This window comes from Nicotiana tabacum, chromosome 20 (genome assembly GCF_000715075.1).
Source record: "Nicotiana tabacum cultivar K326 chromosome 20, ASM71507v2, whole genome shotgun sequence".
NCBI lineage: Eukaryota > Viridiplantae > Streptophyta > Magnoliopsida > Solanales > Solanaceae > Nicotiana > Nicotiana tabacum.
In genome coordinates this window covers 11,002,759-11,146,937 of record NC_134099.1, presented here as the reverse complement: position 1 = coordinate 11,146,937, position 144,179 = coordinate 11,002,759, and the positions used below count along the sequence as shown (strand labels likewise).

At 38.3% G+C, this 144,179-nt stretch overlaps 6 protein-coding genes across 8 annotated transcripts; 2 read left to right on the top strand and 4 right to left on the bottom strand.

Moving 5' to 3' along the window:
* The first annotated feature begins 52,777 nt into the window (after positions 1–52,777).
* Positions 52,778–56,564, top strand: LOC107785595 (transcription factor bHLH49-like). 2 transcript variants are annotated; one of them, XM_016606937.2, is made up of 9 exons: positions 52,778–53,077; positions 53,514–54,350; positions 54,427–54,636; positions 54,722–54,787; positions 54,894–54,962; positions 55,310–55,381; positions 55,478–55,666; positions 55,838–55,925; positions 56,009–56,564. In XM_016606937.2, exons 2-9 carry the CDS (start codon positions 53,559–53,561, stop codon positions 56,044–56,046), a joined length of 1,524 nt encoding a protein of 507 aa, XP_016462423.1. In that variant the 5' UTR covers positions 52,778–53,077; positions 53,514–53,558; the 3' UTR covers positions 56,047–56,564. The 2 variants fall into 2 exon arrangements, with proteins under 2 accessions (XP_016462423.1, XP_016462422.1); XM_016606936.2 differs by having other exon boundaries at positions 52,780–54,350.
* Positions 56,565–58,650: 2,086 nt separating this feature from the next.
* On the top strand, positions 58,651–64,411 carry LOC107785596 (putative pentatricopeptide repeat-containing protein At1g68930). 2 transcript variants are annotated; one of them, XM_075241249.1, is made up of 3 exons: positions 58,651–61,449; positions 63,065–63,659; positions 63,880–64,411. In XM_075241249.1, exon 1 carries the CDS (start codon positions 58,785–58,787, stop codon positions 61,014–61,016), a length of 2,232 nt encoding a protein of 743 aa, XP_075097350.1. In that variant the 5' UTR covers positions 58,651–58,784; the 3' UTR covers positions 61,017–61,449; positions 63,065–63,659; positions 63,880–64,411. The 2 variants fall into 2 exon arrangements, with proteins under 2 accessions (XP_075097350.1, XP_075097351.1); XM_075241250.1 differs by lacking the exon at positions 63,880–64,411 and having other exon boundaries at positions 63,042–63,175.
* Positions 61,680–64,143, bottom strand: LOC107785598 (uncharacterized). The gene is made up of 5 exons (XM_016606941.2): positions 63,991–64,143; positions 63,061–63,683; positions 62,579–62,687; positions 62,184–62,504; positions 61,680–62,099 (listed from the first exon to the last, which is right to left on the bottom strand). Exons 1-5 carry the CDS (start codon positions 64,141–64,143, stop codon positions 62,046–62,048), a joined length of 1,260 nt encoding a protein of 419 aa, XP_016462427.1. The 3' UTR covers positions 61,680–62,045.
* A 1,203-nt stretch (positions 64,412–65,614) lies between the features above and the next one.
* Positions 65,615–69,874, bottom strand: LOC107785600 (putative U-box domain-containing protein 42). The gene is made up of 4 exons (XM_016606942.2): positions 69,690–69,874; positions 67,989–69,155; positions 67,486–67,795; positions 65,615–67,339 (listed from the first exon to the last, which is right to left on the bottom strand). The coding sequence occupies exons 1-4, from the start codon at positions 69,726–69,728 to the stop codon at positions 65,736–65,738; spliced, it is 3,120 nt and encodes a 1,039-aa protein (XP_016462428.1). The 5' UTR covers positions 69,729–69,874; the 3' UTR covers positions 65,615–65,735.
* Positions 69,875–83,200: 13,326 nt separating this feature from the next.
* LOC107785601 (DNA-directed RNA polymerase 1, mitochondrial) lies at positions 83,201–113,231 on the bottom strand. Its single transcript, XM_075241248.1, has 19 exons — positions 112,011–113,231; positions 92,264–92,473; positions 92,002–92,129; positions 91,771–91,837; positions 91,598–91,656; positions 91,000–91,117; positions 90,719–90,832; positions 90,487–90,618; positions 89,983–90,399; positions 88,203–88,253; positions 87,963–88,033; positions 87,258–87,342; positions 86,903–87,055; positions 85,985–86,059; positions 85,063–85,152; positions 84,901–84,948; positions 84,451–84,565; positions 84,238–84,341; positions 83,201–84,011 (listed from the first exon to the last, which is right to left on the bottom strand). Exons 1-19 carry the CDS (start codon positions 112,869–112,871, stop codon positions 83,901–83,903), a joined length of 3,009 nt encoding a protein of 1,002 aa, XP_075097349.1. The 5' UTR covers positions 112,872–113,231; the 3' UTR covers positions 83,201–83,900.
* Positions 113,232–115,617: 2,386 nt separating this feature from the next.
* LOC107785602 (heat shock protein 90-5, chloroplastic) lies at positions 115,618–123,417 on the bottom strand. The gene is made up of 19 exons (XM_016606945.2): positions 122,953–123,417; positions 122,337–122,410; positions 121,848–121,973; positions 121,685–121,778; positions 121,486–121,569; positions 121,251–121,394; positions 120,792–120,908; positions 120,170–120,214; positions 119,979–120,059; positions 119,745–119,849; positions 119,517–119,657; positions 118,359–118,451; positions 118,107–118,184; positions 117,748–118,002; positions 117,291–117,393; positions 116,902–117,076; positions 116,681–116,786; positions 116,119–116,208; positions 115,618–116,002 (listed from the first exon to the last, which is right to left on the bottom strand). Exons 1-19 carry the CDS (start codon positions 123,229–123,231, stop codon positions 115,796–115,798), a joined length of 2,397 nt encoding a protein of 798 aa, XP_016462431.1. The 5' UTR covers positions 123,232–123,417; the 3' UTR covers positions 115,618–115,795.
* Positions 123,418–144,179: the final 20,762 nt, after the last annotated feature.

Genomic DNA, 144,179 nt, shown 5'->3' with positions numbered 1-144,179 from the left:
TTATGAGCGTTGTTGATAAAAAATGGTTCAAGGTAGGCTGAAGACTATTTGTGTTAGGAGAATTTTATCAGACGTCGTCAAATTTACGTTGGTTGATGTTTCACCATTGTGTGCTATCTTCAATGTGGACGTGAAGGGAGACGAATATCCTGTTTTACTATTTGTGTTAAATTCAAACCTTTAGTTATGGTTGTTGTACTTTTTTTGTGTTGAAATGTTATGTTATAAAATTTCAATCTTCATATTAAACGATGTATATTTTTTTTTGAATTATTTATCATTCAAAAAATTAAATTACTAGAATAATTAAATTATTTAATTATTTATCAATAAATACACCATGGGAAAGTTAAATGGGGTGGTGTGTTATTAATGTATAGTCTCATACTCTCATATACTCAAACATTAAAGACCTAAAAACACACTATCCTACAAACACTAACTATGGACGCCTCTCACTCTACCAAACGATGCCTAACTTACTCTTCTACTAGTGAGGATGAAGAAGAGAATCCTCCAACTTTTGAAGTAGTTATGACTAATTCATACATCAACTAAAACAATCTGGTAAATTATTATGTCTTTTAAACTTTATTTCTTTGAATATTACAATAACTTCTTGAGTTAATCCTAATTTGTTTTCTTTTTTACATAAAATACTTTTGTTTCTTATACCTTAACTCCAGAAAATATATATGCGTCAGTATTGTATATGTTGATTCAGTTTCATATTTTCTGAAACTTAATAGTAATATTTTTTTAAAGTATATTCCAAGAAAAATCTACAAGCATCTCCCCCCAACAGTAGACATTGTGCTTCTTCACTATCGTGGAAAAGAGTGGTATGTAGATATGAGCGTTGGTGATAGAAGAAGGTCCAAGGCAGGCTGAAAAGTTTTTGTTTTGGACAATTATGTCAAGCGAGGTTTTACCGTCAAATTTACGTTGGTTGATGTTGCACCACTATATGTTGACTTCAATGTTGAATTGAAGGGAGAAGGAACTTCTGATAATAATCCAGTTGAAATTGATTAGGATTTTTATTGTATTTTTCTATACCTCTATGATGACCCGAGGCCTAAAAATCTCCATTTTACCCCACCTTGATTTACGTGCATTGTCCGGACCTATATTCGGAAAGCCTTCTATGTGAAAATATGAGAAATAGAAATTTTTAAAGTTAAAAACTTGATTATGATTGACTTTGGCCAATATTTTGAGCAAACAGACCCGGATCTGTGTTCCAACGATCCCGGGAGGTCCGCAGTAAAATATGGGACTTGGGCGTATGCCCGAAAATGAATTTCGAGGTCCCAAGCCTTAGAAATTAATTTTTGAAAGAAATTATTTTACTGAATTATCTAAGAAATAAATAAAAGAATTAATGTTTGAAACCATTGTTATCGGGCCCGTATTTTAGTTTCGGAGCCCGGTATAAACTTGTTATAGTATTTGAAAGATAACTGTAAAGTTTGGTGAAAACGGAGTTTATTTGACGCGAGTTGGACTTCCGGTTGGAGAGTTATGAACTTTGAGAGTTCTTGATGAAAATGTAGGGTTTTGAGGTTTAATTCATAATTTTACATGTTATTTTGATGATGTGATCGTACAAATAAGTTCGTGGAATATTTTTGAGGTTGTGTGTATATTTAGTTTGGAGTCCTGAGGGCTCGGGTGAGTTTCGGTTAGGTTCCGGGGTATCTTAGGCTTAAACATGGCTATTGGAGGTTCACAAAAAACTACAGCTCTCTAAACCTGGTAGTGCGGTCCGCACTGGTGGCTATGCAACCGCAGTGGATCTTGTGTGGTCCGCACAGGTTTACTGGTGGCTGTGCGGCCGTAGTGGATCTTGTGCGGTCCGCACAGGTTCACTGGTGACTGTGCGGCCGCAGTTGATTTTGTGCGGTCCGCACAGGGAGTCTGAGAGGAGTATATTTAGACGGTATTTTCAGTTATTTTTCATTTTTCAAAACCTCAAAAACATAAGAGACGATTTTTCAAATAACCTTTCTTCTCCAAAACATTGGTAAGTGATTTCCAACTCATTTTCTTCACTCCTTAACATCTTTTAACATGATTTCAACTCAAAATCAATGATTTTCATGGGGGAAATTGGGTGTTTTGGGTAGAACATAGTTTTTTTCAAAAATTGGGGATTTGGACCTCGATTTGAGGTCTGATTTCAAAATAAATTATACGTTTGAGCTCGTGGAGGAATGGGTAAACGGGTTTTGGTTCGAACCTCAGGTTTTGACCATGTGGGCCTGGGGGCGATTTTTGACTTTTTGGGTAAAACTTTAGAAAACTCATTTTCATGCATTCAAATTGATTCATTTAGCATTTATTGATGTAATTAAGTAACTTGTGACTAGATACGAGCGAATTGGTGGTGGAATCAAGGGGTAAAGCTATAATTGAATTGTGAATTGTGTTCGTGGCATCGAGGTAAGTGTTTGGTCTAACCTTAGCTTGAGGGATTAGGAGTTGAGTCTTACTTGCTATGTGGTAATTGTTGAGTATGACGTATAGGCATGGTGACAAGTATCTATACGTTGGTGTCTAGCATACCCGTGAGTCTTTATATTGTGATTTATCATGACTTTGTTGTATCTTTCATGCCTTGGTGATGGTTTCTAATTGTTGTATAAAGTTTGTAAAAAGAATTGTGACCTATGAATATTGAGGAGCGTTGGCTCAAGTTGTATAACGAATTGTGAAAGTATAAGTGACAATTGAACCTTTAGAGCAGTGGCTCGAGTTGTGAAATGAATTGTGAAGGTATAAGTGATAATTGAACCTCTAGAGCATTGGCTCGAGTTGTGAAGTGAATTGTGAAGTAAAAGTGAGAAAAGGAAGAGGTCATTATGTTGCCACCCTTGTCGGGCCATTGATGATTTATTTGTTATCTCCCTTGTCGGGATGTGGATGTTATTGATGTTGTTCCCTTACCAGGATTCTTATTGCAAACTTTCTTTATTTCCTTGCCCTATTATTTGTGATTGTTGTTTGGGTGAGGAAGAGAATTAAAGCATGAAGGGTGATGTCGTGCATTGTTTTTTTTATGAGGAAAGAGTGTAAAGCATGAAGGGTGATTCCGTGTATTATTGTGAGGAAAGAGTGTAAAGCACGAAGGGTGATGTCGTGTCGCACGATGTACTATTTCGTGCTGATTTTATTGATTATATGGTGAGGAAAGAGAGTAAAAACACGAAAGGTGATGTCGTGCACATTTTTATTATATGATTGCTTTAGTGAGGACGAGAGTAAAAGCACGAAGGGTGATGCCGTGCATTTGTTGATTTCTGATTCTTTGTTGATATCTGAGTTATATTGTTGCTTTCATTACTTGATGTTGTAAGCACGTGATTTTTGACCCTCCTCGAGAATTTTCACATTTTTAGCATGAATATGTGAAATTGGGTCTAGTATAGCTATTTTAACTATTTTTACTTTATTTCGTTGCAAAAAGAAAATTTCAAAATATATATATATATAAATTTTAGTTTATGTATTTCTCATAAACTTGAAAAATACAAAAATTGCACTTTATTTTTGTACCTTATATAATTTCGAAAAAATACAAAAATAATAATTCTATTAAAGTTTTATAGGCATTTTTAACTTTGAAAAAATACAAAAATATTACCTCATATTTTATCTTAATATTTTAAAACGAAAATTACAAAAAAAAATAGTTTTATTAATATTTTGTAGCTATTTTAAACCTTGAAAAATATTTAAAAAGATATAGTTTTGTTTAAATACTAGTCTTATTTTTGGTAGTTATTTTGCTTACATAGGACTAGTTAAGCAACGTGTTCCTATTTCTCGGGTCCGGGCAAAAGAATAATATTCGGGTTTAAACTACCCGGTTTTAGGCCTAATTTTCGGACCTAGCCCATAATAAACCGTGTCCAGGACACATGGGGAACCCCACCACGCGTGGGGGACATATGCCTCGAACCCCACCACGCGTGGGCTCATTTTTCTGGGCAAAACCCAGTGCAAAACACGGACAAAAGCATAAAAGGACAGGGGGGAATTAAAAAAGGGAGGACTTTTGGAAAAGTTGAAAAAACGGGACTTTTGAGATTTGGAAAACATATACTACTGTTCCTCTTTCTTCTTAAGAGAAAAAAGGGAACGAACAGAAGGACTGGGGAATATTTTTGAAAGAGGGTACTGTTTCATCTTCTTCTTCACATGAAGAAGAAACAGGAACCCTACTGAACTAAGCTCCCTCATCCCTTCCGGTCACTTCCACGCCCAAAACCTCCATCGTCGACCCTACGTCCACCAAGCCTCCGACCGCCCGTCACCTTCCCCGGCACCCCCACTGCCCATAACCACCAGTTCCCCTCCCTCGTCACCTACTGTTCCTCCGTCTTCCTCCTGGAGAAAAACCCGGAAAAACCCTACTGCCCCCCCCCCAGCGTCGAGAACCCACGAGGACACTCCTCCACCTCCGTCAACAACCAAACAGACCTCCATAGCTGCTCCTCTCATCACCTCCAACGACCCCTTTGTTGCAGCTTCTCGCAGCAGTTGCTGCGTCGAAAAATACAGCAGCTGTTGCTGCGTCGCTGCGTTGCTGAGTAGCTCAGCCGTTGCTTCAGTCCGGTGAGGTTGTTTTGTTCGTCGAGGTCCGGTACGTCGAGGCGCTGTTCGAGGTTCCGTCGTCGTTCTTCGTTCAGAAAGGTCCGGCTTAAATTCCGTCGGAATCGTGTTTGTCGCTCTGAGTTGGTCGAGGCGCTAAGGTTAGTAAACCTCGATGTATTAGATAAATAAACTTACGTTGAATGATTGAGATGCAATATAAAAATTGGTATGGAAACTTTCTGCCTATGTTTCATTGTCCGCATTTTGGTTCATTCTCATGTTATGTTATTCTTATTTATTTGATGTCGTTTAATTAAGTTTGACTAGTTGTTCTATGACACAAGTTTGACGTTAATTTGTTCGTCCTTTACTTCGCTTAGTTCATTCAAAAAATTTTATTATTAGTACATGTTATTACTAATCCCGAAATACTCATTCGCTAAAACTCTTTTATTAAACTTCTAACAAGTTATGAGATTTTAGTTGTAAAGAAGCTATAAGGTTTAGTATGGTTAAAAGCGTAAAAAATGGCATCCCTTTAAAAATATAAAAAAAAAAAAATATAAAAATAAAAATAAATAATAATAAAAAAAATAAAATAAAATGAGACGAGCCTCGCCAAATAAAAGGGACAAATTGCGGGGCCCTCACAAAGTATATGTATTAAATACTTAGATTCCGGGATGGGTCGTTTAGCAAATTTCACGGCCCTACCCCAAAAATAATAATGCGCTAGTTGCTTTAGGCGCGCCTTTAATAATGTTATCTCCCTAAACTCGGGTGCACATTTATGTGACCCAAATCCAAATCTCAACGGAGTCGAAATATGTCTCTAGTCACGGGCGCATTGATTGTGGCGTGGCCCGAGATGCATTTCCATGACGTTGCAAATTCTTTAAAAAATAAGAATGAGATGAGCCTCGCCGAATAAAAATACAAATTGCGGGGCCCTCAGTAAATACTTGTTTAAAATTACTTAGAATTCAGGAGGGTCGTTTAGCGAATTTCGCGGCCTCCGCAAAATAATAACGCGATAGTCTCTTTAGGCGCGTGTTTAATAATTTACTTTCTTAAGCTCGGGTGTGCATTTCATGCGACCCAAATCCAAATCTCAAAACATCAAATAAAATGCGTTCCGGATTGTGGGTGTATTTCATGTGACGCAGTCCAACGCCGTGTTTTAAGCGATGTTCACATTCTCCTAAAAACAATAATAGTAAAGCGGTTAAAAGATAAATTTGCACATAAGTTCATACTTGTATAAAATCAGATAATCAAGCCGAATATAACAATTGAGCGACCGTGCTAGAACCACGGAACTCGGGAATGCCTAACACCTTCTCCTGGGTTAACAGAATTCCTTATCCGGATTTCTGGTACGCAGACTATAATATAGAGTCATTATTTTCCTCGATTCGGGATTAAAATTGGTGACTTGGGACACCCTAAATCTCCCAAGTGGCGACTCTGAAATAAATAAACAAATCCCGTTTCGATTGTCCTTTAATTGGAAAAAACTCCCCCTGCGCCCCCTCGGGTGCGGAAAATGGAGGTGCGACAGATGTCTTTCTTCGGAATTGTTATCTCCCCATAGCATGCTCCCCCCTCCCATATTGACTGGTTATTTCTGTATTTCTTTCCGCTGTATATGTATTTGAACTGCACAGGTTATTTAGTAGTCTGGTCCTAGCCTCGTCACTACTTTGCCGAGGTTATGCTAGATACTTACCAGCACATGGGGCCGGTTGTGCTGATACTACACTCTGCACTATGTGCAGATCCCTTAGCAGCTTTTGGATAGTAGTGTGGAGGCTACCTTCAGTCCATGCGGAGATCCAAGGTGGACCTGCAAGCGTCCGCAGGCCCTGGCGTCTCCTCTATTCGTATTTCCTGTTTCATTTTCCTTTTATTCAGAAACAGTGTATTGTCATTTTCTTCAGACTTTGTATGTAGTAAATCTTAGACCGTCTGTGACACTGTGACACTAGGTTTTGGGTGTTTTAGGTTTTAAGAGTTGTAATATATGCAGATTTCAGATATTTAGTTGTTATCTTCTACTTAATTATTTAAAGTTCCGCTATTTTCATGTTATCGTCTTATATTTGTTTTAAAGAAATAATTGAGTAATAAAATAAGTAGTTAAATGATTGGCTTACTTAGCTCACATTAGTAGGCGCCATCACGACTCCCGAGGGTGGGAAATCTGGGTCGTAACAAGTTGGTATCATAGCTCTAGGTTACATGGGTGTCACAGTTCACAGATAAGCTTAGTAGAGTCTGAAGGATCGGTATGGAGACGTCTGTATTTATCTTCCAGAGGCTACAGAGTTAGGAACAACTTCACATTTATTCTCACCTATCGTGCGGTTTGGTTTCTCAATGCTAATTGAACTTCTACTCTGTTCTTTCGCAGGTGGCGAGAACACGTGCTTCCTCATCCACTAACCAGCAGCTCCCATGAGGGGCAGAGGGCGAGACTGAGGCCGTGCAAGAGGCTAATGTAAGGGCAGAGCTCATCCCGGAGTAGCAGCACCAGTGGCGGAGCCTCATGTTGACTTTGATGACGTGTTTTCGGCCCCAGCAGTTCCGGTGGGCCCAGCTCAGGTCCAAGAGGGGTTTATTGCTACCCCAGTTCTTCAGGATGCTCTGGTCTGTCTAGTGGGCCTCATGGAGAGTGTCACCTGAGCAGGCTTACTTCCTATAGCACTAGCCGTCTCTCGGGCTGGAGGAGGAGCCCAGACTCCTGCTACTCGCACTCCAGAGCAAGTAGCTCCCCAGATTCAGACTCCAGCGGTTCATCCAGTTGGAGCAGTTCAACCGGGTGTGGTAGCTCAGACCGGTGATGGAGCAGCTATGTCTACCGATGCTTTATGGAGGTTGGATAGGTTTACCAAGCTCTTCACTACTACTTTCAGCGGTGCATCTGCTGAGGATCCCAAGGATTATCTAGACAACTATCACGAGGTTCTTAGGAACATGGGGATAATTGAGACCAATGGGGTCGATTTTGCTACTTTTCGCTTATCTGGATCCGCCAAAACTTGGTGGAGAGATTATTGCTTAAAAAGACCAGCCGGATCGCCAGCCTTGACTTGGGAGCAGTTTACGCAACTATTTCTGGGGAAGTTTCTCCACATTACTCAAAGAGAGGCCTATCAGAGGCAGTTGAGCGTCTCCAACAGGGTTCTATGACTGTTACCCAGTATGAGACTAGGTTCATCGACTTGGCTCGTCATGTTCTTGTCATACTTCCTACCGAGAGAGGGTGAGGAGGTTTATTGACCGTCTTATTTAGCTGATTCATCTTCAGATGGCTAGGGAGGCTGGGAGTGAGATTACATTCCAAGAGGTGGCCAATATGGCCCAGAGAGTTGAGATGGTTCTATCACAGGGAGGTGGTCATGGGTCAGACAAGAGGCCCCGTCATTCAGGCCGATTTAGTGGTACCTCGTCTGGAGGTAGAGATTCGTATGGTAGAGGCTATCCTTCTAGGCCCTTTCAGTCAGCGCTCCAGGTTTCACACGGTACTTCAGGTGGTCGTGGTCCCCAAATGCAGTATTCTGATCAGCAGTCCTATAGTGCACCACCTACTCCTATCAGTGCACCGTTGCTTCAGAGTTTTCGGGGTGGTCATTCAGGTCGTCAGGGCCAGTAGTCTTAGCAGCCGAAGGGTTTATTACACTTGTGGTGACATGGGTCACATTGCTAGGTTTTGCCCTCGAGTAGCTCTCAGCATCAGGGTTCCCGTGCCATGGTTTAGGCATCAGGTGTCCCACAGCTCGCCCAGCCAGCTAGAGGTGGGGGTAGAGGTGCTAGAGGTAGAGGTAGAGGTATTAGAGGTGGAGCTAAGGCCGCTAGATATAGAGGCCAGCCAGCAGCAGGCCGTCCCAGAGATGTAGCTTAGGGTGATGGGGCCCATCCCCAATGTTATGCGCTTCCAGCCAGGCCCGAGGCCGAGGCTTCAGATGCAGTTATTATAGGTACGGTTCTAGTTTGTGATAAGAGATGCTTCAGTGTTATTTGATCTAGGGTCTACGTACTCGTATGTGTCCTCTTATTTTGCACCGTACCTGGTCATGCCTAGTGATTCTTTGAGTGATCCTGTTTATGTGTCTACACCGGTGGTTGATTCTATTATGGTAAATCAAGTCCATCGTTTAGTTATGATTGGAGGTCTTGAGACTCGTGTAGATTTGCTTCTTTTGGACATGGTCGATTTTGATGTCATATTAGGGATGGACTGGTTATCACCTTACCATGCTATCTTGGACTGTCATGCCAAGATCGTGACCTTAGATTTATCGGGTTTGCCTCGTTTAAAGTGGAGAGGGACTCCTGGTCATTCTACTTCTAGTGTTATCTCTTATGTGAAGGCTCGACGTATGGTCGAGAAGGGTTGTTTGGCCTATTTGGCATATGTTCGTGATTCTAGTGCTGAGGTTCCTTCTATTAATTTTGCTCCCATTGTTCATGAGTTTCCTGATGTATTCCCTTCAGACCTGTCGGCTATTCCACCCGACAGGGATATTGACTTTTGCATTGATTTGGCTCCAAGCACTCAGCCCATTTCTATCTCGTCGTATCGTATGGCCCCTCCTGAGTTGAAAGAGTTAAAGGAGAAGTTGCAAGACTTGCTTGAAAAAGGTTTCATTAGGCCTAGTGTTTCGTCTTGGGGTGCGCCGGTGTTGTTTGTTATGAAGAATGATGGATCGATGAGGATGTGTATTGATTACCGGCAGTTGAACAAGGTTGCAATCAAGAATAAGTATCCATTGCCGAGGATTGATGATTTATTTGATCAGCTTCAGGGTGCCAAGATATTTTTGAAGATTGACTTGAGATTTGGCTACCATCAATTGAGGATTAGGGCATCTGATGTCCCTAAGATAGCTTTCCACACTCGGTACGGGCATTATGAGTTCTTGGTGATGTTATTTGGGTTGACGAGTTCCCCAGCAGCTTTTATGGATTTGATGAACCGAGTGTTCAGTCCTTACTTGGATTCGTTCGTGATAGTCTTCATTGATGATATTTTGATATATTCCCGTAGTCGGGAGGAGCATGAGCAGCATCTTAGAGTGGTTCTCCAGACCTTGAGGGATAGTCAGTTATATGCTAAATTCTCGAAGTGTGAGTTCTGGTTGAGTTCAGTTGCATTTCTGGGTCATGTCGTATCAGCAGAGGGTATTCAGGTTGATCTAAAGAATATTGAGGCAATCAAGAACTGGCCTAGACCAGCATCAGCTACTGAGATTCGGAGTTTCTTGGGATTAACAGGCTACTATCATCAGTTCGTGGAGAGGTTCTCATCTATCGCAGCCCCGATGACCAGGTTGACCCAGAAGGGTGCCCAGTTCAGATGGTCGGACAAGTGTGAGGCGAGCTTTCAGAAGATCAAGATAGCTCTGACTACGGCACTAGTGTTAGCTTTGCCCATAGTTTCAGGGCCTTATACAGTTTATTGCAATGCATCTCGTATTGGGCTTAGTATAGTGTTGATGCAGGGTGGCAAGGTCATTGCCTATGCTTTGCGGCAGTTGAAGATTTATGAAAAGAACTATCCAGTTCATGATTTGGAGTTGGCAGCCATTGTTCACACATTGAAGATTTGGAGGTATTATTTGTATGGCATGGCATGTGAGGTGTTCACGGATCACAAGAGTCTTCAGTATTTGTTCAAGGAAAAGGAGTTGAATTTGAGGCAGATGAGCTGGTTGGAGTTATTGAAAGGTTATGATATCACTATCTTATATCATTCATGGAAAGCCAATGTGGTGGCCGATGCTTTGAGTAGGAAGTCAGCCAGTATGGGCAGTCTTGCTTATATTCCAGTCGGTGAGAGACCGCTTGCCTTGGATGTTCAGGCTTTGGCCAATCAGTTTGTGAGGTTGGATGTTTTTGAGCCTAGTCATGTGTTGGCTTGCACGGTCGCTCGTTCTTCTTTATTAGAGCGTATCCGTGATCGGCAGTATGATGATCCCCATTTGTGTGTCCTTAGAGACACGGTGTAGCATGGAGGTGCCAAGCAGGTTACCTTAGGTGATGATAGAGTTTTGAGATTGCAGGGTCGAGTTTGTGTGCCTAATGTGGATGGGCTCTAAGAGTGGATTTTAGAGGAGGCCTATAGTTTCAGGTACTCTATTCATCCGAGCACCGCGAAGATGTATCAGGATTTGCGGTAGCATTATTGGTGGGGGAGAATGAAGAAGGATATCATTGCATATGTGGCTCGGTGTTTGAATTGCCAGCAGGTTAAGTACGAGCATCAGAGGCCCAGTCGTTCGTTTCAGAAGATTGAGATTCCTGAGTGGAAGTGGGAACGTATCACTAAGGACTTTGTTGTTGGTCTTCCACGGACTCAGAGGAAGTTCGATGCAGTGTGGGTTATTGTTGATAGGCTGACCAAGTCAGCGCATTTTATTCCTGTGGCAGTCTCCTATTCTTCCGAGAGGTTAGCTGAGATCTATATTCGGGAGATTGTTCATTTTCATGGTATGCCCGGTCTATTATTTCGGACTGAGGTACGCAGTTTACCTCACTTTTCTGGAGAGCAGTTTAGCGAGAGTTGGGCACGCGGGTTGAGTTGAGCACAGCGTTTCATCCTCAGACGGACAGGCAGTCCGAGCGGACTATTTAGATTTTGGAGGATATGCTCCGAGCTTGTGTCATTGACTTTGGAGGCTTGTGGGATCAGTTTTTGCCCTTAACAGAGTTTGCCAACAATAACAGATACCAATCGAGTATTCAGATGGCTCCATATGAGGCTTTATATGGTAGGCGGTGTCGGTCTCCGGTTGGATGGTTTGAGCCGGGAGAGGCTCGGTTGTTAGGTACGGATCTGGTTCAGGATGCCTTGGACAAGGTCAGGATTATTCAGGATAGGCTTCGTACAGCTCAGTCCAGGCAAAAGAGTTATGCCAACCACAAGGTTCGAGATTTGGCATTCATGGTCGGTGAGCGGGTATTGCTTCGAGTGTCGCCTATGAAGGGTGTGATGAGATTTGGGAAGAAGGCCAAGTTTAGCCCTAGGTTCATTGGCCCGTTTGAGATTCTTGATCAAGTAGGAGAGGTGGCTTATAAACTTGCCCTGCCGCCGAGCTTATCAGCCGTGTATCTAGTGTTTCATGTGTCCATGCTTCGGAAGTATCACGACGATCCATCCCACTAGTTAGATTTCAGTACTGTCCAGTTGGACAAGGACTTGTCTTATGAGGAGGAGCCGGTAACTATTCTAGACTGGCAGGTCCGTCAATTGAGATCGAAGAGTTTTCCTTCTGTTAGTGTTCAGTGGAGAGTTCAGCCTCCTGAGGCATCGACCTGGGAGTCCGAGTACGATATGCGGAGCCGTTATCCCCATCTTTTTCCAAACTCAAGTACTTCCTTCTTATGTCCGTTCGAAGACGAACGGTTGTTTTAGAGGTGGAGAATGTGATGACCCAAAAGGTCATCACTTGTGTTGCAAGTGAATTCGGTGTTCTGAGTCCTAAAAACCTCCATGTTACCCTACCTTGATTTACGTGTGTGGTCCGGACCTATATCCGGAAATCCTTCTATGTGAAAATATGAGAAATAGAAATTTTTAAAGTTAAAAACTTGATTATGGTTGACTTTGGTCAATATTTTGAACAAACGGACCCGGATCTGTGTTCCAATGATCCCGGGAGGTCCGCAATAAAATATGGGACTTGGGCGTATGCCCAGAAATGAATTCCGAGGTCCCAAGCCATAGAAATTAATTTTTGAAAGAAATTGTTTTACTGAATTATCTAAGAAATAAAAAAAAGAATTAATGTTTTAAACCATTGTTATCGATCCCGTATTTTGGTTCCGGAGCCTGGTACAAGCTTGATATAGTATTTGAAAGATAAATGTAAAGTTTGGTGAAAACGGAGTTTATTTGAAGTGAGTTGGGCTTCCGGTTGGAGAGTTATGAACTTTGAGAGTTCTTGATGAAAATGTTGAGTTTTGAGGTTTAATTCATGATTTTGCATGTTATTTTGATGATGTGATCCTACGAATAAGTCCGTTGGATGTTTTTGAGGTTGTGTGTATATTTGATTTGGAGCCCCGAGGGCTCGGGTGAGTTTCGGGTAGGTTCCGGGGTGTCTTAGACTTAAACATGACTATTGGAGGTTCAGAAAAAACTGTAGCTCTCTGAACCTGCTAGTGTGGTTCGCACTGGTCTTGTGTTGTCCGCACTGGTGGTTGTACGGCTGCAGTGGATCTTGTGGGGTCCGCACAGGTTTACTAGTAGTTGTGCGGCCGCAGTGGATCTTGTGCGGTCCGCACAGGTTCACTGGTGACTGTACGGCCGCAGTTGATTTTGTGCGGTCCGCAGGAAGTCTGAGAGGAGTATATTTAGACGGGATTTTCAGTTATTTTTCATTTTTCAAAACCCCAAAAACATAAAAGGCAATTTTTCAAACAACCTTTCTTCTCCAAAACGTTGATAAGTGATTTCTAACTCATTTTCTTCACTCCTTGACACTTTTTAACATGATTTCAACTCAAAATCATTGATTTTCATGGGGAAAATTGGGTGTTTTGGGTAGAACCTAGGTTTTTTTCAAAAATTGGGGATTTGGACCTCGATTTGAGGTCCGATTTCAAAACAAATTATATATTTGAGTTCGTGGGGAATGGGTAAATGGGTTTTGGTTCGAACCTCGGGTTTTGGCCATGTGGGCCCAGGTCGATTTTTGACTTTTTGGGTAAAACTTTAGAAAACTCATTTTCATGCATTCAAATTGATTCATTTAGCGTTTATTGATGTAATTAAGTAACTTGTGCTAGATACGAGCGAATTGGTGGTGGAATCAAAGGTTAAAGCTATAATTGAATCGTGAATTGTGTTCGTGGCATCGAAGTAAGTGTTTGGTCTAACCTTAGCTTGAGGGATTAGGAGTTGAGTCTTACTTGCTATGTGGTAATTGTTGAGTATAACGTGTAGGCATGGTGACGAGTATCTATACGTTGGTGTCTAGCATGTCTGTGAGTCTTTATATTGTGATTATCATGACTTTGTTGTATCTTTCATGCCTTGGTGATGGTTTCTAATTGTTGTATAAAGTTTGTGGAAAGAATTGTGACCTATGAACATTGAGGAGCATTGGCTCAAGTTGTATAATGAATTGTGAAATTATAAGTGACAATTGAACCTTTAGAGCATTGGCTCGAGTTGTGAAATGAATTGTGAAGGTATAAGTGATAATTGAACCTCTAGAGCATTGGCTCGAGTTGTGAAGTGAATTGTAAAGTAAAAGTGAGAAAGATAAGAGGTCATTATGTTGTCACCCTTGCCGGGCTATTGTTGATTTATTTGTTATCTCCCTTGCGGGGATGTGGATGTTATTGATGTTGTTCCCTTGCCGGGATTCTTATTGCAAACTTTATTTATTTCCTTGCCCTATTGTTTGTGATTGTTGTTTGGGTGAGGAAGAGAATTAAAGCACGAAGGGTGATGTTGTGCATTGTTTGTTTTGTGAGGAAAGATTGTAAAGCAAGAAGGGTGATGTCGTGTATTATTGTGAAGAAAGAGTGTAAAGCAAGAAGGGTGATGCCGTGCCGCATGATGTACCATTCCGTGCTGATTTTATTGATTATATGGTGAGGAAAGAGAGTAAAAGCACGAAAGGTGATACCATGCACATTTTTATTATATGATTGCTTTGGTGAGGACGAGAGTAAAAGCACGAAGCGTGATGCCGTGCATTTATTGATTTCTGATTCTTTGTTGATATCCGAGTTATATTGTTTCTTTCATTGCTTGATGTCTTTCTATTCGGAATTGTTATCTCCCCACAACATGCTACCCCATCCCATATTGACGGGTTATTTCTATATTTCTTTCTGTTGTATATGTATTTGAACTGCACAGGTTATTTGGTAGTCTGGTCCAAGCCTCGTCACTATTTCCCCGAGGTTAGGCTAGACACTTACCAGCACATGGGGTCGGTTGTGCTGATACTACACTCTGCACTATGTACAGATCCCGAAGCAGCTTTTAGACCGTAGTGTGGAGGCTACCTTCAGTCCACACGGAGATTCAAGGTAGACCTGCAGGCGTCCGCAGGCCCTGACGTCTCCTATATTCCTATTTCATGTTTCATTTTCCTTTTATTCAGAAATAGTGTATTGTCATTTTCTTCAGACTTTATATGTAGTAAATCTTAGACCGTCTGTGACACTGTGACATTAGGTTTTGGGTACTTTAGGTTTTAAGAGTTATAATAGATGCAGATCTCAGATATTTAGTTGTTATCTTCCGCTTAATTATTTAAAGTTCCGCTGTTTTCATGTTATCGTCTTATATTTATTTTAAAGAAATAATTGAGTAATGAAATAAATAGTAAAATGATTGGCTTGCCTAGTTCACATTAGTAGGCGCCATCACCACTCCCAAGGGTGGAAAATCCGGATTGTAATACCCTCTATATTTTAACTTCATGTATGTTGATGTGCTAATGTTATGAAATTACAATCGTCATATTGGTCTTCTTTACCATAATAATTTTTTTTAATGGAATGTTTAGTAAATGCCTTTTTTTGTTAATTATTCCTTATGGTGGCAGTGTCCTTTATATCTACCCTTTCAATATACAAAAATATTGAAAGGGGAATAAAGAGCAAAAATACATAAGAAAATAATAATAATAAAAATACATAAAATAATAATAATATAAAATAATAGTAAATGCTTCATAGGGAAGTTAAATAGGTTAATGTATTGTAAGATCTAGTAAATGCTACATAGGGGAAGTTAAATAGGTAGATGGAACGGTTACACTGATTTTACAATGAACTCTTGGAGTATTTGGTTGAAGTTAATGTTAGAAATTTGTTGCAGTTGAATGTTGAAATTTTCTGGGGGAAAAATCGTGCAATGTAAGGGTTGAAGGTAGGGATACCAAGATAGGTATTGAAGGTAAGGTTTTAAGTTGAATGTTGAAAGTAGGGTTGAAGGGTAGGGTTTAGTAACTAAATGTGAGTATTTTAGTTCTTAGTTTGAAGTGATTATAATGTTCTGAAGTCTTTCACTTCTAATCACATTTTGGTAGTGCAGTTCTCTAAACTAAAATGAAGTAACAATAAAATGAAAAAATATTTAACAATGACAATTATAATATCACACGTTTAAATTATTACAAAACAAAGTCAAAAATTCAAAAAAATCTATATAAAATCAAATTAAATAAGATTCAAACTTAAATCATCTCAAACTAAATGGTCAAGTCTTTTATCTCCCAGTTTGCTTCATCGTTTAGATCAGGCAAGATACTCTGTGGTGGTACTGTTGCATCATCTTGCTGTATAGAGTAAATAACACTAATAAGCAATGTATTTTTCGGAAAAAATATAATAATAATTTGTTATACTTTACGTCAATTCCTTTCGTTAGCCAAGTATTTCCACCACCTCTACCACCACCTCTACCACAACCTCTACCACCACCTCTACTACCACTTCTACCACCACCTCTGCCAACACCTCTACCGCCACCTCTACCCCTCCTATTACCTCTAACTCCACTTCCACCATCCGTTTGTGAACTTCCAAAGTATGAATCAATTCGCCCTCTATATCTATTCAACCTTGGACGTCCACGAGAAGCTACGTATCTAGGATCTCTTATATTTCTTCCTTCACCATCATCATCACCCTCACCCTCACCCTCACCCTTACCCTCACCCTCACCCTCACCCCCACCCTTACCCTCACCCTCACCCTCACCCTCACCCTCACCCTCACCCACACCATCATGTGTATCTTCAAATTCCCAATATGGAATTATCATTTGATCATCATCCCAATTCAAAAGGTCATACTCCAATCTGTTCAAATGATACTTAATACATCGCCTCATCACTTCAGTATCCAATGCAATATCACAAACCCGTTCAAAATGCTTTAATAGTTCCCTGTACATCATGTATTCAGATGTCATACATGGGTAACCTCCAAGAAAGAAACGTTTCAAGAGCAGACAACAACATCTTTTCTCCACCTTCTCAATATATACCTCTAATTAATGTTACTAGTCCTCTTATGAGACAACACCTTAAGTATATGGTAGCATAGAATACCTCTTGTTTCAAACCACTTGCAGCTGCAACTTAGATATTCACCAATAGGTGTATATTCAACCGTGAATGCAAATGAATTTCTAGTGTTAAAACTCCTGAACGAATAATCTGAGATAATGTAATTCTCTACTCCAGCTATTGCTTGATGGTCTTCAGGGGTGCTGATTTCACAATGGTACAGTTTTCTTAATTGTACTTGAAAAAATTCAAACACTTCACGAGTATAACATGTTTGAAATTTTTCCTCCCATGCAAATTCAGATAAACATTTTGTTTCAAAGCACCTTGACCTATATTCAGCTTCCAATTCTTTCTCGAACTTAACTTTTATGGCTAACTCATATTGCTGAACAAATAGCTTCAAAATGCTTTGGCGGGTGATGAATCCGTCAAAGAAAGCATGCATTCCTTCACTTCTTTGTGTGGACAACATCCCAGTCCAAAAGTGGTCATTTAGGTTTACAGGAACCAATTTCTCCTTCTCCAAATAAAGCTTATAAAACCAATCCCTTTCCTCTAAGTTATATTTTTCAATATAATCAGTCCATAGTCTCTCAAACTCAGCAACGTTAATGTTATCAAGGACTAAAGCCTTAAATTCTGTCTTTGCAATCTTACCATCAAGAACTCCGCTTAACTTCGTAGGCAACTTTGCGAATATGTGCCATATACAATATCTATGTACCGTATTTGGCATCAATAGCATTGATGGAATCCTTAATACTATCACATTGGTCAGTCATGATAGCTAATAGATGAACATTGTTTAGATCCCCAAGCCATGTAGATAGCACCATTTTGTAACTTGTTATATCCTCACTAGACATAAGAGCACACCCCAAAAGTGTTGATTGACACCAACAAATGAAGCAAATGGCATATTGTATCGATTCACAAGGTATGTGGTATCAAGGCATATTATATCATGGAACTCTCATATGCAACCTTAGAGTGTGAATGAACCCATACGATATTACGAAGTCGACCAAAACTTTCCACATCTACGGAGTAGTAAAATTTTCTATCTTTTTGTTGCATGTCACTGAAGAACTTGAGTAATGATTGTGCATCCCCTTCTTGCAACTGAAGCTTTCTAATCTTCAAGATATAATTTCTATAGTCCTTTGGTGTACAACCCAGATTTTCGGGGCCACTAGCAAGTACTTCAGCGACTCTTATATTTTTTGAGGGTCTTAAGCCAACAATATTTTTGGCTGGAAGAGCTCTCGTAAGAGACTTACTAAGCGATTTGTGTCCAGCCATCAATCGCGATAGTGCTGGTTCCAATTGATGATTATGTTTTTTAACCACCTTTGAAATACGCCATGAACCATTCTCCTCCAAAATTCCATTTATTCTAGCACGGCAGTTCCTCCTCTTGGTAAAATATTTATTCCTTGGTTTCCTAGACCTATCACAACCATATTGCACATACCTAACAATATCACCACCTTTTTTGTTTGATGTTCTTTTGACAATGCAAAACCCCGATAATCTTGCATGTTCTTTGTAAAAATCAAACATAACATCCTTACTACTGAACCGCATCCCAGTAATTGGACCAATTATGAGATCTTCTTCATTGAACTCATTAGGTATTTTCCTGTCCTCTCCAACTTCTCCTTCTTCCTCTAAATAATGAATGTCGTCATCACCATCATCATCATCAGCAGCAGCTGCAGCAGCATCGTCAACATGATTTTCTCCATTATTGAAGTTGCCGTTTGAATCAATGTCGATCGATTCATCTTCATTCAACAAAATGTCGTCCGAATTCAACCCCAATGATATGTGTAATGCATTCCTTAGTTGATCCGACCTAGTTTCTAGGCTGTTATTCGGGTTTAATGGCTCCAAACTAGTTTCATTCATGTTTAGGTTAAGGGAAGTGTGGTGAATTATGTGTTTAATGAAAGCTCTCTTAACATAAGTATATGGTATGACAAGGAATAACGTATAATGTATACATAATAGATTTTTGATCTTCCCATCCATATAAATTGCATTTTAAAAAAAACGTAATTGTATTTAAAAAAATATGTAATTGTATTTAAAAAAACGTAATGAGCGTATATACGAAGGCTGCCATCCGTATATACGAAGGATTTTCATCTTCCCATGCTGAGAGAATGATGATTTATGGGATCAATGTTTTGGGATAATCAAAATTTATTAACTAATTTTGGAGGGAAAAAATGGCCATTAAGCCAAACTCCAAAATAAGGGCTTTAATGGTATTTCACAGGTGTGGTCATTGTTGGGCCACACTGAGTTTGGCCGAATAGCAGCACTCTAAGATATAATCTCTTTTTATTGAATATTTAGTCTATTTATGTGTTATCTCTATCTTCAAAAATAATTATTACTCCCTCTAGTCCGAAATAAGTGATTTTTTTAGCTGTTTTCACACAGATTAAGAAATCCATCTTTTAACATTAATTAGCAATGAAATTGACTATAGTAACCTTTACTATTCTTCACATAAATACTCCTTACACTTACTCCAACACTATTTATTTCAAGGACAATGTAGGAAAAAAATAATTAATTCATTCTTGAAATCTGAAAAAATCACTTATTTTTGTCACAAAAAAAGGCCAAAAAATCACTTATTTTGGACCAGAGGAAGTACTACAGATAAAAAAGAAAAAAAACAATCAATTTTGTCTTGAACTTCTAAAATGACAAATAATTTGAGACAATTATTTTTAGTAACCATAACTATTAATATTAGACAGAGGGAGTATCATGTTTACATCATCACATTAAATACATAACATATGTTTTTAGATAAATTCATGTAATCATTCAATTATAGTTAATTAATCTACCTACTCAACCTCAAGTTTTACATTAGTTATGGCAAACTTATATAGTTTGGTGTACAATGCGGGTCAAGGAATTTTGTAACGACCCGACTTGTCGTTTTAAGAATTTATGCCCCTTTCGGCGACATAAGGTCTCGAACAACTTCGTAATATGTATTATGACTCGCGTGTATGGTCGAGTTTAGTTTTCGAAAGATTCGGAATTTAATTTAAAGAAAAATTCTCATTTTGAAGTTTAAATGGAAAGAGTTGACCGTAGAGTTGACTTTTGAGCAAACGATCTCGGAATGGAGATTTGATGATGTCAACAGATTCGTATGATGATTTCGAACTTAGGCGTATGTTCGGATTTGGATTTGGAAGTCTGTAGGACAATTCGACACATTTTAACGAAAGTTGGAAAATATAAAATTTTGGAAAAGTCCGATCGAAGGGTGAATTTTTTATAACGAGGTCGTAATTCAATTCCGAAAATAGGAATAGCTCCCTTACGTTAAATATGACTTGTGTGAAAAATTTGAAGTCATTCCGGATTTATTTGGTACGTTTTGGCGCAAAATATAGAAGTTAGAAGAATTGAAAACTCATAATTCGATTCATGGCGCGATTCAAAAATTTAGTGTTGTTTAGCATGGTTTAAAGCCTCGACTAAGTTTGTATTATATTTTGGGACATGTTGGCATAAGTGGTTAGAGTCCCGAGGGGCTCGAGTGAGTTTCGAAGTGGTTTCGGAGCATTTTTATGCCAATTTAACTTGCTGGTTTTTGACAGCAAGGTTCGAAAATTCTGATGCGAGGAGCATATATTGGAAACTTATATCTCGAAATATATAAGGATTCTGAAAATTTACAAAACATGAAAGTTGTAGCACTTGAATTCTAGTTTCCAGAAAAGTAAACTATTCATCATTTGGATATTTGTACAGAAAGTTATGATTGACTGAATAAAGGCTGGTAAAGCTGTTTTGTAATTTCCCCAGAAATTTCTGATGCGAGAAGCCTACTTTGGAAGCTTATATCTCGCAATCTATTCTAAACATTTGCAAAACATGAAAATTGTAGCTCTTTACTTTAGTTTACAAAGAGTTAAACCATTCATCATTTGGACATTTGTATATAAAGTTATGATCGATTAACTATGGCTAGTAAAGCTGTTTCTGGTGGACTTTTAGTGACGACTTCTAGTGACGAAAATGGACTTTTAGTGACGGATGGGCAGAAACTTAAGGACCAAAAATGCTCATTTTTTTCATTTTCGTTTTGGGATTTTTGGAGCTCGGTTCTTGGGCGATTTTGAGGTGTTCTTTACGATTTCAACTCAAGTAAGTGTCCTATACTCGAAAGTGTTTATATTACATAAAATTTCATCATTTAATTCGGATTTAAATGGAAGAAATCAAGATTTTTGCAAAATCTTTCAAAAATGAAAATTTTAGATTTAGAGGTCGAGTTGTTATCGGAATTGGATAAAATTGATACGGTTGAACTCGAATCGGAATGGGTGTTCGGATTTCATAAGTTTTTCTGGGATTTGAAATGTGGGTCCCACTACTGAATATTAAAATGAATTTCGAATTTTTATCCGGAAATTTATTAAATTCTTATGGAATTCATTCCTACGATCCGTGTTGAGTATTTCGAATTGTTTGTGAATAGATTTGAAGCTTTTGGAGACAAATTCAAAAGGAAAAGTTGTGGTCGAGTAATTGATTGAAATTGCACCGCGAGGAAAGTGCTTGGTTTAACCTTGACTTGAGGGAATAGGAAACCCCAACTTAATTATTATGTGAAATTTCAGGTGTGTGGTGTATAGGTGAGGTGACGAGTATCTATGCACCACCAAATTTTCTACTTACATGATCCTTTCCTCATTTCCAATATAATTGCTTCATGTTTTAATTGTTTCATGTGCATTGTTGTTTCTATGATTACTTGGCTTGTTAATTTGTTGTTAAGCCTTGTTGTAATTATTATTTTTTAAAAAAGTATTAGTTGTTTTCCTTGGTTTCATTATTGTACATAAAGATTGAGTGTATATATATATATATATATATATATATATATATATATATATATATATATATATATATGTGTGTGTGTGTGTGTGTGTGTGTGTGTGTGTGTGTGTGTGTGTGTGTGTATTCCTGTTGGTTTCATTTTGAGATAATATTGATGAGTTTATGAGAAGTACGGTTTTCTGTTTACATTTGTTGAGATAAAAGTGTTGTTAAAGGCTTGGCCTGAATTGTGAAAGTTTTTATTAAATAAATAAATGATAGTGATAAGGGTGGACAGGTGAAATGAATGATAGTGATAAGGGTGGACAGGTGAAATGAATGATAGTGATAAGGGTGGACAGGTGAAATAAATAATAGTGATAAGGGTGGACAGGTGGGATCGGGTTGCACGCCGCAACAAGATAGTGATAAAGGAGGACGGTTATGTTTTACTGATTTTTAATACAAAGATTTGAAAAATTTACTGTTTTACTCCATTGTTTCTCATACTCTGCACATATGGTTATTTTAATGTGAAGTTTGGAAATTTAGAGATTTGTGTGAGATCTTGATTACAGTTGAGGCCTGGAATAGGCGACTGAGTTATTTTATTTAATGTTACAGTTTATCTTTCTTGTTGGTGTAGAATTGTTTTATTGCTTTATTATATCTAATGATGTAGGTTAAGTTACATTGCCTCGCCTTAGCCTCGTCACTACTTTGTCGAGGTTAGGCTCGTCACTTACTCAGTACATGGGGTCGGTTGTACTGATACTACACACTGCACTCTTTTGTGCAGATCCAGGTACCGGCCAACGATAGAAATTTTAGTGGCGGTCATTCATCATTCGGAGACACGAGGTATATCTGCCGGCGTTCGCAGAACCCTGGAGTCTTCTCTTAGTTCATAAAGACTGTTTTATATTTTCTCCAAACAGTTATATTATTTCTTTCAGCCCATTAATTGTAGTATTCTTTAGTAGTTCGAGAATTGTGACGCCAGACCCTGGGGTAATCTTAGTGTTGTATATATTTATTGTGTGGCTCGGTTTATTTAATTGTTTAAAATTTTATTTATGAGGTTATTCACTGGAAATCATTAGATTTAATTTACTTTTAACTTGTTCTATTATATTTAAGTAAGTAATCAAAGGAAAAATAGCTAATCGAATTATAATATTGGCTTGCCTAGCAAATGTGGCGTTAGGCGCCATTACGATTCCTAAGGTTGGAGAATTTGGATCGTGATAAATTTACACAAAGAGATTTAAAAGGTATTAGAATGTCGTACTGATAGCTGTACCTATGACCTAAGAAATATTTGAGCCACTTTAATCATTTTACTTAAAAAAATTCTTATGTCAAGAGTTTAACGATTTAATATATGACAACAAAAATTGGTTTTGCCTACTTTATGATGTAACTTTTCGACGAAGATGATTCAATTGAACCTCTTTTCTTCAACTTAACTTTGCTTGTTGGTATAAATACTGAGTGTGAGCGAGTATTTTTTATCTAAAGTTATGTACACTTAACAACTTCTTTGTCATATTCTCTTGCATTTGGAAGCTAGAGTTCATCAAACAAACAAAGAATTTTTACCTCCTATAGCAAAGGTTAATACCTTATTTATTTTAAATAAATACCATTTTAAACAATTATATTCTATAGATACCTTTTAATATTTATAGCAAAATATCTAATTTTGGTTATCTACTACCCCTAAGCCACTAAATACGCTATTCAGTTACACTATTTTCTTTCTCTCTCTACTTTGATACATGCCATTCTCTTCCCCCATTCCGTGAAAACACAATGCTCAATCTCAAAATTCCTCTCACTCACATCACCTACCATTAGTCACCCTTCCTAAATTTCAATTTGTCCAGAACCCACGCTCTCTTCTCTCTACTTCGCTAGGGTTTCGATACACAGTTCCCATTTTTCCACTCACTCTGAATCATCTCGATCCAGTAGTATTCCATCTAGGGTTTCGTCAATATCGATCTGAATATGGCATCTTCAGCGGCAGTTTCGGCGCCCCTAGCTACTCTTTCATCTAAACTGAGACAAATTCCTCTCACCCATCTCAAAATTTCTGTTAATATACTTCAATGTATTTTCAACGTATCACGATGTATTTTCATATATTTCATTGTATTCATTATCTTTTTTTTCATTGTAATTCAATGTATCTCGCTGTATTCCATGTATTTCATTGTATTCATTGTCTTTTTTTCCATTGTATTTCAATATATCCCGTTGTATTCTATGTATTTCATTGTATTCACTGTCTCGCTATATGCCATGAATGTATTCATATATTTTTTTAATTAATATAATTTATGTATTCAAATGTATTATATAATTTCTCTAAAGATTTCTATATTTTTGGGGTATTTTTCGGTTGAGTATCTTTTTTATAACTGAAAAATACAAACTTTGTGTGTTATAATTGAGTTTGTTGAGTTATATTAGGAGTCTATTATGTTAATTGATTCACTTTCCATTTAAAACAGTGTAATCCCCTGTTTCACGCCGTGAATACAGTCGAATACAATAATTTTTCCAATTGTAATCTCATGTTTCATCCATGAATATAGTCGAATACACTCGAATACAACAACTGATTAGCTGGACTTCCCTAATTTGCGCCTATTTTTGCTACTGTATTCATGAATACAGTAGTTTAAATTAATACATCTTATAACAACAGAAAACGTATCTATAATCCGTAATATAGCAAATGATATCTATAGATAGCTAATTACCACTAAAAGATAGTGCTTTATGAAAATTTCTCAACAAACAATGTCTTTTTCAATATAATGGGCCTTAACATGAAAGTGATTAGTGGTCCATAAATTGGGTAGGCCCAAGAAGCAGATGGGCTACTTGTTCTTAGTGTTTGATATACGTCACTCATGTTAGAAGTCCATTTTATATAGGGAAAATTAAGCGACACATTAAATATTTATATTGTATTTATCATTCATAGCTATAGTTTCAGCAAATTTACCATTCGTACCTATATTTAAATTTTATAGCAAATTTATAAAATAATAGATTAATTATTTTAAACTGAAACAAGAGAGCAATAAGCTTAGCTCAGTTGGTTAGAGTGATCGCTTAATTAGCGGATATCTTGAGTTCGACTCTCAACAAGAGCATTTTATTTTTCTGTATTTTTGTACTTCACCTTAGCTGTATTATTTACGCGAACAAATACCATGTTGTATCCTTTGTATATACCTTTGTATACAGTCGATACAAGTTATATCCTTTGTATACACCCTTGTATACAGTCGATACAAGTTATATCCTTTGTAACACTGCGAACGAATACAGCTGATAAACGTTATATTCGTTACGCAAACGATTATAGTTGACACATGTTGTATACGTTGCGCATTTTAATACAATTAATACAAGTTAGTAATAATTGAATAGTAGCTACAAATGGTAATTAGGCAAATTGTAGTTACTAGGCTCAAAACTATAATAGTTTACGAAAATTTATCTTTTATATTTGAGGGCCGAGACTATGGATTTGTAGATGGGCAATACAAAACTGGTGAATCAGTTGAAACTAATTTCATTCGCTAGCCGAAAAGTATAATTTTACTTAAGCATAGTATATTTATGCGATTAACGAAATATCGGATATAACAAAATCTTTTTCATGATAAAAGACATAGATATCGGGTATATTAACGTGATTAACGTAGAATACCTTTTGGTGTAGAAATTCATTCATAATTACACAAAAATATTTGTTATGCAGGAAAAAAAGTTATGTAGTCAGACTAAAGGAAAAGAATTGGAAAGACTCGTAAAATATCTCAAGCAATTCAAATATGATACTCCTTTATGTTTTAGGTAAAACATTAACATGTAAGCATCAAAACGGTTTAATTAAGAAAGAGTATTGATAAGAAAGACTAACACATCATATTCTCCATATTTGATCCACTTATTCAAAATCTCTGATCATTTTTCTCATTAAATAAATGTGATTAGACTTCTATCTTAACCTTATATTGGGTCCATTTTATGTTGAGTTTCAAGAAAGAAATTTAACTATACATATTTGGACTCAAATATCTAAAATCTCTAGTCCGAAACAGCAAAGTCTAAGCAGGACAGAGCTCAAATGTTAATGTACTTATTCGGATGAATCTAATAATTTTTGCTTCAATATATATTTATATTAAGAAATTTATTAATATGTATATAAATTTAATTGCGAACTCAATAATTATTCTCATTCAGTGGGTGCTAGCAATTTCTTCTGATTCGTTACCAGCGGGTGCTACCCAAATTCAATTATGGGACTTTAACTTCTTTAGATGCATTACGGATTGAGCAATTTGAAGATTTTGTTGCCTTTTTTTTAAGAGCATTTCAATATATCTCGTTGTATTTCTATGTATTTCATTGTATTCACTATCTTTTTTTCATTGTAATTCAATGTATCTCGTTGTATTCCATGTATTTCATTGTATTCAGTGTCTTTTTTTCTCATTATATTTTAATGTATCTCGCTGTATTCTATGTATTTCATTGTATTCATTATCTCGCTATATGCCATGAATATATTCATATTTTTTCTTTAATTAATATAATTTATGTATTCAGATGTATTATATAATTTTTCTGAAAATTGCTATGTTTTTGGGGTATTTTTCGGTTGAGTATCTTTTTTATAACTGAAAAATACAAACTTTGTGTGTTATAATTGAGTTTGTTGAGTTATATTAGGAGTCTATTATGTTAATTGATTCACTTTCCGTTTTAAAAACAGTGAACCCCCTATTTCACGCCGTGAATACAGTCGAATACAATAATTTGTCCAGCTGTAATCCCATGTTTCACTCTATGAATACAGTCGAATACACTCGAATACAACAACTGATTAGCTGGACTTCCGTGATTCACGTCTATTTTTGCTATTGTATTCATGAATACAATAGCTTAAATACATCAAATACATCTTATAACCACAGAAAAGGTATCTATAATTCGTAATATAGCAAATGGTATCTATAGATGGTTAATTACTACTAAAAGATAGTGCTTTATGAAAATTTCTCAACAAAGAATTTTTACCTCTTATAACAAAGGTTAACACCTTATTTATTTTAAATAAATACCATTTAAAAAATTATATTCTATAGATACCTTTTAATATTTATAGCAAAATATTTAATTTTAGTTATCTCCTACCCTAAGCCATTAAATACGCTATTCAGTTACACTATTTTCTTTCTCTCTCTACTTTGATACATGCCATTCTCTTTCCCCATTCCGTGAAAACATGATGCTCAATCTCAAAATTTCTCTCACTCACATCACCTACCATTAGTCACCTTTCCCAAATTTCAATTTGTCCAGAACCCACGCTCTCTTCTCTCTACTTCTCTAGGGTTTCGATACACAGTTCCCATTTTTCCACTCACTCTGAATCATCTCGATCCAGTAGTATTCCATCTAGGGTTTCGTCAATCTCGATCTAAAAATGGCATCTCCAGCGGCAGTTTCGGCGCCCTTTGCTGCTCTTTCATCTAAAACTGAGACAAATTCCTCTCACCCATCTCAAAATTTCTATTAATATATTTCAATGTATCACGCTGTATTTTCATGTATTTCATTGTATTCATTGTCTTTTTTTCATTGTAATTCAATGTATCTCGTTGTATTCCATGTATTTCATTGTATTCATTGTCTTTTTTTTATTGTATTTCAATGTATCCCGTTGTATTCTATGTATTTCATTGTATTCACTGTCTCGCTATATGCCATGAATGTATTCATATGTTTTTTTAATTAATATAATTTATGTATTCAGAAGTATTATATAATTTCTCTAAAGATTGCTATGTTTTTGGGGTATTTTTCGGTTGAGAATCTTTTTTATAACTGAAAATACAAAATTTGTATGTTATAATTGAGTTTGTTGAGTTATATTATGAGTCTATTATGTTAATTGATTCACTTTCCGTTTAAAAATAGTGTAATCCCCTATTTCACGCCGTGAATACAGTCGAATACAATAATCTTTCTAGCTGTAATCTCATGTTTCACGCCATGAATACAGTCGAATACACTCGAATACAACAACTAATTAGCTGGACTTCCGTGATTCACGCCTATTTTTGCTACTGTATTCATGAATATAGTAGCTTAAATACATCTTATAACAATAGAAAACGTATCTACAATCCATAATATAGCAAATGGTATATATAGATAACTAATTACCACTAAAAGATTGTACTTTATGAAAATTTCTCAACAAACAATGTCTTTTTCAATATAATGGGCCTTAACATGAAAGTGATTAGTGGTCCATAAATTGGGTAGGCCCAAGAAGCAGATGGGCTACTTGTTCTTAGTGTTTGATATCATAAAGCACTATCTTTTATTAGTAATTAGTCATTTATAGATATCATTTGTTATATTACGGATTATAGATACATTTTTCTGTGGTTAAGATATATTTGATGTATTTAAGCTATTGTATTCATGAATACAGTAGCAAAAATATGCGTGAATCAGGGAAGTGCAACTAATCATTTGTTGTATTCGAGTGTATTCGACTGTATTCATGGAGTGAAACGTGGGATTACAGCTGGACAACTAATTATATTCGACTGTATTGACGGCGTGAAATAGGAGATAACACTATTTTTAAAACGGAAAGTGAATCAATTAACATAATAGACTCCTAATATAACTCAACAAACTCAATTATAACACACAAATTTTGTATTTTCAGTTATAAAAAAGATTTTCAACCGAACAATACCCCAAAAATATAGCAATCTTCAGAGAAATTATATAATACATCTGAATACATAAATTATATTAATTAAAAAATATATATGAATACATTCATGGCATATAGCGAGACAGTGAATACAATGAAATACATAGAATACAGCGGGATACATTAAAATACAATAAAAAAAGACAGTGAATACAATGGAATACATGGAATACAACGAGATACATTGAATTACAATGGGAAAAAAAAGACAATGAATACAATAAAATACATTGAAATATATAAACAGAAAATCAATTAAATGCCGAGCAGCATACATTGATCTTCCTCAATTTGAATGAGTACTCGGGAAAAAGATGGGATCTTGGACTTGGTATACGGTCTTTACTTTCTGCTGAAAAAGGATAATCTTGAACTGAGGACAGGAAATCTCCTCTCTTTGGCATTCAATTGAAAGCTAAAATCTCTGAATTCTCTAAGAGGAGGAACCCCGAAAACATCACGAGTTTTCTGTTTCTTGGCTGTAATAAACCAATTTTCCCTATCAATTTCTTCGTCGATCTCTTTCTTGTTTGTTTTCCGTTTCACAGTCATCTTCTTTCTCTTCTTCATGCACATCGAATTGTATGCGGCAATTTATACTCCCAAAACCCTTAAATCATAATAATAGCAACTTCAGAAAAAGTATCATACGAACTAAACAATTCGAAATCAGCATCTCTGAAGTGGGCTTTGCACAAATCCGGTGGAAGGAGGAGGAGATCGGAAATTTTAATGGGATGGAGAAAGAGAATGAGATGTATCAAAGTAAAGAGAGAAAGAAAATAGTGTAACTGATTAGCGTATTTAGTGGCTTAGGGCTAGGAGGTAACCAAAATTAAATATTTTGCTATAAACCTTAAAAGGTATCTATAGAATATAATTTTTTTTAAATAATATTTATTTAAAATAAATAATGTGTTAACCTTTGCTATAGGAGGTAAAAATTCCTTTGATATACGTCACTCATGTTAGAAGTCCATTTTATATTGGGTAAATTAAGCGACATATTAAATATTTATATTGTATTTACCCTTCATAGCTATATTTTCAGCAAATTTACCATTCGTACCTATATTTAAATTTTATAGCAAATTTATAAAATAATAGAATAATTATTTTGAACTGAAACAAGAGAGCAATAAGCTCAACTCAGTTGGTTAAAGTGTTCGCTTAATTAGGGGATATCTTGAGTTCGACTCTCAACAAGAGCATTTTATTTTTCTGTATTTCTGTACTTCACCTTAGCTGTATTATTTGCGCGAACAAATACCATGTTGTATCCTTTGTATATACTCTTGTATACAGTTAATACAAGTTATATCCTTTGTATACACCCTTGTATACAGCCGATACGAGTTATATCCTTTGTAACACTGCGAACGAATACAGTTGATAAACATTATATTCGTTGCGCAAACGATTACAGTTGACACATGTTGAGTAGTAGCTACGAATGATAATTAGACAAACTATAGTTACTAGGCTCTAAACTATAGTAGTTTACGAAAAATTTTCTTTTCTATTTGTGGGCCAAGACTATGGATTTGTAGATGGGCAATACAAAAACTGGTGAATCAATTGAAACTAATTTCATTCGCTAGCCAAAAAGTATAATTTCACTTAAGCATAGTATATTTACATGATTAACGAAATATCGGATATAACAAAATCTTTTTCATGATAAAAGACATAGATATCGGGTATATTAACGTGATTAACGTAGAATACTTTTTGGTGTAGAAATTCATTCATAATATACATGCTTGAACTAAGTATAATTTTTGGTTATCTTAGCAAAAATAATTACACAAAAATATTTGTTATGCAAGAAAAAAAGTTATGTAGTCAGAATAAAGGAAAAGAACTGGAAAGACTCTTAAAATCTCAAGCAATTCAAATGTGATACTCCTTTATGTTTTAGGTGAAACATTAACATATAAGCATCAAAACGGTTTAATTAAGAAAGACTAACACATCATATTCTCCATATTTGATCCACTTATTCATAATCACTGATCATTTTTCTCATTAAATAAATGTGATTAGACTAACTATACATATATGTATAGTTAAATTTCTTTGAATTTGGACTCAAATATCTAAAATCTCTAGTCCGAAACAGCAAAGTCGTTTAGTAAGCAGGACAGAGCTCAAATGTTAATGTACGTATTCGGATGAATCTAATAATTTTTGCTTCAATATATATTTATATTAAGAAATTTATTAATATGTATATAAATTTAGTTGTGAACTCAATAATTATTCTCATTCAGAATTCGGACACTTCAAATCTTGATTTCGTCTTTGTAAGTGACGAACAACAGCTCAAAGAAGGGCGGAGGCACTGTCAGTCAAATCTTGTTTGGAATGAGGAAAGATATTTCTTGAAAAATATTTTTTCAATCTTCAATCAAACATCAGAAAATAATTAATCAGAACACTATCAAATTTACTAACAAGCATCAATGATGTTTGGTTGTTAGATATTGGAGGAAAAGCTTCATTTTTTCCTCTCTCCACTAGAAGGGGAGTCTTGGAGCAACAGAAAAGTTATTTTCGTGTGATCTATAAATTACGGGTTCGAGTCATGGAAGCAGCCATCAATGCTTGCATTAGGGTAGGTTGTCTACATCACACTCCTTGGTGTACGGCCCTTCCCGGACAAAGGTGGATATAGTGTTCTACCGGCGGGTACAACTGAACCCATAACTTTCGAAAGCGAAACAAAAATTTGTATTTGAAAATTCATTAAAATTGTAAAAATAGTAGATATGAACCCATAACTTTAAAAATATAATGAATTCAATGCTAAAAACCTTAAAAGTTAAACCCACAAAGTTTAAATTCTGGATCTGACTCTGTCCACGGATCCTATTTGAATGCGGCATACTCTGTGCACCGAGTTGCATGTTTTACTACATGTTACCTTATAAGTTAGTTGACCTGTAAATTGTACTCAGCCAGCTAAAACTCAGTCATTAAGTTACTTAACAATGAAAAATTTCCCGAAATTACCAGACTCCATATAGTACTTCACAACATGCATAATATTTTGCATGAGTGGTCTGTACAATCTTAGCTGTAACCTGTAATTTTCATTGACAATTTGGTTTATTAACATATTCATTTGTAGGGAACAAAGTTGGGAGCATTGGCACTGTCAGTCAACATCAACCTGCTAATTATTGGTCCCCATTTATATCCTAAATGACCAGGGGCGGATTTAGTTAAGGACCTGGCTATTCACTCGAGCCGAGTATCTTTGGTTTGAACCCGGTATATATGTTAAAAATCTACTAACAAATAATAATAATAAACTCAATTGAATATCACAAGTGAAGTATGTAGAGGATAGTGTGTATGCATACATTATACTTGCCAAGATGAAACGTTAAAAAATCCACTAAATAGTACAAAATAGATAGAATCCAATAAATGAAATGGACCGTAATAAAATCCCGATCTCGAACACATATATGTTCAAATCCTGGATCCGCTTCCGTAAATGGTAAGCACCATTAATTCTCTGGATACATATTTCAGAAGCTTCTTACTCAAGTTGTAGAACTTTTTTCAAGAATATGATTTTTGATCATGGTTTCTTGTATCAACAAACTTGTATACCTAAATCGTTGACGATTGTTGAAGTAATTGTGTTGAGATTCAGGGACTTTTAAAAGTACATAGATTCCACATTCGGTATTTTATACTTTCGTTTTTCTTATCTTACATAGTTTGTTCTTAATTTGAACTTAGGTTCAGAAAACGCAGGTGAATTCTAGTTAAAGTGTTCAATGTGTTATTTCTGTTAATAAGCAATAAGGATGATAATTATATTTTTGTATTTCTACTCAAAAAGATTAGAGTAACTAAACAAGTAACGAATTATTGCTATATTGCTAGTTACTATTTCGGGTTAGCGTCACACACTTAATCTTGATTTGTTCTAAGACATTGCATTAGTTTTTTAATTTATACATAATACAAGTACCAAACCATCTCCCACCCAAGTGTTAGGACCGAAAAAAATCAGGTGTCATGCGGAAGCTAGCAAAGCAAGCCTTGAACGACGATAAATTATACAACAAAAGAAATATACCAAAAGAGACACAAACATTTAACGTGGTTCGGTCAACTGACTTATATCCACAGCGGAGATGAGCAATCCACTATAATAAAAAGAGAGTACAAAATATCGAGAGAACAACCTCACGAAGAGGCAAACACAAGTGACACACTAACACTTGTTCCGTAAAGTTCTCCCCCTAAACACTACTCTCAAGCTCCTATGGCTACATTGTGGATGCTACTAAATGAGAAGGATGGATCCTCAATTTATAGAACTCCAAATTTTTTCCTACAAGAAAAAGGACTAGCCAAGTATAGGAGAATTATAATTTCTTTCTACAAAAAGGAAAACTCAATTAAGGTAATTATATTGTCATTTCCTTCAACAAATAGGAAAACCAAATATGGTAAGAAAATTATGGCAAACACCTAACACCAAGAACGGAATTATTGTCGTGATCAATGAAGAACGATCAATTGAACATCTTTCATCCGAGTATTTTTGGCTTTTGCGACGACGTACCTCTCGTCCCCCACCAAAGTATTGGAGGCCTCTCATTTTCAGAAAACAAAAAATTCATGACTCGTGAAGTTGAAAATTTTCTTAAAAAAAAGAAAATAATGCAGCTTTTTGATCGAGTAAAAGGAGGGCCTCTTGTGAATTTAGGGTTTGGCCAAAAGGAGCTGAAAGAGTTAGGCTACAGTCATATACACTATCAATCATGTTCGTCCCATGATTTTTGCATGAAATTCATCAACAACAACCAAAAAGAAAAGGTAGGATAGTACTATAGTCATTTCCTCTGTGTAACCTCAGAAACTCTTCTCCCTTTCCCTTCGCGGCGAACCCGGATTTAAATATTACGGGTGTACTGTTGCGTTCAACTAAAATCTATTTTGTATATACGGTGTCATTACGAATAAATTACTATTATATATATATACATGAAATTTTTGTCGAACTTTTCAGGTGTTATTGACCCTTTCTTTACAACATAGGTCCGCTTCTACCTTCAAGATTTATCATTGCATCTCTAGATTTTTCTTCCTCATTAATTTTGTGTATGCTATTCACATTGAGTCCCGACTATTTTGGATTTATGCTGCGTAGGAATCGTTACCTGATAGAATTTTTATTTTTTTTAGAAGTTAAACTCGACACTTGTGATTAAAGGCAGAGGGATTCTATTTATTTTACCACAAACCCTATTTGATTTTTGCATCTCTAGTCGGTATCATACTTTCGTGTTTTTTCTTTTTCTGAGGGACACCCAATTTTCTGTCAGTCCACCTAATCTTTAAGACCTTATTTAACTTTCCCATATATATTGACAAAATAGCACGGTATAGTCAGTTTTCGGACTTGTCATTTAAAAATAGTCAGTGTTTATCAAGTCAATGAAAAATAACCATTATTTTGCTGTAACAAAGCCCGATCCAGCATAATATACTGGAGTTCGGTACACCTGTGTATGAACTCCAGCATATTATACTAGACCGGTATACTTTGCTGGCTCCAGTATAATATACTGGAGACTGGAGCACCGATGCTCCAAACTCCAGTATATTATGCTGGACCGGTATACTTGTTGTGCTGGAGTTCTAGTGTACTTATGCTGGAACTCCATCATATTATGCTGGAGTTCCACCATACTTATCCTGGAACTCCAGTATAATATGCTGGAGTTCAAGTATACTTATGTTGGAACTCCAGCATAGTATACTGGCGTATTTTCCGGGTTTTGAACGGTGTTTTCGCTCAGATTTATCTTTACATGAAAAGTGATTAAATTTCGATTACTTTTGAAACTGAGCTATTTTTGAACGATCAGTTGTAAATTTAGCTATTTTTGAATTTCACCCTATATATTTGATCATATTAATTATGTCTCTAATTTAATACTCCTATATTATAAGTTAAAACATTATTTACATAGAACAAATTGTAAGGAAAAACATTGACCAATAGCTGTTATGTAGTCGGTTTGACTATTAAAAGTACAGTATATAATCCCATGTTCATACTCAATTAAATATTACTAGTACGAAAGATTCACTTTTTATAATGAGCTCAATGTTCTATACCTTTTTTTAAGTATGCCTATAGATTGAAATAATTCAAACACTCTAGACGTGCAACCTTTAATTGATTAAAGTTTTCACTTTACTAATATTGCTAAGGCATGCACAGACACACAGAATTTTGGGGTGTTTTTTAGAGTTGAATCTAAAATTTAGAGTCGCTTGGTGACTTCAGATCATGTCTGTAGGGATGGCAATGAGTTATCATCTGACTTCTTATTTGGACTATTCTTTTATGTGATTTTGTTCTTGGGTTGTTGCATATGTACGCGTATAGAAATATTAATTATAGGAAAAATGATACTGTATAACCGCTCTTAAAATAATAGCTTAAAAATATATATTATTGCATATATATACATTATGTATATTATATACAAAAATTATACGAATTTTATATACTTTTTCGACTATCATATATAAATAGTTTTTGGCACAGAGTAAAAGTGAAAAAAGCCAAATATTATATTAGATCTATTTTTTGAATAAAAATAAGAAGAAAATGAGTTATTTATATTTGTGTATAATACTTAATTGGCTCTCCATTTGATAACACCTAGTAAAACCAACCCAATCAATACAAATCATTTCACCTCTTACAGTGTCTCTTTTATTAATTTTAATAATGTTACTCTTGTTGCTTAAACATAGAGTACCAGGAATTTTTATAAAGCAAAGTGTGGAAGAGATTCCATTATTCTAATAATGTTTAGGTCTCTGTGATTTCAAGTCCCAAGGCCAACTAATAATGCCATAAGAGAAAGAAAGAGGGACAGTCCATCAATACTGTAGCATATATTAAAAAATTAGAAAATTAAAGTGACCAAAAAAATACTTAACAATTAGTATTAGGTGTACTGATTATGTAAAATATTTTATAATATAATTATTTAAAAATAATTAAAACTATATTTTTATAATAAATATTATTAATTCATAATTTTAAAAAAAATGTACAACTAATACCTTGTCACTAATTAAACCATATCAGACGGTGCAATTCGTCTTATATTATTAGTATATATAACTTAAATTTTAATATTACTAACAAATGTTGTGGTAGAGTGATAAATATTCCTTCATTATTCACCAAAATTTCTGATTTGAGCTCCAAATATGGAGTCGTCTTTGTCAAGGAGTACATACCCCTGAGTGTAGGGCTTCCAGACGCGAAGTCGAATTTAATCGAGTCTCATTGCAGGTAGCAGAAACCGAATGGAAAACTAAAAAAAAGTTCTTTAATATTAATGGGATGAAAGTGATTAAGAATTTTAAACATGAGCAAAGGCGGCTTAACCCTCAAGCCACTAAAGCGATCGCTTTAGGCCTCACAAAATTAGAGGCCCCAAAAACTACTATTTTTATATGTAATTTAAAAATTTATTGTATTTATTATTAAATAGTAATAAGAAATTTTTTCAACCATTTTTTGCCACTTTATCACCAATCGTTAATAACATAGTTTTATATTTTATGTGCTCTTTTTCCGGAGTTGGTTGAGAAAATTCAAATGAAAATGAAAGACAATTAAATCTGTAGTTACTTTCTAGTTCTTCTTACTCCAACTTGAATAAATTTTATTTACAATTCTAACTTTGTAAGATATTTTCTTTCAAGATCTCTATAGACATACTTTAAGCTAATTTGACAGTAAAATATTTATAATCGTTGTAAATACAAATTTCTACATGATTATGTGATGACCCAAAAAGTCATCACTTGTTTTAAAACAAATTTTCGTGTTCTGAGGCCTTGAAAACCTCATTTAGAGTCACCTCGATTTGCGTGCGCAGTCCGGGCGTGTAGCCGGAAAGCTTAAATATGATAATCTCTGAAAAATGATAAGTTTTGATTATAGAATGAGCTAATTTGACTTCGGTCAACGTTTTAGATAAACAAACCCGGACTCGTGATTTGACGGTCCCGGAGGGTTCGTAGGAAAATATGGGACTTGGGCGTATGCCCGGAATCGAATTCCGAGGTCCCAAGCCCGAGGAATGAATTTTCAAAGGAAATTATTTTCTGGAATTGTTTAAAGAAATTTGAAATGAAATTTGATTAGAACATGATGGTATCGGGCCCGTATTTTAGTTCTGGCGCCCGGTACAAGTCTTATATATGATTTAAGACATTTCTGTGGAATTTAGTGAAAAATGGATGTCATATGACGTGATTCGGACTTAAATTGCAAAAAAGTATGTTTAAAGAAGTTTTGAGAAAATTTCATTGATCTCGAGATTTAATTTGATGTTCATGATGTTATTTTGATGATTTGATTACACGAGTAGGTCCATATGATGTTTTTGAGTTAGTATGCACACTTGGTTTGGAGTTCCGAGGGCTTGGGTGAGTTTCGGGTAGGTTCGGGATGTTTTAGACTTAAAACCAGAAGTTGCAGGTCCCTGAACCTGCCAGTGCGATCCCCACAAAATCGTGTGCGACCGCGGAAGGGGGTTAGTGCGGTCCGCGGTCGGTTCGTGCGGTGCACGGTGGAGGCCTGTGCGGCCGCAGTCCATTTCATGCGGTCCGCACAGGGCACTGGACCGCAGTACCTCAGGAAGGCCTGTGTGGCCGCAGTCCCTTTTGTGCAGTCCGCATAAGGGGTCTGAGAGGGGTATAAATAGACGGAATTTTCAGTTATTTTGCATTTTTCAAAAACCCCAAATATATAAGAGGCGATTTTTCAAACAACCTTTCTTCTCCAAATCAATTGTAAGTCGTTTTTAACTAGTTTCTTCAATCATTAACATCTTTTAACAAGATTTCAACTTCAAATCAATTATTTTCATGGGGGAAATTGGATGTTTTGGGTAGAACCTAGATTTTTCAAAAATTGGGGATTTTGGACCTCGATTTGAGGTTCGGTTTCAAAATAAATTACATATTGGAGCTCGTGGGGGAATGAGTAATCGGGTTTTGGTTCGAACCTCGGGTTTTGACCACGTGGGTCCGGGGGCGATTTTGACTTTTTCTGGTAAAACTTTGGAAAAGTCATTTTCATGCATTAAAATTGATTTATTTAGCCTTTATTGATGTAATTAAGTAACTTGTGGCTAGATACGAGCGAATTGGCGGAGGAATCGAGGGGTAAAGCTATAATTGAAACTTGAGTTGTGTTCGAGGCATCGAGGTAAGTGTTTGGTCTAACCTTAGCTTGAGGGATTAGGAGTTGAGTCTTATTTGCTACGTGATAATTGTTGAGTACGACGTATAGGCATGGTGACGAGTATCTATACGTTGGTGTCTAGCATGACCGCGAGTCTTTAAATTTTGAAGATCTTAATTTCGTTGTATCTTTCATGCCTTGGTGATGATTTCTAATTGTTGTGGAAAGTTTGTGGAAGGAATTGTAACCTTTAAATATCGAGGAGCTTTGGCTCAAGTTATATTATGAATTGTGAAATTATATGAGATGATTGAACCCTTTGAAGCATTGGCTCAAGTTATATTATGAATTGTGAAAGTATATGAGATGATTGAACCCTTTGGAGCATTGGCTCAAGTGGTAAAGTGAGTTATGAAATAAAAGTGAAAGAAAGAGAAAGAGTTATTAAATTGTCCCCTTGTCGGGATTGCTTTGTTGATTATCTCCCTTGCCGGAATTTAATTGTTTAACTGTTGTTCCCTTGCCGGGATCTCTATTACTATTTTATTTATTCCCTTGCCCCTTTGCTTGTGATTGTTGTTTGGGTGAGGAAGAATGTTAAAACACGAAGTGTGATGCCGTGCATTTTTTGTTATTGTGAGGAAAGAGTGTAAAGCACGAAGGGTGATGCCGTGTCGTACGATGTACCATTTTGTACCAATTTTTCATTGATTATATGGTGAGGAAAGAGAGTAAAAGCACGAAGGGTGGTACCGTGCACATATTTATTATATGATTGATTTGGTGAGGACGAAAGTAAAAGCACGAAGGGTGATGTTGTGCACACTTTTATTATAAAATTGCTTTGGAGAGGACGAGAGTAAAAGCACGAAGGGTGATGCCGTGCAAATTGTTGATTTCTGATTCTTTGTTGATATTCGAGTTATGTGGTTTCTTTCCTTACTTGATGCTTTCTATTCAGAACTGTTATCTCCTTACATCATGTCTTCCCCTCCCACATTGACTGGTTATTTTCTATATTTCTTTTTCGTTGTATATACAATTGAACTGCACAGGTTTATTACGTAGTCTGGTCCTTGCCTCGTCACTGCTTCGCCGAGGTTAGGCTAGACACTTACCAGCACATGGGGTCGGTTGTGCTGATACTATACTCTACACTGTGTGCAGATCCAGGAGCAGCTTTCGGACAGTAGTTGGAGGGCTTCCTTCAGTCTACTCGGAGACCCAAGGTAGACCTGCAGGCGTCCGCAGGACCTGGCATCTCCCTCTATCTCTATTTCCTATTTCATTTCCTTTTGTTCAGAAATAGTGTATTGTATTTCTTCAGACCTTGTATGTAGTAACTCTTAGACAGTCTGTGACACTGTGACACCAGGTTTTGGGGTATTTGGGGTTTTGAAAGTTGTAATAGACGTAGCCTTAAGATATATAATTGTTGACTTCCGCTTATTTATTTAAAGTTCCCCTTTTATCATATTATCAACTTGTGTTTGTTAAAAAGAAGCAAAAAAATGAAATTGTAGCAAATATTTAGGGTTTGGCTTGCCTAGCTCCCATTATTAGGCGCTATCACGACCCCCGAGGGTGGAAAATCTGGGACGTGACAAGTTGGTATCAAATCTCTAGGTTACATAGGTCTCACAGTTCACAGACAAACTCAGTAGAGTCTGAGGAATCGGTACAGAGACGTCTGTGTTTATCCCCTAGACGCTACAGAGTTAGGAAAAACTTCACATTTGTTCTTTCTCATCGTGCGGTTTTGTTTCTCAGTGCTAATTGAACTTCTACTCCGTTCTTTCGCAGTTGGCGAGAACACGCGCTTTCTCATCCTCCGGTCAGCAGCCCAAGCCCCCAGCAGCCGCTCCCACGAGGGGTAGAGGTAGAGGTCGAGGCCGTGCTAGAGGGATCGGTACGGAGACGTTTGTATTTATCCCCTAGAGGCTACAGAGTTAGGAAAAACTTCACATTTGTTCTTTCTCGTCGTGCGGTTTTGTTTCTCAATGCTAATTGAACTTCTACTATGTTCTTTCGCAGATGGCGAGAACACGCGCTTCCTCATCCTCCGATCAGCAGCCCGAGCCCCTAGCAGTCGCTCCCACGAGGGGGAAAGGGCGAGGCCGAGGCCGTGCTAGAGGTCGAGGTAAGGGTAGATCTCAGCCCCGAGCAGCAGCCATAGTGACAGAGCCTTAGGTTGATTTTGATGAGGAGATTTCGGCTCCAGCAGTTCCGGTGGGCCCAGAGGGATTTATTGCTACCCCAGTTCTTCAGGATTCTCTAGTCCAATTAGTAGGCCTCATGGAGAGTGTCACCCGGGCAGGCTTGCTTCCTGTAGCACCAACCGTCTCTCAGGCTAGAGGAGGGGCCCAAACTCCTTCTACTCGCACTCTGGAGTAGGTAGCTCCTCAGATTCAGACTCCAGCAGTACAGCCGGGTGTGGTAGCTCAGACCGGTGATGGAGCGGCTATGTCTGCCGATGCTTTGTGGAGACTAGATAGGTTCACCAAGCTCTTCACTTCTACTTTCAGCGGTGCATCTACTGAGGATCCCCAGGATTATCTAGACAGCTGCCATGAGGTTCTCAGGAACATGGACATTGTTGAGACCAATGGGGTCGATTTTGCTTGTCTGGATATACCAAGACTTGGTGAAGGGATTATTACTTAGCGAGACCAGCCAGATCGCCAGCCTTGACTTGGGAGCAGTTTACAGTGTTATTTTTGGAGAAGTTTCTCCCCGTTACTCAGAGAGAGGCCTATCGGAGGCAGATTGAGAGCCTCCAGCAGGGTTTTATGACTGTTACCTAGTATGAGACCAGGTTCATCGACTTAGCTCGCCATGCTCTCATCATACTCCCCACCGAGAGAGAGAGGGTGAAGAGGTTTATTGACGGTCTTATTCAGTTTATTCGTCTTCAGATGTCTAGAGAGTCCGGGAGTGAGATTACTTTTTAGGAGGCGGCCAATGTGGCCCGTAGAGTTGAGATGGTTTTGTCACAGGGAGGCGGTCATGGGTCAGACAAGAGGCCCCGCCATTCAAGCCGATTCAGTGGTACCTCATCCGGAGGTCGAGATTCGTATGGTAGAGGCCATCCTCCTAGGCCCTTTCAGTCAACGCTCCAGGTTTCTTACGGTACTCCAGGTGGTCGTGGTCCCCAGATGCAGTATCCCGATCAACAGTCCTACAGTGCACCACATGCTCTTATCAGTGCACCGCCGCTTCAGAGTTTTTGGGGTGGTCATTCAGGTCGTCAGGGCCAGCAGTCTCAGTAGCCGAGGGCTTGTTACACGTGTGGTGATCCGGGTCACATTGCTAGGTTTTGCCCTCAAGAACCGAGTAGCTCTCAGCATTAGGGTTCTCGTGCTATGGTACAGGCACCAGGTGTTCCACAGCCCGCCCAGCCAGCTAGAGGTGGGGGTAGATGTGCTAAAGGTGGAGGTAGAGGTACTAGAGGTGGAGCTCAGGCCGCCAGAGGTGGAGGTCAGCCAGCTGCAGGCTGTCCTAGAGATATAGTTCAGGGTGGTGGGGCCCAGCCCCGATGTTACGCTCTTCCAGCCAGGCCCGAGGCTGAGGCTTCAGATGCAGTCATTACAGGTACTATTCTAGTTTGTGATAGAGATACTTCAGTGTTATTTGATCCAAGGTCTACCTACTCGTATGTGTTATATTATTTTGCACCGTATCTGGTCATGCCTAGTGATTCATTGAGTATTCCTGTTTATGTGTCTACACTGGTAGGTGATTCTATTGTGGTAGATCGAGTCCATCATTCTTGTATTGTGGTGATTGGGAGTCTTGAGACTCGTGTGGATTTATTGCTTCTAGACATGGTCGATTTCGGTGTTATATTGGGGATGGACTGGTTATCACCTTACCATGCTATCTTCTGTAACCTTAGCCTTACCGGATTTGCCCCGTTTAGAGTGGAGAGGAACTCCTGGTTATTCTACCCGCAGTGTTATCTTGTATGTGAAGGCTCGGCGTATGGTCGAGAAGGGGTGTTTGGCCTATTTGGCATATGTTCGTGATTCTATTGCTGATGTCCCTTCTATTGATTCTGTGCCCATTGTTCGAGAGTTTCTTGATGTTTTCCCTTCAAACCTGTCGGGTATGCCACCCGACAGGGATATTGACTTTTGCATTGATTTGGCTCCAGGCACTCAGCCCATTTCTATCTCGTTGTATCGTATGTCCCCGCCGGAATTGAAAGAGTTGAAGGAACAATTGCAAGACTTGCTTGAGAAGGGTTTCATTAGATCCAGTGTTTCGCCTTGGGGTGCACCGGTGTTGTTTGTTAAGAAGAAGGACGGATCGATGAGAATGTGTATTGATTACCGGCAGTTGAACAAGGTTACAATCGAGAATAAGTATCCTAGGATCGATGATTTGTTTGATCAGCTTCAGGGTGCCAAGGTGTTTTCAAAGATTGATTTGAGATCTGGCTACCATCAGTTGAGGATTAGGGCATCTGATGTCCTTAAGACAGCTTTCCGCACTCGGTATGGGCATTATGAGTTCCTGGTCATGTCATTTGGGTTGACCAATGCCCCAGCAGCTTTTATGGATTTGACGAATCGGGTGTTCAGGCCTTATTTGGACTCATTCGTGATAGTCTTCACTAATGATATTTTAATATATTCCCGTAGCCTGGAAGAGCACGAGCAGCATCTTAGAGCGGTTCTTCAAACCTTGAGGGATAGTCAGTTTTATGCTAAGTTCTTGAAGTGTGAGTTCTGATTGAGTTCAGTTGCATTTTTGGGTCATGTTGTATCAGTAGAGGGTATTTAGGTTGATCCGAAGAAGATTGAGGCTGTCAAGAACTGGCCTAGACCAGCATCAGCTACAGAGATTCGGAGTTTCTTGGGATTGGCAGGCTACTACCATCAGTTCGTAGAGGGGTTCTCATCTATCGCAGCCCCGATAACTAGGTTGACCCAGAAAGGTGCCCAGCTTAGATGGTCAAACGAGTGTGAGGCGAGCTTTTAGAAGCTCAAGACAACTCTGACTACGGCACCGATGTTGGTTTTGTCCACAGGTTCAGGGCCTTATACAGTCTATTGTGATGTATCTCGTATCGGACTCGGTACAATGTTGATGCAGGATGGCAAGGACATTGCATATGCTTCACGGCAGTTGAAGATTCATGAGAAGATCTATCTGATTCATGACTTGGAGTTGGCAACCATTGTTCACACATTGAAGATTTAGAGGCATTATCTGTATGGCATGGCATGTGAGGTGTTCACGGATCACAAGAGTTTTCAATATTTGTTCAAGCAAAAGGAGTTGAATTTGAGACAGAGGAGGTGGTTGGAGTTGTTGAAAGATTATGATATCACTATCTTGTATCATCCGGGAAAGGCCAATGTGGTGGTTGATACGTTGATTAAGAAGTCAGCCAGTATGAGCAGTCTTGCTTATATTCCGGTTAGTGAGAGACCGCTTGCTTTGGACATTCAGGATTTGGCCAATCAGTTCATGAGGTTGGATATTTCTGAGCCTAGTCGTGTATTGGCCTATACGATTGCTTGTTCTTCTTTATTGGAGCGTATTCATGGTCGACAATATGATGATCCCCATTTGTGTGTCATTGAGACACGATACATCACGGAGGTGCCAAGCAGGTTACCTTAGATGATGATGGAGTTTTGAGATTGCAGGGTCGAGTTTGTGTGCCTAATGTGGATGGGCTCCGATAGTTGATTTTAGAGGAGGCCCATAGCTCCCGGTACTCTACTCATCCGGGCGCCGCAAAGATGTATCAGGATTTGCGGCAGCATTATTGGTGGCGTAGAATGAAGAAGGATATTGTTGCATATGTGGCTCGGTGTTTGAATTGTCAACAAGTTAAGTGCGAGCATCAGAGGCCTGGTGGTTTATTTCAGAGGATTGATCTTCCCGAGTGGAAGTGGGAGCAGATCACTATGGACTTTGTTGTTGGACTCCCACAGACTCGGAGGAAGTTCGACGCAGTATGGGTCATTGTTGATAGGTTGACCAAGTCAGTACATTTCATTCCTGTGGCAGTCTCCTATTCATCCGAGAGGTTAGCTGAGATCTATATCCGGGAGATTGTTCGTCTTCATGGTATGCCTGTATCTATCATTTCGGACCGAGGTACGCAGTTTACCTCGCATTTCTGGAGAGCAGTTCAGCGAGAGTTGGGCACCCAGGTTGAGTTGAGTACAACATTTCATCCTCAGACGGACGGGCAGTCCGAGCGGACTATTCAGATTTTGGAGGATATGCTCCGAGCTTGCGTCATTGACTTTGGAGGCTCGTGGGATTAATTTTTGCCTTTAGCAGAGTTTCCTACAACAATAGTTACCAGTCGAGTATCCAGATGGCTCCTTTTGAGGCTTTATATGGTAGGCGGTGTCGATCTCCGGTTGGATGGTTTGAGCCGGGAAAGGCTCGATTGTTGGGTACGGATCTGGTTCAGGAGGCTTTGGACAAGGTTAGGATTATTCAGGATATGCTTCATACAGCTCAGTCCAGGCAAAAGAGTTATGCAGACTGCAAGGTTCGAGATGTGGTTTTTATGGTTGGAGAGCGGGTATTGCTCCGAGTGTCGCCTATGAAGGGCGTGATGAGATTTGGGAAGAAGGGCAAGCTTAGCCCTAGGTTCATCGGTCCGTTTGAGATTCTTGATCGAGTGGGAGAGGTGGCTTATAGACTTGCATTGCCGCCGAGCTTATCAACCGTGCATCCAGTGTTTCATGTGTCCATGCTCCGAAAATATCATGGCGATCCATCCCACGTGTTAGATTTCAGCACTGTCCAGTTAGACAAGGACTTGTCTTATGAGGAGAAGCCGGTAGCTATTCTAGACTGGTAGGTTCGTCAGCTGAGGTCGAAGAGTTTTCCTTCTGTTCGTGTTCAATAGAGGGGTCAGCCTCCTAAGACATCGACCTGGGAGTCCGAGTCCGATATGCGGAGCCGTTATCCCCATCTTTTCCCCGACTCAGGTGCTTCCCTCTTCTGTCCATTCGAGGACGAACGGTTGTTTTAGAGGTGGAGAATGTGATGACCACTTGTTTTAAAATAAAATTCCTTGTTCTGAGGCCTTGAAAACCTCATTTAAAGCCACCTTAATTTGCGTGCGCAGTCCGGGCGCATAGCCGGAAAACTTAAATATGATAATTTGTGAAAAATGATAAGTTTTGATTATAGAATGAACTAATTTGACTTCGGTCAACGTTTTGGGTAAATGGACCCGGACCCGTGATTTGACAGTCCCGGAGAGTCCGTAGGAAATTATGGGACTTGGTCGTATGCCCGGAATCAAATTCCGAGGTCCCAAGCCCGAGGAATGAATTTTCAAAGGAAATTATTTTATGGAATTGTTTAAAGAAATTTGAAATAAAATTTGATTAGAACATGATGGTATCGGGCCTGTATTTTAATTCCGGTGCCCCGTACAGGTCTTATATATGATTTAAGATATTTCTGTGGAATTTAGTGAAAAACGGATGTCATATGACGTGATTCGGACTTAAATTGCAAAATGTATGTTTAAAGAAGTTTTGAGAAAATTTCATTGATCTCGAGATTTGATTTGATGTTCATGATATTATTTTGATGATTTGATTACACGAGTAGGTCCATATGATGTTTTTGAGTTAGTATGCACACTTGGTTTGGAGTTCCGAGGGCTTGGGTGAGTTTCGGGTAGGTTCGGGATGTTTTAGACTTAAAACCAGAAGTTGCAGGTCTCTGAACCTGCCAGTGCGATCCTCACAAAATCGTGTGCGACTGCGGAAGGGGGTCAGTGCGGTCCGCGGTCGATTCGTGTAGTGCACGGTGGAGGCTTGTGCGGCCGCAGTCCATTTCGTGCGGTCCGCACAGGGCACTGGACCGCAGTACCTCAGGAAGGCCTGTGTGGCCGCAGTCCATTTTGTGCGGTCCGTACAAGGGGTCTGAGAGGGGTATAAATAGACGAAATTTTCAGTTATTTTGCATTTTTTTAAAACCCCAAAAATATAAGAGGCGATTTTTCAAACAACCTTTCTTCTCCAAACCAATTGTATGTCGTTTTTAACTAGTTTCTTCAATCATTAACATCTTTTAACAAGATTTCAACTTCAAATCAATTATTTTCATGGGGGAAATTGGATGTTTTCGGTAGAACCTAGATTTTTCAAAAATTGGGGATTTTGGACATCAATTTGAGGTTCGATTTCAAAACAAATTACATATTGGAGCTCGTGGGGGAATGAGTAATCGGGTTTTGGTTCGAACCTCGGGTTTTGACCATGTGGGCCCAGGGGCGATTTTTACTTTTTTTTAGTAAACTTTGGAAAACTCATTTTCATGCATTCAAATTAATTCATTTAGCCTTTATTGATGTAATTAAGTAACTTGTAGCTAGCTACGAGCGAATTGGCGGAGGAATCGAGGGGTAAAGCTATATTGAAACTTGAGTTGTGTTCGAGGCATCGAGTTAAGTGTTTGGTCTAACCTTAGCTTGAGAGATTAGGAGTTGAGTCTTATTTGCTACGTGATAATTGTTGAGTACGACGTATAGACATGGTTACGAGTATCTATACGTTGGTGTCTAGCATGACTGTGAGTCTTTAAATTTTGAAGATCTTGATTTCGTTGTATCTTTCATGCCTTGGTGATGATTTCTAATTGTTGTGGAAAGTTTGTGGAAGAAATTGTAACCTTCGAACATCGAGGAGCTTTGGCTCAAGTTATATTATCAATTGTGAAAGTATATGAGATGATTGAACCCTTTGGAGCATTGGTTCAAGTTATATTATGAATTGTGAAAGTATATGAAATGATTGAACCCTTTGGAGCATTGGCTCAAGTGGTAAAGTGAGTTATGAAATAAAAGTGAAAGAAAGAGAAAGAGTTATTAAATCGTCCCCTTGACGGGATATTGTTGCTTAGTTGATTATCTCCCTTGCCGGGATTTAATTGTTTAACTGTTGTTCCCTTGCCGGGATCTCTATACTATTTTGTTTATTCTCTTGCCCCTTTGCTTGTGATTGTTTTTTGGGTGAGGAAGAGTGTTAAAACACGAAGGGTGATGTCATGCATTGTTTGCTATTGTGAGGAAAGAGTGTAACGCACGAAGGGTGATGCCGTGCCGTACGATGTACCATTCCATACCGATTTTTCATTGATTATATGGTGAGGAAAGAGAGTAAAAGCACGAAGGATGGTGTCGTGCACATCTTTATTATATGATTGATTTGGTAAGGACGAAAGTAAAAGCACAAAGGGTGATGTCGTGCACACTTTTTATTATAAAATTGCTTTGGAGAGGACGAGAGTAAAAGCACGAAGGGTGATGCCGTGCAAATTGTTGATTTATGATTCTTTGTTGATATTCGAGTTATGTGGTTTCTTTCCTTACTTGATGCTTTCTGTTCGTAACTGTTATCTCCCCACAGCATCTCTTCCCCTCCCACATTGACTGGTTATTTTCTGTATTTCTTTTCCGTTGTATATACAATTGAACTGCACAGATTTATTAGGTAGTCTGGTCCTAGCCTCGTCACTACTTCGTCGAGGTTAGGCTAGACACTTACCAGCACATGGGGTCGGTTGTACTGATACTACACTCTGCACTATATGCAGATCCAGGAGCAGCTTTCGGACAGTAGTTGGAGGGCTTCCTTCAGTCCACTCGGAGACCCAAGGTAGACCTGCAGGCGTCCGCAAGCCCTGGCGTCTCCCTCTATCTCTATTTCCTATTTCATTTCCTTTTGTTCAGAAACAATGTATTGTATTTCTTCAGACCTTGTATGTAGTAACTCTTAGACAGTCTGTGACACTGTGACATCAGGTTTTGGGGTATTTGGGGTTTTAAAAGTTGTAATAGACATAGCCTTAAGATATATAATTGTTGACTTCCGCTTATTTATTTAAAGTTTCGCTTTTATCATATTATCGACTTGTGTTTGTTAAAAAGAAGCAAAAAAAAAATGAAAGTGTAGGAAGTAGTTAGGATTTGGCCTGTCTAGCTCCCATTAGTAGGCTCCATCACGACCTTCGAGGATGGGAAATCTGGGACGTAACAGATTATTACTTTGGGAGGCAATGCTATATAGTGAGTTAATTACGTTGACGGTCATGTAAAAAGAAAAAAATTAAAAATTAAACTTAATAAAATCTTAACAATGTTAGTAATCTTTCAACAAAGATTAAAGGGGTTGATTACATCGTCAAAATGAAATTGTTGGGTACATCGTCAAAATGAAATTACATCTAGAAAAGTCAAAAGAATAAACTTCAAAAAAAATATTTGAAATTATTAAACAAGTTTAAGACCTCTTATTACGTGTTTGGCTTTAGGCCTCTAAGACTATTGAGCCGCCTCTCAACATGAGTCAACTTTGATAATAAGATTTTGAAGATCTAAGCGAGGAGATTATATAAATTACACCTTTTATTGAAGATGTTACCAACCCCACTGCAAAAAGCTTAAGAGATTTCAGTCAAAAACAAGATAGAGAATCAAAGTGATAAAGAGAAAGTCATCTGGCAAGTTTGACCATTTGCTGCTAGAGAAGCTGCCTATCTGCTACTCCGATCCCCTTTGGCTCTTGCCAGCTATGGAATCAATCAATTGTCTGTCTTTTTTTTTTTTTTTTTTTTTTTTTTTTAATTTATAAATTTCCTCCAATTTTCAAGTCTCAATTTGACCACCTTGCTTAAGCTAATGTAACTATGGAGAGTGAGATGCAAATGGGGAAGTTAAAGAAGAGAAAAAACAATTAACCTAAATCATTGCACTTCTAACCGCTTAAACTAAATATACTCGATTAATATATAACATATGAAAGATTCATGTATAGTTTATGTATACCAGCTATAAACAATTAATCCGGCAAAGATCTTTAAGGAAAATGCATTAAGACCATATGGTCAAAAACTTGTTTTTAAATACAACATAGTATCCGAGCAAATTTGCAAATACGACTACTCTATTACGTACTTGCTATCTTTTACTGGTTCAAATAACAGATCACCACGTATATCAAAATTTAAACAGATGAAAACAAATCACCAATAATTTATTTTGTCTTGATTGAACTAGGAAGAAAAATGTGTTTTTTACGTGTTTTTCGTTTTTCTTTAACATGGGAGTTTTTCTTTTTCTTTTGACTTTTCTTTTTCACATAACTTTAAACAACTCATACTAAAATCAAGAACTGGCTTAGTTTACGTTAACCGAAACTTGTATTTTAAAAATGAAACTTTAAGATAAAAGCTAACGTAACGAATGTATTGTACTTTCTCTCAAGGAATAAAAGCAAAGTGCACTTCAACTCATTATTTTAAAGCAGCCCAATAGTACTTCTTTTCCTCTTCTTCAATATGCTAAAACTAATTGCATTTATTAGTATATAATAATATACTACTAATTTTTTTCTTCGGCGAAAACTATATATATATATATATATATATATATATATATAATTTTATTTTAGGGGTGGGAAATACGATTATTCAAGTATTGTATAATGTATAGTAGTAGTAGTCATGCTGCCACTACATTATTAGTCAAGAAATTGGCACAATCAGCAATAATAACAGATAGAAAAACTAACCTAGAAGAATTTTCGTTTTATGTTTTTTATCATAATTAATAATGGCTAGTGTAGAGGTCATTATTAATTAGGCCGGATGTGCTGCTGCTTCAAGTTGCCGAGGACATAATCCTCGATAGGAGGGTATGAAGGTCAAGAATTAAGGTAAAATAAAAGTAGGTAGTCGAGCGCTTTTCTTTTTCATACCAGCAGTTAGGGGTGTTCAAACCGAACCGAAAACTGCACCAAACCGAAAAACCAAACCAAACCAATTAAAAAACCCGACTAGGTTTGGTTTGACTTGGTTTGGTATTGAGTAAAAAAATCCGAACCAAACCGACATATAAATATATAAATTTTATTTATATTTTTAAGACTTTATAGTAAAATATTTTTAGAAAATGTAGAAATATTTGGGATCCTCTCATGTATTAACCTTGAAAGCGTAAATTAACGAAAAATTATTGTTAGACGACTAAGAAAATAACTATCATGTGTTACTAAAAAAATTCATCCATTAGAATATTTTAATAGATCATATGTTTGTCAATTTTTTCCATATTTACTAAGCATATATTTACTTATCAAAGCTTTATCTATAATTTTAACAAAGTAAGATTGAAATAATATTCATATAACAAAAAAACCCGAAAACCCGAAAAATCCGACAAAACGGAACCAATCCAAACCGATGTAGTTGGTTTGGTTTTGATAAAAACCGAACCAACCCGGTGCATGTACACCCCTACCAGCAGTATTAGTGTTAGTACTCTTGTATTTTCTTATTCTTATTAAAGTTTTATTACTTTCTGTTTCTTCTTTCGCTTCAATTTTCTTACTATCTTACTGTTGTTAGTGCTTGTTGCTATTGTTTCTTTTTTCATTTTTCTTTGAGCCGAAGGTCTATCGAAAACAATCTTTTCTGTTTTTTTAGGTAAAGGTAATGTTTGCAAACCTTTTCAAACATCACCTATTAAATTACACTGAATTTATTATTGTAATAATGACCGGTGTATCTTTCATTTTGTTGCCCTTTACATTTACGTTAGCCTGAAGCATGGATAAGCTGGGGAGGTTATCAATGTGAAATGATCGTAAAAAATTACTAGTGTAGGTACAACTCTAGAAGAAGCACAAGTGGCCATAAAGTGTGTGTGAAAACAAGCTATACCGTAGGTGTCTTGACCAAATTAAATAAACCTAATTAAGATTATACGTACTATAATTAAGCTCTTCCTCCTAGGTGTAGAGAAAGGGCAGGACAATTATCATAGAGATAAAACTAAATACTGGCAAGAGTTGGCAATGTAACTTGCTGGCTTATTAAGTCTTCAGTTGTTTTCATACAGATTAAGAAATTCATATTTTAACATTAATTAGCAGTTAAATTGATCATATTAACTTTTAATATCTCTTCACATAAATACTCTTAACACATACTCCAATACTATTTACTCCAAGGGCAATGTAGGAAAAAAATAATTAATTCATTCTTGAAATATGAAAAAATCATTTATTTTGGACCACAAAAAAAAGGTCAAAAAATTACTTATTTTGGACCGGAGGGAGTATTCGGTACTTGAAATTCACATATTTGATTACTTTAAATTCGTGTTAAATAGGGTTTTTATGTGGATAAACACTTCTTATTTTTAGAGTTTGAACTCGAGATATTTGATTAAATATAAAGAAATTATAACCATCGCACTCACTATGCGTGGTTCGGTTTAATCTTTAAATTTTCTTCTAATATGGCTTCTAGTGATCTCATTTTCAAATATTTATAAATGGATTTTTGAACTTTAAAATTATCAGAATTATATTTGAAGTGTAAATAGTACTATTTTAGAGTTAAATGTAGGTAACATGTAACATGTACCCTCCTTTAATTTCACATTGTCTGAATTCTGAACTCATCATTCTCTGCTGATCACACTTTGCTCAATTTTTTTAAAAAATAATTTACGATTCCATAACGTACAATTAGGATTCTTTTTCATGTTCTGTTTAGTTGATAACTTATAAGCCAACATTTGACATGTTATTTATTGTATGAATCTTTAAATCTATCATCAGAGATCATCACTAGGAATATTATTACTGGAAAAAAAAATGGTGGTTAGTTTTGGAGCAAGAGAGTGTGTACACATTTAATATTGAATGCAAGTTAATTTTTAAAATGAAAATTAGTAGTAAAAGTATTACTCCCTCATGAAAAAGAATAGTAATTTTTCTTCATTAGTCTGTTTAATAAAAGAATGACAAACATTTACTTGCAAACAATTTAACTAGAACTTTTACTTCAAATTTAATAATAAATTTTTATAGTCACATAAAAAGTATAATATATTTAATTATAATAAATTTTAAAAATCTTATCAACACATGAATGCTGAGACATATTCAAGATCTTAAATTTAAAACTTTTACTTGTTGAAACCTTTATGTCCAACTAACTTAGGCCATGGAAATTGAAATTCGAGTTAGTCTAAATTATAGTAGTACTAAATATCTATAGTTAATATAACTAGTACTAGTATAAAGTAGTGACACTAGTAAATGTCATAGACCTAAAGTGAGGTGCACATCACTAGGCAAGTAAATAAAGCTAGGGTAGGCTATAACGTACTAGTACAAGATAGCTAAAAGAAACAAACAAATAAACAAGTACTTCAAAAAAGATACTAGAAAAAACAAACAAAAGGGAAAGTTATTCCACTGTTTTATTTTATTTTTATTTTTAATATATTTTTATTCGAAATTCAGTTATCATATGATTAATCTGGATTAAATTTCACTTTGAAAGTATAATGCTTCCTTCCAAAAAATAATCTTATTCCCATAACTTAGAATTTGAACCTCTAGTTAAGTATTGATAGATACTTGTTACTCCATTAAATTTTTTGATAATTACTGTTTTCTTTTCTTTACTCCATCTTCGAAGAGAGCTTTGGACGAGTTCGAGTTGTGAAAATAATTATAAATTATTTGTATTAGAATAAATTGTATACATTATACTTTATGGGTGCAGTCCTTCTCCTGGCCGTGCGTGAAGGAAGCCTTGGAACAAGGATAAAATTATCTTTGTATAACCTATAGATCACGAATTCGAATCATGGAATCATGAGGCATAGTAGCCTTCAACTCTTTGGCCTTTAGCCTTGCTTCGGCGGCTTCGCGTATAAGATCGAAAATTCTATTCTCTTTTTTACAATTTAAAATTGAAGAAAAAAAAGGGCGAGATAAACAAATAAAGAGCTAACTTTCACACAATTCACCATAGTATAGCAGGTAGAGGTCCAGAATTCGAGTCTTGCCGCCACTTATTAATAGTGGAGGTAGGAGATCCGGTTAAGGAAAAGACTAGGTTGCAACTATTCAAGCATCTCAAAGTCTATCAATTACATTTGCATTAAAATAGATTATCTATATTATATTTCTTGGACGCAATCCTTCGTGAACCTTGCATGAATACAAAATACTCTAATACACTGGACTGTCCGTTTTACTCCGTCTTTATAAATTACTACTACTAATTATGTTTTCTTTGAATAGTACTTAATTTGGTTAACAGTAGCAGAGGCGGTGGTTAATCATTCAAAGAGCTCTTTTTTTTAATGCAGGCGTGGGTATAAATGCAGGAGGGGACCTAAGTTAATAATCTTTCTTTTTCGGTTTCCTCAAATACCCAAATTTCTACTTCTTTTCCTCTCCTCTTTGGACCCTTTTGACTCTACTTTTTCAATTTATCTCTTTATATATCTTTATTGCCCGTTTATTTTGTTACTAACTGTAAATAACTCTTTCAAGCAAAACAGTAGCCAAAAAGTTAAAAAGATTTGATTTTTATCCCTTCCCTTCAGGTAAAAAAATTAAAAAAGAGCTGTTCAAGTTCAAGAATGGTGTACTAGAGTATCAAAAGTAGTACACAATCTGAACTAAGGTATCTTTTTCCTCTTCACCTACTTTTACTCTGGCTAGGTTTTTTTACTTTAAATGAATTTTATGATGTTCCAAGTTAATGACTTTGTTCAATGTATTGCTTCTGAAACAATTTCTTGAGCACTTTGTTGAACTGGGGTTGTGTTTTCTTGGACATTTGGGGGGGTAGGGGGCTGGTTGCTTGGGATTTTGTGAAATGCTTTGGAACTAGCTGTTTCCTTTTTTTTTTGTATGAACTTTTGATACTTGGGGTTTTTATTTTGCTTCATTTTTAACTTAGTCTTGGTTCAAAAATTAGGATATAAAGAAAAGTCTTGATCTTTGTTGAAGTTAGTCCAATAAGGGACAATAAGAACATTTTTATGTATCCAGCTTGTTGAATTTCAATGGTTTAGGTTGTTTTCTTGATACTGAAAAGTACTGTTGTGTGGTAAAAGAGGAGTTTTTCTTAGGTTTGGGTAAATTTGCTACACTTTCATAATATGGATATAGCTAGCAAGAATGACAGTGAACCCGAAAAGAGGAATAATGAAGAAGTCGTGAATTATCAATCACCAAATATTTCCTCAGAATGGCAATTAAGTGGGAGCAATTTGACTAATGTGTCTATGGGGATGATTCAAAGTAACAATCAAATGGTTGATACATTTTGCCCTACTTCTTGGGATCAGCCTACCAATTCGCCGAGCTTAGGCTTTTGTGATGCTAATGTTCAAATAAATCCTAGCACTTCAAATCCATTGGTAACACTCGGTCCTAATTGGACTCCAAATGCAATGTTGAAAGGGGGAATGTTTTTACCTCCTGCTCCTATGATGCTCCCTCAAAGTTTAGCTCAGTTTCCGGCTGATTCGGATTTTATTGAAAGAGCTGCAAGGTTTTCTTGCTTTAGTGGGGGGAACTTTGGTGACATGATGAACTCTTTTAGCTTGCCCGAGTCAATGAATCCTTACTATAGGGGACCCCCACCAATGCAGGGTCCTCGAGAGCTTTTAGCAAGTAATGGGTTGAAATCACCTTTTGCTCAGAAGCAGCATTTGAGTAATGTGGCCGAAAGTTCCAAGGATGTTTCTTTAACTGTTGACCATAGGGACACTGAAAGAAGCCCCCTCAAAAATGAGAAGAAGAGTGAAAATTTTGATGAAGTAGGTGCAGTCTCTGGTAATGAGTCTGGTGAGGCCGAATGTAGCGGCCGTCAAGAAGAGATGGATGGTGCAGGCGAGGAGTCTTATGGAAAGAACATTGGCTCAAAGAAAAGAAAAAGAGGTGGTAAGGTAGGACATTGTTAGTATATTTTGTTTGATTGTCCACAAGATAGTTCTTGTTGCAAGTTCTTTGTCTTTTTGGCAGGATACTGAACCACAGCAGCCACCGGCTGAATCTGGTAAGGATCAAATTGAAATTCAGAAAGCGGAACAAAACTTGAATTCAGTTGCCGGCAAGTCCGGTGGAAAGAATGGTAAGCAGGGGTCTCAAGCTTCAGATCCAACTAAAGAAGATTACATACATGTTCGGGCTCGAAGAGGCCAGGCAACAAATAGCCATAGTCTTGCAGAAAGAGTAAGACATCATATTAGAAGCTTATAAGTTATGGAATCTCATAGTTTATCTGTTTTGGGATTGACTTAAGTGATTTTGATTACAGATAAGGCGGGAGAAAATTAGCGAACGGATGAAGTTTCTTCAGGATCTTGTACCTGGTTGCAACAAGGTTGGTATTATTGGAATCAACTAGCAATTATGTGTATCATATATTAGAACTTTTAGTAGGCATTTTCTGTTTTAAGTTACTATAGAAATGGGTGGTGACTTTGCAGGTCACGGGCAAAGCTGTTATGCTGGATGAAATTATTAACTATGTACAGTCACTGCAAAGGCAGGTTGAGGTATGCAATTAATAGCTTATTTTTTCTAATCTTACTTTTCACATTAATAACAATGCCTGCTTTCCTTCAGAACCCTCAATTTCAAAATATATGTTGATGATTTGGTTGCTTCGCATAGTGCTGTCTTGATTATCCTGGTGGCTGCATAATATGTAGTCTTAATGAATTCTTAATACATGCGTTCAAGTTACGAATATGTGAACTCTAGCTTTTGGTTGGTCTAAATGTTTTTGTTAATCTGTGTTAAACTCTATGTTTCTCGGATCCTCCAAAAATGCTGCCGTCACCGTGTCGGATCTTATCTTTTAGTCTGTGCTTAAGAATGACTAGACTCCTTTTTATTTCAGTTCCTCTCAATGAAGCTTGCAACAGTCAACCCACAGCTGGATTTTAATATTGATGGGCTCCTAGCCAAAAATGTAAGTGGTTCACTCTTCTGAGAAATGACATGTAGCTGAGCATTGTGGATAAATTCCTCCTATGGCTTGAAATAAACATATACCTTTTTGTTGCAGATCCTCCAGTCTAGAGCAGGTCCTTCATCCTCGCTTGCTTTTCCACCTGATATGACCATGCCGTATCCTCCCTTACATCCACCACAGCCTGGTTATGGAATTCCTAGTGATGCATTTCGTAGAGCTATCACTCCCCATTTAGCCGCTACTAGTGGTGGGCCTAGTGAATACAAGCATCCTTCATCTGAGGTAACATTTGTGATTCCTGTATGTGTGCTTTAGGTTGTAGTGATCATATTCTTGAGGAATATAACATGCAAGTTGTAATGCTGGCTTATGCATGATTCTTTGGACTATTATAGCATAAGCAATCTTGATCGGTGGTCTGACTAACCATTTGCATTAATTTGTATAATCCAGGGACCGAGTGTATGGGATAATGAGCTACATAATATTGTTCAAATGGGATTGAATTCAAGTATAGCTCTATCTAGTGAAGATTTAAGTGGTAATTTAATGCTCCTGCATGATTTTTCTTCTCTGAATTAGCATCAGCTTCTCTAATAATCTCAAACATCTTTGTTTGTGTAGGTTCTTTGCCAGCAGGCCGGATGAAAGCAGAACCTTGAACTCGTTATAGATACCAAATGCTTAAAATTACCGATTGTTGGGGGATTGATGTGCGGTGACTATGTTTTTGTGTTGGGGAAGAAAAATATCCGAGAAGCTATTGCATCGAGAGCTCTTCCTATTTCACATTGCGCGACACCCCCATCAAGTAGTTATCAGTGAAATCCTGTACAGTAAGTCCAAGATGAGTTTTTATTAATGGTGCATTCACCTCCTCTTTATATAAGTGACACAATCGGCTGCCACGAGAGTGAATTTATTCCACGAGATTGACGTTCTTCCATCAACAACAACAAATGAAGAATCAAGAATTGATGTTTTGCTTCTTGAATCTTTTGTTTTGGGGCTAGAGGGGGAGGGATGGTTGGTTAAATTCTTGTTCATTCCATGTGAAACAACCTGAAATTGTATGGCCTGGGAAAAGCAAATGAAGTTAGACACTTCTTTTCTTCCAAAGCATTCTTTACATAAAAAACTGTTTAGTTACTTCATATTAATGAACAGTCTATCGGAAACAGTCTCTCTGCTATTCTAGGGTAGAGTTAAGTTTTGCATACACACTACCCTCCCCAGACCCTATTTGTGGGAATTCACTGGATTTTTTTTTTTTTTTTTGTTGTTGTTGCATATAATGAACACTGGACCAGTGGTCCTTTTTTATCTGCTATAAATACTGAAAACATGGTAGGAAAGGTTTCTGAAACTTTCTTACATGCATTATCATTTCAATAAGGGAAATTTGGGACCATGGAATTCATAAACAATTGAAATAAAATGCTGTGTTGATAAGATTCTGGGTGTCAGATGTTTGATCATCTTACAAATTCCAGAATTTAAATGAAAAAAAAAAAATCTTGGTAGGACAAGAGGAAGAGACAAGTTTCGATATGTTTGATCGTATCTCCAAATATATCAAATGGAAATAGTTCACTTTCTGGAGAGAACCAAAGGGATGTTAATATATTCGTATGCAGAGCTAGGATTTTCATTAACGAGGGTCAAAATATAACAAAATAAACTCACCAAGAAATTAAGGGGCGTCAATATTATATATAGTATGTATACATATTTTTTTAAAAATTAACCTAGTTACACAGTGTAAGTTTTCGACGAAAGGATGTCGCTTGACACCCCTTGAGTGCATGTGGCTCCACTACTGAATATATCAATGCATCTAAGAGTGTAGCCTAGTGGTTAATAAAGTAATGAAAATCATGAGAGAATAAGGCTTAATTTTCAGCATAGATAAAATATATATATATATATATATATATATATATATATATAAGGTGATTTTTTACTTACACCTTGGAAGACAGAATTACATTTAGAGGTAGCAGGTATTCGTGAAATAATCCGAAACCATTGTTATTAATATGTGGCACAAACATATATCGCAGATAACCATATGGATAACAGAATCAGCAATGAGATACACAACATAATGTTAAAGTTGGTATCATTGCTGTGTCCCCAGATTCATCAATTTTTTATGACTCTCAATGTGAAAAAAATACTTTTCAAGTCTCTATCTACTTGCCAAATGGCGGTACCATCAAGTTATTTTATTGTTCAGCTTGGTGTAGCATCTTCTTGTTAGTTTCATGATGTTGAGAGGGCACAAGTACACAACCAAAGAAATCGGTTCGAGCTTTTGTTTGGTTTGCTATGTGCATTGAGTCCGATTAAATTTAACTTCGCGTCAAAAGTCTTACATTAAGGGGTCGTTTGGTAGGGTGCATAAAATAATGTTGAATAGGGTGTATTAGTAATGCTGGTATTAGTTATGCTTGCATTAGTTATGCTTGCATTAGTTATGCTGGTATTAGTTATACTGACATATTTCTTATCCGTTGTTTGGTTTGATGTATTAAAGCATTGCACAATTTCTAAAAGAATTGATTGTTTACAAAAATGCCCTCAAAACTAGTCCATACTCTAACTTTTTAAAAGAAACATATGTTGAGAAATATTTTTATATGAAAAAGTTTTAAAAAAATTATTTTATTTGTCTACCTATATTGTAAAATAAAATTAAATATTTATTTATAAAAAAGGAAATATGTTAAGTATTTATTTATTTACTAGGAATATAATTTTGTTTCTCACTATTTGGATTATTTTGAACTTGCATTAATATACTAACTAGCATATTTTAATCAAGCATAATTTTGAAGGACAATTTTGTCTTTAACTAAGCTAATGCATGCATTAAAACCCATTGTATTGCTAATACCATTGTTTTCTATGCATTAATTATGCATAGGATAATACCAAATAGGATGTATAACTAATGCATAGGTTCAAAATGTCTACCAGACAATATATTATTAATACACAAAGTTAATGCATGCATTAGCTTATCCAATGCATCCTACCAAACGACCCCTAAGGGTGTGTTTGGTATGAAGGAAAATGTTTTCCTAGATGATTAGTTCCGGCTGACCGGTCAATTTTTGAATCTTATCACACTTTAAGTTATTTTAACCGTAAACATTATATAATTTTACTGGTATAGTGAGTAAAGCTCAGCTACTTTATTGAAATAAAAAATATTTTTTATAACTTCTATGCTAATATAGTTTGTAAAGAAAAAAGGAAAAAGATTTTGTGATTTCTTATCCATCGGCCATTGCTCTCCTTTTGTTGTTAGGATAGCACGTGATCGATCCACGTGAGTTCGAATCCGTCGAGTATAAAAGTGGCCAACTACCCGCCAATTTCCCTTTTGAACACTATGTCTCACATTTCCAACCACTACTGCTCTCTGCTCAAACTTTGGTGTGAAACGCAAAACCAAAACCAAATCAAGAAGCTCCATTGCTTCATTCTCAAAACCATAGCAAACCCTGAAACCTTTTTGCTAAACAATCTCATAAACACGTATAGTAAACTCAACAACAAAGAGTATGCACACAAAGTGTTTGAACAAATTCCCCAACCAAACCAGTTCTCATGGAACACCGTTCTTTCTGTTTATTCCAAGTCCGGAAACCTGGTACGAATGGGGGAGGTGTTTAGTCTGATGCCAAAACGAGATGGGGTGTCTTGGAATTTGATTATTTCGGGGTATGCGTCTCAGGGTTTGTGTATCGATGCGTTAAAGGCGTATAAGTTGATGTTAGAGGATGGAAGAATGAGTTTGAATAGAATAACATTTTCGACAGTGATTATATTGTCATCGGACAATGGTTGGATTCGGATGGGTAGGCAAATTCATGGGCAGATAGTGAAATGTGGATTCGAGGAGTATGTTTTCGTGGGTAGTCCTTTGGTCGATATGTATGCTAAAGCAGGGTTTATTTATGAGGCTGAAAAGGTTTTCCATGAGTTGCCGGAGAGGAATGTGGTAATGTATAATACGATGATTATGGGTTTTTTGAGGTGTGGGATGGTGAGAGAGTCGAGAAGTTTGTTTCAGGATATGCCTGAAAGGGATTCGATTTCTTGGACAACGATGATTTCGGGTTTAACACAGAATGGTCTTGATAGGGAAGCACTTGTCTTGTTTAGGAAAATGAGGTTAGAGAGGTTGGGTATCGACCAGTTCACGTTTGGGAGCATTTTGACTGCTTGTGGAGGCGTTCAGGCTGTTGAAGAAGGAAAACAGATCCATGCTTATATAGTCAGAACCTCTCACAGTGATAATGTGTTTGTAGGTAGTGCCCTTGTTGACATGTATTCAAAGTGCAGAAACATCAAGTATGCCGAGACCACTTTTAGTAGAATGTTGAACAAAAATATTGTCTCTTGGACTGCAATGGTCGTCGGATATGGACAGAATGGTTATAGCGAAGAAGCTGTTAAGGCTTTCTGTGATATGCAAAGAAATGGGGTTGAGCCAGATGATTTTACTTTAGGAAGTGTGATAAGCTCATGTGCAAATCTGGCGAGCTTGGAAGAAGGAGCCCAGTTTCATGGTCGAGCATTAGTATCAGGCTTGATATCTTTCATTACTGTTTCTAATGCACTTGTGACCCTGTATGGTAAGTGTGGCAGCATAGAAGAATCTCACCAGCTTTTTGATGAGATGTATGTTAAGGACGAGGTCTCTTGGACAGCATTAGTGTCAGGATATGCTCAGTTTGGAAAAGCGGCTGAAACAATTGATTTATTTGAGAAAATGCTGGTACATGGTCTTCAACCAGATGGAGTAACTTTTGTTGGGGTTCTTTCAGCTTGCAGTAGGGCAGGACTTGTGAACGAAGGGAAAGTCTATTTTGAATCGATGGTGAAAGAACATGGAATTACGCCAATTCTTGATCATTATACTTGCATGATTGATCTATTCAGCCGAGCTGGGCGTTTAGTTGAAGCAAAAGATTTTATAGAGAAGATGCCTTGCACGCCAGATGCAATTGGTTGGGCTACACTTTTGAGCTCGTGTAGAACCCGTGGTAACATGGAAATTGGCAAATGGGCAGCAGAGTCCCTTTTAGAACTTGAGCCAGAAAATCCTGCCAGCTATGTCTTACTCACAAGCATGTATGCTGTGCAAGGAAATTGGGCTGAAGTGGCTCGTTTAAGGAGGGCCATGAGAGATAGAGGTGTGAGGAAGGAGCCAGGATGTAGTTGGATCAAATATAAAAACAGAGTGCACATTTTCTCTGCTGATGACAAGTCAAGTCCATTTTCAAATCAAATATATGCAGAACTGGAGAAATTGAATTCTAAAATGATAGACGAGGGTTATGTACCGGATGTAACTCATGTCATGCATAATGTTGAAGAGTCCGATAAAATTAAATTGCTTAACCACCACAGCGAGAGGCTTGCTATTGCCTTTGGTTTGATCTTTATCCCCCCTGGGCTCCCCATAAGAGTGGTAAAAAACCTAAGGGTATGTGGTGATTGCCATAGTGCAACTAAAATCATTTCTAAGATCACCCAGAGAGAAATTCTTGTAAGAGATGCAGTTAGATTTCATCTATTTAAGGATGGAAAATGTTCTTGTGGAGATTTCTGGTGATAATTTGCCCACAATTTCAGATCAGTAACGAGGTCCAGTTATCCTCTTTTCAGTCTCTTACTCTCTCGCGCGATTAATTTTCAAGCCATAGCGAACAAGTAAAGAAGGAATGACAGAATGAAGTCGCTAAAGGCAGGAATCCATCCTTCCATTTGATCAAAGGGAACTGTTACATGCATCGTGCCGGTCCCCGTGTTAGCACGTTATATGAGATGAGATGCGAATAATCTCACTGTTTTGGAGTATACATCTGCTTCCCATGAGAGGACTTGGCTATGTCTGCTGGTGGTATATATTGGCTCAAATTACAGAAGACTGGGGAGCCATTCTGAGAAGCACTACAATTCAGCGCTCATCAATTTCCATATTGAGTAGCTTGCAAGTGTGAAACATGGAGTATCTGATTTACGAGGCTGCCGATCTTCTTAACAACGTAAGTTAACCATAACATAGCTGATTATTGACTAATTACAGCCCTTCCCTTTAGACATTGGCATTGCTATCTAATTCTGTTAGTTTTGGGAGAAAAATATAGCTCTGTTGGTAACTTTTGATTCATAAACACATCAATGTGCCTAAGTTTTAAATTGCAGTTATTGACTTTTGGATAGGAGAAGCAGATGATTTTTATGTATCTCGTAAAAAGAAATCAGTCTTCTGCTCTTCGGATGGAAAACCACTGAGTTTTGAGAATTTTCTTTCTTTGCCTTTCATATTGTTATATGAGACAATTTACAATCTTTGTCCTAAGTGTTCATAAGTTACCAATACCTAATGTACTAGTTGAGTACAATCTACATATCGACACTTCTGCCTTATGTGATTCAAAAGAAATAGATATATTGCTAGTCTGACTAGACTCTAACACCAATTAATTCCAGTACCATCAAGGAATTTAATGAAGATAATTATTCATACAACAAAGCAGCTGTGGTAATGAAACATAAATTTAAAGTTTGGAAGAGATATAGCTTCTTTCAGTTTGAGACCCAAAAGCAAGGGTTTAGTCCATAGAAGCAATAACCATATCTAATCCCATTGTTGTATTGATGGGAGCAACTCTGACTGACTTTCCTGTGGATTCTAGAATATTGAAGAAAAATCTCATTAGACTAAAATTTAGGGGTATGCTACAATGAGCGTATTAGAGAAGCCAGAAAACATTACCTGCAAGCGATAACAGATTTCAAAAACTTCAGCAAGGGGTGCCCAGTCTCCAAAATTCCTCTCAATAAATTGGTAAGCAACTCCACTCTTTCCTCTGCCAACGATGAAAAGCCCTCCCTTTATCTCACCTTCACCCCTGAAGTTTTGCTCCACCCCCATGGCTTTTGCTCGCTTATAATTTGCAATAGCTCGAGGATTAAATAGAAAGCCTGATATGAACCTGTCTTTTAGCAGATTTCCTCCTCCCAGAGCTTTATAAAATTCCATGCTTTTGTCAAAAAGGACTACACCACCCCAGTATCGAGGCCAGAAATCCTTTAACTGGATAACAAAACCCAGCATAATGAACCAGGTCCTTTCAAGGAAATGTCAGCTAAAAGTAGGGGAAAAGTTACCTCTGATTCTATTTGCTCATGAAGAACAGCAAATAATTGAACCCCCAACGCGTCAAATATTGGTTTCTTTGCATAGAGTTGGTGGGCTTCAGCTCTGCACATAATGCACCTGTTTCCATCGTGTTTTTGGGATTAGATTCAGTAATTCATGCTCATAGAAAAAGATTTAATTTCATCTTCTTATAAAATATAAATACCACTTGTTCTTTAAGGGGAAAAAACATTCCTAGGTTATATCCTTCATCAATGTGTCCAACGTCTAGTGGGATCACATGCATTATTGGATCTTCTACCGTGATTGAAGTTTTATGCCGATGTTGGCTTGAGTTTCCTTGTGAAATTCTTGCAAGAGGTTTCTTTATGTCTGTTTAACCTATTATGTGTAATCTCCTATAAGAGGCAGCATCCGAGTCATAGCATATCCATTGAACTACAATTTACAAATTATAGGTGTTAATTGCAGAAACTATTTGATGTTTTACCCAGGACGACGAATGCATAGAATCACCACTGGTTTATCACGCCAGAGCTCTGAAGCCTTCATTGGCGGAGTCTTTGTTTTTACCAAACGCTCCATTCCAATCTTGTACTCTGGCGTTAGTTTCTGAACTGAGATATTCTCAATGGTAGAATAAGGAGCAACATTCTCAACTAGTGGGGTGGCCTGCACACAGCCGCATGCTCTAGGCTCATCTGGCATTGAAGCTACAATTCCCTTAAAAACATGTCCATCTTTAATTTTGAAATCAGCCAATGATTGTTCAAGGGATACATCATTAGCTGTATTGGTTCTCCTAAGGGATCTCGTCATACTCTGCTTCCTGGAATTGACAGCAGAAATCTCTCTCCTGTAAAGACTCTCATTCCTCGAGGCACTTCTTCTCCTCACTTGGAGATCATTGGCTTCTGGCAAAGAATCTCCCCCACGTGCTGTAGTTCTGTCTGTAAAACGGGCAACATGGCCCCTTCTCACTCCATACTTTGCAGTAAGATCTACTGCGCTCAAGTTAAGAAGCTCAGAAAGGGAATTCCCGAACTCCTCAAGCTTATCTGCATATTGCATCAGTGCATGATCATGCAGGTATGACCTTATTTCCAGTGCATCCTTGAGCAGGAAAGAAATAAATCATCAGAACAATATCTTATTTTGTTTCTTACCTTTTTTGAGATGTGCAGAAAACCAGCTTGACAAATTCCTTTCCATAGTTTATTTAGGATTTTTGATTAAGCACAAAGAAGTTTTATTGATCTCTTATTTCTTTTGTTGGAACTTTATTTTTGTGATACTTTATTTTGTCTAGGGAAACAGAAGAATCACTTAGTTGTTTGCAAAGATTTGCAAAAGAATATGAAGAACCCCAGATGTTTATATACAAGATAACAAGAAGGGTGAGTTTATCAGTAAAGAGAACCTTTTGCCGTTGAGTCATGTTCAACTCGTTCATATCGTCTGCATTCATAATCTTCAATGTTGGTACATCATCCCACCCTTCCTCCAACAGCTTTGGAAGAAGTCCTTGCAGCGATCCATTTCCAATAAAGTCCTCAATCGCGAAAGAAGCCATCTCCTTTCTCAAGCAGAGAAACAGAGAGACTTGGAAGAAAGACCTGTTTATATATATGCAATCAATGAATGGACACACTTAGTTTATATGTCCAAGTTTGAAATACATTCACTTCGACAATGTCTATGGCTGTGATTAACTCCTGTCCCAATGTAACGTGCAGTCTTATAGTGATTGATGAATAAGAACTTTCAATTGCTAATGATAAACAAAGTTATCTTTTTGTTGAAGGATTCTACAAAGATAGCTACTTTCGTAGCAGAAGTCATAGCCATTTATATATTAACACGAAACATTATTTAACATACTGTATACTGTTGGTGGAATATTTTCCAAAAATTAAGATTTTGGGTTTTCGTCATGACCTTAGAAGGATGAAATATAGGCTGAAAAATGGGAATATTGACAAATGGAAAAAGATAACTTTGCTCTGAAATCTTCTTTAGTTTAATCAGAAAGGGGCAATTGAATATTTAAAGCTTTTAAATAAAAAGATTTAAATCTTTGTTGGCGATTATGTCACAACTGCCGGCCAAACATTTTTGCCAAAGCTGAACCAGTTGTTCTCTTTAATTTTTTTTCTGTTTGGTCAGACAAGTTCACAACCGACTGTTCATCATTTAGGGTGTTCAAGAAAAATCGAAAAGAAATTCAAGTCAAAAAACCACATCGTTGCAAAAAAAAATCGACATGTTTTTTTTAGAAACTTATATCCGTGTAAGATTTTTTGGTTTGTATATTGGACGTTCATTAAATTTTACCAGATCATCAATTAATAATTATCAAGATATTTATCTAATAGCTGACATGATTGTGTAATTATTTTTTACACCGTCGGTGAATAGATATGAAAGCATTCCATTAGTACCAACCCAAAGAAATACGACCTCTCTGAGATATACGGAAAGGTGCGAAGTTGGACTAATTTGGAAACATTGGGCAATTTACTATTTCGTATGTCTATTTCGTATGTCTTTTAAGTTGACATTGTAGGTTTGGTTTCTTTTTCCATAAAGTATGGAACCAAAAACACTCTTAATTGTCATACGATATTGACCAAAGTTCGTTCTTTGTCAAATAACAGCTGCTTTTACCGAAATTATTTACGTAAAAATAGTATACCGACAGACTATTGTGAAATCAGAAATGTGAATACCAGTTACACAGAAATAATGGGGCAATACTTTTAAGTAATTGCTACACAGAAATATAAAGAAAACCACTTGACACAAACATGGTATAAGTATAACAGTTCACCATTTCTATAATTATACTTCCCGTGTCTCAATTTGTGTGGCACCGTTCGGATTTCGAGAGTCAAATAAGTTTTTCTTTTGACCAATTCTTTCACATGCTTTTTAAATATTCTTTAATTGTTGTGACTTATAGTGCTTTTTACGTAGTTTCCAGATATCTAAATTTTATTTCAAAACATAAAGATTTCACTTCTGAAACAGACAAAATTAAAATGTTTGACTCTCGAAATCCGAATTGTGCCAAATTAATCGGGACAAAGGGAGTAACAACAAATTCTGAACTAAAAGTAAAATGAACAAAAAGTGATGTGAAACGATTTTTTTTACAAAATGGTACTACAGATTTTGTGTGGTAAAACTGGTAGTGTTGGCAAAATATGGCATTTTGTTCAAATGCATCAAGATTTTCTCAGCCATTTGTCTAGTACAAACATCTCCATGTTGAAATGCACTGACAACAGTAGCAGGAAACAACCTGTCCTGTGATATATCTGAAGCAGATTTGTCCCCGCCTTTTGAAAGAAACTTCTCAATCAACCAAAATGATTTGTGCCACAAAGCGTCTTCTCTATGCTCCTTCACCACATTCAGCACATGCTGAATGGTTTGCATCTCAATCAGTAAGTTAACACTCTTGTCCATATCAACTTTATCATCTAGTAACGTCGATATAGCTGATAATGCTGCTTCAACTACTTCAACATTCTCATGGTGCAAGCAAGATAGTAGCCTTTCAATTGCTTTAGCATCAACTAAGCAGAAACTGTCTTCAACAGAACAAACTCCGCGGTGAACTAAGCATAAAGGTACTTTCTCGGACTTTGAATTGAGCGACAAACATCTTCTTAGCAGAAAAGATTTTATGTACTTGTTGTGCTTGATTGGTGGCGGTTTTGATAAATTGACTGATTGCTTTGACAAGTTCCCGAGACCAATTGCTGATAACTTCTGGACCTCATCGCTTGATGTTTTCATGAGTAACTCTGTGAATATGTACGTGAAGTTGAACGTCCTTACTACGTGCAAAATTTGATGATCGTACAGTGTTGTTGTCAATCTGACAAGAATTCCTACTAGACCATCAAAATATGCACTTGTGTACCTGCTTGTTCTTGTCCCGCTTACATGGATTTTGTTGATTTGTTCTATGATTGTGGGAATTGTGTTTTTATTGACCAATGCTAGGTTGAGAGTCATGTTTTGGTGGGGAAGCTTTGCTAATAGAGCGGCAGAGACTGCTTGCTTTTCTGTGACTTGAGGACTTCCAACTGGAGCATGAATTAGGCTCTCGGGTTGTCCTTTAGTTTTGCATAATCTGTCTGAAATTGTGTGCCCCATGAAAGGAGAGAGAGCGATAAGAAGCTTCAGCGCTACAATGCTAAGTTCTTCATTGGGGTTATTTATGAGCTCGATTAAATTGTAGCTCGCATCTGTCTCTTTGATCACAGAGATAATGGTAGTTGATGCTTTGGGATACTTCATAAGGCAGATTAGGATTCTTACAAGGTGAAAATTCATTTCTTCAGGACTCGAGCTTTTGATCTTCTGAATGAAGTTGAATATCATGTAATCCGAAGCCAATGTGTGGCCACGTCCATTAACTTGAAGGTTCTCTAGCTCTAATCCAGACTCAAGCACATTTGCAAGTATACCAGCTGCTTCTTTCTTCGAGTTGATTTGCTCATCGTGAATTGCTTGAGTGAAAATCTCTTCAACCATGATTTGGACAAGGCCAGCTTCTACAAGTGTGTTAGCATTTGAATGGTGAGAAGAAATTTGTTGTAGAGCTCTAAATGCTGCATTCCTGCTCAAGGAATTTCCACTCTCTACCATTTTGATCAAAGAAGGAGAAGCTTTCTCAGCAACATATGTTATGCTGTCAAGTCCAAGCACTATTTCCCCGAGGTATCGTGCCATCTCCATTTTCATCTCTTCACTGCCTACATCAAGTTTTTTTGTAGTAAAAGTTACAGTTAGTTCCTTGAGTTTCGAATTGACACAAGAAAACTTAATTTGGTCTCAACCTTTTGATACCTGTATGTAGTTCATGTTGTCTCTATCAAAACAGAAAAGGGTACATGTTTACCTTCAATAAGATGATTTAAAAGTGGCTCTAAATATCCATTTTCAGCCATGTGTTTGATGTTGCAAGGATATTTCTCCAAGCTTTTTAAGACTTCGCCAGCTTTATCTGTGACAAATGCATCATCAGAATGTCTGTATTTGGCTGTGATCAGCATGAGGATGGCTCCAGGAACTGCCCCAATATTATCACACAGAAACTGGGATTTCGAAAGCTCAAGCAACAGGCGTAGTGATGCATGCCTAATAGGTCTGTGATTACTCGACAGCATCCTTGTGACTGTAGAAATATCGATAATTTGGGCAATTAATTCCTGCATTTGTGAAGCATCTCAACTCAGTACATGTCTACAGGATACTCTAATTTTGTACTTCTTGTTGTATATATACATGGACAGCAGTGTTAAAAACAAATGTTGAGTAAAAAAATAAAATGTGAAATGTTAGTAGTAGTTGTGTGCCTGCTTTATCTTAAACTTTTCAAGGATAGAAGAAAATGACCTTTACCTCATCATCATCTTCAGCCAAATATCGCAATAATTCAAGCGTTGCACATCTTATACTTCTGCTTCTGTTGTCCAGTAAATTTCCAAGCAGTGGTATTATACCAATGCTACGAACTTGTACCTTATTGTATGGCTTTCTGAGGCAGATGATTTGCAAATCTTCGATTGATTTGAGTATTACATCCTGTGTACTACTGGCTGAAGACAAAGCTGCTCTTGCACCTTTGATTCTTGCTGTTTCATTTCTTTCTTTCCATTCGTCTATCGTTGCTTTCAACGCCACATTAGTGCTCAGATTTCTACTCTTTAGCTTCTGTCCTGACTTTGGACAGAACATTTCTTTTTGGTTATCAAACTTGTCGATCCATTCTGAAATGGCTTCCCTCTCATATGTTACTCCACTTTCTATTGTGACTGGATCCTCCATAATCTTGTTTGTCAATGGACAAAAGAATGTTTCATATAAAGGTTCCACGTACTCAGGTTCAGAACGAGCGCCCCAGTGCCCATGATTCTGAAGATGTAAGCTTCTGCTGATACTGCTTCTGGAATTGTCACTTATATAAATATTGGTTGAATCAGCTAACCGAATGTTTTCCATGGAAACATCAATATCGATCGAGTAAAGATCTGTTTCTGTGTCTGTTTCTGCTGTTTCATTTGTAAAAAATTCCCTTGAAGCCAACATGTGAACTTCAAGCTCTTTTTGGTCTGAAACCAGAATTTTTCTGGCTACAAATGCTGAACCTTTCATATCTTTCGAGAGAGACTTAGCTGCGATTTCTGCACATTCTTGTTCCCCATAAAAAGAGGATGGTATGAGACTTAATCCTTCCGCGATATGTCTGTTCACAACTTGAAGTTGTTCTATGACAATACTTGGTTCAATTAACTGATTCTTCTGCCTATAGTTTTGGCATTTTTTTATAAGCTCATTAGCTAGATGCACACTTTCTAACATAGACTGTAATTTTTCAATCACATTTGATGGTGCATTTGCTCCTATTTGCAGCTCCATTATGACTGCAGAAGCGCGGTATAAGTAGCTTCCTATCTCAATGAAATTCTCCTTTTCTACATCTATTGAAACCACTGATTTTGTAAACTCTGAAATATTTACCAATAAAGATTCGGCAAGTATGCCAACTCTGTCCCTTTCTCCGTTGATCTGAGGAAGAAAATGTGGCATTGTTTCAGCTTCATCAAGCTAAAATCCGAGCTTAGAGAATTTAACCACAGCCTTTTATAAGTTATAACTAAAGAATTTATTGAAAGGGAGCTTTGACGTGTCTGTACTGGCAAAGTTGCTACCATGTGATCAGGAGGTCACAGGTTCTAGCCGCGGAAACAGCCTCTTGCAGAAATGTAGGGTAAGACTGCATATAATAGACCTTTGTGGTCTGGCCCTTCCCTGTACCCCGCACAGCGGGAGCTTAGTGCTTAGTGCACCAGGCTGCTCTTTTTCTTTAAAGATTTTCTTGGAGTCATTTGAAGAAAAATTCTCACAAGAATACTTCTAAGCTTGATAAAAGTTGGATGAGAACTAAAACAATTTGTTATCAGTGTAATGGATTCCACCATTATCATATATACTTATTTAGAACCTCTTACTACTATGTATTCAATCAAACATAAGCAAAAACAACTAAAGGAATTTTGTTTGAATGTGGAAAATTTGAAGGAAAAAAAAAAGATAAATTACCTGAATGAAATCAGAATCTGTACTGCCAGAAATGGCCATCAAGAAGAAAATTTCAGTGTTTTGCAATTTCTGAAAAACTATAATAGTATGCTGCTACTCCAAATCAAGAAGAAGACATTTTAAGGGATGACTTTGAATCAGTCACTTCTAAATCTCCTTGGTACATTTATTCATTTCACTGAGTGTAAATTTGTCTTTCCTGTGGACAATTACTGTATACTAAAATCTTCTGATGTCAATTCGAGGTTTCTTCGCTTATGTAGTTAGTCTGATGAAGCAATCAATAGTCAAAGACTTGGACTTAGTCAGCTGTGCTAAGACAAGATATTATTAACTTTTCCATTGGTTTTAGTTTATTTTACTTTTGATATTTGACTTTAGTATTTGAGCAAGTAGGATCATCAACTTGATCTCAGCACCTGAATATTAACAATTTGTAGCTGTGATGCCCATGACGGAGGACGGGCTATTGGAGGCGGGTCAAGCAGGACTGACAGGATTTTAGGCTGGCAAGCTTTTGAAGAAAGGTACACATATCACCTTAGGAGAATCGCACATCAGAATGTGAGAGGAAAGTGAAGAGCTTTTATAAGGCATGAATAAGTTCACATGGTACATGCGCTTTTGGGCTCGATATAGCGTAGTTCGAAAGACAAATCCATGCAGGCTTAGGCCCAAAGCGGAGAATATGTGTCATGGGCTTGGGTCATGACAAATACGGTATCAGAGCCAAATCTTCTCAGTACGTGAGCAAACCTCAGCAAGGACGCTGAGTCCCAGGGGGTGAATGTGATTCCCATAACAGAGGGTGGGCTAATGAGGGCGGGTGAGCAGGACTGAAGGCTGGCAAGAACGGGTGCACATGTCACCTTAGACAAATCCCACATCGGAATGAGAGGGGAAAGTGAAGAGTTTTATAAGACATGACACAAGTTCACAAGGTACGTGCGCTTTTGGGCTCGATGTGGCGTAGGTCGAAAGACAAATATGTACGGGTTTAGACTCAAAGCGGACAATACGTGTCAGGGGCTTGGATCGTGACAATAATAAAAAATAAAAATAAAAATAAAAAGAAGGAAAAACAAGAGAAGACAAGGAGAAGAAGAAATTATTAATTGGACTTCATTTTCTATGGAGTTGTCATGTAGATATTGAGTGGGTAGAGAGTTGCATCAACTTTGATCAATTCAACTCACAAGAAATAAATGATGTGCTATCAATCTTATGCCTGTTGCCGTGTGTTATTATCTTATAATGGCTGCCAGTTTTATTTAGTAGTTTAAAAATTGTTGAGAATGAAATTTTATATCATAATATCATCAATTTCTTTTCCTTTTAACTTTATCTTCACTGACTTTATGTGTAGAAGGGGGATATTAAATGTCAAGTTATAGGTGACTTAGAAGTTTGCTCTTCAACTCTAGTTACTTCTTCTAACCTAAATCAATAAACGGCATAACTTATATACGCTAACAATGTAAATAAGTTTTACATTATCATATTTGTATTGGTTATAGCATGTTATTATTTATTTCTAATGTTACCAAATTATAATTATAGAAGACAATTACCTACGGTTGTAGGTCATTTGCACCCAATTAATGGTATATAAAAATTATGCATTGTCCGTGCACATTAGGATGGATAAAATTAAGAATGAGGATATTTGGGAGAGGATGGTCGTGGGTCCCTTGGATGACAAAGATGCGGGAAGCGAGACTTAGATGGTTCGGGCACGTGCGGAGGAGGAGCCTAAATGCCCCGGTTAGGAGGTATGAGCGGTTGGCTTTGGCAGGTACGAAAAGATATAGAGGGCAGTCTAAGAAGTATTGGGGCGAGGTGATCAGGCAGGACATGGCGCAGCTTCAGATTTCCGAGGATATGACCCTTGATAGATATGGAGGTCGAACATTAGGGTTGTAGGCTAGGGGGTAGTTGAGCGTTTTTCCTCGTTGTACCGGCTAGTCTAATAGTGTTTTGTCTAGGACAGCTAGCGGTTTTCATTATGTTTCACACTTTTTTTTTCCTTTCCATTTATCTGCTGTCTTTTACAATGCCGATACTATTTTTCTGGTTTCTGTTATTGTTACGGATCTATTATCTCTGAGCAGCGGGTCTTCTGGAAACAGCCTCTCTATCCCTCCGGATAGGGGCAAGGTCTGCGTACACTCTACCCTCCCCAAACTCCACTAGTGAAATTCTAGTGAATTGTTGTTGTTGTTTGCATTGTCTGTGCACAGAAGTTAATCTCATCAGTAAATGGTACTAGGTCAGTGACTTGCCTCATTTAATCATTACTATTTTGAGGTTCATATGAAAATTATCATGCACGAGAATAAATTTCTTTTTCTTTGAACAAAAAGGTGGCCAAAATGCAAAATCCAGGAAATTGCTACAGTTAATGAGTCTTTTTTTTTTTTTGGAAAAGAAGTATATTACATCTGTTTTCACATATAAGAGCAAAGCCTATCACATATCACAAATTATGGTCTCAACTTTCATTAATCAAGGATAGTTGGCATGTCCTTGACTATCACAACTTGAACCATAGTGTTACAAACAAGAATTTCAATTTGCTATTCAGTTGGATTTACAAACTAGAATTTCAATGATTTGTTATTCAGTTGATACAAAACAAGTACTCCCTCCGTTACAATTTAGATGAGGTGGTTTGACTCGTCACGTAGTTTAAGAGAAAAGAGGAAGACTTTTGAAGCTTGTGCTCTTAAAACCTTAAGGGGTAAAAGTTTGTGAGGCTATGTGTCACGACCCAAACTAAAGGGCCATGACTAGCACCCGACCACACTTGCCGAGCACCAACGTACATTTAATCTAACCTTCATTATTATCTTTTAGGGCTGAAGAGATCAATATAAATGGTAGACCTAGATCATGGACAACCAGCAATAAAATATGACGGCATGAACATACATAACAGGGGATGACCAGACAATCAAGAAACTACATATAAGGTATGAGCTACCACGCTACTATGAAAGACTATACAACAAAAACTAGCCGACAAGGCATACCAAACTATACAGGAGCCGACACCTATCTATGAGCCTCTAAAAGAACATAAGTGTTGCAACATAGCCGGAACAGGGCCCCGACATACCCATAATGTCTATAACAAAAATTGCATACCAAGACCAAGGCAAGTCCGGAGAAGGGATCTCGCCAATCACCACTGAACTGGACAGTCTACTGTGGTGGGGGAGCTGCACCTACCTGTCTATCAGGACCTGCAGCACGACATGCAGCGTCCACAAATAAAAGGACGTCAGTACGAATAAAGTACTGAGTATGTAAGGCAAAGAACCATAAATACGATCAGTAATGTAAGCAAGGATAGAGAATATACAACCTGTAACATCTTAGTACCTCTGAGGGCTACTTACATGAAATGCATGATACATATGTATAAATACATAAACCTTTAAAGCATTCGCCTCTATGGGCATCATCATCATCATATCGTACCCGGCCACATGGAGCTCGGTAAAACCCAACTGATCAGTGGTTGCACAATAGGTGTCGTACCCGGCCAACTATAGCGTGGCTCGGTAGAGTAAAATAGATACATATATATAATGCATGCTCGACTCATGGAATCACATTCTAAACCTTTTGGAGTGACGTAAGGTCGGTATCCTCTGTACACGTTATTAGGACTAACTCTTCACTATGAACCTTATAAGATTTAGGAAGTACGAACAACATTGATAACATAAGAATAAGAGAAGCAACATTAACATCAATCGTTCCATAAGAGGGAAAACAATGTAAGTACTGCTAGCTTCTAAGAGTAGAGTATCTTGGAAGATCGTTCATTACATTATGTACAATCGGAGTCGTGCAAAAGAAGGAAAGGGATAACCTAACATACCTTGTATATACTGCCACAATATCAAGCTATGCAATTGTCAGAACTCCTTAGTCTACAATAAGAGAAACGATACTATTGTTATCATTTAAGCGTCATAACTATTATGTATCGACCACAACCTATTTTACGATGAAACGGACAGCACCTCCCCTATATATATGACCTCACGCCATTCAAAACAGTCACCAAACAGCCCAAACAACATCAATAATAAACATATTGAGCCTCCCAAAATAGTCCACACACAGCCTAATCACTCCATACATACGACGCCCACCGTAGTCGTGTCAAACAACCTGGAAATGTTACGAATAACTATCAGCCCATAACCCTACATATATATGGTGTTTATCCACACCCTTCCTCCTCCAAAACTCCACAATATAGTAGTAAAATATGCAGCCCAACAACAACGCAAAACAGTCCACAAAACAATAACATTACTACCAAGCCTTTCGATATATATCTCACAAGTTCTAGCTTCAATGGCTTAGCCGCAACTTGGATAATCTTAAATACATATAGAATAAGAGGTTCCTTACCTTTATACAGAAAGAACAACTCCAATTTGACCTTAAATTTCCAAGAAATATCCCTTCAATGCTGCCACAACAACAAAAAAATGAAACTAGCGATCAATTAGTGTTTTTCGGCACTAGAATCACTTTAGAAGGCTTGAAATCACCTAGGATTGATATTAAGAACATTAGGGAGTATTTACAGAACATAAACCCTTTAAAACAACCTCCCACACGAGCTGGAACGACACAAAAATGAGCAACAACAAGAAGAACAAGAGACTTACTAGCGCCACGGAATTCCCGACACTTGATTTGTGTTGTTTGCCCTTTTATTGGGTCTTGAATCTTGAGAGAACCTTGAGAGGATGTTCCTAGGGTTCTAAGGTCTGAAAATAGTAAAAAGAAATGACTTAAAACGGGTTGGAGTCATCCTATATAGGTCCAAATATCTTAAACCGACTTAGTGGGCCCCATAGAGAGGTGTTTGGCGCAGTCTCGCGAAAACGCGAATATCTCTCTACTCCGAGATCGTATCGATGAACGGTTTAATGCGTTGGAAACTAGACTCCTAGATCTTTAATTTGGTTGGTAGATCACCCCATAATTCCTTGTAAATTATGATAAAAGATTAGAAACATTTGACCTAATGTTTAAGTAAAATTATGAACCTAAGTTGCGACAACTTTTGTCGACTTTTGTTTCATAACTCGTTTGACTTCAAGACTTATGATACGGATATTATATGATTAAAATAGCTTAATAAATGACCTCTTGAGTGTATTAAGCACCGCTAGATTACCTGAAAATACGAGTTACAACATCCTTGATTCGTTTAACTTCTAATACTTGTTAATCACCCTTATACACTCTTGTATCACTTAAGACCAATAGGATTGACATCTTATCATCTCAAAGATAATTCCTTCTTGGATTTATGTTAACTAATATATGGCATGAAATAACACATGTGGATATGGGTTGTAACACCCTCCCCCTAGGAACATTCATCCTCGAATGTAAGGGTTTATGGGGAGTTTAAATCATCGTGGATTCCAATGGAAATTTCCGATCAATTTTCCCCTATAAAATGGTCACTAGCAAAACTTGCAAGTAATTAAGCCCAACATATGGCTTCACAAGGCTACACAAGGCATTATGCGTATTTACATTATCTACATATCACCATTTTGTATTAAGGAGGAGTATTCTCAAATTATTGCTTACCTCATAGAGCCGTTTCACCTTCCAATGTATCCTGTCTTCCACCAGCATCCTTGTTATCTTCATTCTGGAATAAGTAAGGGTATTTAGACTTCATCTCCTCTTCTGCTTCCCATGTCATTTCTTCCATATTTTTGTTCCTCCACAATACTTTGACGGAAGCTACATCTTTTGTTCTCAGCTTGCGGACTTGCCGATCTAATATCGCCACTGGCACTTCTTCATATGATAGGTCCTCTGTAACTTGTACATCTTTGATAGGGACAACTCGAGAAGGGTCTCCAATACATTTTCTCAACATAGATATATGGAATACCGGGTGGACAAATTCCAATTCGGATGGCAATTCTAACTCATAAGCAACCTGTCCAATCCGTCGAAGAATTTTATACGGCCCGATATACCTTGGACTCAGCTTACCTTTCTTCCCAAAACGCATAATACCCTTCATTGATGAGATCCTCAGGAAAACCCAATCACCAACCTCAAACTCTAGATCACGACGTCGGACATCAGAATAAGATTTTTGCCTGCTTTGTGCCGTCCTCAATCGCTCCTGTATCACTTTCACCTTCTCAATAGCTTGGTGAATCAAATCTGGCCCATATAATTCTGTTTCACCGACTTCGAACCATCCAACTGGTGATCTACATCTCCTCCCGTATAGTGCCTCGTATGGGGCCATTTTAATACTGGAATGGTAGCTATTGTTATAGGCGAATTCTATGAGTGGAAGATGATCATCCCAATTCCCCTTAAAATCTAAAATACATGCTCGTAGCATATCTTCCAGTGTCTGAATGGTACGTTCAGCCTGTCCGTCAGTCTGCGGATGAAATGCAGTGCTGAGATTTACCTGTGTGCCTAAACCCTTCTGGAAAGACCTCCAAAAGTTAGCCGTAAATTGAGCTCCTCGGTCTGATATAATAGATATGGGCACACCATGAAGCCTAACAATCTCCTTGATATACAACTTTGCATAATTTTCAGCCGTGTAAGTTGTCTTCACTGGCAGAAAATGGGCACATTTTGTAAGTCGATCAATTATCACCCAGATGGAGTCAAACTTATGATAAGAGCGAGGTAATCCAATAATGAAGTCCATATTAATCACCTCCCACTTCCAGGTCGGAATCTCTATATTTTGAAGCAATCCACCGGGTTTCTGATGTTCTATCTTTACTTGTTGACAATTGGGACACTGGGCTACAAATTCTGCAATAGACTTCTTCATATTATCCCACCAATACTGCTCCTTGACATCATGATACATCTTTGTCGAGCCGGGATGGATGGAATATCGGGATTGATGAATCTCATTCATAATCTTCTCTCGCAACCCTGGCACATTAGGCACACACAATCGGCTCTGGTATCTCAGTGCCCCATCTTTTCCGATCCCAAAAGCCATACTTTTACACTGTTGAATGCTTTCTCTTAATCGTACTAAGATAGGATCTTCATATTGTCGTGTTTTTACCTCGACTACCAAAGATGATTCTGATGTATTCTGTACAGTAACACCTCCATCATTAGAGTCTAACAATCTGATTCTCATATTGGCTAGCTGATGAAGCTCTTTAATCAACCCCCATCTACCTGCCTCAATATGTACTAAGCTTCCCATTGATTTACGGCTGAGAGCGTCTGCCACAACATTGGCTTTACCGGGATGATACAATATCTCGACGTCGTAGTCTTTCAATAATTCAAGCCACCTACGCTGCCTCAAATTCAACTCTTTCTGCTTGAAGATGTATTGTAAACTCTTGTGATCTGTGTAGATGTCAACATGGATGTCGTATAAGTAGTGCCGCCATATCTTCAAAGCATATATTACTGCAGCCAATTCCAAATCATGGGTTGGATAATTCTTTTCATGCTTCTTCAATTGTCTTGATGCATAAGCAATCACATTCCCACGCTGCATCAATACGCACCCCAAACCTATACCTAAGGCATCAAAATATACCACATAATCTTCTGTTCCTTCAGGAAGAGTGAGCACTGGTGCAGATGTCAATCGATTCTTCAGCTCCTGAAAACTACGTTCACAAGTGTCAGACCACTGGAATTTGGTAGCTTTTTGTGTTAACTTAGTCAATGGTGATGATATAGAGGAAAATCCTTCTACAAACCGCCTATAATATCCTGCTAGTCCTAGGAAGTTGCGGACTTCTGATGGTGTTGTAGGTCTCGGCCAATTCTTTACTGCATCGATCTTCTGAGTGTCGACACTAATACCCTCATCAGATATCACATGGCCAAGGAATGCTACTGAGTTCAGCCAGAATTCACATTTGGAGAGCTTAGCATATAACTTACGATCCTGAAGCGCCTGTAATACTATCCGCAAGTGGCCCGCATGTTCCACCTCCGAACGAGAATACACTAGAATGTCATCAATGAATACAATCACGAACACATCAAGATAGGGCCTGAATATAGTATTCATGAGATCCATAAAAGCTGCTGGGGCATTTGTTAGCCCGAACGACATCACCAAGAACTCAAAGTGCCCATATCTTGTCCGGAAGGCCGTCTTTGGAATATCCTTCTCCCTAACCCTCACCTGATGATACCCTGAATGTAAATCAATCTTAGAGAAATACTTGGCACCCTGGAGTTGGTCAAACAGGTCATCAATTCTTGGAAGTGGATACTTGTTCTTTATAGTAGACTTATTCAACTGTCGATAGTCGATACACATCCGTAACGACCCGTCTTTCTTCCGCACGAATAGGACTGGTGCACCCCAAGGTGAAGTGCTAGGCCTAATAAAGCCCTTATCCAGCAAGTCCTTCAACTGCACCTTCAACTCTCGCAACTCTGCCGGGTCCATTCTGTATGGAGGAATAGAGATCGGTTGAGTGTCAGGCAACACATCAATGCTAAACTCAATCTCCCTTTCAGGAGGAAGGCCTGGGAGTTCATCTGGGAAAACATCTGGGAATTCGTTGACCACAGGGATTAATTGTAAAGTAGGCTGTTTCGCCTCCGCATTCCTAACGCGAACGAGATGATAAATGTAACCTTTTGAGATCATTTTCCTTGCCTTAAGATAGGAAATAAACCTACCTTTCGGTGTAGCAATGTTCCTTTTCCATTCAATGATGGGTTCACCCGGAAATTGGAACCTAACCATCTTCGTACGACAGTCAACATTTGCATAGCATGAGGCCAACCAGTCCATTCCCATTATCACATCAAAATCAACCATTTCTAACTCAAATAAATTTGCCGAGGTTTGACGACTACAAATCATCATAGTGCAACCTCGATATACCCTTCTAGCAATCACAGAATCTCCTATCGGAGTAGATACCGCGAGGGGTTTACTTATCAATTCAGGTTCAATGCCAAACTTATTAGCCACAAAGGGTGTAACATATGATAATGTAGATCCCAGATCAATCAGCGCATATACATCATAAGAAAACACAGATATAATACCTGTAACAACATCTGGAGACGACTCGAGATCCTGTCGACCTACTAGAGCATAGGTTCGATTTTGAGCACCACTCGAACTCGGCACTGCACCTCTACCCCTACCACGACCTGTCGACTGCTGAAAACCCCGTGCTGGAGGTCGAACTGATGAGGAAGAACCAGACACAGATCCAGTCGACTGAGCCATACCATCACCTCCCAACTATCATACCAGAGAACCGCTAAATCCCGTAGCCGATAAGAAGCCAACTCTACTTCCTCTGTATCACTAACATGCATAACCCGAAGTGTACGATGAACCTGGTCAATAAAAGTCTGTGGGTCCTCCTTCGGGTCTGATCCGGTAAACATTGGAGGGTCTAAATTAATAAAATCACGAACTCTTGTACTAACTGGTTTCTCAGCAGCACCTGTATTCTGCCTCTGAGCCTGAGCAACTACCAAACTAGTCAATAACTGCAAAGCACTCCGCATATCCTGGTCTGGAGTGCCAGACGGAGGAACTGGAGGCGCTGGGTGCCTTCTAATATCCTCTGGAGGAGATGGAGTAGATGAGGTATGAGAGGGCATCTCACTTTGAGCCTCACTTTGTCCTGCTCTGACTTGGGGAACCTGACTGGTACCCTCTCCCGCTGCTGTATCAAGCCGTCTACTAATCGTTTGCTTCCTAGTCGAAGGCATCACTGAAAAAAACAAGGTGAATATTAGAGACGAACACTTACGACTCAACTCTACGCACGATCTAGATTCAGGAAGAAGGTAACAACCCTAGATGTCATGTAGCCTCCTGATTATAAATGTGGCGCGCTACACATCCATAATCAAGACTCTACTAGACACGGCTCATAGACAACCCCTAGGACAGACTTGCTCTGATACCAAGTTTGTCACGACCCAAACTAAAGGGCCATGACTAGCACCCGACCACACTTGCCAAGCACCAACGTACATTTCATCTAACCTTCATTATTATCTTTTAGGGCTGACGAGATCAATATAAATGGTAGACCTAGATCATGGACAACCAGCAATAAAATATGACGGCATGAACATACATAGCAGAGGATGACCAGACAATCAAGAAACTACATATAAGGTATGAGCTACCACGCTACTATGAAAGACTATACAACAAAAACTAGCCGACAAGGCATACCAAACTATACAGGAGCCGACACCTATCTATGAGCCTCTAAAAGAACATAAGTGTTGCAACATAGCCGGAACAGGGCCCCGACATACCCATAATGTCTATAACAAAAATTGCATACCAAGACCAAGGCAAGTCCGGAGAAGGGATCTCGCCAATCACCACTGAACTGGACAGTCTACTGTGGTGGGGGAGCTGCACCTACCTGTCTATCAGGACCTGCAGCATGACATGCAGCGTCCACAAATAAAAGGACGTCAGTACGAATAAAGTACTGAGTATGTAAGGCAAGGAACCATAAATACGATCAGTAATGTAAGCAAGGATAGAGAATATACAACCTGTAACATCTTAGCACCTCTGAGGGCTACTTACATGAAATGCATGATACATATGTATAAATACATAAACCTTTAAAGCATTCGCCTCTATGGGCATCATCATCATCATATCGTACCCGGCCACTATAGCGTGGCTCGGTAGAGTAAAATAGATATATATATATATATAATGCATGCTCGACTCATGGAATCACATTCTAAACCTTTTGGAGTGACGTAAGGTCGGAATCCTCTGTACACGTTATTAGGACTAACTCTTCACTATGAACCTTATAAGATTTAGGAAGTACGAACAACATTGATAACATAAGAATAAGAGAAGAAACATTAACATCAATCGTTCCATAAGAGGGAAAACAATGTAAGTACTGCTAGCTTCTAAGAGTAGAGTATCTTGGAAGATCGTTCATTACATTATGTACAATCGGAGTCGTGCAAAAGAAGGAAAGGGATAACCTAACATACCTTGTATATACTGCCACAATATCAAGCTATGCAATTGTCAGAACTCCTTAGTCTACAATAAGAGAAACGATACTATCGTTATCATTTAAGCGTTATAACTATTATGTATCGACCACAACCTATTTTACGATGAAACGGACAGCACCTCCCCTATATATATGACCTCACACCATTCAAAACAGTCACCAAACAGCCCAAACAACATCAATAATAAACATATTCAGCCTCCCAAAATAGTCCACACACAGCCTAATCACTCCATACATATGACGCCCACCGTAGTCGTGTCAAACAACCTGGAAATGTTACGAATAACTATCAGCCCATAACCCTACATATATATGGTGTTTCTCCACACCCTTCCTCCTCCAAAACTCCACAATATAGTAGTAAAATATGCAGCCCAACAACAACGCAAAACAGTCCACAAAACAATAACATTACTACCAAGTCTTTCGATATATATCTCACAAGTTCTAGCTTCAATGGCTTAGCCGCAACTTGGATAATCTTAAATACATATAGAATAAGAGGTTCCTTACCTTTATACAGAAAGAACAACTCCAATTTGACCTTAAATTTCCAAGAAATATCCCTCCAATGCTGCCACAACAACAAAAAAATGAAACTAGCGATCAATTAGTGTTTTTCGGCACTAGAATCACTTTAGAAGGCTTGAAATCACCTAGGATTGATATTAAGAACATTAGGGAGTATTTACAGAACATAAACCCTTTAAAACAACCTCCCACACGAGCTGGAACAACACAAAAATGAGCAACAACAAGAAGAACAAGAGACTTACTAGCGCCACGGAATTCCCGACACTTGATATGTGTTGTTTGCCCTTTTATTGGGTCTTGAATCTTGAGAGAACCTTGAGAGGATGTTCCTAGGGTTCTAAGGTCTGAAAATAGTGAAAAGAAATGACTTAAAACGGGTTGGAGTCATCCTATATAGGTCCAAATATCTTAAACCGACTTAGTGGGCCCCATAGAGAGGTGTTTGGCGCAGTCTCGCGAAAACGCGAATATCTCTCTACTCCGAGATCGTATCGATGAACGGTTTAATGCGTTGGAAACTAGACTCCTAGATCTTTAATTTGGTTGGTAGATCACCCCATAATTCCTTGTAAATTATGATAAAAGATTAGAAACATTTGACCTAATGTTTAAGTAAAATTATGAACCTAAGTTGCGACAACTTTTGTCGACTTTTGTTTCATAACTCGTTTGACTTCAAGACTTATGATACGGATATTATATGATTAAAATAGCTTAATAAATGACCTCTTGAGTGTATTAAGCACCGCTAGATTACCTGAAAATACGAGTTACAACATCCTTGATTCGTTTAACTTCTAATACTTGTTAATCACCCTTATACACTCTTGTATCACTTAAGACCAATAGGATTGACATCTTATCATCTCAAAGATAATTCCTTCTTGGATTTATGTTAACTAATATATGGCATGAAATAACACATGTGGATATGGGTTGTAACACCCTCCCCCTTTAGGAACATTCGTCCTCGAATGTAAGGGTTTATGGGGAGTTTAAATCATCGTGGTCAATTATAAAAATGTGTCATTCTTTTTTGAACGGACTAATAAGGAAAGTGTGTCTTCTAAATTGAAACGGATGGAGTAACTGTTAATTTTCTCTTTTGCGTCTGCTATGCTCGTCAATAATGCTAGTTTTTACCCTCTTCGTCTCAACTTCGATGGCCTCCCCTTTCCATCTGCAGAAACCCTACTTTCAAATAATCGTCGTTTCATATTGTCATGGCATAGCTAAAAATCTTGTCTATGTGGTTGGTTTGGCTGTGTTTGCAAGTTTGGTGGCCATTTACAGTGATGTATCTAGAAGAGAGGCTCAGATGCCCCAATAAGGAGGTGCGAGCGGTTGGCTTTGGTAGGTATGAGAAAAAGTAGAGGGAAGCCTAAGAAGTAGTATGGAGGGATAATCAGACGGGACATGGCGAGGCTGCAGTTTACCAAGAACATGACCCTTGAAAGGAGGTTTGGAAGTTGAAAATCAGAGTAGAAGGTCAGAAGGTGTTCGAGCGCAATTATATTCTGTACCGAAGGTATTAGGATTAATATGGTAGTTTTTGTCTTAGATTGCTAGTATTTCATTATATTTTCTATTATCTTAGTATCTTGTTGTTCCTACTTGCTGCTGCTACCGCTTCTTTCCATCTATATTTCTAGCTTTGAGATTGTTGCTACTATCTTTCTGGCCCTATTTGTTGATATTACTTATTTCTACTGTTTGTTTTTTTATCTTTCTTGAGCCGAGGGTCTATTGGAAACAACATCTCTACCTTCCCATGACAGGGGCAAGGCATGCACACTACCCTCCCTGGACCCCATTTATGGAATTCTACTGGGTTATTGTAGAATATGGACTATCACTGAATTGAGGGAGAGGGGTAGAGATCTTTTCTTGGCATAAAATGTAATTGTATGAACAAGAACATATCTCCCTTCTATTAAAACATGAGAACTGTGTTCTTATTACAACAAAGCTCAGGACAAAGATCAGAGGTATAAAAAAAATGAGGTGACATTCCACCATAAAAGATATATACAACCTGCTATGTAAATGGTACAAAAGCAAGTAATAATCAAATTTTATTGAGGAAAAAGGGAAGAAACTATCTTACTGTTCTACTCAGCCCTCTGTAGAGTCATCTAGGTCAGTCTTCATTAGTTTGTTTTTCCAGTATTATTGAAGGGAGTTGATGCATTTCCATCAGAGTCATGTTGGTTCCTTGCTCTATGTACAAATGCGGGAGGCTTTTTCGCTTTAGCTTACACCTCTAGATGCTTGTACACAAATAATATTTCATCGAAACCAGTTGCCAACCGCTTTCACCCAGTGCAACTTTTTGTAGAGCAGCTTGTATGTCCCAATAGCGCATAGGCTTAGCAACCAAACTCATACCCAGATATCCTTAGCTTGCCTAACATGATTGGTCAATACCGCCTTCTGCAGTAGCATATGGCACGGTCATCTAGGCTGAGCAGCCAATTTGTCAGTACAGGCTCGTGTTCCCTGACTTCCGACGCAATGGATCCAAGCATTTGAAGTTCCCATGAGTTTCGTCATTATAAGGGACAAAGCAATACTCAACCACACAAAATCAAAATATAAGACTGCACGACTAGTTGAAAAAGTAGGGAGATTCCAAAACTTCTCTTAAATCGAAATCACCCCGCTCTGGTAAGGGAGGAAATTGCAAGTCGGGGAATGACTGCTGAAAACTCTCCAGTAACTGTTAAGAATAAGCAGTGGAGTTATAATTTGTAACACAATAAACTTTAGCAGTCTTGACTTGAAGAAAACATAAGCAAAACCCAATGCAAATTTGACGAGGATAAGAGAAGCTACAAGCAGCTACAGTATGTTAAAATTTCTTTATTTGAAAATCATGAATGTCTTGAAGGGAAACTTCTGCAAAAGCAGCAGTAAATGAGTATCTTTGTCGCCATAAAACTTACATTTTCCAATATGGGTGCGTCGTAGAGTTCAACAAATTTCTCTCTCAAGATTTTGTTCATTTGATCAACATCACTGGCATGTGTCCAGTATGAATCATGCACCCCTGCCACCAATATCGGGTAAAAAGCATTAGCATGTTTGGTCAGATGCTTATTCACAAGGACGCTTGACATTTCATGTGACAGGAACGAAAATAGACAGCACTACAAAACCTGCAAAACTTAAGCCAGATTCTTTGCAGGCAATGGCAGTCATCATCATGTGGGAGCCATCGAGAGAGTGAACGAAATTTGGAGGGAATGCTGTTCTCTGTCGCTTAACCATTACCTGTAATTTATGACAGAGCATGAATAACCAATAACACCACTTGATATTGTCCAAGATATGCAATTCACAGTACAATGATCCAACATCTCCAATTAGTTTCAAACTTTCGAACAGTGGTATTGTATGTTGACTCCGTCCATTTCTTATATGTATACGTCTTTAAACTTTCACCTTCTCCAAGGGATAGTAGAAGGAGAAAGTTGCATAGAAGGATAATCAATGTGCTATGAACCCAGAATAGCTTCACTAGAATCCAAATTATTGCATCCGGAAAAGCATTATCAATGAAGAAAAAGCAAAAAGGTAAAAGACATGTTAATGGATGCAGAGGCAACCTTATCTGTTTCACGCTGTAATGTCAAAATCTGAAGGGAAGTTTTAATCTGCATAGAGTTCAGTGACAAATAGTTAGTGACATTCAAATATGAAATTTTTGTCAGAGACTAGACTGTTCTGAAATTTCATGCAAATTAAGGTTGAATACATCAGAACATTACAAGATGCCTTCCTAATTTGCGGTAAGGTTGCACCACAGGAAGTCCAAGTGGAGTAGTCCATCGTACAGGATGGTTTTCCATGGCGATAATCTGGAGAATGAAGTTCTAACCATTAGTAAAAAAAGCAAATTATCCAACATAAGAACTTCAAATCCATCCTAAATGAAAAATTTAGAAGTAACATATTCAGGTGATACTGGTGTCAAAGAGTAAAACAGACATGTTATCAGAGCCAGTCGAAGTTAACTGAATTCTACTGAAGAAAGGGGATTTGACTGAACTCATGATGCAGCTTTTAAAAATGTTTGTACTAGTCTGACATTTCTTTTTATTCTTTACCTTCAAAATCTTCCCCATCTGAAGAGGGTTTTCCTCCCTAAAGTTAAAACTTAAAACAGGAACAAAAAGTACTTTCAAATTCATTGACAACACCTATGTTGCGCGGACTCTCAAATATGTTGTCACACCTGTCGGATCCTCAAAAAATGCACTATATTGGAGGATCCAACACACACCCGGCGAGATTTTTGGAAAGTCCGAGCAACATAGACTAACACCACATTGAGTATAAGAGGGTAACATAAAACAATTTTTTTTTTCGTTATATACAATTTTAGCCTATGCTACTGCTTTTCACATCCAGTAGATAAGAGAACTAGCAGAAGCATCAGATAATTTTTTAATTCCCTTTTATTTATTCCTAAAGATCAGCTTCTGTACTAATATCATAAGAAGGAAGTCACTGAACTAGGATCAGAGGATAGGCTAGAGAGCCAATAAACAAACAAACAAACCACTGACACAAATTATGTATCATACATCAAACTTAAAATTCTGAACAACAGGTTAACTTCTCCAATTTTAGTTTAAAATATAATCAATGTACTAACTACTCAATGTGACAATTGGAATAAAAGCAAACCTTTGCACAATCTCCAAGCCAACTCATGATACTTCTAGCAGCTTCAAACATCTCTCCTAAGGCAGTCAAGGTGGTCTGACCATGTGACGAAAGATAATTAGACCAAAGTACAAAAGCAGATACAGAACAGCATTGGAACGTCATATTGAAGAAACATTGACACTAAATAGACATCAGAAAGTACAGACACGTAATTCAACAGAAATCGCATGGACCTCTAAATGTAATTTACACATTTTGCAAACTACTCACTCCATCGCGAAACATTTCCTAATTTGACTCCAAAGATAAAGGTTGGTGCCAGCCAAAGCCAAATTCAAGACTAAATGTCAAAAAAATGTTTCTCTGAAATGGAAAAATGATACATTACGCGGAAGTACTATCATGTAGAGGATTTAGAATTTTGTAGGACTGCATAAATTTATCTGAAAATGTGTTTGACTAAAGTTAAATTTGACTGTTGGAAAAAGGACGCAAGTTTCAGGATTGGAGTAATACTACTTTTTAGATGGGTAACTTGTCCTCACTCCCATCCATTTTCAGTTTTTCGAAACAACAATATGATTTAAAAGAAAATAAAAATATTGGAGTACTTCTTATAAGGCTTTAACATTAGCTGGGAGAATATGTTGGACCCCTACATTGACTTTTGTGTTTTGTGGGAATAGAATAGAATAGAGGAAAATTTTCATCGAGAATCATGAAAAGATGACCCATATTACTAGTAGATAATATTAAAAGCATAATATTTTTTCCTTCCAAAGAACGTAGACACCCTTTCAGGACTAACCACAAGGAAAGAATTATCCTTTTGAGATATATAGAGAATTTTTTACTATGCCATGCACAACATTTACCACAAATCCACTATGTGCATATAGAAAAGCCCAAGCAGATAAAAATAATATAAGTTCATACTTTTGCTGCATAGCAAGCTGCTGCAAACAACTCATTATCATCTTCAATAACACCACGCTCCTTCAATCTTCTCTTGATTTGGTCGCGAGCACCAATATACGTGACACCATACACTGATGTCATAACTGTTTGCTTGACCAACTTCCTGTCCACCTGAGTTAGCACATCAAAAGCAATGCAATACAGAAGAAATATTATTCAGCCTCTATGAGAAATTATTAGAATATACTACAATATAGAAACCAATTATTGAAGTATGCTCATTGTGTATTACTCCATGACATTTCAAAAAGTTACAATTTTCCATCATGGACAGTATATAAACCAGAAGAATTTAGACATGTCAGAGGCAAACCTGGTTAATTAACAGCCTGGCACGCATCACATTTGGATCATTTGCTGGATCTTTAGCTGCATCTCTCTTCATAATATCAAGAACTCTGGTTGAAGAAAGGAACTTACAGTCATGATACAGAAAAGCATAGTCTCTTGTCGAAGGTTGACTCAGAACTAAGATTAATCACAAAGACATTCCTATCAACCGCCAACCAAGGAAAGGGTAATTGTTGTTCCAACCAAGCTGTTTTAGCAATAAATCCAGAAGCTTTTACATAGGTTACTGAAATAGGAAAGGAGAATCCTTTTCATGCAGTACGAGTAATACAATACTGTTAACTTTATTAAATAAAAAGATCCTCTCTATATATGCAAGTTACATCTAATCCTGAGCCCATGAATCACAATTACAACAGCTTACATCTAAGTATTTAGCTATCACTAGTTAGCCTTTGTAGGAAATGTTAACAATTGATAATCTTCTTACGCCAAAGATGAGACACAAAGTGAATATTAACATACTGCAGCATTTTCTACCGCTCGTCTCAGATTGGAATCTCCTAGAACTGAGAGTCATGTTAAAGATACTAGGAGTCATATTACCGACCACAACTTGTTTGGGACAGACGAGTACTTGTTGCATAGAAAGCCACGTCGAAGGAGTGAATGCAAAAGAAAGGAAGAAAGAAAGGAGGTACAGTTTAGTGGTTAAATAGTAACTCACCGGGCAGCAATTCCAGAGTAAACATCAGCAGGCTTGTCTCCAGCAACAAGATTGACTGCAGCTGCTCCTAACTGTAAAGTAATCCACAGACTGAGTCAAAATATGCCAACTCAAAACATGTTAATCTCACAACTCAAGCCCAGAGCAGGCATACTTGGAATCAAACAGAGACAGCTTTTTCAGTGAGTCAATCTCACAGTCTCAAAGTCAAAGAAAACAACTAAAGAAGACATGACATACCGTATCCCTACCAAGAGCAGCATAATGTTGTAGCCCATTGCACGAACCATCCTTCATTAAAAAGTCATAAGCAGACAATCAGGTTCAAATTTTAGGTAAAACTTCAAAACATGTCATATGCATGCAACTCAACATTTAGGTAAGGCTCATCACAAAATACATTTAGGTAAGGCTACCATAGATTACAACGTATAGTTCATCTTCATCCTTGTGATTAATAGTTGGCTCTTCAACAATTGATAATCTTAACCAATGGGGATTTATTTATTCACGAGTTCAATATTTTCTATAGATTTCACGAGAAATATTAACTATCATGTAATTTTTATTAACTGAAAACGATTAACTAGATGTATTATTCATAAAGCATGGACACTAAAATCAAATAAAATAGCACGGTTTTTTTGTAAGGTTCTCCTCTTCAACAAAACCACTTAGTTTTTGCAAGATATCTGGATTATAGCATGCAATAATGACATAGTGTAGGTGATAAATTAATGAAAAAACTAAGGGATATCTCAGAAAATCAAAACGAAAGGAGAGTTTACAGCATCATATAACCATCGACAGTAAGCTAAAACAAATATCACATAGCAGTATGTTGGCAATTCTACAGCAAGAATCACTTTACTCAAATGTCTTACTGCTTAAGTAAACATGCCGAAAATGCAAAAGAAGATCCAACATATGTAGGTATCGGTAACTCCAATAATACAGAACTAAAATAACATTTTCATTGAGCAAAGGCACTATCTGACCTGAATAAATAAGAAAAACATATCACCTCAGTGTTTCAAGGAATTTAACCAGTTCACTGGGAAACTCAATGTGCATAATTCAGCTTCTGAAGCTTTCATTCAGAAAATTGGAACCAGCACAAAAAATCTACAAGTCACAAGTTGGAACTTGTTGCATGTAAATAAAGAGTATTTTGCGAAATCTTAGCCAACGTTTAATATGTTTGCCTAATGGGCACATTAACTCCCTATGTGATAGCATATGAATACCATGCAAGTTAAGATATCAGTTTGATTTATGTACAAGGAAGCTATAATTCAAAAGTTAATTATCAAACAAAAATCACATCAAAGGTTGAATTTGGTTAAGGGTTTTTTCTAAGTAATTTGGTTAAATAAATTTGAGTTACCAAAACTTGTGAAAGATGTATAAAATAATCATATTGATAGAACGGCGTCGTGCCTTTTGGAACTCTCCAAAACAGATTCCCGTCATAGTTTTCAGGCCAAAGCAAATGAAATGTACTCAAAACAATCAGATTGTAGCAGAATGCCACATGGCTATGGCACCAGGGTTGTCAAAGGCTCTCTTTAGGCATGCGCTTAAGCCCTGAAGCCAGGTGCAAAATGGGTTATGAGCTACTCCTTCTTTAAGCAGCACTTTAATGCAGGCACTAAGGTGCTTGATCAAATAAATGCAGGCATTAAGGCATGCACCTCATCGCCCATGACCTCTGCCTTGAAGAGACCGACACTAAATAAAAACATTTCACTTAATTCTATGTTTTCAATTATTTTGACTGCATAATTGTGGAAGTGATTGAGGAAGCCCTAAAACCATGATTCACAGTCACAAGCTATACACCCTGCATGACCATCTACACTAGTTGTGCGCATCATCTAGAATTACTAAAACTAGAAAAATCACGCAACACCAAAGTTAGCTTTTCTTTCTTGCAAGTCTTTCATCTAAGGAGCCTTCAATAAGTTCAAACTAAGCAAACATATATTATACACCACAACATTCTTGCATTATCTATTACCTGGTGAATGGGCATATAAGATATAGCAGTCTCTGGAGACGGGCTTCTCAATGCTTCAGCTATATTAATACATGTTGCTAAGCATTGAAAAGGATCTTCCGCCCCCAACCACCACCGCTTTCCTTCCAGTGGCCTTTCTGCAGAGTCAAAAATATCCTCCACATGGTTTTCACTGAATGCTACACGACCTTCATATGATAACTTATCAACACCACCACCGTATACATTCGCTAGATGTATCTTCAGCCAGCGTAAACCGGACTTTCCAAGTGGGCGCCCCTCCGCGAATTCGAGGATTCCACGGCACAAATCAGAGCCAAGATGGTTCAAATACGGGTGCATAGGGTATGCACGACCACGAAAATCAAGATTATGTGGATAATAAAAACCATCTTCATCCTTCATTTTCCGTGCAACCTGCTCTTCAAAATAAAAGGTCGTGGAGTTCTGTTCATCAACATAAGGAAAAAAAGTAAAAGAATTTAAGATGAGGATACAACTTACAGCTAGTTTGAGTTCTATATCACACCGCTGAGAATGCCTCTCGCAGTTCTCTTTTTTCACACCTTTAACTTTCCACTTCCATTTCCTGATTTGTGCTTCATCTTCTGCGTCCGGCTCTTCTGGTAAAGGTACCTGAAATCAACTCACATCTAAGAAAACATGCATGCAGTTAAACAAACCTCAAGAAGCAAGGGAAAACATAATCTCAACATCATGTAGTGTTGTCACCCACATCTTCCCTGTCGACTAAGTCAGCAAGGCGACCTCCACTAGCCCATATTCTGTCTACTATGCCAAGTACCTTTCTATTCAACCTCCATTTGGTATTACCAAGAGTGTCAAGTGCCTGAACCGCCAAAATATATAAGTGAAAAACAACGGCCTGAATTCTTTTTCTCCATTTTTTTTTTTGGGGGGGGGGGGGAGGGGGGTTATGAGCAAGAGTTGAGCTCGAAATCTATTGAATACTATGTAGAAGAAACAAAACAGAAAGGGAACATCTGCCTGACAAACCTGGAATACAGGTTCCAATTGCTTCTTTGGAACTCTTTTAACTGCTTCACGCTGCTGTTTTGCTCCATGTGTCCGCATAATGTATGATGGTAAAAATAAGTAAGCACCTTTGTCATACCTGCCAGAAAATATGGAACTTTAACCCAATTCATACATGGTGTTGAGGCCCAATGAGCTGGAATTACCAAACCAGGCAACTGATGCTCATATGTGCTCATACTGCCAACCACAGAAAGTCAATAAGCCTTATTCACATATCACTATATCAGTTTAGCTTTATCTGAACAGACATCTAACTACTGTTGGAGCAAAATTATTATATGTCTTTAAAGCTCAACCATATGCTTCAGGAAGAAGCAAATACCAATAACAGATTACACAAAACAATAATTCTAGCATTGAGTATAAGTGAGAAATCTCATTCCATAAACTATCTTGAGAATGGATTTGACACACCTCAAAGTTACTAAAATTCCAGCCAACAGGGAGCAAAAGCCTTTATTCTTTTTTTGAAAAGAAAACAAAAGCCTTTATTCACTAGGGCAGAAAGGAGAAAATAGAATACAGACTGGAAATAAGAAAAGATATACAAACTAACCCTAACCAACTCTGTGGAGGAACCAGCATCGGCATATATGGAATCACCATGTGTCTAGCCTGTTCACGAGCACAAATTTACTGTAATTACAATTCCTCTAAGAAAAATTGATTAAGCAGGAGAATCACATTACACCCAGCAGGCAATGAATACCCACGAAATACTGTACTCACAGTTTTATCAAGGCCTTTACGAACAAGTGGATCACATTGAATCACACCGTATCTCCTGCTACCTTTCCTGTAACCACAGAAGCCATAAAAGATATCAACAATGATCTGAGATGTTGTTATCTACAGCAAACCCCTTGTTGAAAAGAGCGTGGATTTCTTTTCTTCGTTTCCTCTACTTCTCACTTGGGGCTACTGAGGGGAAGGGCTTCATTGTATTAAGTTTGTACTCACATTGTTTCCACAGTTTTGAGGGTGTGCACAAATGCTGGCCGAATATCTGGTGGACAATCATCTAACTGATCATTTGGAGGCTGTATATAGGCGGTTTCCATTAATATCTGAATCAATCGGCACCCAACCTATAAAAAGGCATTATTTCAGCAAAAGCATCATACACTATGATAAGTACAACCACAAGGGCAGGCCAAGAGAAAGGAAGATCCAATACTGATTGTACAAAGGTGATAACGGGAAGACTGTGTTAAACACAAACCTTAACAAGGTTATCCTGGCCCCAAGGCTTTTCATCATCCTGCTGCTTCACTATCTTTCTAACCTGCTGCAGCTTTTGTTTCTTCATCAAAATTTTTACTTTTTTCCTTAGCCTCTCTCTTTCTTTCATTATATCACCAGGTGTATCTTCCAAGTCACCACTCAATGCATTGCTTTTCTTGGTCTTCTCCAAAAATCTATGTATTCTGGCCTGAAAGGAATTGAAAGAGGAGTAAATGAACTAGACAAGCCTGGTCGAACAGCTCTTTTCTTGTTATATACTAATATTTAATTAGACATGAGAAACGCTTCTAAACTTAGGCTAACAAGTTGAGACAACAAACAAAAAACCAAAATGTTCCCATTAGCCTGAAAGAATCACTTAAAGAAAAATCCATGATATGATGGCACTACATACAAATAGCCCATTGGTATAGCTGAAGAACATACAAAACAAAAACTCAGAAGAATAGCACAATGTTCATTCACTTTAGCTGATACTACAGGTCAAGAACCATAATTCTGGGCTCAATGTGATAGATGAAGCAAATTTCTTGTGAATTGTAGAGGCAGTAAATTAGTAAATAATAAAAATCACCCACAGAGGTTATATGATGAAATAATGCCGCTCTCGTTCATTGCCGTAATTCTGAAAGAGGAGGGCGCAAAGAATACTAAAGATGACAGACCTGTTAGTCTGGGGAAGCATCTACAAGATCAGCTTGCAAATAAACTGAACAAGGTACTGGAAAACAATGTCAACTTCGCCAAAATGTGTTTGTGTAAAGGAAGAGAAACATGCAGCTTGGTGGCAAACGAACTAGTGGACTCCAAGAGAAAGGATGGCATCCAAGGGATTCTTTGTAAGCTGGAATTGGAGAAGCTTATGACAGAGTTGTCAAAGCGAAAAGAAAAAAGACGCCAAAGTTTGTTGGAGCTTTTAAGCACAAAGCGCAATTAAAGCATGGGCTTTAGCGAAGAAAAAATAAAAAATAGAAATCTAATGTAAGAACAATAATTATTTGGACCAAAAAATGGAAAAACCCGTAATTGAGCTATGCATATGTTGTGCTCTTAAAGATATAACCATTGGTGAAGGTGCACAAACCTTAACACCTTGATGCTGACATTAAAGTGCCAACTAAGCGAGGCAAAATGCACAACCTTGGCTTCACTAAGCTTCCAGAATTAAGCGCGCTTTAAGTGAGCCTTTAACAATACTAGACCAAATCAATTGGAACTGCTTGGCCATTATGATGACGAAGATGGGCTTCGAGGAAAATTGGAGGAAGTGGACATTCTTTTGCTTATCAATAGCCAGTTCTCCGTGCTAATAAATGGGATTCCAAGTAGTTCCTGAGCTATTACCACAGACTTGAGACAAGGAGAACTGCTACCTCCGGTGCTTTTTATCTTGGTGATAGAGGCATTCGACAAGATGATGGGCCGACCAGGGCATAATGGGGAGCTACATAAAGAGCTTTAAAGCTAATGTGGGAAGACATAATAAAATCACAGTCTTGCATCTATTTTTTGTTGATGAAACTAGTTTCTTGCAATCCCTGCGTGAATGCATGATGCCTTGCATCGGGCTGCCCTTTTTTTTTTAAACTAGTTTCTTGCAATGCAGATCAGACATAGCTACAGCCCCTCAGATTGGTAGTGATATGGTTTGAGGAAATATCAAGGTTGAAGATCAAAGAAATGTGAAATCATACGAGTAAACGAGGTGGACAAGATTGCGCGAATAGCAAGTCATCAATTGCAACATTGGTTCATCGCACTCAACCTAGGTTTGTCGTTAGGAGGCTTCAAGTAGGGAAGTCACAGTGATAGAAAGATTGGAGAAAAGGAGAAGGATAGCAGAAGCGATACTAAAAATGAAGTTTTGATCAAGAGCATATCTTTTTTTTTTATAAGGTTATCAAGAGCATATCTTGCACATCCAAACTTACTATATGTCCTGAGTCTTCCGAATTTCCGATTGTGATCACTAGGAAGTCTGAGTTATATGCTAAAGAGGGAATGAAGAAGTTCCACTTGGAAGATTGAAAGACAGTGACAACCCCAAAGAAGTTTGCAGGACTTGGGCTGAGGGACTTAGGGATTTTTGACAAAGCACTCCTAGGATATGAAGGTTAGGAAATGAAGAAGAATCCCTGTAGAGAATGGTCATAGCTAACAAGCACGACATGCAGGAAGAGAGTGGAGGACGAATGAGAGCAGTAAACGTTGTATGGATGCGGTTTATGGAGGAGCTTCATAAAAGGGTGGGAGAATTTTGGCGGGAACATAACATTTAGAGTTGGTAAACATAGAGTCCGCTTTTGGAAGCACAGACGGTTCAAAGAAACAACTTGCAAAATACTTTTCCCACAATATACAATATATCGAGCCAAAAGACCATCAATGGCACAAGTGTGCAGGTTGCAGCAAGGAGAACTATATTTATTTATTTTTTGAAAAAGGTAACAATTATATTCTTCAGCACCCAAAAAACGAGGCTGATATCTAATATTTACAAGTACAACCCCTGAAAATCTTGCAGAGAATCAAAAAGGTCTAGTAGTGATTCCACATCACCTATCAACTGTTCTTTACACCAAAAATGAAAAAGAGAAATACAAGAACTCTTGATTTTCTGTGTTGAACTGCTCTTGCCTTCAAAACATCTTGCATTCCTCTCCTTCCAAACTGTCCACCATATGCACGCTGGAACAATCTTCCACCATTCCTTGTGACAAGTTCTTCCCCTAATACTGTTCCAGATGCATATCAGGCCAATGGTGTCTTTGGGCATTACCCAAACAATACCAGCTAATGCTATAAAGAGCTGCCAAAGTTGTCTAGTAATAACACAATGTAAGAAAAGATGCTCATTTGTTTCATCTTCCTGTTGACATAGAAAGCATGTAGAGCTGGTCTGAATACCTCTTCTTTCTTCTTTGGAGAATTTCTAGAGTGAGGCAGGCTTTTCTTACCACTAACCATGAAAAGCAAAAAATAGAGGTTAGCTTTGAGCTTGGAAATTATTTCTCTCTCTACTTTCTTAAGCTCTCAGGCACACTCCCCGAGGAGTCTGAGAACAAGGAATCTTGAGACTCCATAAACACCATTAGCATGCCTACTCAATTCCGACCACCCCTCTGAAAACAGCTCCGACAAAGAACCTTTCACGCGCCCCCACGCACAGCTCGTTCCGGCGAGACAAATGCCACGCGCCGGCGCGTGAGCAACCTCTCGGCCACTTTTCAAAATTTTCTTTTTGGACAGCCCGCTCACTGGGTAATTCCGAGCACATCCATACAATTTTTTCTGAATTCCGACAACTTTTATTTTTTCCGGTGGCGGGGAACCCTTCTCTGTCCAGATTTCTGGTTCTGTTCTTTTTTTCAAGCTTTCTAGCTTACTGTGATAACTTCCAAACAACCTCTATAATTTCATAACCTGAGCAGCTGGTTAGTACAATATGGGAGACAACAGGATATATTTCAACGCAGGATTCAAATCTTTTGACATCACCAGATGGAATTCCAACAAAGACACATGGTTTGAATGGGTGGAGAGAAGCCGCAACATGATGAGAAGATCATCCATGGGTAGAAAGGCAATGGAATGGATATGCTTTGCACTTAAAGAAGCGTCGATAGATCAAAACAATCTAGTGAAGAGATGGAAGTACAAGGAGCAAATGACAGAACATTTCTGTACTAGGAAATTTAACGCTCATGGAAGATATATGAGTATTCTGTCACTGAAGGGAGAAGGGAGGTCAGTGATTATAATCCCAGAGTTAACTTTGAATTCTGGCTGGAAAGACATAGCAGCTAAGATAGAAAGATTCATTTATCAGACCACCAAGCTGAATTCCATAGTACCACCCAGAAACACTGTGGACAATTTCCCTTATGTCCAAGCAGTTAAGGAGAGTAAATGGCAATCCAATACCCTTCGAGAGGCAAGGGTCAGCACGAACAATGGCGATATCTCTGTTTTGGAACCTACTGGAGGAGAGGACACAGGTCTACTAAAAAGATGCATTATCGGGTTTTTTTGGGAAAGAAATCAATGAGAGACCCACTTTAGCAGACATAAGGCGATGGGCTAGTGCTTCATGGAACAAAGCATATGGAGTAAACATGTATGAAATGACAGGCAACATGTTTCTTTTTGAATTTCCAAACAGATTCATGGCGGAGCAGATTTTGCAAGGAGAATGGAGATGGAAAAAGTTCAAGCTTCATCTGGAATGGTGGAATCATACTGCTGGATGCATTCCAAACTCACAAATTGAGGAAACATGCTGGATTAGAGCCATGGGGATTCCTTTACATCTATGGTCACAAAAGATCTTCAAAGAAATAGGAGATATCTGTGGGGGATGGTTAGCCACTGAAGAAGAAACTGATCTCAAAAATCATCTTAAGTGGGCAAGAATCAAAATTGCTGGTGATGGCAGAAAGACTCCCAATGAGGTTGGGATTGAAAGAGACGGTATCAAATTTTTCATCCCAATCTGGGCTGAAAGTCAGACAAGATATGAGCTGAAGACGCAAGAAAACGAACAATGTTTTGAAATAGAGAGATATTTGAACAATCAAGTGGGGTGCACCTTATGGCAAAACACTGATAAAGGAAAGGCAAGTGGGCAACTTGCACAAGGTTCGAGTTCGATGAATCAGAGCAGTAAAGTGACAAACAACGAGCTGAAATCCTATGACTCCGATTTGGCTGCACAAGTCATTTTTAATGATCTTTAGCGTGAGTTTTCTGATGATATTAGGCTGAAGACTTATATTAAGGAAATGGGAGGACCTTCTTACTTGGGGGCAAAAGAGTCCTCTTCAGGGGATCCAATCCCCAATGAAAATCTTGAAAGTATGCCAAAGGCAACACTTATCAGTTGCAGTCAGTCAGAAAGTGGAGTAGAGATAGCAAGACTGGAACAGAAGGCAAGGGAGCAAAGCATAAACACAAATATGGGGAATGATCATGTTGGAAGTGCTTTGGAACATCTAAAGCAATTTAGCTCTATCCAAGATTGGGAAATCGAGGAGGTGAATCCTATAGCAGTTCAGCAACACAATCCATTAATGGATAAAGACATGGATGCAACACTATGGGTCCATCAAAATATGATCAAATTGGGGAAAATGTTTGGAGTAGATTTTCAAGGCCATGAAGAAGAAGCATTGGAGTTGTTAATGCAAATTGACAGTTGCAGACAAGTAAGAAGGGTGGAGACAGAGTTGGAGGTAAAGAAACAAAGATTCAAAGGATCACTGGAATTAAAAGGGTTAACTTCTTTTGATGTCAAATTCAAGAGTGACGGGAAAAGGAGTAGGGGAAGAGATCTATCAATCATTTCAATATGAAGATCAAAGTAATTTCCTGGAATGTAAGGGGATTAAACGATAAGAAGAAAAGGGAGATCATAAAAAGTCAAGTGCAGAACTGGAGGGCAGACATTATATGCTTGCAAGAGACAAAAGTCGAGGGGGATATCGAGGATATAGTCAGGCAAATATGGGGTGGTAGATGGATGAGGTATGCAAGTTTAGAAGCTAACGGCACGAGAGGGGGATTTTGTTATTATGGGATTGCAGAGTATGGAAAGGGGGGGTGTTACAGACTGGTGCATACACTTTGACTTGCAAGTTCACGCTCTTTTACAGAATTTTCAATGTCACATAACAGGAGTGTACGCCCCAAATTGTAGAATAGAAAGGAAAAAAGTATGGAGAGAAATTGGTGCAGTGAGGGGATTGATGGAAGGCCCTTGGGCGGTTTGTGGCGATTTTAACGTTACAAGGTACCCTTCTGAAAAACGGGAATGCTCAAGGAGGTCCAGAGCGATGGTGGAGTTCTCAGATTTTATAGAAGATATGGAGTTGATAGATCTTCGACTTGAAGGAGGCAACTATATTTGGTTCAAAGGGGACAATCATACAGTGGCTTCAAGAATTGATAGATTTCTCATTTCAGAAGAATGGGATGTAAGCTTCAGAAACATCAAGCAAACTATCCAACAAAGGTTGATTTCGGACCATTCACCTGTGGCTCTATACTGTGGTGCGTGGGAACAAGCTAAATCATACTTTAAGTTTGAAAATTGGTGGCTGAATGTGGAAAGTTTTGATGACAGAATTAGAGAGTGGTGGATATCTTTCGAATTCTCAGGAAGACCTTATTACATTTTAGCTTGCAAGTTAAAAGCTCTCAAGGGCAAGCTAAAAGAATGGAGCAGAAGTTACGAAGGTAATTTGGGACTGCAAAAATCAAAATTGCTAAGTCAACTAGCAGATTTTGAGACAACACAACAACTAAGAGCGTTGCCAGAGAAGGAATCAGTGAGGAAAGCAGCTACTCTAATGGAGATTGAGGAACAACTCAAGAATGAAGAAATTGCGTGGAGACAAAAATCAAGAGCTCTGTGGCTCAAAGAAGGGGACAGGAATACAAAAATTTTCCATCGCACTGCAAATTTACACAAGAGAAACAACAACATTGATCAAATAATGATTCGACATGAAGTAGTCGAGGATCCAGAAAGAATAGAGATTGAGATCACTGAATTCTACAAGGAGTTATACACAGAACCTGAACAGTGGAGACCAACGGTCAATTTCGAAAATAGTTCAAGCATTTCTGAATCAGAAAGGGAGTCTTTACAGAGTAACTTTGAGGAACAAAAAGTGCTGAGAAGTCTGAAGATGTGTGCAAGTGACAAGGCTCCAGGTCCAGATGGATACACAAAGGGTTTTTTCAGAAAGTGTTGGGACATTCTGAAGGAAGATATCATGGCGGTCTTTAACAACTTCCATTCACAGGAGATATTTGAGAAAAGCTTCAATGCAACATATATAGCTTTGATTCCTAAGAAGACAGGTGCGAAAGAATTGAGAGATTTCAGACCGATCAGTCTGATAGGGAGCTTCTACAAATTGCTCTCAAAAGTCTTAACTGAAAGACTTAAGAGGGTGGTTGGGAAAATTGTCGATGCTCAACAAATGACGTTCATCAAAGGAAGACAAATAATTGATGCAGTGTTGATTGCAAACGAAGCTGTGGACTCAAGAATAAAAAAAAAGAACCTGGAATCTTATGCAAATTAGATATCGAGAAGGCCTACGATCATGTGAACTGGAGCTTCCAACTAAGAATGTTAGAACTAATGGGTTTTGGGCAAAAATGGATTAGATGGATGAAATTTTACATATTTACTGTAAAATTCTCCATTCTCATAAATGGATGTCCTAAAGGTTATTTTCATTCACACAGAGGTCTAAGACAAGGTGATCCTTTATCTCCATTTCTATTCATTATAACCATGGAAGGATTGAACAACATGATCAAAACGGCTAAAGTCAGTGGATGGGTTAAAGGTTTTGAGGTAAACAGGAGTGGGGCTAACAATCTAGAGATCACACATCTCCAATATGCTGATGATACTCTAGTCTTCTGTGATGCTGAAAAAGATCAACTTAGATTCTTAAGGATCATTTTGGTTTTATTTGAGGGAGTCTCAGGATTACACATTAACTGGAGAAAGAGCAATATTTTTCCCATTAATGAAGTTAACAACATGAAGCAACTGACACAGATATTGAGAGGAGAAGTTGGGTCATTACCAACTGTTTACCTTGGGATGCCTCTTGGTGCAAGATCCAAATCAAAAGAAATCTGGAATTCAGTCATAGAAAAGTGTGAGAAGAAGTTGTCAAGATGGAAATCGCAATACCTATCATTGGGGGGTAGGCTAGTTCTAATCAACTCAGTATTAGACTCACTACCTACTTACATGATGTCATTGTTCCCAATTCCTTTGGCAAGGTAATAAGGAGAAAAAGGTCTTCCATCACAATGGATAAAAAACAAGGTGGATTCTTTTTTTTTGAATTGGTAACTATTGTATATATTATAAATATCAGTACATAGGTTGCACTGAAAACCAAATTTACATTGAGAGAATTTGTAGATGTTCTAATTTGAGACCTAGCAAGATCCTAGTATGTCTATGATTGTCAATGTATCTTCTGTGTACATCTGTTTGCACCAAAAACAAAAAAGAAGAATACAATTGAGTTTGATCTTCTGCACAGGATTGCTTCTGTCTTCAAAACATCTAGTGTTCCTTTCCCTCCAGACTGTCCACCAAATACAAGCCGGAACAGTCCTCCATCTATCTCTGCTAGTTGCTTCAGCTCCAGCTTCTTCCCAGCTATAAAGGACATCTTTAATCCTGTATGGCATTGACCATGAAATACCCCTTAGACTAATAAAGATTTTCCATAGTTGGTCTGTAATCTTGCAATGTAGAAACAAATTGTTGACAGTTTCTGCATTTTCCCCACACATAAAACATCTTGAACACAGAGAAATTCCCCTTTTTATGAGATTATTCTGGGTTAAAACCGCCTCCTTCGCTAGTAGCCATGTGAAGCAAGCTACCTTGTATGGAATCTTTGTTTTCCATATATGTTTCCAAGGCCATGTGTCTACCCGTTGATTATTATGATTCAAAATCTTATATGCATCCTTCACTCGGAAAACCCCTCTGTTGTGCCTCTTCCACCATATTGAATCCAACCCTTGTAATCCTGTAAATGCTTCCCGCTCTTTGTAAAGGTCAGCTAATCTTGTTATCTCCCAGTCATTCAGCTGTCTTCTTAGAGCTATTTCCCATCCTTGACGACTCCTCATATTAGCTATTGTCTTATGCTGGTTTTGTGCTAAACCGAACATATCTGGTTATCTTTCCTTTAAGCTTCCAATTCCTAACCAATTATCATTCCAAAATGATGTGTTTCTTCCGTTGTTCACTCTTATAGAGGAGTGATTCTTCATTATAGGCCAAAGTTCTCTGATGGATTTCCACACACTTACTCCATATATGTACTAACTTTTTTTGACACCCAGTTGTTTTCTTCACCATACTTTGCTTTGATCACTTTGCCCCATAAAGATTGGGGTTCTTCAGAGTACTTCCATAACCATTTAATTCTAAGAGCCTTGCTTTGGTTCTTCAAATTCCTTATCCCCAATCCACCTTGTTTTTTATCCATTGTTAGTGTCTTCTATTTGACTAAATGGAAGACCTTTTTCTCCTTATTGCCTTGCCAAAGGAATGATCTTCGGAGTTTGTCCAATCTCTGTAAAATGCCTGCTGGAATTGGGAACAAAGACATCATGTAAGTAGGTAGAGAGTCTAATACTGAGTTGATTAGAACTAGCCTACCCCTCAATGATAGGTATTGCGATTTCCATCTTGACAACTTCTTCTCACACTTTTCTATGACTAAATTCCAGATTTCTTTTGATTTGGATCTTGCACCAAGAGGCATCCCAAGGTAAACAGTTGGTAGGGACCCAACTTCTCCTCCCAATATCTGTGTCAGTTGCCCCATGTTGTTAACTTCATTAATGGGAAAAATATTGCTCTTTCTCCAGTTAATGTGTAATCCTGATACTCCCTCAAATAAAACCAAAATGATCCTTAAGAATCTAAGTTGGTCTTTTTCAGCATCACAGAAGACTAGAGTATCATCAGCATATTGGAGATGTGTGATCTCTAGATTGTTAGCCCCACTCCTGTTTACCTCAAAGCCTTTAACCCATCCACTGACTTTAGCCGTTTTGATCATGTTGTTCAAACCTTCCATGACTATGATGAATAGAAAAGGAGATAAAGGATCACCTTGTCTGAGACCTCTGTGTGAGTGAAAATAACCTTTAGGACATCCATTTATGAGAATGGAGAATTTCACAGTAGATATGCAAAATTTCATCCATCTAATCCATTTTTGCCCAAAACCCATTTGTTCTAACATTCTTAGTAGGAAGCTCCAGTTCACATGATCATAGGCCTTCTCGATATCCAATTTGCATAAGATTCCAGGTTCTTTCTTTTTTATTCTTGAGTCCACAGCTTCATTAGCAATCAACACTGCATCAATTATTTGTCTTCCTTTGATGAACGCCATTTGTTGAGCATCGACAATTTTCCAAACCACCCCTTAAGTCTTTCAGTTAAGACTTTTGAGAGCAATTTGTAGAAGCTCCCTATCAAACTGATCGGTCTGAAGTCTCTCAATTCTTTCGCACCTGTCTTCTTTGGAATCAAAGCTATATATGTTGCATTGAAGCTTTTCTCAAACATCTCCTGTGAATGGAAGTTGTTAAAAGCCGTCATGATATCTTCCTTCAAAATGTCCCAACACTTTCTGAAAAAACTCATTGTGTATCCATCTGGACCTGGAGCCTTGACACTTGCACACATCTTCAGACTGCTCAGCACTTCTTGTTCCTCAAAGTTCCTCTGTAAAGACTCCCTTTCTGATTCAGAAATGCTTGAACTATTTTCGAAATTGACTGTTGGTCTCCACTGTTCAGGTTCTGTGTATAGCTCCTTGTAGAATTCAATGATCTCATTCTCTATTCTTTCTGGATCCTCGACAACTTCATGTCGAATCATTATTTAGTCAATGTTGTTGTTTCTCTTGCGTGCATTTGCAGTCCGATGGAAAAATTTTGTATTCCTATCCCCTTCTTTGAGCCACAGAGCTCTTGATTTTTGTCTCCATGCAATTTATTCATTCTTGAGTTGCTCCTCAATCTCCATTAGAGTAGCTGCTTTCCTCACTGATTCCTCCTCTGTCAACGCTCTTAGTTGTTGTGTTGTCTCAAAATCTGCTAGTTTACTTAGCAATTTTGATTTTTGCAGTCCCAAATTGCCTTCGTAACTTCTGCTCCATCCTTTTAGCTTGCCCTTGAGAGCTTTTAACTTGCAAGCTAAAATGTAATCAGGTCTTCCTGAGAATTCAAAAGATCCCCACCACTCTCTAATTCTGTCATCAAAACCTTCCACGTTCAGCCACCAATTTTCAAACTTAAAGTATGATTTAGCTTGTTCCCACGCACCACAGTATAGAGCCACAGGTGAATGGTCCGAAATCAACCTTTGTTGGATAGTTTGCTTGATGTTTCTGAAGCTTACATCTCATTCTTCTGAAATAAGAAATATATCAATTCTTGAAGTCGCTGTATGATTGTCCCCTTTGAACCAAGTATAGTTTCCTCCTTTAAGTCGAAGATCTATCAACTCCATATCTTCTATAAAATCCGAGAACTCCACCATCACTCTGGACCTCCTTGAACATTCCCGTTTTTCAGAAGGGTACCTTGTAACGTTAAAATTGCCACAAACCGCCCAAGGACCTTCCATCAATCCCCTCACTGCACCAATTTCTCTCCACACTTTTTTCCTTTCTATTCTACAATTTGGAGCGTACACTCCTGTTATGTGACATTGAAAATTCTGTAAAAGAGCGTCAAACTTGCACGTCAAAGTGTATGCACCAGTCTGTAACACCTCCCCTTTCCATACTCTGCAATCCCATAACAACAAAATCCTCCCTCTCGTGCAGCTAGCTTCTAAACTTGTATACCTCACACATCTACCACCCCATATTTGCCTGACTATTTCCTCGATATCCCCCTCGACTTTTGTCTCTTGCATGCATATAATGTCTGCCCTCCAATTCTGCACTTGACTTTTTATGATCTCCCTTTTCTTCTTATCGTTCAATCCCCTTACATTCCAGGAAATTACTTTGATCTTCATATTGAAATGATTGATAGATCTCTTCCCCTACTCCTTTTCCCGTCACTCTTGAATTTGACATCAAAAGAAGTTAACCCTTTTAATTCCAGTGATCCTTTGAATCTTTGTTTCTTTACCTCCAACTCTGTCTCCACCCTTCTTACTTGTCTGCAGCTGTCAATTTGCATTAACAACTCCAGTGCTTCTTCTTCATGGCCTTGAAAATCTACTCCAAACATTTTCCCCAATTTGATCATATTTTGATGGACCCATATTGTTGCATCCATGTCTTTATCCAATAATGGATTGTGTTGCTGAACTGCTATAGGGTTCACCTCCTCGATTTCCCACTCTTGGATAGAGCTAAATTGCTTCAGATGTTCCAAAGCACTTCCTACATGATCATTCCCCATCTTTGTGTTTATGCTTTGCTCCCCTGCCTTATGTTCCAATCTTGCTAACTCTACTCCACCTTCTAGCTGACTGCAACTGATAAGTGTTGCCTTTTGCATACTTTCATGATTTACATTGGGAGTTGGATCCCCTGGAGAGGACTCTTTTGCCCCCAGTAAGAAGGTCCTCCCATTTCCTCGATATAAGGCTTCAGCCCAGTATCAACAGAAAACTCACACGAGAGGTCATTAAAAATGACTTGTGCAGCCAAATCGGGGTCATAGGATTTCAGCTCGATTTTTGACACTTTACTGCTCTGATTCATCGAAGTTGAACCTTGTGTAAGTTGCCCACTTGCCTTTCCTTTATCAGTGTTTAGCTCATACCGTGTCTTTCTTTCAGCCCAGATTGGGATGAAAAATTTGGTACCGTCTCTTTCAATCCCAACCTCATTGGGAGTCTTTCTGCCATCACCAGCAATTTGATTCTTGCCCACTTAAGATAATTTTTGAGATCAGTTTCTTCTTCTGTAGCTAACCATCCCCCACAGAGATCTCCTATTTCTTTGAAGATCTTTTGTGACCATAGATGTAAAGGAATTCCCATGGCTCTAATCCAGTATGTTTCCTCAATTTGTGAGTTTGGAATGCAACCAGCAGTATGATTCCACCATTCCAGATGAAGCTTGAACTTTTTCCATCTCCATTCCCCTTGCACAATCTGCTCCGCCATGAATCTGTTTGGAAATTCAAAAAGAAACATGTTGCCTGTCATTTCGTATATGTTTACTCCATATGCTTTGTTCCATGAAGCACTAGCCCATCGCCTTATGTCTGCTAAAGTGGGTCTCTCATTGATTTCTTTCCCAAAAAACCGATAATGCATTTTTTTAGGAGACCTGTGTCCTCTCCTCCAGTAGGTTCCAAAACAGAGATTTCCCCATTGTTCGTGTTGACCCTTGCCTCTCGAAGGGTATTGGACTGCCATTTACTCTCCTTAACTGCTTGGGCATAAGGGAGATTTTCCACAGTGTTTCTGGGTGGTACTATGGAATTCAGCCTGGTGGTCTGATAAATGAATCTTTCTATCTTAGCTGCTATGTCTTTCCAGCCAGAATTCAAAGTTAACTCTGGGATTATTATCACTGACCTCCCTTCTCCCTTCAGTGACAGAATACTCATATATCTTTCCTGAGCGTTAAATTTCCTAGTACAGAAATGTTCTATCATTTGCTCCTTGTACTTCCATCTCTTCACTAGATTGTTTTGACCTGTCGATGCTTCTTTAAGTGCAAAGCAGATCCATTCCATTGCCTTTCTGCCCATGGATGATCTTCTCATCATGTTGCGACTTCTCTCAACCCATTCAAACCATGTGTTTTTGTTGGAGTTCCATCTGGTGATGTCGAAAGATTTGAATCCTGCGTTGAAATATATCCTGTTGTCTCCCATATTGTACTATCCAGCTGCTCAGTTTTTGAAATTTAGAGGATGTTTGTAAGTTTTCATAGTGAGCTAGAAAGCTTGAAAGAAAAAAGGAACAGGAACCAGAAATCTGGACAGAGAAGGGTTCCCGCCACCGGAAAAATAAAAGTTGTCGGAATTCAGAAAGGATTGTATGGGTGTGGTCGGAAATACCCAGTGATCATGTTGTCCAAAAAGAAATTTTTGAAAAGAGGTCAGGATCTTGCTCACGCGCCGGCTCGTGGCATTTGTCTCGCCGGAGACGAGCTGCGCGTGGGGGCGCGTGAGGGGTATTTTGTCGGAGCTATTTTCAGAGGGTTGGTCGGAATTTAATCGGCGTGCTAATGGTGTTTATGGAATCTCAGAAATCCTTGTTCTCAGGCTCCTCGGGGAGTGTGCCTAAGAGCTTAAGAAAGTAGAGAGAGAATTTTGTCTATTTCTCGACGATTATCACTCAAAAAAACAAGGTGGTTTAGGAATAAGGAATTTGAAGAATCATAGCAAGGCTCTTAGAATGAAATGGTTATGGAAGTACTCTCAAGAACCCCAATCTTTATGGGGCAAAGTGATCAAAGCAAAGTATGGTGAGGAAAATAACTGGGTGTCAAAAAAAGTCAGAACATCATATGGAGTAAGTGTGTGGAAATCCATCAGAGAACTTTGGCCTATAATGAAGAATCACTCCTCCATAAGAGTGAACAACGGAAGGAACACATCATTTTGGAATGATAACTGGTTAGGAATTGGAAGCTTAAAGGAAAGATACCCAGATATGTTTGGTTTAGCACAAAACCAGCATAAGACAGTAGCTGATATGTGGAGTCATCAAGGATAGGAAATCGCTCTAAGAAGACAGTTGAATGACTGGGAGATAACAAGATTAGCTGACCTTTACAAAGAGCTGGAAGCATTTACAGGATTACAGGAAGGTTTGGATTCAATATGGTCGAAGAGGCATAACAGAGGGGTTTACCGAGTGAAGGATGCATATAAGATTTTGAATCATAATAACCAACAGGTAGACACATGGCCTTGGAAACATATATGGAAAACAAAGATTCCATACAAGGTAGCTTGCTTCCTTGGCTACTAGCAAAGGAGGCAGTATTAACCCAGGATAATCTTATAAAAAGAGGAATTTCTCTGTGTTCAAGATGTTTTCTGTATGGGGAAAATGCTGAAACTGTCACACATTTGTTTCTACATTGCAAGATTACAGACCAACTATGGAAAATCTTTATTAGTCTTAGGGGTATTTCATGGTCAATGCCATACAGGCTTAAAGATGTCCTTTATAGCTGGGAAGAAGCTGGAGCTGAAGCAACTAGTAGAGATAGATGGAGGACTGTCCCGGCTTGTATCTGGTGGACAGTTTGGAGGGAAAGGAACGCTAGATGTTTTGAAGATAGAAGCAATCCAGTGCAGAAGATCAAACTCAATTGTATTCTTCTTTTCTGTTTTTGGTGCAAATAGATGTACACAAAAGATACATTGACAATCATAGACATACTAGGATCTTGCTAGGTCTCAAATTAGAACATCTCCAAATCCTCTCCATGTAAATTTGGTTTTCAGTGCAACCTATGTACTGATATTTATAATATATACAATAGATACCAATTCAAAAAAAAACCATGAAAAGCAAATAGCTTTGAATGGTGCTTTGATCTTCCAAATCTTTTTCCAAGGCCAAGGATAGTTGGGGTGTCCTCTGGATGATAGATAGTTGTATGCAGCCTTGACTGTAAATTTAGAGCCCTTGCCTCTTTTCCATGTAAGAGAATCCTCCGCCTCACTTAATCCTGCAAAACCTTCTAGCACTTTGAGAATCTCAGTAGCTCTAGTGACTTCCCAGTCATTGAGAAGCCTTCTGAAAATTAGGTTCCAGCCCTGGGAGTTCCAAGTTTCTTCTACTGTGGCATTAGGCGTAGTGGTGAGATTGAACAGATCAGGAAAAAGATCTTTTAATGCTCCATTGACCAATCCAATCATCATGCCAAAATGATATCATCCTCCCATTTCCTATCTTAAAGCTTGTGTTTGTTGTAAATTCCTCCCATAGATTCCTGATGGCTTTCCAATTGCCAACTCCATAAGGAGTTCTCACTGGTTTGGTGCTCCAGTGTCTTGATTGCTCGTACCTGCAGTTGACAACTTGTCTCCATAAGGCTTGCTTCTCAGTATTGAATCTCCATAACCATTTCATTAAGAGACTCTTGTTATGCAAACTTAAGTTTCTAATGCCTAGACCGCCAACTCTCTTGCTAGAGATGAGAGTGTTCCAGTTAACAAGATGGGAGCCTTTGGACTCCCTGTTGCCTTTCCAAATAAAGTTCCTTCCCAGTTGATCAATTCTTCTCCTTACTTTGGCTGGGATAGGAAATAAGGACATGATGTAGGTGGGTAGGCAGTCCAGGACAGAGCTCACTAAAATGATCCTTCCCCCTAGGGATAAGTACTGTGCTTTCCACCTTGTAAGTCTCTTTTCATATTTATCTAGTACCTCTTCTCATATATCTGCAACTTTGTTCTTGGAACCCAAAGATAGTCCCAAGTACTTAGTTGGTAAATTTCCTACTTCACAACCCAAAATGCCAGCTAGAATTGGACTGTTTGGAACTGCATTAATAGTCACCAACATGCTCTTTCTCAAACAGGTTCGCTCGTATTTCCAAAGGAAGTGCAGCCAAACCTCCATCTACACCATGGCTAACTTGTTGTGGGGGTGGCACCTCACTTGTTGATGTTATGGCGGGATCTCACATCTTGCTTGTCCCTCTCTTTTTCGGTTTCTGCCTCTTTGTTGGTGACTCGTCTCTTCCACGAATGTTGCCTAGATCAACATTATCTCTATCTGTTGCCATTCTGTAAACCTCGCTCTGATACCAATTTGTCAAGGGCATAACTCCAGTAAGCTACGTGCGGACAACTAGACAGCCTTATGCTGCTGCTAGCTTCAGTCCTAACCCAAAAATAAGCAGAAATTCGTGCTCAAGGAATGGCAAGCGCACAATACACAAGGCTGAAAAGATAATGAAGTAAAAGACACACAAGAGTTTGGAGGCCAAGGCCAATTTTCTGATTTACTTGATATACAAAAGGAAGTACAAGCTAAGTATGTGAGATCTGCCTTCTAACAAGACCTAAGCATATCTATTTATACACAAAAACGTCCACTGATGGGTATTGCTGGCGGTGGACCCGTCCAGCTGTGTGGCACAACTTTCTGCTGGCATAGGTGACTTTCATCATTGTGTTGGCAGACTTTCTGCCAGTGGCCCCGTCCAGTTGTTATGCACTAATTCCTGCTGGCCCAGATTGGCTCCCATGATTGTGCTGACAGATTGTGATCTTACCAAGCTGTGCAGCACTTGTTTTTGTTGGCAGAGAGTGGCTGCCATGATTATCCTGGCGGGCCGTGGGACTGTGTCTTCCATGTGCAAAGATTCTCTGGCCTTTGGCAGCCAGGTTTGACTCGGTTTGTGGCCTAGGCGGGAAAATCAGTCATGAATTTGTCGGGTCGGCGCATATCAACATTTTGTTTAAACGGACTCGGACCCGTGTTCCGACGGTCCCAGAGGGTCCGTAGTAAAATATGGGACTTGGGCGTATGCCCGGAATCGTATTCTGAGGTGTAAATCCAGGTTTACCCGCATCTCTTCTTCGTTCGATTCTTCAGTAGCTTGAGTATATCTCGTACTTGATTCCCCTATCTCGACTGGAATTAAGGCTTCAGCTCCGTACACAAGTGAAAACGGTGTTTCCCCCGTACTCGTAATGGCCCAAGATCTTTCATGTGAAAGCAACGATGCAAATATTGTTTGAAGTTAGCAATAACACCAGAATCGTCTCCGGTAATGATCAGATCGTCGACATAAACAAGAACATGTAATGTTAAACCATTCTTTATACAAGAGAATAAAGAATAATCTGCAAATGATTGCACAAAACCAAATGTCCTTATTGACCCATGACCAGATGGCGTTATATACACGTATATATTTATAATATATGTATACGGGATATGGGAAAAGGTTATGGCATTATATACGCACCACCACCTGATCAGCTGGTATGCGATGATGATTTTGCTCATAGTGGCTGAGATGATATGATAGGATGCCCTCGTTTGCGAACGAGTCATTCGACTGCTCTCTAGTTGCGAGTTTTTAGGAGGAGCAGGAGACTCAAAATCATCATCATCTGGGGCCTGGACATGCACATTAGCGTCAGAATCAGGGCTTGAGGGCAAGTCCCTCAATCTTTTCGCATAATCGAACTTAACGCCTTTTCCAGCAACCTTCATTTTGCTTTTAAAAACAGGTATTTTTGAATGCATTTTCTACATCGGCGAGCCCGGGATGGTGCAGCAGTCCGGTTCCTGAGAACGACTCCTTTTTCCAATGTCTGCATGGTAAGGTCTTCATCCTCCTCTTCCTCTAAGATTGCATTGTAGTCCATGTCTTCCTCATCTAGAAACAACTTCCTCATACTGGCCAAAACCTCGTCTTCCTCAGATCCCCACATTATATTAGTCTGGCGGAATGTCTCGTCAAAAACTTTTTGATGTTTTTGACGATAAACTCTTCGACGATAAATAAACGGTTATATGACGATAAATGAGCACCTCAAGAGGTGTAGACACATAAACAGGAGCACTCAAAGAATCACCAGGCATGACCAGGTACGGTGCAAAATAAGATGACACATAGGAGTACGTAGATCCCGGATCAAATAAAACTAAAGCATCTCTGCTACAAACCAGAACAGTACCTGTGATAACTGCATCTGAAGCCTCAGCCTCGGGCCTGGCTGGAAGAGCATAACATCGGGGTTGGGCCCCACCACCCTGAACTACATCTCTAGGACGGCCTGCAGCTGGCTGGCCTCCACCTTTAGTGGCTTGAGCTCCTCCTCTAGCACCTCTACCTCCACCTCTAGCACCGAATACTGAAGCTGCTTTATAATCAATGAATGATGCCAACAAAAAAGGACACTTGAAGATGAACAAGAGAATCTTTTCTATGAAATCTTTTTATTGCATGCCCCTCAGAAGAGAAGGGAAGTGGTCCTGCATATCACAAGTTGGATGTCGGAGCTCCAGGGGAAGTGTGTTTCTTCACATGGTTAGGCAGTTAGGAGTGCTATCCTCATGGCAAATAATCTGGAGAAGGGAAACTTTTACATACTAGTATGTGCTGTATGTGCAAATTGTGGGAGACGGCGTGAATCATTTGTTTCTCCATTGTCAAGTAGTGAACCACTTACAGTGAACAACTTTGAACCTTTTTGGAATTTAATGGGTGATGCCAAGGAGAGTGAAGGATATCTAGGCCACCTGCACCATTAAACAAAGGAATTGGAGAGAAGAGGGCTTGGGAGATTGGCATGGGCATAGGTTCCTTGGAGTGAGAGAAATAGGAGAGCTCTAAAGGGTGTTGAAAATACACTTGTGCATATACTATTTTTAGTCAATTTTTGGAGCACCCATGAAATTTCAGTGAGTCTTGATGATTGGGTGCGCTTTGTGGCGAACCATGGTTTCTTGCAGGTTCTACCACCTATGTATACCACTCGTATAGCAGGTTTTTCTCTGAATTTATCAATGGAACTTTTACTTTATCAACAAGAAGAAAGAGATAATTTTGCAGCATCATTTCACCCATATTGATAGTGCAACATACTACACATGAATAAAGAAATGAAAAGTTACAGCAATCTCTCCCTAGTTCCATTAGCAACTTTTGGTTAAGAGACTTCTAATAAAGATTAAGCAAGCTATGGCCAGAAAAGAAAAAAATCAAGTTCGCTAATCAATAAAAGACAGTGCAGGACAGCACATTAAATCAACCGGACTATCTAAGTAGCTTTCCCCACTCCTCTACGGATGTAATCTTGTAATCTCTTTCAGTTAATGTGTTTGTGCTATCGCTCTATTCTCTGTCGACTACCTATCCTTTCTAGATGAGAGGGGAGTGTCTTAGCACATGGTCACCAAAAAATAAGTAACATCCAAACAAATGTACAGGCAGCAATAGTTAGCAGATCATAAACTGCACTTACAAATAAAGAAAACTCTCCATGTAACAACATTGCTCTGTTGGTCGAAGAAAAGGACCCTAAGAAACCTAGAGAGGAAAAAAACCAATATAGGAACGAGCAACCTATATAGGGAGTGTTAGTATCGTCCTCTTCTTCTTTTATATTTGGTCAGTATAGCATGCTAGAATCTTATCCAAATATATAAAATTGCATGCAATGTACATATTCAAACAAAGCAATACACGAACCTCATGCTCAATAGCTTCACCAATGTGGGAAGCAGCTTGTACAACTCTAGCACTGCCAGTTCCTCCACCAGTCATTAGCAAACCCATCAACTTGTGCATTGTAATCACAGCCATCATTTCAGCAGGCAATTGATCAAAGAACGGAGCATATGCCCCGCGGTTCTTCCCTTCATCACACAACTTCTGCTCAGCAGCTATAGCATCTCGCAACGGCTCAAACCAACCCAAGAACAAAGATTTCATGTAAGGCAAGTTTGGTGCCAGCTTTTGCTCGCACATATCCATCAATAGCTCCTGATACTCCTTCGCCGCCTCTTCCCACGCTTCAGTTTCTACCTTTATCTGCCTTCTCCTAAGCAAATTGTACTTCCCAACCCCCATCCCACCTATTGTTTTAGGCTGTTTTGGTTGCAAATTGGTCTTCAAAGCCTCATTTTCTTTGTTCATTTCCTCTATTAATTCTTGAATTTCATCAATATCTTCTTCAGATGTAGATGCAATAGCTTCTGCAGCACTACCATAACTCCTCAAAAATCCTAAAGATCCACTACCCCTCTTACCGCAAACACGAAAATCCCCTTTAACACTTGAAAAGAGTGAATTTTGAGACAAACCCAAGTGAGGATTTTTAGAACTTTCTTCACAAATGCCTTCTAAATGCCTAACTTTTCTACTAATTCTAGAAAAGATTGAATTTTGAGACAAACCCAAGTTGGGGTTTGTAGTACTTTCTTCACACAAGCATTGTAAAGGTCTAGTTTTTCCAAAAGAAGAAGAACACTGAGAAAAACCCAATAAAGCTGAATCATGGCTGTTTCTGAATTTTCTTGAATAAGCTTGTTTTGATATATATCTCCACATATTCAGTGGATCTTTTTTTATTGGAAAACTGAAGAGAAAAGGTTAGTCTTATTGACTGGTAAGTTGAAATAAAGGTGTAGAGAACTGATTAAAGTGTGAAAATAACATCAAAAGGTTAACTTGGAGAAGAAACAATGCGGGGGAAAGAGAAGAAAGGGAAGGAGGAGGAAGAGGGGGTTGGCAATGGAGGCTGCCTTAAACCCTTCAAAAAACCTATTCTTTCGTTGTTAGGAATTAACTAATGATATTCGGGTTTTACTTTTACCTTATTGGGTGACCCGTTTGACAGTAACTTTGTTCTACAGTGGTTTCAGGTATGGGGTAACTTATTTCCCACTCAAAGTGTGCCCTCACGAGATTGGACAAAACTTTAAAAAAGTAAATTAAATACTAGCTCGTTGATAAGTTGTCTCGCTCCAAAGTTATAACTAGAGGTGTTAAACTAGCCAGGTTGACCAGGGACCGGCCCGGATCAGACCGGTTGAAACCCGAACCGGCCCGACCAGGGATCCGGCAGGGTTACTGGGTTAGGGGGTTGATTCGTTGACTTTAATTCATCCGATTAATCGGACCGATCAAACCAGGTCAACCAAAATCCATGTAGAATAGGTTAACCGGCTCGGGCCGATTTAACGGCTAGATTTCAATTTTTTTAAAGTTTTAGAGTCTAAGGCAATGCAAAATCTTTGAATTTACTCTTTTTTCGTTAATTTACTTGTTAAATATAAACTTTACAATTTGTAAGTTTGAATTTTGAAATAAATGTAGCACTTGCAATTTATAAGTGCAATTTTTTCCATCTTCATTGTATTCTTTATATTTTTACTTTATATTAATATAAAGTACAATAGTTATACAAAATACAAATAAAAAATAAAATAAAAATACTAACTCGGCCCGGCCCGGCCCCTTGGACCCATAACCCTTACAGTTTATTTTTAACCCGGATGAACCCGGACCCGTTAAGCCCGGTAAAAACTAACCCGTAACCGGCCCGGATCGGAAACCGGCCAGTTTCATTTTTTTTCCAACCCGGACCGGCCCGGCCCACCCATTTAACACCCTTAGTTATAACCTACCCCTGACTAAATATTCATATTGCCTGATGTTTTAAGTCTCCGAAAAACTATTAAAATAATTGGAGACTTCTGTTAAAAGAAAATCTTAAAATCTATTTGTTTACCCTAAAAATGGACAACAATTGAATTTATACGCGGTTATAAGAATACGTGATATAATTTGGCACAAAATAAAAAGATACGTAAATTGATATTGAAATTAACTGTAAATAGAAATATACGCAAACCAAAAGAAATGTATAGCTTTGGCTCTCGAGCTAGGTCGCCCTCAAGTCAAACGAGTATTTTACTGAAAAATATAAACAAAATAACATAGTATTGAGAGCTTAAGAGAAAGATAGTATATTGCTTTGTATTACGTGGATATGATGATGTTTACAAATGATCAGACCCCCTTTATAGCATGGGAGTCTCGCTCTTGATACAATTTTAAATACAGTAAGAAATTTCATGATTGGCTAATTAATCGACCTCTTCTTGATACATGCTGGGATTCGCGCCGCGATCCTCGCCCGATTCTGTGCTGGCTTATCATTAAATTAAATAAATGAGGGAAAAAAACACTAGATATCAAATCGTAGGAGTAAAATGCTAACTTTCAAACAGCATATACAACTTATCCAATTTTCGATTTTGAAAAAAAAAATGCTAATAAAAGTTAAACTTAATATGATATTTTGTTTAAACAAACAAGCCATGCAAAACTGTTGTTTGATCACGGACCACAAGTCCACAACAACTTCATGGAACTAAGACCACTTAAAAGTATTAAGGAAATGTTACTTATTTTATATTTTCTTTTTCTGTCTAGACAGATGCACACAACGACAAATAACCTACAACTTCGATCTGATTTCCATATCTATAATTTAAATTGTTATTTAGTTTGAGCCACACTTTTTATCCACCATTTTTGCTAACTCATATTTGTTTTCTTTATGTTGGTTTACTTTAGTTTTGCTTTTAATATAACATTTGTCGAAAAGAAGCTTAATACTATTTTAACACCACTAACAGAAGTTAGATTTTTTGTGCATATTCACACAATTAAATCACATAAAAATCAACTAAAAAACTGTCAACACCAAACATAGATCGCAACCTGAAAAGAATGGTAAATAATCTACTCAATTTAGTCAAATTACAGAAAAGACGATGACGACAATAACAACAAGTGGGATCTGGCGCAAACCTTACTCATACCCCGAAGGAGTAGAGACACTGTTTCTGAAAGACCCTCGGCTCAAGAAAACAAATTACAGAAAAGAATATTTTAAAAATAATATTAACCGCCCAAAAAAAAAAGTTAAAATCTTAAGTGACACTTTCAAACGCAAGCAGTGAGACTCATACCAAGAGGAACGTGTTTACAGTATTTGTGAAAAGTCATCAAACAAAAAGCTCTCAAGCTTTTGGTCCAATAATAAGAAAGCAACACGTGTCAAATTGTACTGCAGCCAAAAGCCTAATATTTAAGTAAAAATGTAGAGAAACGGACCTATTATCCACCAAATTTCAAACGGTTCGCTCTCTTTGATTACACAGAGAGAGTATAACATAAGAACAATGCTACATTTTATATTGCTACCTTTGTGCTAGTATAGTGGTTTGTGTTTACAGGAGATAACATAGTAAATTTTAATGCAAGAGGGGCCAAACCAACCAAATCTTACTAATTCTATAACTAATTTATTCATGCCAAAATTTCTTTAATACAATTTCCATTTTCTCCCCTATAACATTCTAGTACCCCCTCACAAAAACCAAAAATGCTCTACTCTTCTGGCAGTTCCTGATGACATGCCAGAAAGAATGCCTAAACAAGAATGACAAAACACTTTAACATCACTCCCAATAATCGTTGCTCTCGGTCCTTACTTCTGATGGCTCGACGACTTGTACCTCTGAGACTTCGGCCGAACCTGCATCCGACTCTGTTGAAGTTTGTACTGATGTTTCTGACTCGTCTTCCTCGGATCTGCCCCATCTTCCACCAAGAGCCATTGCCATCATCTCATAGATCTTGTTACCCAACTCAGCTGGACTATCAGGCTGTTTCCAATGTGCCAATGTTAAAAATTCATGTATCAAGTAGAAACAACTTATTTAATATTTGTTCTACTAAATTGAGAGAAGGAAAAAACTATGTTCTGTTCCACAGTACTTACAGTAAATCCACTGGAGATCAATGCAGTGTCGTACAATAGTTCTACAGCTCGCTTGGCATCAGAACTGTCGGGTGCATTCTTGCATGCAGCCTGCAAGTTCCACAAAATCATTGGTTGATAAATACGTAGGATTCTTAGTCGACCTTTACTGTATTATTCTTTTTATAAGTTACTGTATTTTTCTTTTAACAATGGAGAAAAACAATTCCTGTTAGCAATGCACAATAATAATTGTACATTTCATCGTCCTACTTCATCTTTTATTGGAAACAAAACTTTTATGAACATATTATAAGGCTGATATTCTTCAATGAATTTATAGAATCAGATGACTGAAACTTCACGACACAATCTCAGAATTATCTTCCCTAGCATCAAGTGATCATCATAGTTCAGATGGTCAGAATGACATTCCATCATGTTACCAAATTTCTGTAGGTAAAATTGTTTCATCATTTAAAATTCTTACGATTTCAGATATCCTTTTTTTTATTTCACAACACTTGTTCTTAGAGTCGAAATCAAGGAACTAGCTTATGCAAATCAAGCAAGGCAAACTTACATTTAGGTCTTTGACGATTGGATGATCAGGATTAACCTCCAATATTCTTCTCCCTCTCATAAACTCCAGGGTTGAAGTGTCTCCCAAGGTTTGGGCTCTCATCAACCTATTTCATACACAAAGGAAACAAAGATCTTCAGCACATAGTTTTGCAATTTCTAAAATTAAATGAACTGACAAAGAATAGGAAAAAAAGAAGATAAAAATCATAACCCACAGACCTTTCCATGTTGGCAGACCAACCGAACTTTCCAGATACAAGCACGCATGGTGATGAGCTTAAACGCTTGGAAACCTGTACCTTAGCCACCTTATCACCCAACTGTTGCTTTATCCAATCACATAGAAGATTGTACTCTTGCTTGGCTTCCCTTTCTTTCACCTCATCGTCATCATCTGAAATCAAATCCAGAGATTAAAATATGTTCACTCTGTGGAAAGAGGTCAAACTTCAATGACCATTTCATTTCTATTTCTCCAATACCCCTTCTGTTGTTTATTTGCGTGTTTACAGAGTGGGAAATACGAATTAAAGGAAAACGCAGAAAATATAGAGAAGCAATAATTTCTATACTGAATTCCCAGCCAATGCGAGAAAAATTAAGCTTACCAAGCTCTAGGTCCTCTTTGCTTATGTCAACGAACTTCTTTTCCTTGTATGTTTGTAGATTCTGGATAGCCACCTCATCTATTGGTTCGACAAGATACAACACCTGTATCACAGCAGCACAAGAAAATGTCAGAAGAGTGTACAAAGAGAGGGTATTCTAGTGAGAACTTAAGCCCGATAAGGTGATTCTCCAGCAGAGCTTCCCCTCCCCCACCCACCCCTTTTAAATGCATGTTTTGTCTTCCGTTGGACATCCTACTATGACATGACATGCAGATTAAGGTGAGAGTTGGATTTTTGTGTTGTTTTAGCGCCATATGGGGACAATGTACTGGCCACAGGTTTCTTTTTCCTCAATATAGAAATAGATTGACAAAGCAGGACTCGTACACCTTTTTGTGATATACACATATACAATTCCATTTTTGTTACACTTTCCGGGGGATGAAGCACATACCTCAATACCTTTCTGAACCAACTTCTCCAAGAAAGGAGCAGTTCTAGCACTCTGTAAGCTATCAGTAGCCAAATAGTAAATGGCCTTCTGGTTTTCGCCCATGTTCTCAATATAGTCATCTAAGCTTATCAACTCTTCTTCGCTTTTGGAAGAAAAAAATCTCAGTAATGGAGTTATTCGCTTGTGATTACCAGTGTCTTCAATACATCCCAACTTTATAAATTTACCAAAGTTCTCCCAGAATTTCTTGTAATCCTGTAACAAAATAGCAGCGTTTTTACGGAATTCAAAGAAAATTATGTTTTGATAAGGAACCAAAGGAAACTACAAAGGTAAAGAAAGCTTTGATGAAATTTTACCTCCTTGTTCTCACTTTCAGAGAGATCCTGAATCATGTCAAATGTTTTTCTCACTAGTCTCTTTCTCATTATCCGAACCTGGGATGAAATAACATAATTGTGTTACAATCTAAGAATAGGATCTTCCTTTTCAATCAAACTGCAAAGGACATCTTGAGTAATTGACCATAATGCAAACTGCGAAACAAGAATACAGTTGACATACGAAATGTCTAAAATGTAATTCATTGAAGCACGAAAGTTAGTTCTTACAATTCGGCTCTCTTGCAGAATTTCTCGTGAAACATTAAGAGGAAGGTCATCTGAGTCCACCACTCCTTTAACAAAGCTCAGGTACCTCGGAAACTGAAAAATGCAAACAAAATTAGCATCAACTGATAAAAGCCACTACGTTGCACAATCTCTTCTTCTACCAACGGCACTCAAAAGTCAATTTAGAACAGCACAATCTCTTCTTCTACCACTAAACACACATATCATTCTTTTATTCTGCAGTACACTTGTTGAACATGATTCAAAAACCACTTCTCTTTACGTGCATATTAATGTCAAATAGGTAGCTCGAAGAATGAGACTATGAATTTGTTTGGTAGACTGTTCGTCCCTGATGACTGTCTTACAAATGGGCCTCAGTATGACCGCTACTGCAGATATATACTTCGCAGGGGACAGAAAACAGAGCTTAGAAACCACAACACAGCAGTTCAAACACCAGATAAAAGGGGTTCATGTGAGAACCTCCTTCACACGAAGCAACACATTCTCAGGTCGTTGGTGCAGAAGTTCAAAACAAACAGGATCTGAGAATCAGTTGCCTACTTTCCTTAGTATGTGCCTAAAATTTTGTACTGATATGAACCCACAAAGTACAAAAACTAGTAACTCATAAAACTAGTAACTCGTTTGATAAAGCAACAATGTCTAATAGAAAACAGGAAAGACAACAAAACTAGAAGACCAAGTAATCATTACAAAAGTAACAACAAACCCAGTGGAATCCCACAAGTTGGGCCTGGGGAGGGCACGCAGACCTTACCCCTACCCTAGGAAGGTAGAGAAGTTGTTTCCGATAGACCCTCGGCTCAAGAAAGATGAAAAGAAGCAACATATAGTTTGACATTTTACCAGTTATTATAATCAAATTTAAGTTCTTGATATGGCTTGGTGAAGCAAAGAAATGAATAACACACAAGTTGAAGTGACATCAGAAGCTTATTCTAAGAGTTCCACACCAATAACACAGCAGGACCAATTGACCATCCAGACAAATGCTGATAATGGAGGGATTTAGTTCATACAAAGAAACACAACTACCATTTATGAGAAACTACACAATAACACAGGAGGTAGATATCAATTCTCTTGACATGTCTTTTACAAGTTGCAAATAGAGATAAACGTAGAACTCACCAACTCTCCATCAAAATCATCAGAAATGAAAACCCGCTTTACATGCAACCGTATGTTCTTTGTCTTGGGATTTATGACATCTTCATTGTTAAGAGGAGCCATTCCAGGTATATATAGGACACTTCTAAACTCCACCTCACCCTGCACAAATTGTAATATCAGAATTAAAATACCAGTTTTAAAACTGACAAAATGACAAGTCATCAATCGAATATGAGAAGTGAATACCTCTGTAGTGAAATGAGTGTACGTAAGTGGATCCAAGAACTCATTAAAAGTTTTCTTGTAGAATTCCTGGTACTGTTCTTTCTCGACTTCTTTTGGATTACGCATCTACATTTATTATGGGGGAAAAAGGATTTTTCCAAATTAGAATAACCGCTAAAACATATATCAGACATAAAAAAAGGAATATGACATCAAGAACACACAAAAGAACTCTCGCCGTAGTCAATAACTCACCCATATAGGTTTTGTTTCATTTGTCAACTCCCAATCCCAGTACTTCTCAGTCTTAGTCTTCTTTATCTTTTTCTTTTCTTCCTGTCATTACAAAGAAAAGGAAGCATGAATTCCACTGCCTCAATAAGCTGAGAAGTGTAGACACATACTGAAGAGAATACACCGTAAGCAACTAAGTCTGAAACCATCACCTCTGTTTTTTCTTCTCCTTCCTTTGGTTCTTCCTCCTCCTCTACCTGTCGAAATTTAACATTGTAAATTAGGACCAGCAGCATAGGTGAATAGAAACTAGCATCGGATAACGAGTTGAAACCCCCTCACGTGATGATGATGATGATGATGACAATAATATCAACGAAGTTATCACATGAAAATGCAAATCAGACATACTTATCATAATAATAGCACAAGCACTACAACAACCTCTAACTTTTTTTGCAAGTATATTGTATAAAAGATGCAAGTGTATCAGTTTTCTAAGCACCAACTGGCCCCCACAATCTGGCCCTGGCAATGGTTTTTTCGAACTTAAAAACTTTTAAAGGCCTCAAACTTAGAAATTTATCTGATCCCCCTTCACATCATCAAAATAAGCGTCGAGGTAGCTTTGCTAATAAGAGTAGTAGTACATGGATGATTTTTTATAAGGTTACAGAAAGAGGGAATTAACCATCTAAAGCTCTGGAAAATATATTCATGAACAGGAAATTGTCCATTAGGCATTAGCTGAAACCACAAACAATTTCTCCTCAAACACCAAAGACAATAGATGAGATAAGTTTAAAACAGCTTTAGAACATACAAAAAACTTACCTCAATTGTTCTTGATTTCTCCTGCCATGTATAAATTGGAAAAGAAATAAACTGTGAATAATTCTTCACCAAATCCTGGATCTTTTTGGGCTCCGAGTACTCGTATTTGTCATCATCCTACAAAAGATGATAGCCTATCAGAATGCATTTTCAGTAGGAAACAAAACCGTTCACAATGCTCTCTACTGATCCTTCTTATCACAAAGAAGAAGATAAATTACAATGCTATGATTCTCAGAGTTAAATGTCTTACAATTCTCAACCCATTATCATGCAGAGAAGACATCAGATGACATGTTCAGGGATGGATATTAGGAATTTATCTTTACTTCGTTATAATATTCTATAGTACAAAAATTAGGAGAAGAAACAAAATAAAACATTGAAGCTCGCACATGCCAAACCCAGGGGATTTAGGAGCAAAGAGGCCAAGAGAAAGGCGCAGAAGTATTGCAGTACCCTCAAATAAAGTGTAATTTGTGTTCCTCGAGATAGAAGGTTTTCAGGGTTAGTTTCCTCTCTGATGACATATGAGCTACTGTCGGCCACCGACTCCCAAACATACTGTTTAGCTGACCTTGGGCTCTTTGTGGAAACTACGACCTGATTGTACAAAAAGATCAAAAGATAATAAAATCAGTGGAATTGCAACGGCTATTTATTGATAAATAAATCATGTACAATGAACAGCTACCTTTTGAGCAACCAGAAATGCAGAATAGAAACCAACACCAAATTGACCAATCAATCCATTGTCAGCTCCAAGATCTTTGTTTTCCTACGGAAAGGAGAGTGGCTTAACTCTTAGAGACAATAACTTTAAATCACAAATTAACAACCAATGTCAGAGACCTTGTGAAGTTACTCCACAACATGAAGATACCCTCTAGTACCTTAAGTGCCTTCAAGAATTTCGAGGTACCACTTTGGGCAATAGTCCCGAGACAGTCTATGAGCTCCTCCTTGGTCATTCCAATACCGGTATCCCTGCATTATCAATTAATTAGCCCCCTTTAAAAGGAAAACATAAATGCAGCTAAATAATAAGCCACGTACGTTATGGTAATAGTCCCATTGTCTGGATCAGGCTTGATGCGAATCTCTAGCTCACCAGAATCCCCAAGTAAAGAAGGCTCCGTCAAACTCAGAAACCTCAACTTATCAAGAGCATCACTAGCATTACTGTCCAAAAGAAGAAGCCAAAGTCAGCAATAGCACATAAAAGGACGAGAGGAAAATTTAAAAAACAATTACAAAGCATCCCAAAGGCTTACTAGTGCATTGAAAAAAGAAAAAGAACCCTATGAATAACAAAAGAAACAATGGTAATGGCGAGAGTCAGATATCAATGGCAAGTAAGAAAATGAGACACTTAATCTATGACAAATAGATGGTTTTGGACACAAACATGGATCATGATGTCTATGCCGACTACAACCAGTAACTTTACACGATGAACAATTATATGTTATCAAGAAAACAATGAAGTAGTATTAAGACGTTTCGCCACTTGGGAAAAGAAAAGAAGGAGAGAGATGTCCCCACCTCACAAGCTCTCGCAAGAAAACCTCCTTGTGACTGTAAAGGCTGTGAACAATCAAGTCTAATAGGCGACTGACCTGCAAAAAACAGTATTCTAAGTTTTAACATCTGAATAAGAGAGTTAGAGAAACAATTATGGACAAAGGACTTTAAGCTAAATTATATTAAGAATTCAACAACTCCTAAAATTGACTAAAGATTAAATATTTACTATGTCGGAAACCACAGCAATGATTACTTCATAGAATGAATTTCTTATTGATAAAAAGGAACATCTAAATTCTAACTGCCAATTCCTCTTCATTCAACTGTACCACAATAACAAACTAGCCGAAAATGAAAATATGAATCCATTGCATCCATTCAAAAATTCATGGAATCATAAAACAGCAACAACAACTACTACTACTATTATTACGCCTCAGTCCCAGACAATCCCGAACAAATTGGGGCTGGCTAAATCATCACGAACCACGTCAGTCCATTCAAACTTATCTCATGCCAATATTATGCAAATACAAAATTCATAATATTATGACTAGCCAAAATTCATGTATAATCCAAATCCAACCAATACAACTAAAAACTTAAATTTTACTCAAGAAAATAAAAAACCCACCTCAGCCTGATACTCATGAGTCTCCCCAGGACTCTCAGAAGCTTCCTTTTCAGCTACAGCAGAAGCCTCACACCTAACAACTACTCTACTGTCCCTCTTTTCTTGTAATTTCCACTTCAACCCAGATTGTAAAAATCCATTCTTTAAGTTATTTTTAGGCAAGAAACCATTTTTAAGACAGACCCTATTTGTATTACCACTCCCCAATACAATAGAAGGGGAGTAAGGCACTGAAGCCATAGGAGCAGAGGTCAAACTCCTGCTAACTACAGGGGCCATTAGCTAAACTATTTGGTGTTTCTATTGAGTTTTTCAGTGTGTGTTTTGTGTGTGTATGGATAAAGGGTGTGAAGATGGGGCAAGAATTCTTGAGGGTTCGTCTAAAAACCCTGGAAGTGTGAAGAAGGGGGTTTAAGGGGAAAAGGGAGGAATGTTCTAGAACTGGAAATATAATTGGGGGGGTTAGTTTTGAAGTTTGTGTGTGGGGAATTATAAGGTGAGGATGCTGCCATGTCAGCAATTACAATATCCTTATATGTTAGTAACTTTTATTATTTGCATTGGAAAAATACTACTAATATTTTTTTTGTATAATTCAATGCTCCTGTTAGGAGTTAGACATTGCATATTAGCATTTGTGAACTAATTATGACAAGTGATTTTCATGAAATATCTATTGCATATTAGCATTGTAATGATAGAAACGATTTTTATTCGTAAACTAGTGAATTTATTTACGCTTCGCGCGGTCTTGAAAAGCCTCATCAAATTTTCTTAACTATTATTTGTTATTTGTTAGAACAATATTTTTAATAGTGACTTGTCTTGAATCTGTTCAATTTCTTCCCATTTAGATTATATGCTCCCATTGAGTCGCATAATTTCTGTACTAAATAAATGGAAATCACATGAGACAATATCGAAACCACACATCTTAAGTCCCATTAAAGATGGTCACCTTGACAATTTAGTTCATTTTTATATTGATTGGTTTAAATTAAAGTATAAGATGAAGAAAACGAACAATCTTAAGCTAATATGTCAAAATAAAGGAGAAAAAAAATAACAGGCTACCTATAAAAAACACAAGTTTAAAGACAATACTTATTAACTCGTGCTCTACTCAATGGTGGATTCTGTTCTTGCAATACCAATTACTTGTGCCCAAAAAAAAAGGAAAACAAAACTATTGTCCCCTAAATTATGTACAGAACACTCTCCAAGCTTTGGCGAGTAGAGTTGTTTGGTATCTATAATTGTGGGAGGCAGTACAATGAAATTGTCAAGGTGTGCGTAAGCTGACTAAAACACTAACATCATAAGAAAAAAAAAACATAAATCTAAATCTTACATTACAACTAAAGCCACACGCACAAGTCTCGTCAAGATCACCCCCGCATGAACCAGCTCTCTCAATATTGAACCAAAATAAAAAGTCGACAACAAAAAAAAAATTAACTCGATTAAAGTCTCAAAAAGGGAAAAAAAGATCGTTAGTCAACCAATGAATGGAGAAAAAGGAGCAAAATTGATCCTCCTAACTTTTATATCATGTCAAGACTTAGTGAAAAAAATGCAAAAATCTCCATTAATTAGAGAAGAGAACGCGAGAGAGCGAAAAGAAAGCATCATAAGCTTTTCATATATTTTCATGCGTGTAAGAATAAGATATTACACTAAATAGTTCTAAACAAACAGAGTATTACAAAAGAAAATAGATATTCCCAAATTAACCTGATGCTGGAAATGACCGGTGTAATATAGTCTTTCAGCACCGTATACCCTCTAGCACATATGCACTTCAAGGTTTTCAAGTGACATCCCCGTTTCTCCCCTGCCCCTACCTCCAAAAGAAAATTTTAAGAATGGGAAAAAACATGATATATCACTTGCAATGGATGTAAAGCCTTGAATTTTATGTTGCTTTGGCCACTTGAAATTTATCGTCTAGACACATTCTACTCACTAACCAACAATATGCAGCTTTGTCCTCCACTAGGACCTCCATAAGATTGTTGTGTTGGAATTTGAGATTAATTAGGAGTGTATAAATTTACACCGACTCACTACTCGATTTCTTGACAGGAAAATAAAGAGAACATTTCATCACCATTGCATAATTAGTTGGTATCATTTATGAATTTTATTTATGTCAACAGGAGTGTAAACAAATATTATCGGAGAGCTTTTTGAGGAAAGAAGCAAAACAAAGGATTGACAATTAGGAAGATGAATGAAATACAACCAATTTGTAGCTAGAAGAGAAGAACCGTTACCATACACCTTTTCATTGTTTAGAACGTTTCAGCAATTATTTGCGTGACAAAGTTTCAGGGATAGTTATTGTCACGACCCTAAAATCGAACAGGCCCTCAACCTCAAAATCATGAATCAGTACAACACTGTTGCGGTGCGCAGTCCGATCCCATAATGTCCTCACAACACAGACCATTGGCCTCACTTAGTCAGAAATCTCTCAAGCCGCTCGGGCAACAGTAAAACATGATGCTCATTTGAAAATATTAAAAAACAGAGTAAATATGGCTGAGTTATGAAAATAGTAAAATTACAGCATGACTGAGTACAAATATGAAGTCAAAACAGTGAGGAATAGTAGTAAAAATCCCCAAAGAGTTCAAAACAGTTGGCACGAGGCCCAAATATGGCATTCAGCCCAAAACATGGTAATAATTTCCAAAAGACAATGATATCAAACAGTTTTCAATCAAATACGCGACTTAACAGTCATACGGGACGTACTAAGTCACAATCTCCAATAGTGCATGACCACACACTCGTTATCTAGCACGCATGTCACCTCAAAGTAGCACAACGATGTGAAATTCGGGGTTTCATACCCTCAGGACAACATTTACAGTCATTACTTACCTCAATCCGGTCCAAACTCTAGCCTGCGATGCATTTGCCTCTCGACTCGGCCTCTGAATGCTCCAAATCTAACCAAAACCAGATTCATACCATCAAAATATGCTAAGGGAACAAAGCCCACTCGAAAATAACTAATTTACATCAAAAATCTCGAAATTGCTCAAACCCGGGCCCCGGGCCCACGTATCGGAATCCGACCAAAGTCTCAAAATTCGAAAACCCATTCAATTACGAGACTATCCATACTAGTTTCACTCAATTGCGACTTAGAATCGGCTTTCAAATCCCAAAAATTCATTTTATGATGTTCCAAGATTTTTTTCCCAAATTTTCATCCCAAATCTCTACTCAAATGATGAATCCAACATTACAATCATGTATTTTAGCCAAAATTGAGTTAGAATCACTTACCCCGATGGTTTTCTTGAAACTCCCTCGAAAAATCACCAAAGCCCGAGCTCTCTAGGTCAAAATATGAAATAAAACCCCAAATCTCGTATTTATAGTGCATCTCTCAGATTCCCATCACCGCTGACCGCGGTAAAACCACCGCTGTCGTGCTTCTGGTGACTGCACAGATGGGCTTTAGTATTTTGGCCATAACTTTCTCTATTGTTGTCCAAATTATGATTTCTTTACCTTTCTGGAAATTAGACACGAAGAGCTAAAAATTTTGTTTTTGAATCATCTCACAATTCCTTGTAGATCAAAAGATATATGCTTCCAAAGTTGGACTAGCTGACCTGCGGATTCTTTTTAACTGCGGTCGTGGACCATTTTCCACCCCAGCAGTAAAACCACGCCCCAAACGGTAAAACTTTCGCCCCAACAGTAAATTTAAGCACCAGCACCATTGCCTGAGTTCCGGTAATGCCCGGACTCGCTCGAAACTCACTCGAAACACGCCCTCGGGACCTCAACCCAAACATACCAAAACCTTCCATAACATCTGTCACACCTCCTTTTTCCGCCCCCGCGAGGGGCGTAGGGAGTTTTTTCCAATTAAAGGACAATCAAAACGGGATTTGTTTATTTATTTCAGAGTCGCCACTTGGGAGATTTAGGGTGTCCCAAGTTACCAATTTTAATCCCGATTCGAGGAAAAGAATGACTCCATATTACAGTCTGCGCACCAGAAATCCGGATAAGGAATTCTGTTAACCCGGGAGAAGGTGTTAGGCATTCCTGAGTTCCGTGGTTCTAGCACGGTCGCTTAACTGTCATATTCGGCTTATTTATCTGATTTTAATACAATTGTGAACTGATGTGCCAATTTTATCTTTTTATCACTTTATTATTATTATTTTTAAAAGAATGTGAACATCGCTTAAAACACGTCTTTGGACTGCGTCACATGAAATGCACCCACAATCCAGAACGCATTTTATTTGATGTTTTGGGATTTGGATTTGGATCGCATGAAATGCACACCCAAGCTTAAGAAAGTAAACTATTAAACGCGCGCCTAAAGAGACTATCGCGTTATTATTCTGGGAAGACCGCGAATTTTGCTAAACGGCCCGTCCTGAAAACTAAGTACTTTAATATATACATTTAACGAGGGCCCCGTAGCTTGTGCATTTTTGTTTGTCGAGGCTCGTCTCATCTTTATTTTAAAAAGGGGATTTGCAACGTCATGGAAATGCATATCAAACCACGTCACAATCAATATACCCGTGATTAAAGACACATTTCGACTCCGTTGAGATTTGGATTTGGGTCACATAAATGTGCACCCGAGTTAAGGAGAATAAATTATTAAAGGCGCGCCTAAAGCGACTACCGTATTATTATTTTTGGGTGAGGCCGTGGAATTTCGCTAAGCGGCCCGTCCCGGAATCTAAGTATTTAATACATATATTTTTTGTGAGGGCTCCGCAATCTGTACATTTTTATTTGGCGAAGCTCGTCTCGTTTTTTTTATTTTTATTTTAAAAGGATGCCATTTTTATGCCTTTAACAATACTAAACCTTACAGCCTCTTTACAACTAAAATCTCATAACTTGTTAGAAATTTAATAAAAGGAGTTTAGCGAATGAGTGTTTCGGGAGTAGCAACAGCATGTACTAATACTAATTTTGTCTAAATGCACTAAGTAAAGGAAGGGACGAACCAATTAACGTTAAACTGTGTCATAGAACACATAACACAACTTAATCAAATGACATTAAATAAACAAGAATAACATAACATAAAAAATGAACCAAAATGCATACAGTGAAACATAGGCAGAAAATTACCATACCAATTTCTATATTGCATCTTTGAACATTCAACGTAACGTTTCCTTATCTAATACTCGAAATTTCCTACTAACCTGAACAAACAGAAACGGATAGAGCCATGGACCGGCCCTCAACATCGACCTCAACGGATAACCTCAAACGGGAGCCCATGGAAACAGTCATCAAAGCTCAGACGGAATAGCTCGCGCCAGAAACTCGAACACGAGCGGACTGAAAATGAGTCATGGCTGCTACTGGTTTTTCCAGGTGGTCATTTGGAAGCTCGTTACTTTTAAAGGCTGGGTTCGACGGGGTGCCGGTTGACGGGCAGTGACGACGAGCAGGAGCTGGTGGTTTGTGGCGTTTGGACGTGGGTCGACGGGCAGTGACGACGAGTAGGTGCTGGACTGGTGCGTGGGAGGCTGCTGGAAGGGTCGTTTGGTGGTGGTTCAGGCGTTGGGGGGGTTGCGACTGGTTTCTGTTTGGTGGTGGTCGTGAGGCTGGTGGGTTGACAGTAGGGTCGAGGGTGGTTGCTGGAGGTGGAAGGGTCTGTTTGGTGGTGGTTTTTGGTGGTGGTGTTTGGTGGTGGTGTTTGGACGTGAGGAAGTAGGGGTCTCACTAGTTCCGATGGTGAGGAAGACGATGGCAAAAAGCAGTGGTCGTCGGACGCAGGTGGTCGACGGTCGGGGAGCTGGGGTTCCGACGAGGGGGGGTTGCGGATGGTAGTTTTGGACAGTAGGGTTTTTGTTAGGTTTTTCTCTTTGTTTTTCAACAGGAGGAAGAAGATCAATGAACAATGCCCGTCCCCTCCTTTCAAAATCCGTTCAACCCCCTTTCCTTTGCCTTGTCCGTGTATTTTTGTACCCTTTGCCAAAAAAATGGACCCCACGTGTGTAGGGGTCCAAGATTTGTGTCCCCCATGCGCGGTGGGATTCCCCGTGTACGGTGTTCCATCCGTGTCCCCCATGTGTGGTGGACTCGGATTATTATGGGCTAGGTCCGAAAATTAGGCCTAAAAATGGATAGTTTGAACCTGAATATTATTCTTTTGCCCGGACCCGAGATTAAGAACACGACGTTGCTCAACTAATCCTATGTAAGCAAAATAACTACCAAAAGACTAATATTTGAAACAAAACTATATCTTCTTTAATATTTTTTCAAAACTATTTTTGTGATTTTCGTTTTTTATATAAAGATAAAATATGAAGTAATCCTTTTTTGTATTTTTCCAAAATTAAAATGACTACAAAACATTAATAGTACTATATTTTTTTGGTAATTTTTGAAATTATATAAAGTACAAAATTAAGGTACAGTTTCTTTTGTATTTTTTCAAGTTTATGAGAAATACATAAACTAAAATTCATATATATATTTTTTTTATAATTTTTCTTTTGCGACGAAATAAAGTAAAATAGTTAAAATAGCTATATTAGACCCAATTTCAAATATTCACGCTAAAAATGTGAAAATTCTCGGGGAGGGTCAAAAATCACGCGTCTACAGCTGCCCCTCTTTGACTGGAAACACGAAGAGTTTTCCGACAAAGAACGACTAGACATGTTTTTGGACCCGACCGTTATTTGGAGGGACTACACTAAGGAAAGGAAGGGGAATGTGACCGAGCCCTGGTATCTGAGCTGCCTACATATCCTTGGTTATACAGGAATCAGGCCACGTGTAGTTCGGAAATGAGAGAGATGGTGGAGAGTACCGAGGTGAAGAGCCGATCGAGGTGCCGTTCCGTTGAGGTTCCGGTCCGAGGTCCTATCATTACATCAAAAATGAGAACTAAAAAAGACTAACTAAGTCTATCAGCTACTAGTTACAAGGATTCCTATCTTTAAGTCTTCTGAAACTTGGTCTTGAGTCTTGAATGGTGCTTCATACAGACTTTGGATTTGAACCTTTATACTTGCTAGTTGTAGGTGCTAGTTCTTGAGCAGACCACATATGTTCTCCACTTCCGTACTTTGGATTCATTTTTTCTCTTTTTTTTTCTTTTATTGTTTTTTTTTTGACCAGCTTTTGTTGACCATCTCAGACTGTTGACTCGCATTCTTGAGGCGAGCTTCTGCTATTTATAACTTGGTTGAATGCTGGGGATTTTTGTTGTAGCCTTCTGCTTCCCAGTGCTGGGGATTTTTATTGTTTCATGCTGGGGATTCCTGTTGTAACCTTCTACCTTCCGGTGGGGTTACTGATTTCCAAAATCAGCAGTATAAGACTAAAAAGTATTCCTCTTGTTATACAGGTGGGCGCCTGAAACATGAAATGTAAAGACTGAAATGTATTCCTCTCGTTATGTAGGTGGGCGCCTGACATGAAATTTAAAGACTGAAATGTATTCCTCTCGTTATACAGGTGGGAGCCTGAAACATGAAATGTAAAGACTGAAATGTATTCCTCTCGTTATGTAGGTGGGTGCCTGACATGAAATGTAAAGACTGAAAAGTATTCCTCTCGTTATACAGGTGGGCGCCTGGCTTTAGGAAAACTAAGCATTGATAATCTTAAGAAAACTAAAAATGACTCTTTTTTTTTCAAATTCAAACGTTTTTTTTTCAAATATCCTAGGAAAAAATTCGTCAGACTAGGTTTTTTTTTGGTATCTTAGGAGAAAGATTCATCAGACTAAGATTTTGATCCTAGGAGAAGATTCATCAGACTAGGTTTTGATCTTAGGAGAAAAAATTCATCAAACTAAGATTTTGATCCTAGGAGAAGGTTCATCAGACTAGGTCTTTTTTTTTGGTATCTTAGGAGAAATATTCATCAGACTACGATTTAGATCCTAGGAGAAGATTCATCAGACTAGGTCTCTATCTTAGGAGAAAGATTCATCAGACTAAGATTTTGATCCTAAGAGAAGGTTCATCAGACTAGGTCTTTTTTTTTTGTTATCTTAGGAGAAAGATTCATCAGACTAAGATTTTGATCCTAGGAGAAGGTTCATCGGACTAGGTCTTTTTGTGTTATCTTAGGAGAAAGATTCATCAGACTATGATTTTGATCCTAGGAGAAGGTTCATCGGACTAGGTCTTTTTGTTATCTTAGGCAAAAGATTCATCAGACTAAGATTTTGATCCTAGGAGAAGGTTCATCAGACTAGCTCTTTTTTTTGGTATCTTAGGAGAAAGATTCATCAGACTAAGATTTTGATCCTAGGAGAAGATTCATCAGACTAGGTCTCTATCTTAGGAGAAAAATTCATCAGACTAAGATTTTGATCCTAGGAGAAGGTTCATCAGACTAGGTCTCTTTTTTTGGTATCTTAGGATAAAGATTCATCGGACTAAGATTCTGATCCTAGGAGAAGGTTCATCAGACTAGGTCTCTATCTTAGGAGAAAGATTCATCAGACTAAGATTTTGATCCTAGGAGAAGGTTCATCAGACTAGGTCTCATCTTAGGAGAAAGATTCATCAGACTAAGATTTTGATCCTAGGAGAAGGTTCATCAGACTAGGTCTCTATCTTAGGAGAAAAATTCACCAGACTAAGATTTTGATCCTAGGAGAAGGTTCATCAGACTAGGTCTCCTTTTTTTGGTATCTTAGGAGAAAGATTCATCAGACTAAGATTTTGATCCTAGGAGAAGGTTCATCAGACTAGGTCTCTATCTTAGGAGAAAGATTCATCAGACTAAGATTTTGATCCTAGGAGAAGGTTCATCAGACTAGGTCTCTTTTTTTGGTATCTTAGGAGAAAGATTCATCAGACTAAGATTTTGATCCTAGGAGAAGGTTCATCAGACTAGGTCTCTATCTTAGGAGAAAGATTCATCAGACTAAGATTTTGATCCTAGGAGAAGGTTCATCAGACTAGGTCTTTTTTTTTTGGTATCTTAGGAGAAAGATTCATCGAACTAAGATTTTGATCCTAGGATAAGGTTTATCAGACTAGGTCTCTATCTTAGGAGAAAGATTCATCAGACTAAGATTTTGATCCTAGGAGAAGGTTCATCAGACTAGGTCTCTTTTTGGTATCTTAGGAGAAAGATTCATGAGACTAAGATTTTGATCCTAGGAGAAGGTTCATCAGACTAGGATTTTTTTTTTATCTTAGGAGAAAGATTCATCAGACTAAGATTTCTATAACAACTTAGGAGGAAATGCCTCTCCTATGGGAAAAACAAACTTAGGAGGAAATGCCTCTCCTATGGGTGAAACTAAACTTAGGAGGAAATGCCTCTCCTATGGGTAAAAACAAACTTAGGAGGAAATGCATCTCCTATGGGTAAAAACTAAACTTAGGAGGAAATGCATCTCCTATGGGTAAAAACTAAACTTAGGAGGGAATGCATCTCCTATGGGTAAAACTCTAATGATTTCAAACTAGGAAGTGCGTCTCCTATGCATGAACCATTTCCTTCTTCCTGAATTATTTACTTACCTGTGTTGTCTTCCCTCGAAACTGCTGGGGATTATTTTGATGGGGATGACTTTTCCCCCTTTTTTTCCTTACCCACTCTGGGTTGCCCGAAACTCTGTCGAGGATGCTTCTACATCTCGATGGTCCGCTGGGGATAACACTGCTGAGGATAACTCTGCTGAGTAAATATGTTATCTTACTCCTTCCAAAATTACTACCTTTTAAGTAGGATGTTTCATTCCTCTGCAAACTGCTTCCCCTTTTTTTTTATTCTTTTTTTTTCTTTTTTTTTTGCATAGCTTCTTCCTTTGAAGATTGCCTCCCTTGAGACTCGTTTTGCCTTTCCCCGAAAGGAGCCGCCGAGGATACCGGTTTTCACCAAACTTGGGTTGGACTCCTCGAAACTGCTGGGGATAACACTGTTGGGGAATTATTTACTTACCTGTTGGGGGGTAAAATGTTATCAGTTGGGGATAACGCTGTCGAGGATAACACTGCTGGGGGATTCTGATTCCTTCAGAACTAGTGCTTCACTCTTCGGAAGGCTGTTGGAATGATGCTGGCCTCTCGCTTTTTCTGAGCTCAAGTTTCATCCCTTTGTTCCCTTTGCTGGGGAACAACTTCCTCCATTGAAACTTATTATGTTGGGGCAACACTGGTTCTAAGACCACTTCCCTTGAGACTGGCGTTATCTTTATTCTTCCCCGAATGGGTACCTGACTTTCATAAAATTTTCTAAATGGAAGGAAAATTTTCTGCCCCAGTTTGATAATATCCCTTGTGGCATGCATTTCTTGCATCAATGCCATTTCCTTTACCTGCTTCAAATCAAACAAAATTTGTTAATTTAAAACATGGTGGTTGGTTGTGATACTCCTACTGGAATGGTTTTCCCTTTCTCCTTCCTTGCTCTGCGCTCCACAACTTGTTGGGGATGATATTTTTTGCTGGGGATAATCCCTTTCTGCTGAGGATATCCCTCTTTTTTGTGGCATAGTTCGGAAACTGGCATTTTCCCGACCTTTTAGTCTCGTATGAATTTTCCCAAATCATGCTCACTGCTTTCCTTGCTTTGTTCATGGGCCTTGGCCTTGAGGTTTATAACCTTGGTTTTGGCAAGGATATCCCTCTTGACACTCGTCAATCCTTTTGTCAATTCCCTTTTGCTGGGGATATTTTTCTTGACACCGGCCTCGCGCTTGTTCCTTGCTGACTATACCATTTGGATGTAGTAGTCAGATCTCATTTTGTATAATTGGAAAGCTGATGGCATATTTTGAAGTCAATTCGCACTTGTTCTGACCAAACAGACTCTATTGGGGAATTTTTCTATGAAAGGAAAAAGATAAAAGGGAATAGAATAAAAAGACAGAGGAAAAAGATGACTCTTTAACAAAAGAAACTATAAATAAAAACCTATCAAATGCAGATACCGACTCTAATGGTCATGACATGCATATGTGGCCTATCCTCCGCCGTCAATCATCTTTCAAGACCTTCAATTGGCGATTCCCCATCTGATTCCCAATCTTATTCCACTTGTAGTGCCCGAAGGGTTTTCACTATCAAATCTCTCTCATTTTGGTTTTTCTCTCAGCTTTCGTCGCTTTATGGTGCCTGTGAAGGTTTTCACCGATAAGACTCTCTCATTTGTATCACTTTCCAGCTGGGGATTTGGAGTGCTGCCGGTATGACTCTTTCTGTTGGAGATTAGAGTCCTCTGCTGTGGAGCAGAATGTTAGGTTCGCCGGTAAGACTCTTCATTTGTCTCGCTTGGCATCTTTTGAAGACTGATCAGAAAGTCTTTCTTTGGACCGTAATGTGGGTTTTGGATAGAGCTAGAAAGAAAGGGTATTAAAGGCTCAAAAATGAATGGGTTTTGGGTTATTAATTACAACCTTCGGAAACTAGATTTATTTGCAACCTTTGCCCCAGTTTCTTGCTTGGGGATATTTTAATTGATTGATTTTTTTTTCATTTTTCAAAACTATGACCGAGCCGTGAAGCGCCTACGTATCCTCTTTGAGGAATCAGGTCAAACGTAGTTCCCACTTCCTCTTTTTCATTTGACTTTCTTTTTTTTTTGTTATCATTTTTCTTTTCTTTTTTTTTTCCTCTTTTTTTCGTTTTTTTATGCCATGCTTGCGTTTTCTATTCGTTGCTACTAATTCCGAACGAGGGGTACGAAAGAAAAACAATAAGGCTCAAAAGGGGTTAACGAACGATAAAGTGTTTAGGTAGCAGAACAAAATGCCTTCGTCATTCCAGTCTTCAAAACATGCCCAGTGCAAACAACATAATTAAACAAAGATCCACAGTCTCTTCTGATGGTGCTGGACTTGACAATTATATTCAACATTTGCTTTTTCATTTGTCACTTCTAAAGCACCGTTGGGCGACTCTCACTCTCATTGCCATGAAAGGTGAATCTTGCTTTTAACGGTTTTCTTTATGTTTTACTTGCCCTAGTTCTGTATGACTCGAGCTCTGAATAATCTCAAACCGTCCTTATTTTCTTTAAATGTTCTGATCACCTCTCCAGGGTTTTATGATTAACTTTAAAGACTAGGCCCAAAGTGTGTGCGCATGTCATATCACTAGAATCGGCGCTGAACAAAATGATAAAAAGATGAATGGAAACAATAAAAGACAGGATTTTGTATTAGACTACCGGTGAAATAGTTTGAATAACAAAACAAACGAAACAAACCAGAATAAAATCCTAAAATAGCCTGGACAAAACTTAAACAAACTGCTATGACAAAACGGAAAGATAAGAAGGTTTGACACAGGACAAAATCCGAATTATAACCCTAATAACCGAACAACAGAAATGACAACAAAATAAGCCTCCACAAGCTTCTCTCTTGCTAACCAAGGAACGGAGCGTCCTCCCGCTTTATCAAAATTGGCATCTTAGCCACTCAGCTTCGCATCAATACTGCCAAGACCATTACCAGCTTCAATAGCATCAACCTCCGTCAACAAGTTCCCAATATGATTCGAGTGCTTCGGTTATCAGGCGTGATCCCCGCAGAGCGTGTATCATGAGATGCAAGTAAAGGATTCTGGGTGTCATTGTCCGGCTTACCACAAACCAACCACCTTAACTTTATTTGCGAAACAAACAGGTTAGAATGGACTCCGTCGGTCCTCATTAACAACATCTTTTTTTTCTTTTTTTCTTTTTCTTCTTTTTTCGATTTTTTTTTATTTTTTCTTTTTTCTTTTTTGTTTTCTTTCTTTTTTTCATTTTTCTTTTTCTCGATTTTTTTCATTTTGTTTTTCTTTTTTTTTGTTGTGGTCGAATCTTATGGAGATTGCCTACGTATCATGACCCCGCATGAATCAGACCTTGCGTAGTTCGGACTAATAAAAGATAAACAATAATAAACATTTTTTTCAATTTTCATATTAAAATAAACTGGGTTTCAAAGGTTTGAAAATGACCTACAAACTCGAAAATCAAACAACCCACATATTCTAATCAAAAGATTTACAAACTCCAAAACAAATGGCCAGCTCCTTTTCTCAATTTGACAAATGCAACCGAACGGTTATTTTTTGCAAATGTGGCCCCTTCCAAATTACACATTGTAAGCACGTGATTTTTGCTTCACGGACAATTGCTTCAAAAGAAAATAAAAATAGTGACAAATGACTTCACTGTACAATTTTTCGAGTTTTCCGTGACATGTATTGTTAGTCATTTGTGGGTCTGTCCATTTCGCATTTAATCATTATAAAACAAAATACAAAAAAAATATGTGTCATTAAAAGAAAATGCAAAAAATATATATGTGCATTGTCCGTTCTAGGTTGTGATTTAACTTACTTAAACATTTTAATTTGGTGTGATAATTATGTTGAAGTGCTACATTGTTGTTGTTTTAATTTCATTTGTTTTATTATTATTTTGTTATTTTTTTTAAAAAAAATTAGAAAACAAAAAGAAAAGAGTTGAAAATCGGTTTGGGCCCAAAATGAAACAAAAAAAACAGGCCCAAACCAAGCACTCAAGTCCAGTCCAAATCAGGCCTGCCCAGGCTCATCCCCAAACGATGCCGTATAAAGGCGTTTGATCTGAGCCGTCCATCCAGGCCAATCCAACGGCCCAGGACCCCCCTTCAGCAACCCGTTTCCAAACCCGACCCAGCTACCGGTTCAGCCCAACCCCTCACTTAAACCAAACGACCCCGTTTTAATATCAAACGACCTCGTCTCACCCCTCACCATCAGATCCAAGCCGTTGAGATCATCTGATCTAACGGCTCAGATCCAATCCCCTACTCCGTATATAAGCTTTCCCTCATACCCCACGCCCCCTATCCGAACCCCACCCTTCACTCATCTCCTTCCCCAAGCCCTGAAACCCCCAAACCCTAGCAGCTGCCCTAGTTTCCCTTTCACCAGAACCCGGCGGCATGAACGCCGGTGACCACCCCCTTCACACCCCTGAAACATCCAACCACCCTGAACACGAATCTACTAACCCTGTACCTCGAATCACCTTCCATCGTCTCGAACCTGGATTTGAAGATTCGAGACGAAACTCGATCTATACCAAACCACCCAAGATTCCCACTAGACAGTCCCCAGACCTCCCTCGTGACCAAACCAAGCTTGGTTTGGTCCGAATCTACCCACAACTCCTAAAAACTCAAATCTGAGAATCTGAACCTTAGAACACAAGAGCCTGAGGAATCCGACCTGCTTCATAGAGGGTTTGAGGTCTAATAGACCTTAACCAAGGTGTTCTCGGTTGAGAACACCCTGGTTAGAGTTTGTTTGGCCTCAAATGGTCAAATCTAATTCGGAATGGGGTCGGCCTGCTTTGAACATTTTTTTTGTAAGTTTTCCTTTTCTGTTTTTGTTTTATTTGAATGTGATTGGGTCTGTTAGCATGTTCTGTTGTGTTTGTTCGGTATATTTTGATACTTTTCTTAATTTCTTCCGTCCTTGTAAAGACCTCTTATTTGGTCGATTGTTTTCTGTGTATGTTTTGAACGTATTCTGTGATATACATGTTCGATTAGGACAGTCGTCGCATAAATAATTCATATAGGTTCCCAATAATTGCACAAAAGTTGTCCGAAGCCCTTTGGGTCCATGTACGTATTGTTTATATGAACGACTGATTGTTACCTGTTGTAATTAGTATAGCCGACTTGATAAATGTCGTCGATTAACTTCCTACGACTGAATGTTCAGATATGCTAATGCGTACAACCTTACATGACTGAACGAACTTGTATTGTGAATTGAATGTTGGACATTATCTGTGAATGCTAGTTTGTAACTGCGTTGTAAACAATTAAAAGAATCAGGCTAGGGAAATTCTGAAATTGAACTTTCAGAAGTTCAAAATGCCCTGATGCTACGATGGGTTTAGGGCAGTAATAATCAGGGTTTAACAGGGGTAGTCTGGGGTTTGAAAAGAACAAAAATGATTAGTTTAAATGAGCTGACAAGTAGGGTACTAATTTGGGATTAAACTAATACCAATGGGGAACAAGACACAAGAGTATGGGGTTTAAAATGAATACTAAAATGAGCCCATAACTCTTGATTAAAGAATAAGCCAGGCGTGGGGAACAAATGGCTGGCATCAAAAGATGCTTAGGCATGGGTTTAAAGGGTATGGGCAGTCTGCAAATTGGCAGAATCCAGGCAGCTTGACTGCACTGGTTGTTTGGCTTATAAATAGGCCATTTCAGAACTTAAAAGGGGCTGGAAATTTTAGTCTTGAGAGAGGTCTTGTGAGTAGAAGAAAACTGAAAAATATAAGGAAATTTCCAAAAACACTATAACCAAACACTGTCTGAAAACTACAGAAGAATTCATATTGGTCAAGCTGTCTTGGCCAAGTTCTGTTGTTTGCCCTGATTGAGCTGCTTGTGATTGTTGAACTGCTGGTGTTGCTGCATCGAATACTTTGTTATTTCTGTTGCTTCACTACTCTTTTCTGGGATTGTTTGTTTGGGGCTCGACCATCTGTGGGTTCTCTTTGTTCTGGAAACTGTTGTTGTTTGTCTGTAGATTGTGGAGAACATTTGTGGTTGTTGGTTTGTTGCTGTGTTGTTGCTGTTTGGTTGTTGTTGCTGTTGCTTGTTGCATACTACTCAACTGATTACTCTCCTTCTTCCTTTCCTTTCCTTACCAGGTACACGATTAATACCACCAATGTAATTTGAAAGTTTGAGCATGAATGCAAAAGAGAAGACCTGCAGATTGTTTTTATATATACATGGACTGTTGTATTAAATGTCATGTAGTATATAATAGTTACATTTTCGTTTGGGCAATAGCAGTAGCCTACATGCTTAGTATATCAATGTAGGTTAGTGAATACTAGTTCGTATATGTATGCTGTTAGATGAAAATATTCCCATTGTAATAAGTTGTACCTTAGACTTAGTTTGATGGTGTAGTATATTCTCTAATGTAGGCCAAGTATGAAAACTATCCACTATTAGTTAAGTTCTTTCCCTTCTGTCGAATTGTCGCATATAAATTGATAACTCATTTTCAGAACAAAGAACCCGTTCAGGGCCTCAACCTCATGAAGGTCGAGCCCAGATCGAAACAGACCAAGCAGGCCCGTATCGGATAAACAGTGGCCCAAGTCTGGCCCATCTCTCATGAGCTAGGTTTGGGCCCATAATGTTCGATTAGCTGTCCATGGGCGTAATCACGTTTTTTATTATTCTGTAAAAGCATTTTGAATCCTATTATAAATAAGCCTGCAAGCATGTAATTAACTAGGGCTATCTACTGCTTTCAATTAGTAGAGACAAATGTGACAAGAAACGTAGTTGCTATAGGATATCCTTTTAAAATAAGGACGAGATGAGGCTCGACAACAAATAAAGAAAAAAAAAATGCACAAGTTGCGGGCCCTCGTTAAATGTATATATATATTGAAGCACTCAGTCCCTAAGGTGGGTCGTTTAGCAAATCTCACGACCTCCCGGAATAATAACGCGATAGCCTCTTTAAGCGCGTATTTAATAATTTCACCTTCTTAAATTCGGGTGCGCGTTTACGTGACCCAAATCCAATTCTCGGCGAATTCGAAATGCATTTCTAATCACGTGCACATTGATTGTGACGTGGCTCGAGATGCATGTCCATGACGTCGCAAATTCCTTTTAAAAATAGAACGAGACGAGCCTCGACAAACAAAAAAAATGTATAAGCTGCGGGGCCCTCTGAATGCATATATACTAAAATACATAGAATCCGGGACAGGCCGCTTAGTAAATTTTACGTCCTTCCCAAAAATAACAATACGTTTAGTCGTTTTAGGCACGTATTTAATAATGGTATCTTCCTAAACTCGGGTGCACATTTATGTGACCCAAATCTAAATCTCAACGGAGTCAAAGTGTGTCGACGATCACGGGTACATTGATTGTAACGCGGTCTGAGATACATTTTCACAACGTTGCAATCCTTGATAAAAATAACAGTAAATGATCAAAGCGGTTAAAAAATAACAATTTCACAGTGGTTCATAATTGTATAAAATCAGATAATCAAGCTGAATATAACAGTTGAGCGACCGTGCTAGAACCACGGAACTCGGGAATGCCTAACACCTTCTCCCGGGTTAACAGAATTCCTTATCCGGATTTCTGGTATGCAGACTGTAATATGGAGTCATTCTTTTCCTCGATTCGGGATTAAAATTGGTGACTTGGGACATCCCAAATTTCCCAAGTGGCGAATCTGAAATTAATAAACCAATCCCGTTCCAATTGTCCTTTAATTGGAAAATACTCCCTTGCGCCCTTGCGGGTATGTAAAAAGGAGGTGTAACAGCTCTGGCGACTCTGCTGGGGGCTTTATGACCCAGAACCACTGGTTCAGGGTTAAGAATTCGAGCTTAAAATAGTTGTTATTATTTGGCTTTATTTATTATCTGATTTTTACGTGTTTGCGCCTAATGTACTAAATGCTGCTTTAATTGCTTTGATATTATTTGAACTGTACATATAAACTGTGCCGAAACCCTTCTCTTCTCTCTTGAGGAGCGTACGCTGGTCGTGGCTTCTTTCTGTTAGTGTCATATGCCAAAATAGAACGAGGATTCGGAGGAGTTGCAAAATCGGATGGCCTTTTGGTTACCGGTACACAGCTCCCATCCTTGGCTCGAGTTGTCCGCTCGGGTAAGCTAGGTCTAGAACAAACACCTAGGTTTTACAGCTTAGTATAACATAACTTCATGCCGGATCCCTAGTAGGAACGCTTATTTGCATCATGTGCGTTTGACTTAGGGGACTCAACACAGGGGCTGGGTCCGTCTAGGACAAGCAACCTGAGAATAAAGACCATCCTACTACATCCTGTTTGCTTTATGCATTTACTTGTTTCAAGGCTTGCATGCTGACCGGCTTCTGAATATCGGGAATGTTTGAAAAAAAGAGAGAAAAAAAGAATAACGGTTAGGGAGATAATTATTTATTCTTGAAAAATCAATACCCAGAAAACGGTTAAAGCTCTGCCAGAATTTTGAAAAAAAAAAAGAAAAAAGAAAAATGTGTGTCTTATTAATTTGTTTTAGAAAGTAAGAGTCTTTGATTTATTTCTAAGAGAAAAATAGTGTGTCTCCAAAATTCGGCTTATGCCTGAACTACGTCAGTTTGATTCTCGCAGGGTGCGAGATACGTAGGCAACCCCCATCGGGCTCAACTTGTTTTTCAAAATATAGGTACAATCCAAAGAACGAAAGTTTTTAAGGTGACATCATACTTTTCAGAAACAACCAAATTTCGTTTTTCTAGGAAAAAAAAAGGGTGTGTCAATTTGGTATTTGAGTCCAATGAGTCTGGATCTTTGCTTAATCACCCCAATAAACATGCAGAATGAGCATAAGTCCAAGTTTGCCGGTAACAGTTAGAAGCAGAATCCCTCTGGAAGTGCGATTATGGTGGGAGGATTTGGAAAAGTCAGAGCAAGACAAGATCAAACTGCACCTGGGAGGTCTGGTTAATTTGTTGAACGTCAGGCCTCGTTGCGACATCATAAAGGCTTTGATTACATTTTGGGATCCGGACCACAACGTGTTCCACTTCTCGAATTTTGAACTCACCCCAACCTTAGAAGAAGTGGCAGGTTACATGGACGTCACTGAAGGTTTGAGGCACAAATACCTGATCGCCCCAAGAGCTGTGAATTCACACAAATTCATGGATCTGTTGAAGATAAGCAAGGGAGTCCCATACGCTGAACTGGATAGAGGTTTTTCTACCATGCAATTCATATACCAGAGGTACGGGAACATATGAGGATTCAATGATCCAGAAAGTGGTGTCTGCAGTAGGGGAAATCTGGTAAAGTGGAATGAGCATAGGCGGTTCGCTTTCATGGTGGCATTCTTGGGCCTTGCGGTGTTTCCCCGAAAAGATAGAAATATCGATCTGAAGGTGGCTGGGGTCGTTAAAGTCCTGATTACCAATGATAAAAGCATCCTTGCTCCTATGGTAGTGTCGGAAATATACCGAGCCCTCACGGCTTGTAAGGTCGGGGCAGATTTCTTCGAAGGATGCAACTTGTTATTGCAGATGTGGATGATCGAACACTTGTGCCGCCATCCTTAGTGTATGCGCTACATGTCTACAAACGAGGACTGCATCGAAGGTTATAACCGGAGGGTTTCAGGTTTCCGATTACCAGAAGGGTTCGAAGAATGGACATCCTATCTCCGGGCCATAACTGCAGATCAAATAAACTGGACTTTGGGTTGGCTTTCTGTGGAAGAAATCGTATACATGCCCGCCACTGGTCCTCACTTCCTCTTGATGGGACTCAGAGGTATTCAACCTTATGCCCCTTACAGGGTGATGAGGCAGTTAGGAAGGTGTCAAGTAGTACACCCGGACGAAGATCTCAGCACTTATGCAGTCGAGGTCAGCAGTGACGGCCAATTTCCTGAAAAGACAGTTCGTTGCATATGGGGAGAATGCCAGTACCTGACGGTAAATACTCGGGTAGGTGATGTATCCAGAGGTGAAGTCTCACCAGCTTATCTTGCTTGGCATAATAAGAAGAACATTGCGGAGCGGCCCAACAAACGGCCTCACCTCCAAGATTTTGTTGAGTCATCACAAGAACAATGGGGCTGGCTCGCAAAAGAGGAAGGTTACCGAGCTGAAATCGGGAAGCTAAAGCGTCAAGTTGAAAGACTTGTATTTGAAAATAATATGCAAGTCGCCTCGGAACAGGCGAAAAAAAACAAGCTAGCCCAAGAGAACAGACCTTGAAGGCCCGCCTTCGCCAAGCCAGTAAGAATAACATTGACCGACAGAAACGTCGCTCCGACGAAAGATTGATAGCAAGTTTAAGAAATCAGGTCATCCAGAGCCAAGAAGAATTAGAACAATCAGAAGCTTGCATCGCAAGGATGAAGGTCAAATGGGCAAAAGGCACAACAGCCCGAAGACAGCATCTGCAACAGGTCATAAGGGATTATGAAATGAGCATCGGGATATTAAGAGAGACGAACTCCACTCTACATGATCGGATCATCAAACAAGCACGAGATGCTCAGGCCGACAGAAGACAGTGTTACGATGCAATGACCCGCATGGAAAGACAAATGGAGTTGTTCCAGGATCGACTTGCCGACAATGCTCAGGCACTGGGATTGAAGAACCGACAAATCAGGCAGTTGTTCTGTGAAAGGGATAACATTCGAGCAAGGATTGACGAAATCGGGCATTACATCTACATGAAATGCCTGGCATGTGAGCGAACATCTCGGAAGACCCTCCTTGTTTCCATCATGGGCTGCGTCCACCGGATTATGCACGAGTTGAAGAGCCTGCAAAGAGACCTTACACCTAGGGCCGCGAAAGGGCCGAAAGATGCCTCGTGGGCCCCTAAGTTGGAAAATTAGGCTTGGGTCGAGTCCTGCTTATTTGGCTTTGTTGCTTTCCCATATGTTGTTTTATTTTCGTTTAGTCAAACCAAGTTAAAAATTGTGGAGTCTGTATTGTTGCTATTTTGTCTGAAGTAATGTGTAATAGCAAATTTTGATAATGAAATTAAGTGACTCCGAAAGAATTCCTATGTATCTTTACTTTATGGCAGAACTACGCCTGGTCTGATTCACGCGGGGACGTGATACGTAGGCAATCCCCATAAGATTCGACCGCTTTTAATAAAGAAAGAAAAGAAAATACAAAAATAACTAAAAAAGGGGACAAATGAGCAAGCCGGGATGACACATGTTGTTTGAAGCAAAGCATGAAGAAACGGTTAACTGCCTAGGAGCATTGCATCCTCTATGTGTTATGATCAAATCTGTTAAACTCTAACGCTAACAAAGTTGTTGTTGTCTGATCCAGACAAGTTAGTTGTTAAAGAACTCTGGCAACACACTCCTATCAAACCAGATCCAAAGGACCGATAGCAACAAGCATGACTACTTCAGAGAATAATAATGAGGAAGAGAGGCCGATGAGCCAGTTGTTAAAAGAAGCGATGGAAAAGATTGAAAGGATGGGGCTAGAGATGAATGCAATGCAGCTAGCCATAGCCAAAACACAAAAGAGCCCTGAAACACTGGATCACGTGCCAGAGTACCCTCACTCCGGCCCTTCCACAAGCCGCCCGAATCCCCTTTATCATCAAGAAAGAAGCCCTCATGATTCCCAAGCTCCACCACCCCATCAACCTCTCCCAACACCCAATATTCCCATTTTTGTGGGACCAACATCAGCCCCTTTGCAA

What these genes read in the sequence shown, in the direction of transcription:
- LOC107785595 (XM_016606937.2), top strand. Translation starts at nt 53,559, where the DNA reads ATGGATATAGCTAGCAAGAATGACAGTGAACCCGAAAAGAGGAATAAT. An exon ending in TTGTACCTGGTTGCAACAAG is followed by an intron (nt 54,788 to 54,893) that starts GTTGGTATTATT and finishes GTGACTTTGCAG; the next exon opens with GTCACGGGCAAAGCTGTTAT. An exon ending in ATGGGCTCCTAGCCAAAAAT is followed by an intron (nt 55,382 to 55,477) that starts GTAAGTGGTTCA and finishes TTTTTGTTGCAG; the next exon opens with ATCCTCCAGTCTAGAGCAGG.
- LOC107785596 (XM_075241249.1), top strand. Translation starts at nt 58,785, where the DNA reads ATGTCTCACATTTCCAACCACTACTGCTCTCTGCTCAAACTTTGGTGT.
- LOC107785598 (XM_016606941.2), bottom strand. Translation starts at nt 64,143, where the DNA reads ATGGCTTCTTTCGCGATTGAGGACTTTATTGGAAATGGATCGCTGCAA. An exon ending in ACATGACTCAACGGCAAAAG is followed by an intron (nt 63,684 to 63,990) that starts GTTCTCTTTACT and finishes TTCCTGCTCAAG; the next exon opens with GATGCACTGGAAATAAGGTC. An exon ending in AAATCTGTTATCGCTTGCAG is followed by an intron (nt 62,100 to 62,183) that starts GTAATGTTTTCT and finishes TCAATATTCTAG; the next exon opens with AATCCACAGGAAAGTCAGTC.
- LOC107785600 (XM_016606942.2), bottom strand. Translation starts at nt 69,728, where the DNA reads ATGGCCATTTCTGGCAGTACAGATTCTGATTTCATTCAG. An exon ending in CAGATTCTGATTTCATTCAG is followed by an intron (nt 69,156 to 69,689) that starts GTAATTTATCTT and finishes TTTCTTCCTCAG; the next exon opens with ATCAACGGAGAAAGGGACAG. An exon ending in TTTAAATCATCTTATTGAAG is followed by an intron (nt 67,340 to 67,485) that starts GTAAACATGTAC and finishes AACTTGATGTAG; the next exon opens with GCAGTGAAGAGATGAAAATG.
- LOC107785601 (XM_075241248.1), bottom strand. Translation starts at nt 112,871, where the DNA reads ATGTGGAGATATATATCAAAACAAGCTTATTCAAGAAAATTCAGAAAC. An exon ending in ATATAGAACTCAAACTAGCT is followed by an intron (nt 90,400 to 90,486) that starts GTAAGTTGTATC and finishes TTTGAAGAGCAG; the next exon opens with GTTGCACGGAAAATGAAGGA. An exon ending in TACAGCGTGAAACAGATAAG is followed by an intron (nt 84,566 to 84,900) that starts GTTGCCTCTGCA and finishes CATAAATTACAG; the next exon opens with GTAATGGTTAAGCGACAGAG.
- LOC107785602 (XM_016606945.2), bottom strand. Translation starts at nt 123,231, where the DNA reads ATGGCCCCTGTAGTTAGCAGGAGTTTGACCTCTGCTCCTATGGCTTCA. An exon ending in TTCTGCAAGAGAGCCGAATT is followed by an intron (nt 118,185 to 118,358) that starts GTAAGAACTAAC and finishes ATTTCATCCCAG; the next exon opens with GTTCGGATAATGAGAAAGAG. An exon ending in CAAAGAGGACCTAGAGCTTG is followed by an intron (nt 117,077 to 117,290) that starts GTAAGCTTAATT and finishes ATTTGATTTCAG; the next exon opens with ATGATGACGATGAGGTGAAA.